The sequence below is a fragment of the Telopea speciosissima genome, chromosome 4 (genome assembly GCF_018873765.1).
Source record: "Telopea speciosissima isolate NSW1024214 ecotype Mountain lineage chromosome 4, Tspe_v1, whole genome shotgun sequence".
Lineage (NCBI taxonomy): Eukaryota > Viridiplantae > Streptophyta > Magnoliopsida > Proteales > Proteaceae > Telopea > Telopea speciosissima.
This window is the reverse complement of record NC_057919.1, coordinates 34259829-34404007: the sequence shown is the minus strand read 5'-3', so window position 1 is coordinate 34404007 and position 144179 is coordinate 34259829. Positions and strand designations below refer to the sequence as shown.

At 42.2% G+C, this 144179-nt stretch overlaps 4 protein-coding genes and 1 pseudogene across 5 annotated transcripts; 3 read left to right on the top strand and 2 right to left on the bottom strand.

The window, feature by feature from the left end:
• Nucleotides 1-2814: 2814 nt before the first annotated feature.
• Nucleotides 2815-7535, bottom strand: LOC122659238 (annotated as a pseudogene).
• Nucleotides 7536-33604: 26069 nt separating this feature from the next.
• LOC122657615 (ribosomal RNA-processing protein 17) lies at nt 33605-48821 on the top strand. The gene is made up of 4 exons (XM_043852371.1): nt 33605-33781; nt 33867-33972; nt 47972-48095; nt 48503-48821. Exons 1-4 carry the CDS (start codon nt 33651-33653, stop codon nt 48748-48750), a joined length of 609 nt encoding a protein of 202 aa, XP_043708306.1. The 5' UTR covers nt 33605-33650; the 3' UTR covers nt 48751-48821.
• Nucleotides 48822-60612: 11791 nt separating this feature from the next.
• On the top strand, nt 60613-62150 carry LOC122659237. Its single transcript, XM_043854370.1, has 2 exons — nt 60613-60661; nt 60883-62150. Exons 1-2 carry the CDS (start codon nt 60613-60615, stop codon nt 62148-62150), a joined length of 1317 nt encoding a protein of 438 aa, XP_043710305.1.
• Nucleotides 62151-65014: 2864 nt separating this feature from the next.
• Nucleotides 65015-65608, top strand: LOC122659236. The gene is made up of 2 exons (XM_043854369.1): nt 65015-65393; nt 65496-65608. Exons 1-2 carry the CDS (start codon nt 65015-65017, stop codon nt 65606-65608), a joined length of 492 nt encoding a protein of 163 aa, XP_043710304.1.
• A 7351-nt stretch (nt 65609-72959) lies between these two features.
• Nucleotides 72960-111320, bottom strand: LOC122658819 (FGGY carbohydrate kinase domain-containing protein). 2 transcript variants are annotated; one of them, XM_043853942.1, is made up of 15 exons: nt 111181-111320; nt 110411-110490; nt 109940-110057; nt 109634-109812; nt 108975-109057; nt 108567-108751; nt 101959-102020; nt 101646-101754; nt 101433-101552; nt 94115-94234; nt 93871-93991; nt 93625-93781; nt 92707-92779; nt 82935-83062; nt 72960-73195 (listed from the first exon to the last, which is right to left on the bottom strand). In XM_043853942.1, exons 1-15 carry the CDS (start codon nt 111251-111253, stop codon nt 73073-73075), a joined length of 1731 nt encoding a protein of 576 aa, XP_043709877.1. In that variant the 5' UTR covers nt 111254-111320; the 3' UTR covers nt 72960-73072. The 2 variants fall into 2 exon arrangements, with proteins under 2 accessions (XP_043709877.1, XP_043709878.1); XM_043853943.1 differs by lacking the exon at nt 82935-83062.
• Nucleotides 111321-144179: the final 32859 nt, after the last annotated feature.

Here is a 144179-nt window from a genome sequence, read left to right as displayed (position 1 = left end):
GATCATGGAACAGTTTGCACCCTGCAAGTCCATCTCTTCCCAATAGGTCCGAAAGGAGCATTGGGGGATAGAAGCAAAGAAAAATCGGTCCCTCCAGCGTTGACCGAATTGGACATCCCCTCGAAGAAGTCAAAACTAGCAAAGGAACCCAAGGGAACGATGATGAAAATGGTACCACCCACCTCCTCCCCTCAATGTATAAAATGTAGGAACAGGGGAATAGTAGCAGCATGACCGAGCCAAGTAAAGAACACGAAAAAACCTAGAATAACCCTCTAGGAATTAGGTAATAATTGCCCAGGGGTAAGATGCTAGTGGTATAGTACCAACTCAGCAAAGTGGAGAATGGGGAAGCGAAGATCGTTAGCGAAGGAGATCACATACAAGCATATCTCATTGGCTCGGTGGGAAAAGGCCAGATCATTATCCCCAGGGATGCAGAGAACTATGCCGGGGGGGATGTGATACAACTAGCAAAAGGACGACAGATCAGAAGAGGTCAAGGAACTATGATAATGTCCAATCCCAGTAGCCTCTGTAGCAATGACAGATACGCCGGAATCTTCCCCATCGGAGTGACCATCCGAATCTGGGCTCATGAAAAAATGGACAAGGCTAGTGGCTCCCTCCCCCTCATCACTGAGTATAGGTCTAGGGGAAGGCAAAGGGGAAGGGTGTCCACATCTGACTCGGACGAGGATGATGCAGCCCCGCCGACATCAGGTCTTCCATAAATATCGTCAAAGTTAGAGCTACTCGACATAGCAATGGGAAGAGAAGACTTACTCAAATAGAGCTCCTGGACACCAAGACACCCCAACGATAAATCGAACTACACCTGTGGGAAAGAGCAAGTTCAAGTTAGTATTCAAAAAAAAGAAAAAAGGGAAGAGAGAGAGGGAGGAAGAAGGTAATCGTTGAACCTTAACAGAAGGAGAGATAAGCCCAAAACACGAAGCCAACAACCGAGGTCACGGGTGACGAGGTTACGGGAGACGAGCGCGAGCGAGATCAGGGGCAAACAAGGCACGGGCGACGAAGCGTGGAGATCACGGGCGAAGAATGTTGGTCGATGAGGCTCGGGCAATGAGCCCACAGGTGACGAAGGCTGGGCAATGAGGATGGGGGGCCGGATGACGAGGCTAGGGTGACGCACCCGCGGCCCATAAGGATCGCAGGCGATGAAGGCTGGGTGACGAGGCTCGGGCGACGAGGATCGCTGGCATGGGCATTGAGCGAGTAACAAGGCATGGGCGACGAGGCTCGGGTAATGAGCAGGCGACAAGGCACGAGGGACGAGGCTCATGCAACGAGCGGGCAATGAGTGGATGACGAGGCTCGGGCGACGAGGATCGTAGGCTAGGCGTGCATCGGCGAGCATGAACGATTGTGCATGGTCTACGAGGATCGCGGGCTGGACGACAAGGTTTGGGCGATGCAAGCGCGGGATGAGCACGAATAACGAAAGTAACTAGGCAAAGCCCCAGGCACAAAAAAAAAAAGAAAAATAATTTCTCTCAAAGAGGAGAAAAGATAAACACTTGGGGGCAAGAAAAATGGACTTAGCAAAAGGAGTGAAGATGGGTAGAGCTTCAAGGAAGAGAGAGAGTGAGGAAAAAGTGAAAAGCAAGAAAGTAAAGAGAGAGAATGAGGAAAAAGTGAAAAGCAAGAGAGTGAAGAGAAGAAACAAAAAATGTGGGCAAAAAAAAAAGAAAGAAAAAAGGTTAAAAAGTGTAATAGGGGGGTTTTGAACCCCTCACCTCTCCCACTTACTAAGAAGGGAAGAAGCCATCTACTCCCAAAAAACAAAGTTCATCCAACGGTTACAGATGCTCATCACAAAGCTCCCTCCAAGAAGCTTTATTTGTAATAAGCCCCTCACCAGATTAAAAATTACAATACAGATGCTACTCTCTTGAGCACTTTGTTCCAAGAGAGTGGGGGGCAAGTGATAAGCCAAAAATATACGGGCCAGTCCTGAGATGCCATGTGTCCTGACTCGAAGAGGAGGCCAGCTTAAGCCTGGTCGCGACAAAACCAGTTCGATAGCCCAAGAGGAATAGGACCCAAGAGGCCACCCAAAGACCAAGTCTACCATGCAAGCCATGGGGTCCAACCATGACATCATCGGCAAGATCTACATTATCCTATCAGTAAAAGATCGTAACTAGAGGTATACCAAAGGGAGAACTATCCCAAAGAGGTATAAGCCTAACCAAACTCAACACGAGTAGAGGACGCTTAGGGAACCTCTTCCCTACTAGGACTCTACATCTCACGAGGAACTATTCTAAGTACAACTCTACTACTTGATAGATTCTTCCACAAAGAATACTTCTCACCAACTGGGACTCTCCACACCGCCATACTCAACTATAAATACTCAGGTATTCCAACCCATTATTCATCTTGAATTCCAGTAATTCATCTGTTGCTGAGAGAGATCTAACTTAGGCTTCGGAGAGTCCTAGGCTGGAATCACACCTGTTCTCCCTTATTCCTGATGTCCTTTTGCAGGTTACGGCACCTGAAGGACCTACCAGAGATTTCCTGACGCAACAACTGTCTTTAGCCAAACAAGATAAAAAGTGAGAACTTTACTCCCCAACTTAAATATTACTAGTCCTCAAGCAAACAAAATGAAAGAAAAATAAAGGAAAAAGAAAACCCTAACTTACTTTCGTAGGAATCATGATTGCACTTAGCATGTGCAACAAGCCTTTAAACCCCTAGGTTACCCCTAGTGGATGAGTGGTGTCTCATGAGTGTTTGCAGGGAATGAACACACAAAATTCCAATGCTTAAAAGATATGATCATGAATAAATTGGCTTATAGAGATCCATGACCTCTTCCATATCAGCATATGGCAACTCCATAAAAGGCTTCAAATGTTGACCATTAACTTTGAAAATTGCACTGGTGCTGGGATTCAAACTTCAACAACACCATGTGAGAACACAATGTGCATAATGTATGGACCATCCCATCAGGATCTCAACTTTCTTGGAAAAATATGTAACCTAGAATTGTAAAGCAAAACCTTATCACCAGGTGTGAAAGACTTCCTAAGAATTTATGTGTCATGAAAAGCCCTAGTTTTGCCTTATAAATTCTAGAGTTGTCATAGGCATCATTGCGAAGCTCTTCCAATTCAGCTAATTGGAGTCCTCGATGAGTACTAGCAGTAGGTAGATCAAAGTTAAGCTTCTTGATAGCCCAAAAGGCTCTATGTTCGAGCTCAATCGAAAGATGACACGCCTTCCCACCATACGCAAGGTGGTATAGAGATTATCCAAGATCAGTCTTGAACGCCATTTTGTGAGACTACGGGGCATCCACAAGTCTAAGGGACCAATCCTTGCAAGTAAGGTTGACAGTCTTTTCTAATATCTGCTTAATCTGCCTGTTGGATACCTCAACCTGGGCACTGGTTTGAGGATGATATGGTGTAGCCAGTTTATGGGTGATCCCATACTTCTTCATAAGAGTCTCAAATGGTCAATTGCAAAAATGCTTGCCCCTGTCACTAATGATAGCGTGGAGTGTACCAAAATGGGAGAAGATGTTCTCCTTAAGAAAGCTAACAACCACTTTGTGGTCATTGGTCTTGCAAGCAATGGCTTCAATCCACTTGGAGACATAGTCAACAACTAGAAGTATGAAAAGATTACCAGAGGAATTCAGAAAGGGGCCCATGAAATCGATGCCCCACATATAAAAAATCTCAACCACCAGAATTGGGTTGAGTGGCATCATATTGCGCTTTGAAATTCGACCTAAAGATTGGCAAGCACTGTAGGCCTTGCAATATTCAAATGCGTTTTTGAAGAGACTGGGCCAATAAAATCCGTATTGTAAAACTTTGGCTACAGTCTTCTTCGGACCAAAATGGCCTCCACATGCCTGATCATGGCAAAAAGATAAGCTAGAAAGGTTCTCATGATTAGGAACACAACGCCGGATAATCTGATCTGGACATGTCTTGAATAAATAAGGGTCATCCCAGAAAAAGTGCTTGACTTAGGACTGGAACCGATACTTATCTTGGGTGGACCAATGGTCAGGTGTCACACCCGTAGCTCAATAATTGATAATATCAATGAACCATGGTTCACTAGAGACCGCCAAAAGCTATTCATCAGGGATGCTCTCGCTGCCTGGAGAATCAACAGTCAAAGAATTGGGCAACTGGGATAAATGGTCTATAACTAGATTTTCAGTATCTTTCTTATCCTGTATCTCAAGATCAAACTCCTGAAGCAACAAGACCCACTGAATGAGATGGGCCTTAGCATCTTTCTTCTGCACGAGATATCTAATAGCTACATGGTCCGTGTAAATGATGACACGAGAACCAATCAAGTCGGACCAGAATTTCTCTACAGCGATTACAATAGCTAAAAAATCCTTTTCGCTAGTGGTGTAGTTAAGTTGTGCATCGTTAAGAGTCATACTTGCATAATAAATGACAGAGGGCAGCTTGTTAATCCTTTGCCCTAAAATGGCCCCAATAGCAAAGTCAGATGCATCACACATCAACTCAAAGGGCTCAGTCCAGACAAGTGGTGGCTGGATAATGGGTGCAGTGGTCAACTCCTTTTTCAAATGCTCAAAACTCTCGAGACAGTCTTTAGAAAACTCAAAGGATTGATCCTTAGCTAGTAAAAGCCAGCATGCCCTAGGAAGGAACGAATGTCCTTGACAGATCTGGAAGGCGGAAGATCTACAATCAGATTTACCTTGGCTTTATCAACTCTAATCCCATCCTTGGAAATCAGATGTCCAAGAACAATGCCCTCTTTCACCATAAAATGGCTTTTCTCCCAATTGAGGACCAAGTTCTTCTGTCTACATCTCTCTAAAACGAATCGGAGATGATGAAAGCACTCAGAATAGGTGGATCCATTAATAGAAAAATCGTCCATGAACACTTCAAGGAATTTTTCCACCATATCTGAAAAGATGCTCATTATGCATCGTTGAAAAGTTGCAGGGGCATTGCATAGGCCAAAGGGCATGCGCCAGTAAGCAAATGTTTAGAATGGGCATGTGAATGTAGTTTTATGTTGATCCGCAGAGGCAATGGGGATTTGGTTGTAACTAGAGTATCCATCTAAAAAGTAATAATACTCATGGTCAGCTAGACGCTCTAACATCTGATCAATAAAAGGCAAGAGGAAGTGGTCCTTCTAAGTGGCCGCATTCAGCTTACGATAGTTAATGCAAACTCTCCATCCCATTTGAATACGAGTTGGAATCAATTCGTTGTTAGCAGATTGAACTATTGTTATACCAAATTTCTTTGGCCCAACCTAGACTAGACTTACCCATTAGCTGTCAGAGATGGGATAAATGATCCCTTTATCCAGCCATTTCAAAATCTCTTTTTGAATGGCTTCTTTCATTACAAGATTAGCCCTTCTTTGAGGATCCCTAAAAGTTTTGGAACCCTCAATAAGATGAATATGATGTTGATTTATAAAAAGGCTAATTCCTTTGATGTTAGCCATTGTCCATCCTATATCTTCCATATTTTTCATTAAGAGCTTGATCAATTTCTCTTCCTGACTTGCAGTCAAATCAGAAGCAATGATGACTGAAAGAGTTTGATCCTTACCTAGGAAAGCATATCTCAAATTGACAGGCAACTCCTTTAACTCAAGCTTAGGGGGCTCAGTAATAGAAGGTTTGGGCATAGAGGTAGATAGAGGTCCAATGGGCTCCACAGGTGGCTAGAGACTCCAAACCTCAGACATAATTCCCTCATCAAAACCGCCCAGCTGGTCCAAACACTCTTAAAATCCAGAATCAAAATCAATCTCAAAGTCTGTCTGAATGCATTCGAGGATTTCTTGAAGCATATGTACTTCCTCCTCATATAGGTTTGGTTGCTTACCCAACCTAAAGACATTAAAGTCAACAGAGGTGCTCCCAAAGGAAAGTTTCATGATACCATTCCTGCAATTGATAATGGCATTGCTAGTGACAAGGAAAGGTCTACCAAGAATGACTGGGATCTGGTCCCGAATGTTGGCTACTGGTTGGGTATCTAAAACGATAAAATCTATAGGAAATAGAAATTCCCCGACTTTAAGTAAGACATCCTCAACCATGCCTTTTGGAGTCTTGACTGATCTGTCCGCTAACTGAAGCATGACAGTAGTCGGTTTCAGCTCTCCTAAGCCTAATTACTGGTAGACAGAGAAAGGCAAGAGATTAACACTTGCTCCAAGATCAAGAAGAGCATGGTCGATCTTCGTGTTACCAATGACACAAGATATGGTTGGGCAGCCCGGGTCCTTATATTTAGCTACCACTGGTGAGACAGAATGGAGCTAACATTTGTAGCCAAGAAGACTTTCTTAGGCACATTGGTTGTTCCCTTTTGAGTGCATAAGTCTTTGAGGACTTTAGCATAAGCGGGGACCTGAGAGAATGCATCCAACAAAGGAATGTTGATCTGCACATTCTTGAAGATATTTAGGATTTTGTCTATGGAAGCAGTTTTCTTGTTATTCACCAATCTCTTTGGGAATGGAGCAGTAGGCACATAGACTCGCTCAGGCTGCTCTTCAGTAATGGTTTCAGGTTCCTCGGATGAACCTGGCAAAGGAGATGGAGTACTGACCTCAATAGTAGGTTCCTTGGGATTTTCAAGTGATACAGGAACAACATCCCATGTGTACTCACGACCACTCCTTAATGCATAGATAACATTATAGTGATTGGAGGGCTCTCGTTGTTGTGAATTACCTTGAATTGAATTCAGCGAATTAGGTTATCCTTGTTGAGTTAAATTCAAGTTCCTGCGATTCGGATCAAGTTGACTTGGCATCTTTCCTTTTTCCCATTCATGTAAAGCCATAGCTAGTTGGGAGATTTTCTTCTCCATATTATGTTGGCTTGTCATGAAGGTATTCATGAGAAGTTCCATACTTTTCTCTAAAGAACTGATCCTAGCCGACTCACCCACTTTTGGAAACCCAGGGGGTTACAAATTTGGAATTGGGGGTGGTGGCCTAACAAAGTTAGAAGGGGTATTGAACCATTGGGGAACAAACTGACCTTGACTTTGAGGTGGGAAAGTAGATGGTCCTACTTGATTATTGCCTTGGGTCCATGAGATATTGGGATGGTTCCTCCAACTTGGGTTGTAGGTATTGTTGTAAGGATTGTTTTGAAGCATGGCATTCACATTCTCATGGGTTCCTTGCATATCAAAGATATGAGGGCATTCCTCCATCACATGGGCTGGAGATTGGCCCCAACTACACATAGGTACATTATGACTCACCTGATTTACTGGGGAAGGTCCCTTAACAACTATGGCCTCTAGTCTCTTGATGAGACTATCTAACTGAGCCTCCTTGGCTACAGTTCCCTCAACAAAGAATCCCTTTCCCGCCAAGGCTCTTTCACTTTCCTGAGTTGATTCCCACTCACGGGTCTTTTCGGCCAGGTTGACCAAAAAGGTCCAAGCTTCATTTTCGTCCGTAAAAGATGTGAACCCTATTGGGCATATAGACTCCTGCATTGCTTGGTGTGGTAATCAATGCCCTCGGCACAAGTGCCATTGCTCAAGGCCATGGTGAGGGTACTCTTGGAGAAGATTTGTGAATCTTTCCATGAGCTTGGAAAAGGATTCACTAGGTTTTTGCCTAAACTGTATGATGTCATTCCTAATTTTGTTGGTCTTATGCATTGGGAAGAATTTCTTCAAAAATTCAATGGTGAATTCCTCCCATATGGTGATAGAATTAGTGGGCAACCCATACAGCCATTTCTTCGCTCCATCTTTGAGCGAGTAGGTGATAAATCTTAGTTTCACAGCACCATCCGTAAGTTGCTACATCTTGATGAGAACGCACACTTCCTCAAATTCCCGAAGGAAGAGGTAGGCATCCTCAGAAAGCAGTCCATGGAAATGGGGTAACATGAACTGAGATTTGAGTTCAAAGTTATTTCCAGTGGCCTCTGGTTAACGTATGCATGAAGGTTGTGCCGCCCGAGCGGGATAAAACCTATCCCTAAGAGTCTTAGCCATGATTGGTAATTCTATTCGCTCTAAACGGCCTTTAGAATTCCGATGCCAAATACTCATGCACTGCTCAGGATCACTAGCAGCGAATGCAACACTAGGGCGAGGTTGACCCTAAACTAAAATAACTAATTTTTTTTTTTTATCTAAACTAAAACAGAAAATAAAAGGCACTCTAAATTAGTTAAAAAAAATGAACATAGAAATGTCGTCTCCCCGGTAACGGTGCCAAAAACTTGTTTGAATTAAAAAGTAATACCGTAAGCGCACAGGTTGTGTGTAGATGCGGTTCGATCACAAGGAGGTGAGCTTTATAGAACAACAGTTCTAACCTAGGTAAAGTGCACTAATCAATTGGGGTTGTAATACCCTCGTTTTGGACTAAGGGTAATTTGGTCTTTTTACCTAATACAGGATTAGGGCAAGCTGATATGTATGAGTTTGGACTAGCTGGAGGTGTACACATGCATGCATGGTAAGTAGTGTGTCTTAGTGTAACACCCTCATTTTGAGTTTATTCCTTGCCTAAGTGTAGAAATAGGGTTTTATTTATAACATATATTATTTGATTTGGAAAATAATTCACAGTTAGTAACCTAGCCTAGTGCTTAGACATTTAATTCAATTTGTTAGAGGTCTAAAAAATCTAGAGGTGCAATTAAGTTTTTTTTTATTTTTTATAATTTTATAGGGCTTAGAAGGGGCTTCCACGATTCCAACTTGGGAGGTCTTAGATTTTAGCTAGGGAAATGTTATGGATTAATAAGGAAAGGTGAGGTGGCAATCTCCAATTGGCTGGAAACTCAAACTTGGAGAAAGAAAGTCTTCATAAAATAAAATCCCAACAAAAAAAGAATTTTAGCTAAAATTAAATTACCTAATCTAAAATTTTAATTTAAAAAATCTTAAGTCAAGATTCCTTTTAAAATATTTTCATTGGAGGACAAGTAAATAGATATAGTTAGAGACAAAATTGGATTCTCCCTACCTTCTTTCTTATTAGGATTAAATCTCCATAATTAAATCCCAATAGTCATTCTTTTTATCATAAATTTGAGAGAGAGGGAGTGAGAGAGGGAGAGAGGAAAATTCGTGGACTATAAAGAGGAGAAGAAGAAGAAGAGAGAAAACGAAGAAGGAAGGAGAAGAAGGAGATTCGGACTGTGCAAAACCAGCAACCTGATGTCCAATTTTGACCATTTTTGGATTCGAATTGGGAAAATCTTATTTCATAGTAAAACGTATCATCATATCTTATCTTCGCAACCCAGCCTGAATTAACCCAAACGGAGATTTGAGCAGAGAGATATCGCTGATTTACTGAAGGTAGGTCATTCTATAAAAAATCTATGTTTCCCAAATCCGAGTTTATGCAATACCTTGATGTTGATTTCATCATTACCTCAATCATAGGACTCCATTAAAGTGATTCTGAATTAGAAAGAGATATATCAATATCATTGAAGCATTGATTCGAGGTCATTTATAGAAACCCTAGTCGCTTCACACAAGGTGAGTAGATCTTCAACCATTATACTTGATATTTTCCTTACATACAAAATTTGTTTTGAAATATTATTTTAAATCTATAATTTAATTTTAGATTGAGATTTATCATGCCAAAAATATATTTCATTCATGTTTTTTACTAAATTAAATTGTTCACACATGATTGCTTGCAAGGAATGGTGATTTCCTTATGATTTAATTCACATATGTGTGAGCAGAATTTTAATAATGTCATGTTTATAGACTAATGAATCCAATGCCTATTTGTTGATAGTATGACGAAGGTCTATGAATGATTCTTCATGATTATAACCTAATGCATGATATTTTTGGGTGACGCACTTAAATCTAATTTTTTATTTGATTTACCGATTTATATTCTATTGGAATTGAAGATGCTTGATGACAACTTTGTGCAAAGATTTTGCCAAATCTTCTCGATTTTGCCAAATCTTCTTGATTTATGTATTGCATTCTATGCCATGATATGTTGATGAAACTCGATTTATTTCTAAGTTTTTTTTTTTTCTTTTACAACTCTTGATTAAATGCTTTAGTGTTTGGAATATAGGGAGTTGCAAACCCTAAGTTCTGGACTTGTTGTATAGCTTTATGTATAAGCATGGATGTTCTTTTCTGTTACCTTACCGACATGGGTTGAAGTGTTGGGGTAAAGATAAGTCGACGGGTTTTTGAGCTACGGGCTTACCCTTATTGGAGCTATATGGACTACTAGAAAGAGGGAGATGATCAAAAACTCTCCAGGAGGGCTGGGGCAAGTTTGGTCACTAGTTTCTTCATTAGTTTCTTGATGTTGAGAGGGGATAGTGGTGTTGTAGTTGATCATAGCTGGAGTTCATATGCCTCTATCATGAGGGCCTTGACCAGTGTATGGTAACTAGCTCACACTAGTCCATTAGGAAGTGATGTGTTTGTTATTTTACATTCTTTCGATATATCTTTTGTCGATTGTTGTTATATATACTTTTCATTACGGTAGTGGTGATAAGCAAATATGGTTATAATCATTTTATTTTGTTTTTTTTCGGATCTATATACACATATTATTGTATGTCTTTACATTTTGTAGTACTTGTGCATGTTTTCACACCTATATAGTTGTTGTGGATTTACTTGCTAAGCTTTTTCCGAAGCTTACCCTCACTACTTTTCAGATGAACAACTTTATGAATGCAAACCTGGATGTGAGGATGTACTAGAGGAGGAGGTCCAAGAGGACGAAACGTTTGGATTAGAAGATGACAACTATTATTAGAAACTTTACACTTTCTTTCAATTTTAGAAGAACTCATAATTTGTTTGAGTTTAATTTAAGTTTTGGGGGTTGTAACCTTTATTTCAGAATTTTAAGTTTAATTTGAAAATTGTAATAGCTTAGTTTAACTACCCTACTTTAGTTGAAGTTTTAATCTATATATTTTAGACATGTGTTTGTGTTTTGGTTCTACTCCGGTTCATATCTCCTTGACATAAACGATCTTGTGGACCGTCAATGTCCCTAAATCGCTAGGGTGATTTTGGGGGCGTTACAGGGATTGTCACAAATTAAATTAAACTAGGCTAACAATAATGCAAAAACAATGGAAGTAAAACTAAGCAAATTAAACTAGCAAAAATAGAATGCAATTAGAACTAAATTAAACAAAGTGATATGATATGAGAAAAAAACAACCTAGGAATTGGAATCCACCATGAAATCTAAGAAACCAGTAATCAAATTGATCCCTAAATTGCATGCATGAAATAGGTCAATAGAAGATACGTGTCTCTAAACCAAATATATCCTATGAGTAATTCATAACACACATTGCATAAAAGATTGCAAGCAAGACTAGATTGGAAGTTAACAATTACGCATACGATTGGAATCAATGGCATGAATGATTTAAAACTTTGCAATTTAATTTTGGTTGCATGGAAGTTAATTAATGGGAACCAATTAATCACAAGTCACTCTTCTCTCATGATTTCATCCAATCCCCAAGTTGGGTGATTTAGTTAACCATGATGAAGAGGGAACAACAATAAAATAAAAAGAAACAAGACATGGAACTCAATGAAAATAAAGAGAGAGAGAGAACAACGTTACTGAATGAACTCACATGAAATAATCCAAACTTTCGAATCCAAACTCCAATCCAAAGCTCTAAGTAAGCTTCAATTACAGCCCATATTGATGCTCCAATTACAAGGTAAATTCAAAGCTCCAATTACAATTCAAAATAAAAATAAATCCTAAACAATCGGTCTAATGGAGAAAAATAAACTAAGCTAAAGAATTAAAAAAAAAAAATAAAGAGAAAAGGAGAATGAGGAGGCATTGGGTTTCAGTGCTGGTTTTTGTGGAGAGTTCCAATCCCTTTAGTAGGGGGCTGTGGGGTAGTATATATACGAAAAAAGGAGAGAAGGAGAGGAGGGCAGTAGGTTTTGGGTTTCCTTATTTTAGATAGGAGAGAGTGGGTCCCACTAGGAGGGAAAAACTGTGTGGGAGAGATAGGATTTTTTTTCCTTCATTTCTTCTCCTTTCTTATTTCTCCTCTCAAACTTGCGCAAATCTTCCCTTGGCCGATTCTTCTTTGTTGCCCAATTTCTTGGTCAAACTTCTAATTTAAGGTGAAATCTCTTCAATGCCCTTGGGTCTTCAGTGAAACTTCTTTCCATCTCGCCCTTGATCACATGTGAGTCGGTCCATAGGTAGACTGGCGTCTAGATTACATCAAATCCTTCCATTCAGCATCTTTTATGCGCATGACCATGTAACCTGCAAATGTGAGAAAATCACATTATGTAGCTACTATTAATCATAGATATGGAATTAAAATGCACAAATAAATGAAAATAAATGTATAAATAATGGCCTAATCAATAATGGTATAACATGCTTTGGGGCAAAGAATGTGAAATGCAAGAATGACTGCAAGAAAGTAAAATATAGGGGAGGTGTAGAAACACATACTCGGAGGTTCGGCTACAGAGCAAGGGTTTGTATACGGGAACTAAAATAAAGGACTCAAAACCCTGATGACCTAAGCATGACTGACACTATTCTAAATAGGATGAGACGAATGAATGAGAACAACGATGATAGTTTAATGCATGTGCATGGAGATACCTGAAAATTGAAAATAAAGCATGGAAGCATGTGTGCATGGTGTGTATGCATGAGGGAGTCTTAGACTACAGGGGATGAGGATCATGGAAAGATGCATTCATGGAGGTGAGTAAAACATAAAAGAAAATAAGAAAACGAGTGTAAGTGATCACTATCTAGAGAGATGGGATAACTTTCCTCCGAAGATGAAAAACAAAATAAAAATGAAAACAACGTAAATTAAAGAAAACTAAAAAGTGAGATAAAACCTACCTAGTTTGAAGATGACCAATTCAGAGGTGTGGAGGTTACCTTTTTGTAACTCGGGAGATTTGTACGTTGAGCAAGTATCGTCGCTTGTGGTGGCTTCTCTTGTCTCTTTGTATGCGAACACTTCGTTGTCAAGCGGAGATCACCGGATGGATGTCTTTAGACTTGGATCTTGAAGTTTTAAGTGGGAGATTACAACACTCAAGATGTGGGAGAGGCAATAGGCTAAGGCTAAATGAAGGGCCAAAGGCTAGAGACTCAAAGCTCTTGAGGGGGAGTTAAGCTTGGGGTAAGTAAGCTCCAAACAATGGGCAATTGGACTAGAGACCCTCTTCAACGTGAGAGGGGTGTATTTATAGATGTAAAGGGGTGTGTGCACTCCCAAATTCGTGTAGGGATGCCAAGGTTGATCTGGATCGTCCAAAGGATGGGTCTTTGTATCGACGGTGGGTGTAAGGTCAAGGTAAGAGCCAATGGAATGGGGGCAAGTGTTTTCTTGCCTTAGGAGGGGTTTCTTGGGGCCTAATGACGTGTTTGGTTGGAGGTTTCTGAGGAGTCAGATTCTGATTTTGGATCAACTTCATACGAATCTAGTTCAGGTGGATTCGTAGTTGAGAAAAAAACTGTTTGGTTACCCTGAATCTGTTAGTTGGATTCATCCTAAATCCATATAAAAAACTGTTTGGTTACCCTGAGTCTGTCACTTGGATTCTACTTGAATTTTGTCTAAAAAAATATTTTAACCTTGTTTTGTTATACAACATATGCATACATTTAATATGACTTTATAAAAAATAAGATAACCAAAATATTGAATTAAAATTCTCAAAAGAAAGTCTTTCCTAATTTTTCATGTATCCATAAAAATTTCAAAATTAGCACTAAGTGGTGTTATGTTTCTTCAACAAAGCAAAACTCATAGTACCGGCATTTTCAAACAACAGAGATCTCTATATATGGTAAAAAAATCCATATCCATTTAATTTAAGTACATACGTATAAAATTTTTGTCAAATTTCAAAGATGCCATTAAATTTGGGTTCTTGTGTGGATTAGTGTCATAACTGACTATGCTATGAACAGCTAAATAAAAAGGGCCTTAGTGGATTTGAACCACCATCCCTGGAACATGCTCATGTTCCAAGTGCTCTACCAATTTGAGCTAAAGACCCATCAAGTGGAGCTTGGAATTTAATCAACAACAAATAGAGCCACTAACTAAGATGACATGACATTCCAAGACTGATTGTATAATGCTTTCTAGTCTAATGAGCTCTCAAGACTGATAGGAATGGACCAAGAGGACATGACATTCCAAATTTCTCCAAGAAATGAGACCAATGTAAGAGCAGTAGAAATAAATGAACAAGTGATTCACAATATTCCATCTTTGTTCAGTTGAATCACTAAAATTGCTTAATGTAGTGTCTCCTCAAGATAAGATCAACTACTATGAAAATTTTGACCTATGGAATACCAATCCAAACAGTGTTCAATCCTAGTCAGAGAATAGCCGGAGATGGATGAGATAGTGTAAATAGGAATGCAAATCTGAGAATCACTGTTAGACTCTTTGCGGCCCTCTTCCAAGGCTTGTAGATCAACTTGGGTCACACAGATGAGATCTTCATCAGTTAATAGCATATGTAGGCTAGATCCACTGATTCTTGAGGAACCTAGTTTCAGCAAGTCACTATTGCCATTCTAAAACTTTATTTACACCTAGGTGATCATTTCATCTTCATTAGAATTCAAATATTATTTTTTTAACCCCAAAAAACGCATTTTCCTAGCTGTGTAGTGTTGGCATTTTTTGCTACCTTAAGAAATCCAAACTGCAACTAAAAGAGATGTACAAATAAAAAATTTCTCCAAATATCATAAAACCTACACTACTAAAGACACTTTTTTACAAGACTCCCAAATAGTAATCTAACAACAATTAAAACTCAAACAGAACACCTGATAACTCTCTACAGAAAACAAGGCACTTTTCAGATGGGTTTCCATCTTTCCCCATTGAGGTCAGTCCTCTCCTTGATTAGCCACTATAAAGCTAGAACTTTTGCCCAACTCACTGCTTGGACCTTTAGCCATGTGGTAATCACGGCAGGGGCTTCACATCAATTGCATTATACCACCAAACATTGAAAATGGATCCTTAAAGACCTCTTAGAAAATCCAAAATATGCAGTAGGAAATAGTATCTAACTACAATTACACTAAAAATAAGCTATACTGGTATATATTCAGCCCTAAGAGACCATCTCTCAATTTTAATATCAGTTCCATACCTCAGTTTTAATTATGTCCATATATTCTATTACTTTGGTCATTGTGATTCTGGATTTCTGTAGGTGTATTATTGTTCTCTAACATTAACCCAGAACTTCATCGTGGCAACAACTACAATCTAAAAAAAAAAAGAAGACAAAGTCTAGGGCTAACCATATCTAGATTTTATGACTCTGAGTCCAGGTATATCATTTGGCAAAACTATGAGGGATGGTGCCTTTAAATGATTCAGCCATGTGGGAGCTAAGTTGGTAGAACAAATAGCATTCCTCCTTTTAAATCCTCAAAGGCTGAAACAAAGGAGGACTCTGCCGGAGATGAAGGGGCTACTAAAAATATTGATAAAAAATGTCATAATTGAAGTCTGAGTTGAAACGGTGGTAGGACAGAGACCATGAGTAGAAAGAGATGATTCGACACAAAACCCAGCAAAGCAAATATTGCATTTCTATAGCCGAGCCATTTCAATTAAACTCTTATAAGCAAGCACCAGATCAACAAAAACACAACCAGCTAAGCTTAGGAAGGAGAACAACCACATCCATACAAGTATGAACATCACCACTGAGTACTAATTTACGATTGAAGCTGAGAATTCAGTTTTAGGCCTCCGATAGAGGAGTTGAGCAACAAATTGCACTCCCTTTTGATTTTTTAAAACCCTATATTAGATTTTTTTTGTTCCAATGAATCGAAGCTAGGGTTTACAATATGATGGAAAAATTAAAAAAGACGCCTTCTAATGGAGTCCTGTTCAGAAGAAGAAGAAGAAAGGAGATTACCTGCTTACGTTGAACAAGATGCAGATGGTAGCAAATCTCTTTCACTACAGCCGAGGCTTGCGTTGCTTCTCTTTTCCCTTCATTTGACTAACCGTAAGGTGGTAGCTCGAGGTCACAGAAGCTGATGGAGAGTTACTGGTAAAATTCCTCTTCTCTTCGTTCGACCCTTACGATAACGCAACCTAAATGAAAGATTCTCCGAAAGTTGAGCTTGAGCTCAAGAAGGAAGAGTTGTTTCACCGCTAGAGAAGGACCTTCTTTCAAGATCGATTTGCCTTACAACGGAATCGCAGAGCAGTTGCAGATGTGCGCCAAGAGCTTAGAGAAGGGTTTGTGTGAGAGAGGAACTTGAGAGAGATTAGAGTTAGTCTCAATAGTTAGAATCCGCTAGAATCCACTCTTTAAATACCAAGGTCATGAAACCTGGATTCATTTTAGAATAAAAAATGGACTCCGGTGGATTCTTGGATTCCAACATGGAACCGTGTTCCGAGAAACCAAACACGATAAAAAATATCAAATCTGGATTCTGTCAAATCTGATTCCGTCGACACCTCCAACCAAACACGCTATAAGGGAGCCAAGATTGAGATCAAAGGTGCCAAAAATAGGCTTGGTCACGAAAGAAACAAAATCGGAGAGAAAAATGACAAGTTTTGGCTTCTCGGATTTGCAGACATTCAATAGTGAAATTGTCCGAGTTGACATCGAAGTGGGTGTAGACACTTCATTTTGTCTTCCCCCCCCGGAGGTTTCCCATAATGATGATGAGCACCCTCCAAGACCTAGAGTCGGTGTATTTGTGGATGTAACGTCAGTATTTACTGCCCGAATCCATATACCAATCGTCTATCCCCTTGCCGGAGCCCAAACCAAAGCCTCCAAGCCCTCCAAGAACCCCTGGAAAGGATAGCCTTTGACCCAGACCTCTTGGAACCAGCCTGGCCCAAGCAACCCATACCATCCTTGTCAACACTGGAACCTGGATCGACACTCAAAGGCCCTGAATCGACATTGAACCCGCTTGCCATCGACATCGAGCCATACCCTTTCACTGTCGAACAAAATATCTCTAATATCTATCCTACTTCGACATTCAGACAATGACATTCGACATCCAAACACCAACCCTCGATGTCGAGTCCTGATCATCAACAGCAACTCGATGTGGACCATACCCCACTTCAATCTTGACTCGAGAAATTTCAATGTCAAATCTCTGCAAATCCGAGAAGTCCAAACTTGCCATGTTTAGCCCCGTTCTCGATTCCTTTCGCGACTAAGCCTATTTTTGGCTCCTTGGATCTAAATCTTGGCTCCCTTAAGCCCCAAGAAACCACTCCTAAGGCAATAAAACACCTGCCCCCATTCTACTGGTCCTTACTTTGACTTTACACCCATCGTCGATGCAAAGACAACAATCTTGGACGATCTGGATCGACCCAGCCATCCCTACACGAATTTGGGAGTGCACAACATGGAATCAAAACTCGGTCGAAACCTATCGAAATCGTCGAGACAACTCGGTTTCGACAGGTTCCGAGATGAGTTAACATGGAACTTTTAAAAATCCCTTGTTTCGTCCCAGTTTTGACCATTTCGGTCCAGTTTTGACCAAAACCAGAGGGAAACGGTCGAAATGGTCAAGGCTAGGTCCCAGCAAATTAAAAATCTTTACTTTTTCTAGATTTAAAAAGTCCCCTTTCAGAGTTAAAGCAATGTAGATGAGTTTTGATTGATTCTTTTCCCCATATATGCATTGTTTTATGTATGTAAATGGGTGAAGAGGTTATCATGATTCACGGGAATGGTGGTTAGTGTTGCGTGTGAAAACCTCCGATGCTCGATTCGCCCACGAATGAACCTGCAAAAACCAAGCGATGAGCACAAGAGAACCGGTATGGCCCCGACCTAGGACTCTCCGATGCTCAAGTCAGGTCTCCAATACAACAGCGTAACTGCGTCGTAAAAAGCCAGATCCTCGATGGTGTTCCATACCTGGGTATTTATAGAGTGAGGAGGAGATGAGGCGATTGGGAGAATCCTAGTATGGTAGGAGTCCTTCTTTCGGAAGGTTCTCCCGCGTATAGCGGAGTGGAGAGCTATTTTTGGGGTCGGACTTTTATTAAGGTAAGAGTCCATGTAGAGTGCGATTCCGTGTTGTGCTGGGATCGTGGTTCGATCCCTATCCCGTGATTCTCGGGATGTGCTGACGTGGCCCGGAGGTCCCCGGTGGGGTGCTATGGTAGCTTCAGTGGAGGAGGGCTTCATCCTCGGAGGTCGGCCCTGGGGGTCGGCAGAGGAGGTCGGCAAGGGAGGTCGGCCCGAGAGGTTGGTCTCGGTCGTAAGCTCGGCCAGGAGTCTATGGCTGACCTGTATGAGCTCGGCCTCAGCCACCGGCTGGCTAGCTTGAGTCTGGCTCTGTCGGATGACTTATCGGAGATGGGGTCGGCCAGATCTCCTGCTTGGCCCAACTAGGTTCTCGGACTGAGGTCGGGTCGGCCATGTGACAGCCTTTGATAGGAGGGGTGTTTTATGCCTCATCACAGGCCCCCCCACTCATCAGGAGTCGGCTCGGCACTAATGAGTGAAATTTCCTGGACTGCTTGTCTGGAAAATTTTTGTGGTCGAGCCGAGCTTATTTTTTGCCGCGAATTTGACGTTACACGTTCTGACGGTTGGGTGTCAGTGCCATGTCAGCAGAGTCATTATGGCAGGCTCGGGAATTCGAAACATCCTTTGATCTGGGCCGTTGAACCATGCTGAGCTCTGATCGGCCATTGGATCATTAAAACCCAAGGATTATAAATAGGCAACTCCTAACTATTCATTCCTCACTGCTCTAAGTTATTGACTTCTCGGCAAGCTTGGATTCTTCAGCTCGGTAGCGCTCAGTGTTTACTTATTCGTGATCAGCTCGGCCTTTGCTTCGTTCGCGCTCAGCTCACCCTTAGCTCATCTTCAACCAGTAAGTCATCTCCGCCCAGTATGTCAGTTGGTAGTAGTCCTATGGGCGAGCTGTTCGCCGGGGCGGCAGAGGGCGCGAGTCCGAGCCAAGAGCTCCCCGCTCGCTCTCCCACCATAGACCTATTGGGCTCGACCTTGGATGAGCCCGATATAATGGAGCTTCGTCAGGCCGAGGTGGCCGAGCCTCCGTTACTCTTGGAGTTTGACCACGCGGCCCACCCAATCGCCACAGACTGAGCCGAGAACCCTGGGTCATCCTCATCCGATGAGGAATCAAGTGAGGGAGATTCGTCCGAGGTGGGGGTTGGCTCGGTCAGCTCGTCCGCTGACGCCCCTGAGCCCGAGGAAGGTAGTGTCGGCACCATTCCAAGCACGATCACGGAGGCCAACCTCGACTATCTGAGGACGACCTATGCCATCCCCGAGGACATTCAGCTCTGAGTTCCCAACCCCGGGGAGATGGCCTGCTTCATCAGGCCCAGCGAGGTGGCTTTGTACGAGACGCCCTTCAAGTATCCGTTCAGGCTCCCTGTTCTCGGCCTGGTGGACCAGATCTTGGACCACTTCCACCTGTCTCCTGGTCTGCTGGTGCCAAACTCTTGGCTGGCCGTTTATGGCTTCTACGCCTTATTCTGCGAGATGGGCCAAGGTGCGAGCGTGGCACTTTTCTCTCTGCTCTTCTTCTTGAAGAAGTCTCTCGAGAAGGGGTGGTACTATTTCTGTCGTCGATCGGGGAAGAGTACGGCTCTGGTCGGCCATAAATTTCTGGTCGACACGCCGACCTTTAATAAGTATTGGAAGCCTCGTTTTTTCTTCGCTTCCATTCCCAACAGCCCTCTCCGAACCGAGTGGAAGGAGATGAACCTGAATTACGTCAATAGGGTACTACCCCTGACCGAGAACGAGATGACCTTGCTTGACCTGATCCTCCAGCGTCCGCCCTTCGATGTCCTCCAGCTTCAGGATGAGGGGTTTCTTCAGAGGTGGCATATGACCCCTGGTAGGAGCCCGACCCGAGCCCGTCTCTGTGGTCCGAGCTGACCCCTTGACTTAGTCTTCTTTTTTGTTTCTACTACTATTTTTTATGTTCTCGATTTCTCTTGCAGTGGTTGGCCACATTCCCCCAATGGATACAGCTCGGCTAAGGGCCGAGACCCTGGCAGATCGAAGGAAGAAGAATATTGAGAAGAAGTCCCGGGGCGAGTCTTCCAAAGCCCCCAAGGGCAAGGCCGTGATGCCGGGGCCGTCAGACGCTGTGGTCGGCCTTGAGGTAGAGAAGAATACGGGCCCAGCGGGGTCCCCGAGGAAGATGAAAGGCATAAAAGGCGAGAGGAGCCCGCCGAGAGACATCAAGCGTCAGAAGCTCTCGGTCAATCTGACGACTGGTGGTCTTCCGTCCGTGGCTTCGCCCACCAACATCTCCCGATACGTCTTGGGGAGGGCCTCGGCCAGCAACATTCCTGTGAGGCCGACCTGGTGCCTCTTTCCAGGGGACTCGGCATTGACGTCGGTCGCACATGCCAAAGAATGGCTGGATGCAGGTCGGCTTCCAACCGACAAGGAGAAACTCGAGGCGCTGTCTGACCCCGAGCTCCTCTCCACTCTGTTCCAAGATTTTAACATGGTAAGTTTCCTGGTCGGCTCTTGCGATTAGATATGATCTGTGTAGCCTATCTTGATTTTTGTTCTCATGCTTTTTTGCAGGGCTTCGCCAAGGCGGTGGAAACCATGCTTCGCTTTGAGCGGCTCCTGACCGAGAACCATTCCTTGGGCGTTCAATGCAAGAAGGCCTATCAGGATGCCCAGGATGCCGTTCAGAGGCGTCGAGAGACCCAAGAGAAGCTCACTGCTGCTGAGGCCGAGGTGGAGAGTTCTCAGGCCGAGGTGGTCAGGCAGAGAGAGAAGGTCTGAGCTCTACAGGCTCAGCTTGCCGAGGTTAGGGAGAAGGCCAAGGAAGATCTCGCCACGGCCCAGGTCGAGGCGGTCAGCGACTATCTCCAATCAGAGGAGTATAATGACGTGTGCCATGAGATCAGGAAGCCTCCCTACGCCGAAGGTTTCGAGGCAGGCCGAGCTGAGCTTTTGGCCGAGATCAAGGCGATGTACCCTAATCTCAATCTCTCCCGGTTTGATGATGACGCGACTACCTTCGCCGGGGAGTTGGGAGATGAGGAGGGAGCTGAGGTCACCCAGGCTCTGCCCTTTGAGGAGCCTATTCAGGCCGACATCTTCCCTCTAGATGCTGGATCAAAAGACCCTTCTGCCGAGCCTACTGCCGTGGACACCGCCGAGGTCGCCTCCAAGTCCAACGCCGAGGAGATTGAGGTGTAAAATTTATTTTTTTTGGGCCGGACTGCCCATCTTGTAACCATGCCGATCAGTCAGATTACAATGAATGAAAAAATTTATTTTTGCTAGAATTTGTCTAAGTGTTTTAGCTCGGCGCTCTTGACCTTCTTTTCCTTGTGTACTCTGTTCTATTTGTGGTCGAACTACCGAGTCATTTTGCTAGCCGAGCTTAGGAACTTGTCTCTTTTTTACCCATGCCTCATGTGGTTAGCGGCTGCCATGCCATGCCCGAGGTCAATGTGATCCTCGCCTTAGTTGGTTAATTCGTCGTTCCCTTTGGTCCGATTGGACAGGCTATCATACAAACGGATGCGTGACCGAGCATCCTTCCTGGCCGAGCTTTATGCCTTAGCTTAGTTTTGAACTTTGTTAGGCTTGGCCAAAAAGGGGGATGTTTGCTCTTGAGAGGTCGGCCGGGTCTATGAGGGCCGGTCTTACGACTTGGCTGCCAACCTATGAGGGTCGGTCTTTGAGGTCGGCCACGTTTATGAGAACCGGTCTTACGACTTGGCTGCTGACCTAGGAGGGTCGGTCTTTACGGTCGGCCAGGTTTATGAGAATCGGTCTTACGACTTGGCTGTCGACCTATGAGGGTCGGTCTTTGAGGTCGGCCAGGTTTATGAGAACCGGTCTTACGACTTGGCTGCCGACCTATGAGGGTCAGTCTTTGAGGTCGGCTAGGTTTATGAGAACCGGTCTTATGACTTGGCTGCCGACCTATGAGGGTCGGTCTTTGAGGTCGGCCAGGTTTATGAGAACCGATCTTACGACTTTAATTTAGGAGCTTGCAAGTACGTTAAGTGGTGGAGAAAGACTTTATTGAATCAAAAGTCAGAGCTGAAGCCAAATACAAGCATTATCAGTTATTGGAAAAACTTCTTCAAATTTTCCGAGTTCCAAGGTCTCGGTACCTTCTTGCCCCTCGGAGTCTGCAAGCGATACGTGCCAGGGCGAATTTGCTTGGAGACTATGTACAGGCCTTCCCAATTTGGTGCTAACTTTCCTTGTTGCCTCGGCTGGGATGCGCTAAGCTTTCTAAGAACAAGGTCCCCTTGACGGAAGTGCCGCTCTTTTACTCTTGAGTCATAGTACTTTACCGTCCTCTGTTGGTATGCCGCGTTCCGAAGTAGGGCATTTTCTCGAACTTCATCGAGGAAGTCAAGGTTGGCTCTCAGTCCATCTTCATAGGTCTTCTCATCGAAGTTGAGCACTCGGTACGATGAGGCCATAATTTCATCCGGGGCGAGGGCTTCGGTCCCATAAGCGAGGCGAAAAGGACTCTCCCCGGTTGGAGTTCTTACTATCGTCCGATATGCCCATAGGACACTTGGGAGTTCTTCCACCCATCTCCCTTTGGCCTCATCTAACCTTCTCTTAATGCCGACGAGTAATGTTCGATTGGACACTTCTACTTGTCCATTTGCTTGCGGATGAGCTACTGAGACGGGTCGGAAGTCAATGTAGAAGTGTTCGCAGAACTCTCGAAAGGCCGGGTTGTTGAATTGGGTGCCATTATCAGTGATGAGCACTTTCGGTAATCCAAACCGGTAGATGACCTTGTCTCGAAAGAATTTCTCCATGTTCTTCTCGGTGATGGTGGCAAGGGGCTCAGCCTCGACCCACTTGGTGAAGTAATCGATCGCCACTACCACATACTTTCTGTTCCCCGATGCCGGGGTGAAATATCTGAGAATGTCCATTCCCCACATAGCGAATGGGATTGGGCTCAGCATTGAAGTCAACTTTGTTGCTGGTCGGCTTGGGATTGGTGCAAACAGTTGACACTTCTCGCACATCTTCACATACCTCATGGCCTCTTCTTGCATTCTTGGCCAATAGAATCCCTGCCGAAGTATCTTGTATGCAAGAGCTCGGCCACCCATGTGACTCCCGCATATTCCCTCATGCACCTCGGCCAATGCGTACTCGGCCCCCTTTGGTACAAGGCATCGGAGAAGAGGGGCCAAGATTGCTCTTTTGAAGAGCACTCCGTCAATCATGGCGTACTTGGCAGCTCGGATCTTGACCTTTCTCGCTTCGTCTCGGTTCTCCGGGAGCAAGTTATTCTCCAAGTAGTTGACAATGGGGTCCAACCAGGTCGGCCCGTCCTCTTCAATGTGCTTTACGCTTTCTTCTTGTAAGGAGGGCTTCTCCGAGATTTCTATGTACACTGACCGGTTCAGATATTAGAGGTCGGCCTCGGCCAACCTGGACAGGGAGTCAGCCGCGGCAATTTCTTTTCTCGGTATTCGAGTCATCTCAAAGTGCTCGAGTTCGGAAATCAGATCTCGGGCTCAGCTCAGGTAAGCTATCATCCTTTCGTCTTTCGCTTCATAGTCTCCATTGACCTGGTTGACCACGAGTTGGGAGTCTCCTCGACCTTCAACTGCTTTATGCCCATTGCTTTGCTGACTCGAAGCCTAGCTAGAAGGGCTTCATACTCAGCCTCGTTGTTCTAGGCGGGAAACTTGAACCTCAGGGCATATTGGATCAGAAACCCTTCGGGGCTTACCAGTATCAGGCCGGCCCCGCTTCCTCCGGAGTTCCTTGAGCTGTCGACATTCACGGTCCAAGTCAGGTCGGTCGTGGCCCCAACCTCTTCTACTATCTTTTCCTCCCCGACCTCAAGGTCGGGCCCTGTGCATTCGGCGATGAAGTCGGCAAGGGCTTGTCCTTTTATCACCGTCCTCGGACGATAGCTTATATCGTATTCACTTAGCTCGACCACCCAGGTAATCAGCCGTCTCGAAACATCGGGTTTGCACAATACCTTCTTGAGTGGCTGGTCGGTCAGTACCGCGATCGGATGAGCTTGGAAGTACGGCCTTAGTTTTCTTGCGGCCGTAACAAGAGCAAACGCTACTTTCTCGAACCCGGAGTACCTTGTCTCGGCATCAACAAGAATGTGGCTGATGTAGTATATGGGTCTTTGAGTTCGACTCTCTTCCCTGATCAACACCGCGCTGACCGCTGCAGGGGTAGCGGCTAAGTAGACTTGGAGCTCCTCTTTTGGTTCGGGTCGACTGAGAAGAGGCGGGTTCTCCAAATATTCCTTCAGCTCTTCAAAAGCTTTCTGGCATTCGTCCGACCAAATGAAGTCCTTTGGGTTCTGAATATTCTTAAGGGCCTTAAAGAATGGTAGGCACTTGTCTCCAGATCTCGACATGAATCGTGCCAACGCCGCCACTCGTCCGTTTAGCCTCTGTACTTCTCGGATCGTCCTTGGTGGGCTCATCTCTTGGATGGCCCTGATTTTTGTTGGATTGGCTTCGATGCCTCTGATAGAGACCATGAAGCCGAGAAACTTTCCCGAAGTCACGCCGAATGCATATTTGGCGGGGTTCAGCTTCATTTTGTTCTTCCTTAATACGCCAAAGGCTTCTTCCAAGTCGGCCAAGTGGTGTTCGGCCTTCAAACTTTTTACCAACATGTCATCCACGTAGACTTCCATGTTCCTTCTGATCTGCCCGCAGAATATATAGTTCACGAGGCGCTGGTATGTCGCTCCGGCGTTCTTCAATCCAAACGGCATGACCTTGTAGCAGAAATTTTCTTGGTCAGTTCGGAATGCCGTGTATGACTCGTCCTCCTCATGCATCATGATTTGGTTGTACCCGGAGTACGCGTCCATGAAACTCAGCATCTCGTGACCTGCCGTGGCGTCGATCAAGAGGTCAATCCGAGGTAGTGGGTACTCATCTTTTGGACAAGCCTTGTTGAGATCGGTGTAGTTGACACACATTCTCCATTTCCCGTTCGGTTTGGGGACCATGACGACGTTAGCCAACCAGGTCGAGAATTTTTCTTCTCGGATGAACCCTGATCGGCGAAGCTTCTCCACCTCTTCTTTGATCGCGGTTTGTCGATCAAGTGCGTAGTTCCTTCTCTTCTGCCGGATTGGTTTTCGACCTGGATCTATGTGGAGTCGGTGCTCAGCTATATGTCTGGGTATGCCCGTCATGTCGGCAGTCGACCAGGCAAAGACATCGGTGTTCGCCTTCAAGAAAACTCTGAGCTGATTCCTTTGATTTTCATTTAGTAAAGATTCGACCTGGACCACCTTTGCCGGGTCATCTTCGCTGAGATGAAATGGGGTCAGGTCTTCCACGGGTCGTCCTCTCCTCTCGACAAGCTCATCCCGCTGATCCTCGGGGAGATGCTCGACGCACATTGCCATTCCTCGGATATTACCCTTGTTTTGCTTGACGAAAGTAGCATAGCACTCCCGGGCCTTCTTCTGGTCGCCTCAGACCTCGTCGACACCGTTCTCGGTGGGGAACTTCATCTTGAAGTGTGTCGGGGAGATGATGGCTTGGAGAGTGGTCAATGAAGGACGGCCGAGTATGGCGTTGAAAGCCACTGCCGACCGTACCACCATGAATTTGACTTAAATCGTCGCCTGGCATGGAGCTTGCCCCATCGTGACCAGCAGGTCGATTGAGCCTTTGATGGTTGCGGCAGCTCCCGAGAACCCGTGAAGTAAGGTGCCTTCTGGCTTGAGCGCTTCGTCGCTGAAGCCAAATTATCGGTATGCTTCTAGTGACATAAGGTCCACGAATGAGCCAGTATCAACCAACACACGGTGGACGGGTCTGTTCGCAATTTCTACTTGCACCACTAAAGCATCATCATGAGGTAAACTTATACCTTCGAGGTTGGCTTTGGTGAAGGAGATCGTCGCCGCTGATTTGAGTCTCTTGGTGGGCATCTCGGCCACTCCAATGAACCGCGCGTTTGCCTTAGCCTTTCGAGTAGTCTCTTGTCCGGGCCCCCCGAAGATAGTGTATATGGGAGCCCCCTTGTCACTGCTTGGCCCGGATCCATCCTCTTTCTTCTCGGCTCGGACTTTATCATCATCTCGTTCGACTCGCCTGTTTTCAGCCCTAGGCTCGGCTCTTCTTTGATCTCGTTCTTCAGGCCGCCGACCTCCACGCTCTTCTCGGTCTCCTTTGACATATCGCTTCAAATGGCCCGCTTTTATCAGCTCTTCAATTTCTCTTTTCAGCTGATAATAATCCTCGGTGTCGTGACCGGTGTCCTTGTGGAACTGACAATATTTGTTGGGATTCCGAGATGACCCCGCTTGCATCGGTCGGGGTCGACAGATGTACCCCCCGTCCTGTATTTGCATCAAGATCTCCTTGCGCGAGGTGTTCAGTGGGGTGTAGTCGGGGCTCCGAGCTCGATCCGACCTGTCAGCTCGGCGATCCGTCCTGGGCCGTTTATCTTCCCTACGGTCTTCTGTTGTCGGCCTTTTCTTATCGGGCCGGCCTTCATTTCCCTTCCGAGCCTGGAGGACCTCAGCCATATTTGCAAATTCATTGCATCTTTCTAAGAGCTCGGCCAGGTTTCTGGTCGGCTTCCGGGCCAAGTCCTTGATGAGGTCCATGTCGGCCAATCCATTGCTCATAGCCGTATGGGCCGTGGCCTCATCCAAATCCTTGATATCTAAGGATTCTTTGTTGAAGCAGGAGACGAATGCTCGGATCGATTCGTCGGGCCTTTGCTTCACGCTGAGGAGGTTGACCGTGGTCTTCTTGTGTTTCATACTACTCTGGAAGCGCATGACGAATGCTCAACAGAGTTGAGCGAAGTTTTTATTGAGTTCGGCGGCAACCAGGAGAACCATGAGGTCGCCGCACCCTTGAGGGATGCGGGGAAGGCTCGACAAGAAACGATCTCGGTTCCCCCGTACATGATCATCATCGCATTAAAGTAGTTGATGTGATCGGTCTGGTCGGTCGTCCCATCATATCGGTCGAATGGGGGAGGTTTGAACCCGTTTGGTAGTGGCGCGGTCATGATCTCGGGAGGATATGGGTGTCGCCCGACCAACGAATAGGCGTCCGGGGTCGCTTGTTTCTTCAACCCCTCCACTTGCTCCGCCAAGTCTCGTAGCCCCCTCTCCAGCTCGGTTTCAGGTGCTCGGCCAACTGGCTCCTCGACCCATGGTCGGTACAGTCAGCCATCCCGTTGTGGTCGGCCATTCTGGTCAGCTCGGTCCTCGCCATCCTTTCTTGTTCTTCTTTCCTCCTGGAAGTTGGACCCACGGGGGCTCCCTTGCTGTTCTTCTCGGGCGGGCGAGCCTTGACGCCGGGGGTTATGACGAGGTCCTTCTCCTTGTCTCGCAGCGCGTCGTTCATTCGGTTCTTTCCCTTGTTCTCGGACTCTTCTCGGCTGTTCGTCCTCTCTGAGCCGCCCAAAAAATATCGACCTCCTTGCTATCGAGCCGGCTGGTTTGATTTCCTGCCCTGCTCGCGGGCTTGGGCGATGCTCTTGCTCATCCCACCGAGCGCCTCTGCTAGGGCGTGGAGGTGGAGTCTTCTGACGAGATGGGTGTGAGGATGCGGCTCGGTTAGGCTCGGCCCTATGTCGGCCACCATTTTGCTGTAAGTTCCTCTCTGCGTGGACCGGAGCTGGAGGGGGCGCGGCCAGCGGTTGACCCATCAGCCCAACTCGGGCCATCTGGTTCATGAAGGTGCGCAGCATCTCGTTGGTGTGGAGCATCTGCAACTGCAAGTCCATAACCTGTCGATTATTTGCCGGGGCTTCGGGGTCCAAACTCTCCGACAAGGGTGGCGGTGCTGGTAGGCCCATCCCATCCAAGCTTGGCTCGACCTGTATCCGGCCAGCCGCGGTCGTGGTTAGCACCGCTCCCCCATTCCCGCCATCCGGTGGGGGAATGGTGCCCTTGATGGGCTGCGCACCCCCTGCTCGAGGGGGTCTTCTGTTTATCCCCTGCCGAGAGGCTTCGGGGGGAGGGGATCGCCTCGTCTGCCCAACGGGTTACGGCTCGTCCGTCCGGGAAGTCGAGCCATGCTGCCCTGACCTCGTGTGCACCATTATTATTGCTCTTGGAATTGGTAGGAACGACGATGCTTGTCGATGTCGTTCCCACAGACGGTGCCAAATCTGTTGCGTGTGAAAACCTCCGATGCTCGGTTCGCCCACGGATGAACCTGCAAAAACCAAGCAATGAGCACAAGAGAACCGGTATGGCCCCGACCTAGGACTCTCCGATGCTCAAGTCAGGTCTCTAATACAACAGCGTAACTGCGTAGTAAAAAGCCAGATCCTCGATGGTGTTCCATACCTGGGTATTTATAGAGTGAGGAGGAGATGAGGCGATTGGGAGAATCCTAGTATGGTAGGAGTCCTTCTTTCAGAAGGTTCTCCCGCGTATAGCAGAGTGGAGAGCTATTTTCGGGGTCGGACTCTTATTAAGGTAAGAGTCCATGTAGAGTGCGATTCCGTGTTGTGCTGGGATCGTGGCTCGATCCCTATCCCGTGATTCTCGGGATGTGCTGACGTGGCCCGGGGGTCCCCGGTGGGGTGCTATGGCAGCTTTAGTGGTGGAGGGCTTCATCCTCGGAGGTCGGCCCTGGGGGTCGGCAGAGGAGGTTGGCAAGGGAGGTCGGCCCGAGAGGTTGGTCTCGGCCGCAAGCTCGGCCAGGAGTCTATGGCTGACCTGTATGAGCTCGGCCTCAGCCACCGGCTGGCTCGCTAGAGTCTGGCTCTGTCGGATGACTTATTGGAGATGGGGTCGGCCCGATCTCCTGCTCGGCCCAACTAGGTTCTCGAACTGAGGTCGGGTCGGCCATGTGGCAGCCTCTGATAGGAGGGGTGTTTTATGCCTCATCAGTGAGCTAGCAAGAGGTGGTTCTGATCATCGACCTATTTGATCAGAATCGAAACCAGAAGATTCAGGTGAGTTGGTAATTCAGTTTTTGATTTTTTTTCCTGTCAATCTTTAATTTTGTTTAGTTTGAGGAGTAGTTTTTTTTTGTTGGGTCTTCAGTTTGACCTGCGGAGATTTCAGAGAGCTTTCTAGTGCTTCGGTTTGGTAGCTTCTTGGATTTCTAGGGTTCTAAAAAGATTTTAGGAACTGGGTAAGAGTTATTTTAAGTTCATTTATAGGTATTGCTTGAGTTCGGAAGTGAGGGAAGCAAGGGAGAAAAAGCATTTGATGGTTTGGTACGGGATTTGCTATGAATAGCCATTCTTTGTATATGTGGTTGTTCTTATTTTCCTCCACAAATGTTTTCTTGATAAATAGGAGATTTCCCCCCCCCCTTCTTTAAGCTTCTATTTTTTAGGTTGGGTCGACATACCATTAGTTGATTGTTACTTTTTCAAAATTCGGACTTTCTAGTCGAACCAAGCTCTCTTCATTTTGGTTAATTCCATGTGTCAGTTTGCTAGGATACGTATGTTGTGCATTCGAAGGAACGGTTTCGTAATCTTTAGTGGTACGCTGCTCGTGGATTAGACCCACCAAGAAACTCCGCATGGAATTGAAGAGGGGCATCTTAATGTTTTATTTGGATTCAATGTATTATTTAGGGTTCAAGTACTTTATAATTATGTGAACTAATTATAAATTTTATAATACCACTTTAGTGTCTATATCGTATCAGCGTGTACGTTAGTAAACTTGGGTCAATAATCACAAGTACCATTTTTAGTGATTTTTTTGTGAATGTAATTAATGGATTGTGTTTAAAATGTGAAAAATAGACAACCTGCAAAAAAGCAGACCTAAAAAACCTTGTTTTGGGGTCAAAACCTTGGTTTCCCCATCAATGGAAAAAAAATCCCAGGTTTCGACCGAGATATGGTTGAAATCGAGATTAACTCCATTTTTGGCTGGTCGAAACCCGAGTTTTAGAACCTTGGTGCACACACCCCTCTACACCTATAAATACACCCCCTGTCACGTTGAGGAGGGTTACATGAACCTTACATGCACTTCCTATGAGCTTGGCCTAGTCATTAGTTTAGAGACAGTGCTCCCTTATTCAAGAGCTTTGAAGTCTTGGCCTTAGCCTACCACTTCCTTCACCTCTTGAGTGTTATAATCCTACTTGAGACTTCAAGATCACGGCTTGGAGACACCAATCCAGTAATCTCGGTGCTTGACTACAAAGTGTTCGCATACAAGAGACAAGAGAAGCCCCCTATAAGCGGTGATACTTGCTCAACGTACTAACCTCCTGAGTTACAAAAGGGAAACGTCCATATGATAGTATTATACATTACTAAGATTGGTCTTGAGCTTACATCCAAAAATTTTCATCAAGAAGTCCATTATCTAGACCCTAGTTGGTTCAGAACTTATATCAACTACCATTGATCAGAAACCAAAAATCTTTCACTTTTTATTCATTATTGTGTCTTATTACAATTTAATGCAATATTTCAGAATTTTATGGATTGCGAATCAAATAATTTTTAAATGTAAGCATGATTTTGATTGACGACATATGTGTTAATATTCATATGGAATTGAGCATATATTGTTAGGTACTTGACTAATGCATCAAAAGCTCAAGCCCTTTAACCTATCCCATACTAAGCCGGCTCAATCTAGCATCCATACACTAGATCGAGCCAAATTAGGCGCTTAACAAACCACCACGCTTCTACAGTCGTCATCCTTGGTAGCTCTCACTCTGGCGGTAGGTAGCCCTTTCCAAGCGGCTCCACTCTGTCGTAGGGTTTCTGCCTGGCAACAGGTATCCCTTTCTTGATGGCTTTCACTCTACTTCAAGTAGCCCTCTCCTAGGTAGCCATTTCCATGACTTGAACCCGTGATGTGGTGTCCGGCTCTGATACAAAATATTAGGTATTTGACCAATATGCCAAAAGCTCCAGAGCTAATGAAATGCATTAAATCAAGCCCTTTAACCTATCCCATACTAGGCTGGCCGAATCTAGTGCCCATACACTAGATCGAACCCCATTAGGCACACACATAACACATATTGTCATCTGTTGGCTGGAACGTAGGTTTATAAGATATTGATGAACTTTAATTATGTGTCTTTTACTTCTGAAATTCATTGGTGACGACAAATTGTGCAGGTGATTGTCAATCAATGTTGGTTCTATGAATAACATCACCATTAATGTCACTGCCGGATCAACATTTTTAAGGCATGTAGAGTTGCCTTCCAATATATTATTTTAGTGGATCGAGTCTTCCTCAAATTTTTTCTGGCATTTACTATCGGGAAAAAAATGACCAACATTTTTTAAGGCATGTAGTGTTGTGGGTAAGGCAGTGCATCATCATCTAGTGCTGCATCACTATTGTTGCCGCTGAATACTGCATCACCATCCATTGTTGTTGCCTGCTTGTTGTGATACCCGCAAGTTCATTTACCTTCACCTAAGAATTGTAGGTCCTTAGGTCATTGAAAATTGCAGCTTCTCTCAAGTCGTTGGAGAGTTGAAGTCTTGATAAGTCACAGAGATGAAGAAGGAAACGTTCGGTTCAAACTTCAAAGGCTTTCTCGATTGTAATGTTTCAAAAATAGGTAAGCGGGGTTGGGTTGGTGGTGTTTTAGTGCAAGGGGTAAAATAGTCATTTTATTTTATTTTTATTTTTTTGGAGATTGGGACCTTTTATATATAATTTACTTTTTAGGGTATGAGGAATAGGGGAATTTTTATTGTATGCGGTTCCTGACCAGTGCGGTTCCCTAGTGCCTCTCACAAGAGGGTGGACCCCACCGAGGCAGAGTGTTCGATCAGGTGCCCCAGGTGGGTCCCATCCTTAGTTAGTAAGTTTGCGTATTATACGTGTATCCAAACATTTACTTCAAAAAAACGTATTATGTCGTATATATCCGTATATTTGCTAAAAAACACGTTTTTTGAGTGTTGCAGTTTTATACCCGTATAAATGCGTATTAAACGCGTATAATATATTAAAAAACAAAAAAAACTAAAGGTAAAGTGAGAAAACACGCGAAACCCCTTCAGTTCCCAAAAAGGGTAAAAAGCTCTGGTCGTCTCTTCACTCTTCGAACCCTGGCAGTCTGCTGCAGTGCTGCTCGATCACCTGCTTCGTCTCCGTCTCCATTCAACGGCGGCCGGCGAGACTTCATATAAGGTTCAATACCCCCTAGCCCCTGCTCCCTTCCTATTCTCCGTCTCCGTTCAGGGCTAATTGCAGCGGTGGAGTGGCGGACAAGCTCTGTTCCTCTTCCATTCTTTGCCCCTTTCTCCTCCTCTCGCTCCTGTAAGTTATACTATCTGCTGTGAATGTAAATAGCATTATTGAATGTTAAGCCCTTTGTGATTTTTTTTTTGGTCTCATGTGAACATGTCTTTCTGCCGCTTCTTATTTCTTTACTCCTCAACCCCCCTCTTTTTTCTCTTGGTTCCAGTGTTGTGTTAGTCAATATAACATCTTTTTTATTTTTCAATTCGAAACCCAGATGTGAATTAATGAAAGAACCCAAGTTCTGATCATCATTTCAAACCCAATAACTTCAATCTTAAAACAGCTTTCCGTTTTGGAAGTATTTGAAGCTTAAGTAATGGGAATAGGTGGTGGTGGCCTGAGTGTTTTGACTAATTTTTAATCAATTATACTCAAATCAAGCACCATTGCTTTAGAGATTTGGAAATGGCAATTGCAGATTTGAAGATTTATATAGAACAAATAACCCTGCTAAGCTATGCTACAGGACAAAGATTCTAAAAGAACCACCCACTTTAATCCAGAATAAAGGTGTACTTGCATTGGTTCGATTTGCTTTTTTTTTTTTTTTTTTTTTAAAATTTTAAAGTACATTGAATGTTAATCTGAAGATTTAAGCTTAGCTCTCTGATTAAGGCTGTAATTAGTGGAAGTAACTCAAGTTGAGAACAGAGAATGATAGAAAATTCTGGTTACCCAATGCTTCAATTATCTTGGAGATATGACGATCGTTTCTGATTTTGGTTAAAGATTCTAAAAGAACCACACACTAAAATCACTGTGTATATGCTATTATTTTGTTTATTAGGTGGTGAATGTCTGTTACATAGTGAATATATGCCCGTATTTTTACTTATAGAGTGGTCGTATTAAACACGTATTAAACGCGTATCGTATTATTTCCGTATGCGTTTTATTACGTCGGATTTTTTAAAAGTATTATTGCCGTCTAGTCCATTTAATTGTCGTATGTATCCGTTCCCGTTCAATTGCCATTCCCAAACCTACTAACTAAGGTCCCACCCCCTTCTTGTGAGAGGCACTAGGGAACCACACCGGTCAGGGAACCGATAATGATTCGGAATAGGGAGGGGGAAAGGTACTGGAGACTGGAACTCGAGACCTCCTGGTGAGCATGGGCATGGTTTTAATATTGCGGCTTAGTTTAAGGGAATCCGGGGGTTTGTAAGAAAAATCCCCATAATCACAGCAAAATTCTTTAGGGCACTTTTGCTCGTAGACTACACTTTCAGTCATCTCTAAAATCAGGATTCTCCTGGGTTTATTAACTGAGAATACTACGGATAGAGGGGGTTTGCTGTTTCAGAGCTTAGATAATGGAGGGAGAGGTTGAAGGGGCATCATTGGCAATAAGCGACAAGATCCCACGCTCAAAGGCGCAGCACATAAAGAAGAGAGCACTCAGAAATAAAACTCTTTCTATTACCTTCGATGACAAGGATCTTAGGTATTTTGCTTACTTTTTTCTGAGTTAAAAAGTCTAGGTTTTTCTTCCATTAACGCGATTCTTGAACTTGGTTGTGGTTGAATAGGGACTATGTCGGTGGGTTTCATAAGAGGAAGAAGAAGAGGAGAAAGGAAGCGCAGAGAAACCTACAGGAGAAGGAAAGACTCAAGCGTATTGGGGCCCGTAAACAGGTTCTAATTCCAATTCTACCTCACATTTTGTACTTTTAAATTGGACCTTTTTAATTGAGAAGATGGTCTTTTTGTTTCTGAGAAGTAGATGTTAATAGGTTTATGAGAGGGTTTGAAAGTATGTTAATGGTAGTGTCTTAAGAAGTGTTTAGGAATTTTATTTTTGAATTCTTTGGCATTAAAATGGTTTCTATTCGAAGAAGAAAAATGCATTCATGGAAGCAGAGCTGAAACAGGAGTAAGAAATTTTGGGTTAGGATTAACAGTTTGGAGTCCCCCTTCTGTGAGTATTAAGTTTGCTTCTTCCAATTTTTAGCTAATTGTTGTTGAATGGGAAATGGAAGTCAACCATTAATGGATCTTTGCAAGTTTTGAAGAGGTGGGTCTTGTCGTTTCCCATCCAATTACATTACCAATTACACCTCTGTCATTTTCCCGTCCAGAACTGTTACGCATCTTATAAAAGTGCCCTTCTTCAGCAAGTCAGCTAGTACTCTCTGTTAATGTATTTTCAAGTTTCAGTTATTTATTGAGCCCAGACACCATAGGATATCATCAACTGAAGTTCTGATGATATTCATAAACACTGTAATGTGGTTACATCTTTCACGGCCTCATCATCCTCTGTTCCAGCACCGAAGCAAGCAAAATGCCAACTTTTGACATCAGTCCACTATGCAGGGAGCAATTGTAAATAAAATAGCTAATCTAGGCATGCTTCTAAACTTCTGAACCTGACAAATGAGTAAAATGGTGTTTGAACCGGTTTTTTGCTGCCATGCATATTAACATTTTTTATGTTGAGGATTATTAACTGAAATTTTTATCTGCAATGGTCGCTCGCAAGTCATCACTTGCAAATGGCAAGATGGAGAAAATACCATTACAATCTCTGTAGAGGTAGTGAGGTACCGCTTGTTGGCTTCATAAACAATTTAACTGTCCTGAATAATTGGAATTTCCATTCACCTCATATTCCCGCTTTGCTTATGGGCGAATGGTGAGCTCATGTTATTCTTTTCCTGCTGTCAGACAGACTCTGTTGCTTTCACCCATCACCAAAGAGCAAGCTACTAACAATATTATTTAGTTTTTCCAACTGAATTAAGATCCAGAATCTGTATCATGCTCCTCAACTTTCTTCAGCAACGTGTGTTACAATTTCTCCTGATAATGAATGTGCAACTGCTTTAACATCATCCTACCTTGGCTTATACAGAAACACCTGTAGTTATCACTTCCAGACAGCAGCTTCGGTATGGGTGGATGCGAGAGCAAGAGCAATAACCAAAAATTGAAAATTAGCATGGTTTGATGGAGATCTAGCCACCTAAGGATTAGGGATTAGAAAACCAGATTCAATAGAAAATCGGCTTCAGTCAATCAGATGTTCAGATGAGGCCAGTATTGTGGTCAAAGGTTTACCCTTTGACTGAGGAACATTCCTGCAAGGTTTGACTTAAATCAAACAGATGGATAAAATATGAGAGAATCCTTGTTGAGGTAGGAAAAGCTATTTCTGCAGAATTGATGATCACAATTGTGGGTTTAATGCAGTGATAAATTAAGGTTCAAATAGCAGATTAATTAGAAGCAGAAAATATGACCAGATTAGCCCACCAAATAACATGAATCAGAACCAGAAAAACAGGCTTCAAGATAACCATAATTTTAGGGGAAAAATCAGTGACTTGCAGAAAACAGATCCGATGGTCAATAATTTTTGGTCTAGTGTTCTGCTTAATTAGTGACTTCAAAAATATAAGGCAGATCCAATGAACAGATTTGAAGATCCGGAGTTTTCCTATTCAGGCAAGAAATGGATAACAGAAAAAAAAAAGGATGGCAAGGTAGAAATTTGAAAACAGATTCTGAAACAAGATTTAGAAAAGATCAACTCAGTTGAAAATTCTGAGATTAAGATCAATATGGTGAGTCATAATATGGTATGTGGCGACTCAGTTCCGGCCCCTGCAGTGGTGACTCAGTAGGTCCAATTGGTGGTGATTCCAATCAAGGCTTTTGTGGTGATTGCAAGTTCATATCCCTTATAACTTCTTATTCTTCTTTCTCTTTCTTTCGCCGTCTTATCAAGTCAGTTCTTTAATTCCTTTCCTGCACATGTTACTTTCCTAAATTTTGTCTATAGTTAAATATCATAGTAAGCCTCTTCTAGTGACGAAGGAGACGAGGTGAATTAGAACGTTTTCATGGTCCGATCGTTATCGGTGCGCTCATTCCGAATTTGTTTGTACCGCCCAGAAGGGCACGAAAGAGAAAGTAATGTAGTCCTAGATAGGTAGGAGACCTACTAGGAGCCAAACAACAGGATCAAATAACAAAAGGGGCTGCTGGTTCAAATGGACAACACTAGGATTTAGGCCAATTCCTAGGGTTTGGGTTGGATATTGGGAAAGGGGTTTATAGGGTATTAATGGGCAGGTCTAGGGGTTCAATATGGTATAAAAAGGTTAGGGTTTAGATGAGTTTTGAAAATTTGCAATTTTGGGCAGAATTGAATTTTAGGGTTTTGGGTTTGGGTTTTAATGGAGCAAGGAGATGAAGGGGTTAGAGTTGGAGTTTGGGGCTGAAACTTGGATCGAGTGTCAACAATGATGTAAGGGATGTATGCTGAAAGTTTGGTTTTAAACCGATGGACAGATTTGAAGTTATGGAGGTTTCCTAATAGAAGTAGGAGAGAGGGGTAAAACTATAATTTCAGACAATCGGCTGGGTGGATGGTGCTAAAATTTGAATCGAGTCTCTCTTAGGGTTTGAGGAAGGCTCGATCAAATTTTTAGCAGGTTCTAATGGTTAGATTTGGTCAGGTAGAATTCTCATGAAAATCACCTTGTATGTGACCTTCTTGAAGGAAGAAGAATAGTTGCAGAATTTCTTACTTGTTGCAGGTCTTCAATGGCAGTAGCTTTGAAGATGAACAATGGGGTCTCCCAATCGTCACGATGCAAGGAGTCGATTGAAGATCCACCAATCCCTTCCACCTTGAGATCCACAAGGATATACACTCACAAAGAGCAGCAGCAATGGCAGCAAGCATAAAGCTAATATTTATTAATCAAATTCGTATTCAATGCTGGCCTCCCTTACAAAATTATATAGAAGACTCAAAAATAGACTTAGACACTAAAAAGGAATGGCCTAACCCAATCCTTAACCTATTAGGTAACTTAAACTGACTAGGAAACTGAAATAGACTCAAAATAGTGTCCTAATCCAGCCCAACTAAACAACTAAAAGAAAAACTAATAAAATCACTTATATTGAACCATTGGTTGAATCGGTTCAATTTAAAACACCAAATAAAAAGCTAAGTATGGAAATAAAACTAAGTATGGGAGCTAATCCCGTATGCAACCTATTTACCCATATTTGAGGCTCATAAAAGTGGCATATTACATTAGAAACTCTTGGGATCAAAGGCCCAACATGTATGTAACCCAACCCTAGACTTATTCCTAATAAAAGAAGCCCAGTTTGGTGATAAATCTACATCAACTCTCCCCAGCTTGAAAAAATTCGTCCTTGAATTTTGTAGTGATGAGGGGGAATCAACATGTGATCAGCACCTTTGACCATCCCCAAACAGAATTCCGGTGAAGCAGGAACATAAGGAATATAGTCTTCAAGGTGTGGAGCTTTCTCTTCGAAGAACCATGGTGGCATATCAAAATCTATGTGCTCTACCTCTGAATCAGCACCAACTGTGAATGCCCTATCCATAGAGTCTTTAGTGTTAGCAACCTTCTCATCTAATACTTGAGATACAAGCTCCACCTCTTCAAGAACAACATCTTGAATATCATTGATCTCCTGTGGAATATTCTCAACCACCTCTTCATCTTCTGCTGTTTCAGCTTTGTCTACTTTGACTTCTTCAACATAGACCTCTTCAGTAGAATCTTCCACATGTTGACTTTCCATCTTTGAAGCTCAAGGCATTGGTTCTTTCTTTTCATCACAATTCACTGTGATCACTTCAGCTTTGTCTTCAACTTGTGCTCTCTCAATTTCTGTTGGCAATGTACATTTGTATTCAGCCGCTGATTTAACACTGGTGATGTCAAATTTCCAACACTCTTCAACTTGCAAACGGAATCTCATTGATGGAGGCTTCAAGTTGTGATGTAGTCCTAGGTAGGAGTAATCCCACTAGGAACCAGGGTAATAGGATCAATAGCAAAAGGGGTTGCTGGTTTGAATGGACAACACTAGGATTTAGGTTAATTCTAGGATTAGGGTTGGATATTGGGAAAGGGGTTTATAGGGTATTAATGGGCAGGTCTAGAGGGCTATTATGGTATAAAAAGGTTAGGGTTTGGATGAGTTTTAAAATTCTGTAATTTTGGGCAGAATTGAATTTTAGGTCAAAATTAGGGTTAAGTTAGGTTTAGGTTAGGGTTGTCTTATATGGTAATGATAGGCAGGTGTAGGGAAGTCTAATGGTATAGGTTTTATGATGTTTGAGTGAATGGAAGTAGGTTAGATGAGTTGGACAGCAAGATAAGGTTATTGGAGACAATTCCTAATGGAGGTAGGAGTAAGGGGTTCTAGGGTTTAGGGTGATGGGGGTTTGATGAAACTTGGATCGAGTGTCAATAATGATGTAAGGGATATATGCTGAAAGTTTGGTTTGAAACTAATGGACAGATTTGAAGTTATGAAGGAATCCTAGTTAGGGTAGGAGTGAGAAGAAGAAGGTTTAAACAATGTTCAGATTTCAAACTTACTGGATCTGAAGAGATCTTCAATGGCAACAGCTTTGAAGAAGAACAATGGGGTCTCCCGATCTACAAGATGCAAGGAGATAAGTAGCAACCCTCCTGATCTTCACGATGCAAGGAGTCGATTGGAGATCCACCAATCCCTTCACCTTGATATTACTCACAAGGCAACCTTGATATTACTCACAAGGTACACTCACGATGGAGAGAAGGCAGCAACAAAGGCAGTAAGCATAAAGCTGAGTTTTTATTAATCAAATTCGTATGTAATGCTGGCCTCCCTTACAAGCTTATATAGAAGACTCAAAAATAGACTTAGACACTAAAAAAGAAAGGCCTAACCCAATCCTTAACTTATTAGGTAACTTAAACTAACTAGGAAACTAAAATACTAAAAGAAATAGACTCAAAACATGGTCGGACTTTAGAGTCCTAATCCAGCCCAACCTACATCACATGACCACTTAAGTTGTCACATGACCGCTTAACCAAGTCACATGATCACTTAAATTGAACCAATTGGATGCAACCAATTTGAACCAGTTCAATTAAAAAACATAAAAATAAACTAAGTATTGGGCTAATCCCGTATGCAACCTATATACCCATATGTTAGGCCCATAAAAGTAGCCTATTATATTAGAAACCCATGGGATCAAAGGCCCAACATGTATATAACCCAACCTTAGACTTATTTCCAATGAAACAAGCCCTATTTGGTGATGAATCTGCATAAACTCTCCCCAATTTGAAAAAATTCGTTCTCGAATTTTGTAGTGATGAGGGGGAATCAACATGTGATCAGCAGCTTTGACCGTCCCTAAACAGAATTCCGATGAAGCAGGAACATAGGGTATAAAATCTTGAAGGCGTGGAGCTTTCTCTTCAAAAAACCATAGTGGCATAACAAACTCTATGTGTTCGTTTTCTGAATCAGCAGCAACTGTGAATGTCCAATCCATAGATTCTTCAGTGTTAGCAACCTTCGCATCTAATACTTGAGACACATGCTCCACCTCTCCAAGAACAACATCTTGAAGGTCATTGTTTTCTTTTGGAATGCTCTCAATCAACTTTTCATCCTCTACTGTTTCAGCTTTGTCTACTTTGTTCTCTTCAATGTATACCTCTTCGGTAGAATCTTCTACACGTTGAACTTCCATCTTTGAAGCTTCAAACATGGTCTCTTCTTTTTCGTCACAATTCATTGTTACTTCATCTTTATCTTCAACTTCCTTTGGCAATGAAAATTTGTATTCTCTATACCTGTATTCCTTGTGAGCTCTGTACCTTTCTGCCCTGTGCCTTCTATGAGGTCGGTGAACTTGAGAGTGTAATTGATATATGTCCTTTTCCATTGGTATGTTGTTGTTCCTTACTGGAGTAGTTTGGTGTTGCTCAATTCGTTGCAACGTTTCGCTTATAGTCCTTTGACCAGCATGAAACTGCTGAAGCATCTCCAGAATTTTGTTCAAAGAGTCGATGGAGACAGAGGTAATGGGCTGGTTATGTTCATCCATGGCTCTGATACCAATTTGATGGAGTCCTAGGTAGGAGTAATCCCACTAGGAACCAGGGTAATAGGATCAATAGCAAAAGGGGTTGCTGGTTTGAATGGACAACACTAGGATTTAGGTTAATTCTAGGATTAGGGTTGGATATTGGGAAAGGGGTTTATAGGGTATTAATGGGCAGGTCTAGAGGGCTATTATGGTATAAAAAGGTTAGGGTTTGGATGAGTTTTGAAATTCTGCAATTTTGGGCAGAATTGAATTTTAGGTCAAAATTAGGGTTAGGTTTAGGTTAGGGTTGTCTTATATGGTAATGATAGGTAGGTGTAGGGAAGTCTAATGGTATAGGTTTTATGATGTTTGAGTGAATGGAAGTAGGTTAGATGAGTTGGACAGCAAGATAAGGTTATTGGAGACAATTCCTAATGGAGGTAGGAGTAAGGGGTTCTAGGGTTTAGGGTGATGGGGGTTTGATGAAACTTGGATCGAGTGTCAATAATGATGTAAGGGATATATGCTGAAAGTTTGGTTTGAAACTAATGGACAGATTTGAAGTTATGAAGGAATCCTAGTTAGGGTAGGAGTGAGAAGAAGAAGGTTTAAACAATGTTCAGATTTCAAACTTACTGGATCTGAAGAGATCTTCAATGGCAGCAGCTTTGAAGATGAACAATGGGGTCTCCCGATCTACAAGATGCAAGGAGATAAGTAGTAGCCCTCCCGATCTTCACGATGCGAGGAGTCGATTGGAGATCCACCAATCCCTTCACCTTGATATTGCTCACAAGGCAACCTTGATATTACTCACAAGGTACACTCACGATGGAGCAAAGGCAGCAACAAAGGCAGCAAGCATAAAGCTGAGTTTTATTAATCAAATTCGTATGTAATGTTGGCCTCCTTTACAAGCTTATATAGAAGACTCAAAAATAGACTTAGACACTAAAAATGAAAGGCTTAACCCAATCCTTAACCTATTAGGTAACTTAAACTAACTAAGAAACTAAAATACTAAAATAAATAGACTCAAAACATGGCTGGACTTATAAAGTCCTAATCCAGCCCAACCTACATCACATGACCACTTAAGTTGTCACATGACCGCTTAACCAAGTCACATGATCACTTAAATTGAACCAATTGGATGCAACCAATTTGAACCGGTTCAATTAAAAAACATAAAAATAAACTAAGTATTGGGCTAATCCCGTTTGCAACCTATATACCTATATTTTAGGCCCATAAAAGTGGCCTATTACATTAGAAACCCATGGGATCAAAGGCCCAACATGTATGTAACCCAACCCTAGACTTATTCCCAATGAAACAAGCCCTATTTGGTGATGAATTTGCATCAAGTTGTCTTCAGATTTGAAGGCTTTTTGGTGGTGATGTTGTCGATGGGAATTTAAGTTACCTTGTTGTAGAGCTCTGAACGTTCGTGGGAAATATTTCTTACTCAGATCTTCTTTCATCTCTACCCATGTAACTGGTTCTCTACCACGATAGTCAGGATAATCCATGTGGGTTCTCCACCAATTATGTGCTGGTCCCACTAGCTTGGTATGTGCCACTCTCATTTTCCTATGCTCAGGCAAATTATACCAATTAAAATAATCATCTAAAGCAGCTAACCAATCACAAAATACCTGTGGATCTGGTCTGCCATCATAGTCTCTCAACTCATACGCCTCTGGAGGTCTACGGCGTCTCCTGTAATCTCTGTAGCCTCTGTTCCTATCTTTACTGTGATCTTTGTACCTTTCTCTGTCTTCTCTGTATTGATCTCTCCTTGGGGCTCTTTGTACTACCGAATTGACTTGATATCTGTCCTTTTCTAGGAGAATGTTGTTGTCCCTATGAGGGGTAGTCCTCTTCTCTTCCAATCGTGTCACCTTTTCATTCAACTTCTGTAGCATCTCCATTATAGTAGCCATAGGATCAGGTGGAGGGGGCGGAACTGGATTGCCTTGTACATCCATGGCTTTGATACCACTTAATGTAGTCCTAGATAGGTAGGAGACCCACTAGGAGCCAAACAACAGGATCAAATAACAAAAGGGGCTGCTGGTTCAAATGGACAGCACTAGGATTTAGGTCAATTTCTAGGGTTTGGGTTGGATATTGGGAAAGGGGTTTATAGGGTATTAATGGGCAGGTCTAGGGGTTCAATATGGTATAAAAAGGTTAGGGTTTACATGGGTTTTGAAAATTTGCAATTTTGGGCAGAATTGAATTTTAGGGTTTTGGGTTTGGGTTTTAATGGAGCAAGGAGATGAAGGGGTTAGAGTTGGAGTTTGGGGCTGAAACTTGGATCGAGTGTCAACAATGATGTAAGGGATGTATGCTGAAAGTTTGGTTTGAAACTGATGGACAGATTCGAAGTTATGGGGGTTTCCTAGTAGAAGTAGGAGAGAGGGGTAAAACTGTAATTTCAGACAATCGGCTGGGTGGATGGTGCTGAAATTTGAATAGAGTCTCTCTTAGGGTTTGAGGAAGACTCGATCAAATTTTTAGCAGGTTCTAATGGTTAGATTTGGCCGAGCAGAATTCTCACGAAAATCACCTTGTATGTGACCTTCTTGAAGGAAGAAGAATAGTTGCAGAATTTCTTACTTGTTGCAGGTCTTCAATGGCAGGAGCTTTGAAGATGAACAATGGGGTCTCCCGATCTTCACGATGCAAGGAGTATATTGGAGATCCACCAATCCCTTCCACCTTGAGATCCACAAGGATATACACTCACAAAGAGCAGCAGCAATGGCAGTAAGCATAAAACTAATATTTATTAATCAAATTCGTATGCTGGCCTCCCTTACAAACTTATATAGAAGACTCAAAATAGACTTAGACACTAAAAAAGAATGGCCTAACCCAATCCTTAACCTATTAGGTAACTTAAACTGACTAGGAAACTAAAATGGACTCAAAATAGAGTCCTAATCCAGCCCAACTAAACAACTAAAAGAAAAAATAATAAAATCACTTAAATTGAACCATTGGTTGAACCGGTTCAATTTAAAACACCAAATAAAAAGCTAAGTATGGGAGGTAATCCCGTATGCAACCTATTTACCCATATTTTAGGCCCATAAAAGTGGCATATTACATTAGAAACCCATGGGATCAAAGGCCCAACATGTAGGTAGCCCAACCCTAGACTTATTCCTAATAAAAGAAGCCCAGTTTGGTGATAAATCTGCATCAGAAAGGGATCCAATACCAAGATGCCTGCCTTTAACAGAGAACTATTGCTTTATATATGCACGCTATTTATTGCCGTAGGGACATGAGCACATTCTATATTCTCCCGGATGAGTCGAACCGATTCAAAACTGACCTTCCCTGATGTTAGCTAGCTCCCTCTCCCATGAAAGACTTTCTCTCGTCGTTCTTCCTTCAATCCAAGAAGGCCGTCCGTTCCTTATTCCATTCGACGTAAGATCCATTGACGTGCGCAAGGCTTCGATAGGAGTGTCGCTTCGCTTTGTTCGGGGGAAGAACCATTACATAATATATGCAAATTCACCGTGACGCGTGCTTGCTTTGGGCACCACCCCGAGCACAGCAGAATGAGAAGGCTCAGTGCACTAGCCTAGCGCACTCAAGCAGCTCAGTTTGCTTTCCTTTATTCCCGTTAAAGCGCTCTAGTTGGGTTAGGTGACGCGCACACCGCATGTTGATTGCATTCGATTTCATTATGGATAGTGAAACTACTAAAGAACGGCAAAGGCATGATTTGCTTTTCCACGGTCGGAGGGAAATTCTCATTCTTTTTCAAGGTCAGTTGGTAGGTGGGATGAAGCCATAATCTTTACCCAACGTCTGGAGGGTTCCCCCTTGACATGCTAATGAGTTTCTATAGGCCTAAGGGATCAGGTTCAGAAACTCAGTTGAAAACCAGAAAGAATCATGTGGAGGGGAAAAAACCAGTTTCAAGAAAATGTTAATAACTTGAAATAAGAAACTCAGATGATCAAACAGCATTGGAATCAAGTATTAACAGTAAAATATCAAGCAGAAACAAAACCATTAACTATAACTGAAAATTGGAATCAGATTTGACACAGTTGTCAAGGTGTCGCCTAGGTGTCCAAGCAGTTTTTTTGGGGTCTAGGCGACTGTCGCCTTAGTGCAAGATGCTGGTTTTATTGGTATCGAACCAGGTTTGGGACTTATTTATGCCAGATATCATTTAATTAAGCATTTTTTACTTGAGATATCATTCAGAAATAATATCTTAAGATGAATTCTCAATTACAATTGGATTACATCAAGGATCAGCTTTAAGCCATTATTTGTTTGCGCTTATTATGGATGACTTAACCAGAGACATTCAAGATGAGAGTTCCTGGTGTATGCTTTTTTGCTGATGATATTGTTTTAGTGGATGAGACAAAAGTAGGGATTAATGCCAAGTTGGAGTTATGGAGATCAACCTTGGAATCAAAAGGTTTTAAGATAAGTAGAACGAAGACAGAGTATATGGTGTGTAAATTTGTTTACACTAGGATGGATAATGAGGTGGTGAAAATTGATGAGAGGGAGATTCCGTGGAATTATTATTTTAGGTATCTGGGCTCAATCATAAATAAAGAAGGTGATATAGAGGATGATGTTTCACAAAATATGATGGATGAAGTGGAGACTGGAGAGATGCGCCCAGAGTGTTTTGTTATCAACATATTCCTTTAAACCTCAAAGGAAACTTTTATAGGACAGTTAGACGACTGGCTATGATGTATGGTGCAGAATGTTGGGTAGTTAAGAAGCATCATATAGATAAACTCAGTGTAGCGGAGATGTGGATGATGAGATGGATGAGTGGCAAAACTAGGAAGGATAAAGTAAGGAATGATCATATTAGAGCTGGTTTGGGAGTAGCTCTGATACATGATAAGCAACGAGAAAGTCGTTTGAGATGGCATGGCCATGTTCAATGGAGGCCTTTGGATGCTCTAGTATGGAGTAGTGATTTGATTTAGATTGAAAGGCATGATAGCTTAAGCCTTGTATTAAGTATGACCTCGAATAGAGTTGATTGGAGGGCAAGGATTCATGTAGCCGACCCCATTTAGTTGGGATAAGGCTAAGTTGTTGTTGTATTATTCATAAATGAGAAAATACCCCCTATTTGAATCAAATAAAAATAGTGAAAATCAAATTCCAAAAGGATAAAAAGTCAACCCCCCAAGTTCAAGAACAAAAACTGGATTGTCGGCAGTAGGTGAAATTTTCAACTTTCAAATGCTAGGATTCTTTGCAAATATAAATCTTCTATAAATCCTATTATACCAAAATATCACTAAAAACCAAAAGAACGATAAAATTTTCTTTTTGTTTTGACGCCTAAAAATCTATTTTCATTCAGGGCAAATTTAAACAGCATTCGTGCACACCAAATAAGGTTTGACCAGAACACAACTTCTTCAATATAAATGAGATTTAAGCAATCTTGCATTTGTTGGAAAGTTGGTTTGCGCTCTACCTAATACAAAAAGTCTATAGCCTTACATTCTTTTAAATAAGAACTGAATACTGCTTACAATAGGAAAAAAAAAAAAAAGAATTGAGGTAAGCATAGGAACTCCCATCCAAATAGGTATAGGTATCCCATAAGACAAACTCTTAGCTATAATAGGAGCTCACTAGATTAGAACTCTATCCAAAGTAGGAATAGGAGTTTTAAATAAACAAGGCTCTACCCAAATAAGGAATTAAACTATAACTTACTGAAATAAAACAACTCAAATATACACATGGTTTGAAGAAGATCAGAACTGAACCTGGTTCAATCTTGAACCAGAAGATGGCCCAAAACAGAACTGCATGACTGAGTTGACTCAAAACTCTCTGACTAAGTTACCGAGTTAGGGTCTTCCTCCTTTGGTATTTTGTAGAGTACCTTACATGGTACTGATGTACATCAACTCTCCCTCGCTTGAAAGCATTCATCTCCAACAAATGGTGAAAGGACATGTAGTGATCTTACAATTCCGGATTGAGTTGCTTGGAATCATTGGCACATATCCATATGCAGTCAGTTCTTGGACGACCTTTTCGTTTGATGAGGAAGGAATGGTAATCTCCTCCCTTTCGAGTGACAGTATATTCGTAATCCACAATATCCTCTTATCTCATCTTCAATGGGTGGAACAAACTGGGGCAGCCATAAGGTATGTTTTGTATATCCCTCGTCAGAGTGGTGACTCAAGTAGATCGTAAGATCGGCTGCATTGAAGATATTGCTTATGGCCATACCAGCAAACAAGTCAAGCACATAAGCCTTTAGTTCCAACCTTTTTAAGGACCTTGTAGGGTCTCATTTTCCATAGGTGGAGCTTCGTGTTGGTGCCAAGAAGAAACTTCTCAGGAGCAATGTGAACCATCACCATTTCTCCAAGTTGATGCAGACACCTCATCTTGTCACTCTGGAGGCTTGCACATTGGTGATGAAATGGTGTTAAAGGCGTGCAAGGCCTTGTTTTAGTAGCTTCAGAGGTCTTGTATACCCTTGAGCAGCATTTGGGATCATTTTAAGAATTTGACCAAAAATAACCAAAATTTTGGCTTGGTTTTGGTTTTGGAAATTGAAATTTCATTTGGTTCGGCTTTGGTTTTAGGCTAAAACTGTTGATTTGAACCAAAACGAATGAAGTATAACCCGTATAAGTTGAACCCGAACGGAACCTAAGCCATCCTAAACCCTAAAAAGCTAAAACACGAGTTCTGAGATTTCAGTTTTGACTTCGTCTTTTCTGCCCTCCATCTTCAACTATCGACTCTCCTCACTTCTCTTTTGCAGTTCTGCACTCATGCTCGTTTCTTCTATCATGCCTTTCTTCTTATAGGACAGTACGAGACATCTCCAAGTCTCATATGAACCGAAGAAGTGAATCCTACAAAACTGAAAAAGTTAAACCGAATTACCAATGAAACCAAATACAGTAAACTCAATAAGAACTGGGTAAACTGAACCATTTTGGTTTGAGGTTATGAAAATTATTTGATTTCGTTTTGTACATATTGTATCGTTAACTGAACCAAAATCGAACCAAAAAACCAGAACCGAACCGATTGACACCCTTATCTTTTTATTCTTCCAATTGGCCACTGAAATCTGCATCATGTTTCTTATATAATTCCCTACTATCTGACATTTTTGGTGAGAGGAACCCTGAAGTAGAAACTTCCTGCAACTGTAATTTTACTGCTCCACAAATTATTGTCGGAGACCCTACAAATGTATCTTTTGAGTGTATAATCTAATGGAAATGGGAACTGTATTAATTTATTTCCTTTGTTTTGTACTTGATTTAGCTGGTCTGTGAGTTGGCTGAGATTAAAAAAAAAAGGTGCCTGGAGACATTAGTATTGAACAAATGAGTAATATAAAATAAGAGGATCACTATCTAATTAGAAATTAACAATCATCTTAGGTGATCTGAATGGTTGTAAAAGTTATAACATCTGATTCTGAACCAATTGTAATGGATTCACCATTTTTTGTTAGTAGGTTTGCTGGGGATTAGCAAAGGTAGGTTAAAACTCAACCAGACCTTGAGTTTAACCAGAACTGGCCGTACAACTGTTGTTCAAATTGTTCAACCTTCAGCTAGTAAGACTCCAAACCTGAAAGTGGTTAAACCCATTTGGTCGAGTGACATTACCAGGTTTGTGAGTCCCACTAGACATTATTTCATTCAGGTTTGCATTCCTTACCTGGCTTTTGTGTATTCATTGCAGAGGAAACTTGAGAAAGAGCGTGTTCTAAATGGTGGAGTTCAACCATCCAGTGATATAGGACCTGATGAAAGTGGTGATGGCAATGAACAGGAAGAAGAAACTGAGCTGACTGCATCAGTTTCTGGTATGATACATTACCATAACTACAAATTAGAATCTCTGAACTGGGGGGGGGGGGGGTTGGGATGATTTTGTCTTACATATTCTTTAACTGTTTGCAAGAAGAATGGAGCAAAGAGTCTGTGAGATAAAAAAAAAAAACACCCTTATAACTGATGGCTGCAATCATCTGGACTATAGGATGGCTTTAGTGCATTTTATTTGTAAGTTTGATACCAAGTGGTGACTTTCCCATTCCCTGTGTGTGCCTCTAGTTGTTAATCAATGGTGCACAAACCTCCCGGGTCACGGATACAGTCTTACCACCTATGATTTCTTGTTGTTACTCCTTAGCTAGATTCTACAGTTAATTTTTCTACTTTTTCTAACTAGATGATTGTGTTTTATTCTCCTCGCCCTCTTTTTTGGCAGGGACAAAATCGTATAGCAGTGGAGACATGAAAATAACAGTAACAACCAGTGAGATATCTCATGAATTCAATGAGAGTTTGAGGGAAAAGACACAAGTAATCCCTAGAACAAGTACAGAAGGTGAAAAGAAGCACAACATTCCCGTGCAAAAGAAGACATTCAAGAAATTCTCAAAACATAAAACACCGAGAAAGCCACAAAAGAAGAGAAGAAATGACAAGGAGGGAAAGAAGAAGAAGAAGCACTAGAAATTATTTTTCCTTTCAAGTTATCCAGCATGGATGCTGCTCAATTTATTGGAAGATTTGATGATTGGAGCAGCAAATGAGTTGTACTAACTGCGGAATAATCCAAGATCTTTTAGCTCTTTTTTTCTCAATGTAAAATAAGACACAAGTTTCAACTAAGATAGACACAAATGTTTTCATATCACTTTATTTTCAACTAAACACCTCAATTAAAAGTTCTTTGTTTTTAATAATTATTTTTTGGGCAAGAGATCGCTACCTGGTCTTGTAGCCCCTGCACCAGTGTTGGGGGGCCATTTTTTTTTTTTTTTGATGTAGAAGAAAATTTTTATTAATAGAAGATAGAAATGTCATTAGTTACATTCCCTTGCAGATATTGAGTCCTTGCAGTATGTGCTAGGCTATGTGCACTAGTGATCACATGCCTAGGGTTTTTCAGAATATAAACCTTATCAAATTTCAAAAGCATAGTTTTAATATTAAATAGAATTGTAAAGAGCTGCCATGGCCAAGGGTATTTCTCCATGTCTGATAACCACTGTACCATGTTTAGTGAATCTGTTCAGACTTCTATTCTTCTGCCTCCCAGTGAAATTCCACTTTGGATTCCTTGTTCAATTCCTCTTGATTCTGCTTCCTGTGCTGTTCCTGTGCATCCAAAATCCATGGTTGTAGAAATGAGTTCATGATTATAAAAAATTGCGGCTGCCCAACCCCCGATCCCCGTGATATCATCATGGCTACCATCCTTGATGATAACATAGTCTAATTCAGAAGTAATGCAGCAGTAAAACTCCAAAGTTGGTGGGCTTGGGTTTGTATTAATGTTAGTACTACCATCTTCTTGGTCTTGGAGCCACCCAAAAATCTGCAGATCCCTTTCCCATTTCTTGATGTTGTTGATAATGATTAGAGGGTGTACTTTCATTCCTTGGAAGAGAATTTGGTTCCTTGCCTGCCATAGGAAATATATTGTGATGCATACCACTTTAAGAATACACTGTTTTTGATCCTTGGAGTATGCATTATTGATAAGAAAGGAATGTAGGAGAGCTTTTAGGTCTGTAGCTTGGAGAGAATCAGTCCTTAGACCTAGGGATCCCGCTGCCCAAATTCTTTTGGAAAATTCACAAGAAAAGAGCCAGTGCCAATCCGTTTCATCGCATTGTTTACACAGTGGACAGCAGAGGTCAGTGTTACATAACTTCTGGATTCTCTGTTTTGTGGGTATTCCTTTCTTCAAAATCCTCCATCCAAAGAGTTTGAATTTTGGGTGTAATCTAAGATTCCAAATACCTTTCCAGATTATGGTATCCTCAGTGGGTTGGTGTGTGAGGAATTGAGCTACTGATTTGGTTGTGAACTGTCCTGATTTATTGTGTGTGGTGGTAAGAAAATCTGAATGTGGTTGAAGTGGAAGTGGAATTTTAATGATGGCATGGGCTATTGGAGGAGGGAAGATGGAGTGAATTAGAGGTTGGTTGGTTCCATGTTTGATTGATGATAAGGTCTTCCACTTTTTTGGAGGATGGGTGAGGGGTAATAGAATCAGGAATGAAATGGCAAGGTAGGGTAGAGATCCACAGTGAATCCCAAATGAGGGCTTGTTTACCGTCTCCAATTTTCCAGCAGCAATACCAGCGGAGTTCCTTCATTATAGAGCATATGCCCTTCCAAACCCATGATGCATTTTTCTTTTTAAAGGAAGTGCATGTAAGGAGAGAGGTATTAGGAAAGTATTTAGCTTTCAAGGTTTGTACCCACAGTGGGTCAGCTTCAGTCAAAAGCCGCCAACCCAATTTCATTAGTAAAGCTTTATTATGGGTTTGTGAAGATCGAAGGCCCAACCTACCATATTGTTTGGGAGAACAAATGGATTTCCAGGAGATTAAGGACAGTCCCTTTTGCCCGTTATTTTTACCCTTCCAAAAGTTTGCATTGATGGAGTCAAGTTGGTTGCAGATGGACTGTGGAAATGGGAGACAGGACATCAGGTACGATGGGACAGAGTTGAGGACAGATTTGATGAATACTGTTCTGCCAGCTTGTGACAGTAGGTGACTACGCCAGCAGCTTAGCTTGGAGCGAACCCTGGATATTATACCTTTGAGACCCAAGGTTTTGGATCTGGGCTGGATGAGGGGTGTTCCTAAGTATTTAGCATTCAGGTCCATGTCCTTCATTCCCAGTTGGTTTTTAATAGCAAGCTTTTGGGTTGAAGGTACATTGCTACTAAAGAACACACTGCTCTTACCCAAATTGATTTGTTGACCAGAAAGGTCCTCGAAGAGAGCAATAATGGATTGGAGGGTAGATATGTCCTCACTAGTGGCTCGACAAAACAGAAGGGTATCATCTGCAAAGAAGAGATGTGTGACTTCTGGGGCACCTTTGGCAATTTTGATTCCTTTGATCATGTTTAAGTCTCTATAGGTCTGGATTAGTCTAGAGAAGCATTCCATTGAAGTGATGAACAGTTATGGGCTAAGAGGGCATCCTTGTCTGAGTCCTCTAGAAGGGTCAAAGTTATTAAAACAACTCCCTTGGATTTTCATGGAGACGGTGCAAACCATGAATTTGCAGGTCAGATCATACCAAAGATCAGGGAAACCAAGATATTCAAAGATGGCTCTGATTAGTCCCCATTCTATTCTGTCATATGCCTTTGACATGTCGAGTTTTAGGGCTATGTAACCAGTTGCTCCCCTCTTTTTCTTTTTTAGGAAATGAAAGATTTCTTGGGCAATAATGATATTATCACTGATTTGCTTTCCTTTTACGAAGGCAGATTGTAGCGGTGAGATGAAAGATCCAAGGAGGGGTCTTAGGCGGAGGGCCTTGATTTTTGCAATGATCTTATAGGAGACGTTACAAAGGCTAATGGGTCTAAAGCCTTCAACAGAGAAAGCATTATCTTTTTGGGTAATTTACACATACCACCCCTGAGGTTTGACGAAAGGATGATTTTACCCCCCAGTTTTGGAAAATTCTGCGTACCCCCCTGAGGTTTACAAACGGTAACAAATAAACCCATTCCGTCAGTTTATAACTAACACTGTTAAAATCAAAAGGTAAAGTGATAAAAATGCCCCTTAAAAAAAAAAAAAAAAAAAAAAAACTGCAACTCATCTTCCCCAAATCGATTGGGGAAGATGAGTTACAGGTATCCCCATCGATTGCTCCATCCATGGCTTCTAATGGAACATCTCGATTCCTTTCGTCTTTTTCTTTTACTTCTTAATCAGAAAGAACAAAATTTCATCTGGGTCTTCATCTCCTACAAATATATCAAGAAAAGTTCCAACTGCTTACCCATTGATCGGTCACATCTTTGCTGCTCCCAAGAATCGAGACCTAATGATGCCATGGATAGCTGAGGTTCTCCAAAACTCCCCAAATGCAACCTTCACTTTCAAGCATTTTAGCCGTCGAAACATCATAACTGCCAATCCCGCCATCGTCCAACACATCCTTAAGACGCAATTCTACAAATACCCCAAAGGCCCCTTCTTTCACAACAATCTCTACGACTTACTTGGTTCTGGCATCTTCAACGCTGACGGTGATCGCTGGAAGTTTGAGAGACAGATCTCCAGCCCCCAATTCAACACTAAGTCCCTCCGCCAATTCGTCGGCACCGTCGTCGAGGCAGAGCTCTCCGAATGCCTCCTCCCTCTCCTCTCCACCGCCAACACCGAGAATTCTGTGCTCGATCTATAAGACATCCTCCAAAGGTTTGCATTCGACAACATCTGCAAAATCGCTTTCGGTGACAATCCCAAATCTCTCTCGCCGTCTTTCCCATAGCTACAAGCCGAATTTGCCATCGCGTTCAACGAAGCTGTAAAATTAATCACCGGATGATTTCCTACCATGTTTCCAGTAGTGTGGAAGATGATGTGAGCACTCAATATTGGATCAGAGAAACAATTAGGGTTAGCAGTCTCTCACATCCGTCAATTCTCTAGAAGCCATAGATGGAGCAACTATCTTTTTTTGAAATAAGAGTGATCCGGGTATGGTTGATTCCAGGTGGGAGATATTGAGTCTCAAAAAAAAGTCCTTGACCAGTTTAAAAATATCATTTTTTATCATATCCCAATGAAATTGGTAAAAGAAAGCAGGGAAGCCATCAATACCAGGTGCTTTGTAGGCCTCTATGCTAAAAACAACATTTCTGATTTTATCCTCAGAAGGTGTGGATGTAAGGAATTCGGCTTGTGTGTGGGGGATGCAAGGATTGAAGAGAGATGATATGAAGTCAGGGTCAAGAGGGTCCATGGAGGAAAATATACGGGTGAAATGATCAGAAAGTTTTTGTGCCAGCACCGAGGGGTCAGTTATTTTTTCACTTGTGTCCGTCACAATAAACATCGAGTTGTTGGATCTTAAGTTTGCCTTGGCTATGGAGTGATAAAACTTGGTATTCCGATCTCCATCGGCTACTTACAGAAGACGGGATTTCTGCATCCAAAAAATTTCTTCAGCCTCAAGAAAGTTCATGAGTTCAGTTTCTTTCTCAGCTAGAAGAGCAGCCGACTCGTTGAAAGGTGGAAGGGATTCAAGGGATTGAATGGACTAGATTAGATGGGTTTTTAGGTTTTCAATTTTGTTGAAAGTGTGGGTGTTCCATTGCTTAAGACGGGTTGAGATTCTAGTAAGTTTGGTTGGCAGATTATCATACAGGGATGGGTCCCAATTTGAGTTAAAGAAGTGGACGAATTCGGGATGTTTGGTCCAGGCTTCTTGGTAATGGAATAATTTCCTATAAGTTTTCTTGTGTGGGGAGGTATTAAGGAGTAGAGGTCTGTGGTCGGACCCAGTCGAGGGTAGGGTTAGCAGGTTTGCAGAAGGGAAGGTGATGAGCCATTCTGGAGAAGCCATATAACGGTCCAGGTGTTCGAGGATGGTTTGTGGTGGCTTTTGCTTGTTGGACCAGGTGTACCATGATCCAGAAGGGCATAATTCTTCCAGCTCAAAGTCATGGATTATGCTGGTAAGAACGTTAGCAGATGTGTGAATCATAGGTACATCTCTTCCCCTGAATTTATCCTTAGGTACGAGAAGTTCACTAAAATCCCCTATCAGAACAAAGGGTATGGTTAGAGAATTAAGCCAGGTTTGAAGGGTAACCCAGAAAAGTTATCTTTCGACGGATTTGGGTGGGGCGTATAAGCAAATTAGGCATCAAGGTGATGTACCCAAAGGATCAGATACCGTAATGCAAATGAGTCTTTCAAACACTTCAATGTTATGGGTGATAAGATTAGGTTTCCCCAAAACCCAAAGACCCCCACTGTATCCCCTAGAGCCCGACCCTTCAACAAAGACAATGGTAGAGTAAAATTTACAAGCCCCTGGTAGCGATTTGAAGCAAGGGGAAGTACTTTTAGTTTCACACAGAAAAATAAAGTCAGGATTGTGCTTGAAAACATGGTAACTACGAGAGCGCCTGGTGATTTTATTTTTCAGTCCTCTAACATTCTAGCTAAACACAATCATGGTTAAAAGAAGAAACACAACAAGAAGATCTACTGTAGAACTTGAAAGTTTAAAAACAGAAAGCTAACAATAAAATAAAAAAGACAGTAATGAAATCGGACCAAGGCCCATGGTGAAGGCAAAAAGTTACCGGATCTTCATTGTTTTCAGGCTCCCTGCGAACACTGCTAGGTCCAGCATCTTCTCCAATGCCAATGGTCCTTCGTTTATGAGAAGATCTGTGTTGCTCCACTTCAGATCTCAGTTCGTACACCAGATTCCTCATTTGGGTTGGCAGAATACTAGGAATTTTAGAGAGGTGAATGAGATTATTGGACAGTTGTTGGAAGATGTCAAGCTCAGTTGATTTTTTCTCATCAATAAGGAGTTCATCCCTCTTTCTCTTTCCTTTCCTGGCTATAGTAGCATCGGTCTGCCCCCTCACCTCATCATTGTGAGCAAATCACGTTCAGACTTCCTATTATTGTTCGAGCTTCCTGCCATGTGGTGTAATTCCTACAGTGTTACATCTGCGCCCGGATTTACTATTAATTATAATTTCTCTCTCCTGTGAAGTGTAGATTCTGCTGTCGTGTACGTTGGCAAGCTATTTTCCCTTGTGGTTAAACCAAGCCACAAGATCATTGACCAGTTCACGGGCCTGCCTGTGGAGGAGAGGTTCCTTAACCGGTAGTGGAGAAGATTTATCGATGATGACTTCGTCGATCATCCTCCTAGCACTAGTCCTCGGAGTGAAGAGTACCGGAAGGCATTCCCTGTATCCCCACAGCTAGACACCTCCTTTGACGATGAGCTTAGCATCACGATTGGGAAACTATTCGGGATCATGAAGGACACATCGTGACGGTCGGGGGTAAGATACTGCCCTTGTGAGTATTGGTATGTTTTCCCCTTGTTGGCCTTGAAGTGTGGGCCAAAGCCCGACCAATTTTCTTAAGTTTCTGCCCTTATAGTAGCAACGGACGCACGAGCGGACTCACTAAGACTGAATCCACCCGTTAGTCCGCCCATGCTGTTTAAGGACCCTGTGTGTTTCTTGGGTGGGACCCACACCCCATGCCCCGGACATCCTAACTAGACACCTAAACAAGGTTTGGGCCTCACCCTAGTTCTCCTTAACTTGTGGGTTGCCATAAGGGTGGACCCATTAGCTAAATAGACCTCTTGAATGAGTTTTGACTCATAATGCCCTAGCCAAACAGGCCCTAAGTGGGATATGATTTAAGACTAAGGCTTAGTCTTCAAGCCTCATTACTCTCTATACCAACCTAAAACGTGGGAGCTGTGGAGCATTGAAGGCTTGTGGAGGAGAGCTTGGAAGGGGACTGTAGGAGTGGAAATCATCCATTAAACCATCCTTGAGGTAAATGCCCTCACCCTTCTCCCTCTCTTTTCCATTTCTAAGTTTGGAGAATCCCTTGGGATCAATTCTAAGCTTGGGGGTTCTCTTGGAAACCCATTAAACCTCATTGAATGCTCCCTTTGAGACCTTAATCCTCTTCCCTGAATGTTTCCATGGATTATTTAACCTAAATGATGTTCAAGCATTGAAAACCTAGCTCAGGTTAGGAAGAACCCTGGGGATGGATCCAATCTTTTGATTTTCCCCTAAATCATTTAAAGGGCTATGTATATTGGACCTCCAACAAAGGTTTGGACTCATCTCCTTAACCCTAAGACCTTTATGGATCCATGAATGAAGGGCTGGAGGTGATGATCTTCACAGCTTTCAAAGGTATGGCGACGGATGAACGATCGGACTCACTGTCGTGCATCCACCTGTTAGTCCGTTCAGCCTAACCTGGCTGTTTATTCTGGGCGGAGCCACGAGCAGACCAACTTGAGTGAATTCGCCCGTAGCTCCGGTCGCTCTCGGGAAAATCTCAGGGTTTGGACGGATGCACGAGCGGATCCATGTTTTGCATCCTCCTATGAGTCCGTTCCATGTATTTTCAGGGTATGGCCTGGACGGATCCAGGATCAGACTCACCTGGCTGACTCCGTTCTTGCATCCGCCCCTACTGTCTTGACCTAAACTTCAATTAAACTGTTGGGACCCTTTGTGGGATCCACCTATATACTTTTAGCACTACTTTCATGCAGCCTCAAACTTTGGGATCTGTACGGGAGTACGTGCATTAGAGCAAACCTCACCGAATGACAAACAGACGAACTATGACTGGGCTTTGGGTGATGTTTGGGCTTGATATATACATGTAGAAGTATAATTACATAGATTATACGATGGTGTATATGCTGCATTCATTCTTGCTATGTTGCATTCTTGCATATAAAACCATGATTTGTATGAATTGATTATGTGCAGACATATTGCTTTAATTTATTATATTGGGTTACGGTGCCGGGTGTGCCAGTGCCGGAATCCCAAATTTCTTATCATTATATTCACTGCTTGCCATCCTGGTCTGTATGCACCGTGCCGTGCTGGTACCCGGATACTAGATGGAATGGGATGTTGATGCACTCAGAATACCTCAAGAAAATAATAGAAAATACATGTAGTATATCTGTGGCTAGGATTTATGCTCCCTTTTACTACGACCCTTGCCAACAGGAATTTATGTGTTGGATAGTCCGAGCACCTGATGTCTGTGGAGGCGGGAGAGGCCAGGTTAGGGGTAGTGTCAGCTATCGCGGTCTACCACTGGGTGGTCTATGGCTTCTACTGGCGTAGGCTCCCTTGTGATAATTGAGGTTTCACTGGGGTGATAGTATAAGTGACCCTCAGTGTCTCCTGAGTTATCACAGTAGCATATACCATGACTTAGATTGTTTGTTAGGTGAAAAATATACTTAACATTAGATGCATCATGGACTATGTGTGATTGTATGTATGTGCACTCCCCTTTCCCCTTACTGGCTCAGTGGAGCTAACTCCCTGTGTACACAACTTTTAGATTTTGATGCAGGTGATAGTTACTTGGCCAGCCTAGATGTAAAGTTGGCGGAGTACGATAGTATTGGCGCAGAGGAGCCTAAGTACGTGTCAAAAGAACACGGTGATGGTTGCCCCTGTGATGATTGTGCTTATGGGCACTGATGTTGTTGGGGGTGTTGTCTCCTCCTTTTGATTCTTTTGGGCCTTTGTGCCTGTTATAAACACTTTCTGTAATAACTTATTATTGTTTTGAGTAGTTATGTCATGGTCAGCTGGTGTCAACACTAACTATTATATTATCACTTAGACAGCTGAATATACTGTAATTACTTCTATAAATATTGCTTCTGCTTACGATAACTCTGACAATGAATGGAATATTTATTTCCTTTGCTTAAATGTAATTATTTGGGTGGGTCCTTGGGTGGTGATTATGCTTTGGGACACTGTGTCGTTGATCCTGGTAGGAGTTGGGGTGACGCGTGTCATTCTAATCACCCTCTTGACTGTGTTTACGGCATAAGGTAGGGATAGAGGCGTGACAACGTGGTATCAGAGCGTAATATTCTGTACAAAACACGGTCCACCAAGGGCTCTTAATTTACTCTATACAATAGGATCTAAATTAAAAGCTTTTAACAGGCATAATTAAAATGTGTGCAAAACGTAGGAAGAAGACTAGCTAGGGAGAAATTCGAGAACCATAACGAATAATAGGGACAACTTGAGAGTTTAAAATAGTAAATATAAATATAAATATATAAATATATATACATATATAGTGTAAACTCCAACTACATCCAGTTGTCTATCACCCAAACCTCCTGTGGAGGCGAGCCAACTACACACAAATCATAAGTAAAGTTCCCCAAAATTACAACCAACAGAACCATAATTACATATTAAAAAAAAAGAGAAGATAAAGACAAGTTATATATTGTTCACAAACTGCCAACGAAACCAAGAGAAGAAACTGAAACTAGGAAAAGTCAATATAAACTCCAGCAGACTTGGGGCCTAATCCCCCATCTCATTGTCACTGTCCTCGTCCTCCTCATCATTGCCTTTATTTGTACAGGTAGGCATTGATGTCGTGAATATCCTTTTCCACCTTTTCGAAGCGATGGCTGTGAGAGGCAAGTTGTCCATGGATACCTGCGAAGCCCTGTATCATGTCTGAATTGAGCTTGGCCATGTTGGTGTTCAACTGGCCCAGAACATCAAGAACAACATCCATATCTGAAGTCCTAAAACTGGAGGCACCAGCAGCAGCCTGCACTGGAACCTCTCCTTTGTCCTCATCACTGGCCTCTTCACCCACATCTCCACCACCTACTGGAACCACTGGCTCCCCATCACTATATGTGTCAACAATGATCTGCATGCGGGCCAGGGAGTTCCTCCCAAAAGGTTCCTTATAGCTCTCACAAGGTGGTTCATCTTTCAAATTGACTTGGAAATGCTGAAGGATGCGAGTAAGGAGTCTTCCATAGGAAGGGTCTTCTCAATTCTGGACTTGAATTGAACTTGCTTCATATGGTTGACAATGACATAAGGCAGACTTATTTGGGTACCTTGATGCAAGCAGTACCCCAGAGTAGCAGACATAAGGGAAGGCTCAGTGTTGTGCCCCTTGATTGGCACCAAATTGGATTTGGCAATCATAGTCAAAATCCGTTGAGAATTCCCAAAGGTAGTCATTTTAACCCGGTGATCAAACCTGTCATTAGTCATGGTGTTATACAGGTGCTGGTACTCTGCTAGAGACATGCAAGTTTAGGGATCCCTCCCAAGTGGATGGTACACCCGGTTCCCCATAGAACTGATTCCTAAGATGACTCCCAACTCGATCTCATTAAAGGAGATTCTGACTCCCTTCACAAAAAAATTGATTCGCAGCCTCCTTGCATCCTCTAGAACCACTGTCAGGTTGGAGTAGAAATGCCCGATCAGCTTGGGGTAGTAGTACCTGGGCAAGATCAACATGTTGTACCACCCTAAATGCTCAAACCTTGGCCCCACTTTAAAGGCCACTAGCTCCTCCACGATAGCATCTCTGCCCACCTCAATCTTTCTTCGGCTAAGCTTTCTAGTGTATATAGATCCTCTGCCTCTGCCGATACAAAGAAATTTGCATAACAGGGGACTGGGGCTGGAGCCAGTGCTGCTGCTTCCGTAGGAGCCCTATTTCCCCTGGTTCGAGGAGCCATTCTTCTGCCCAAATGATCTACACACACCAAATAAAATCAAAGAACACAATGTGAGTGAGTTATCACTCAAATGCTAATGAAATAGAGGAATTCAAAACAAGATGAAACAAACCATTGATTTACAATCACTAGGATAGTAGAAGGGAATTTAAAAGAAAAGTAATATATATATACCCAAGACTAAGAATACAAAAAGAAAAATTCCTTCTCAAATAACAAGATATGGGAATTCCTTTAAATTTTCATGGAGACATTAACATGGGTGTCAAACAAGTAATAATACACCAACAAATTACAATTAACCCATGTAAGGTGGGGAGCATAAACAACACATTGTATATCCAAAGACAAGACACCAAAACAATGGGATATTTTCAGTTTTGGCAGGGATTGAACTAACCCTAGCCCTAATCGATGGGTATCACATGTTTAAACATGATCACAAATAGTTTTGAAACTTAAAGGAATAAGAAAAACAAGATTCCCATATCTTTCCAAGCAACAAAACCCAATATTGAGAAAAAGGGAAGAAAACCTAGTTAAAAACCCTAGGAGAAGATCAAAAATCAACTCAAAAGATCCAAAATGGGGAGGTAAACACATACCTTGAAGTTAGGAGAGGAGGTTTGGGGTTGGAGAAGTCCCCAGCCACGATTGTAGGGCTGAAAATTTCGAGCAGATGAAGTCTAGACTCCTCTTGCTCTGTTCCTCCGCCCTTAACCAACAAGCCAAAATAAAACTGAAACTGCGCGGTTAGTATTCTTATGAAAATTTTTGAGCGGACGCACGACCGGACTCACTATCGTGAATCCGCTGAGCATAAAAATCTTGACCTTTCATCTTTTGTACTGAGTGAACGAACGAACGAACGAACGGAACCACGATCCAAGGATCCGTCCGCTAATCCGTTCGACCCAGGTCCTCTCAGCCAATGGACACCCTGAAAATGGATGAACGAACGGACTCACATTCCGCATCCGCCCGTTGGTCCGCCCAAGCTAACTTTGCGAACGGAGTCACAACCAGACTCAGAGGATTTGATCCATCCGTGGATCCGTCCATGTTCTAAAGGGCTATTGGCCTATATTTTTTGCCCAGCCTTACTTTTAGGGTCCCTAGTTCCTCTTGTGTGATGTTACACACACTTTATATAGAATTGTGCTTGCTTCCCTTAAGGTTCTTTACCATACACTTGATTCCTTATCTTTGTGCTAACATGTGACGCATCTTAAATATATCAGGTGCTAAATCATGGTCAATACTCGCAACCGGAATCGTTCCCCTCCTAGGGAAGACGCCGGTAATGTTTCGAGGAAGGTTTGCCTACACCGCCTCTGGTGAACATTAATACGGATGTTGCCGCACTCCTAGGGAACATTCTGCGCGATATGTAAAGGGAACATCGGGATTCCCAGATAAAACAATGCACATTTATGCAGAATATGACTGCCCAGCTTCAAAATGTTGGTCAGGAAGGACCAAGAGTGCCACCTCTGGTGCACTAAGTCCCAAATCCCACAGCTAACACCCCTCCTATCATCCCTCCTCTTAGGCCGGCTGCAAATGAAGTTCCTGGAACACAAGTGAACCGAAATCCACCTCCTCCCCCTCCGGCTGCCTTACCGATCAGAAATGTGATACCGGAATGGGCTGATGCCTCCAAACTTTCTGAGAAGTTTCAAAAGCATCCTCCTCCTACTTTTTACAAGTTGATCCATGACTCCATGTTCCCGGCTACTTGGATACGGGACCCCGAAAGGATCTTTGAGGTGCTACCGTGTAGTGATCTCGAGAAGATTCAATATGCTACCTTCCAACTCCGAGGTGACGCTGATGCTTGGTGGCGTTCCTCGAAGGAGCATTTCTGGGTCAAATACCCCAATGTAACTTGGGATCAATTTAAGGAAGCTTTTCTTGAGAACTACTTCCTAAGAAATTTTCTAGAGAAGAAAGAGATTGAATTCATGTGCCTCAGTCAGGGATCCAAGTCGATCTTTGAATATCAACAAATCTTTGAGGAGTATTTCTACTTTACTCCGACACACTTGAAAACTGACGACGTGAAGGTAAGAAGGTTTGAAAGAGGGCTTAGAGCCAGCCTGAGTACATCTGTGGTACAACACAAGTACCCCACCTATGCAGAAGTGGTTGAAGCTGCCAAGTTGATAAAAGATCAGCAGAGGGAAAATAATAGGGCCATACAAGCAGGCAAGAGGCCAATGTCATCTCATAACTCTAGGGGACCCAACAAGTTCCAGAGGAGAGGGGCTTACACCCATGTAGCTCCAATTCAGTCCCGTAGACCCGATGCGGCTCAAGTGCCTAAAGCTACATCTGCTCCTTATTACGGGACCCAGACTCTTGTTTGTTACAACTACAAGGAGTCTGGCCATATGGCCAAGGATTGTCCACAACCGCGACAACCAGGTCCATGGCCAGTTATGACTTCCAGGGCATCCCAGGCCAAGACTGCTATTCGTCCACTTGTTCCTCCTCCAACAAGCAAGACTCAGGGGCGAGTTTATTCTGTTACTCATGAAGAAGCCCAGTCTGACCTTGGCGTCATCATAGGTATTGTACTCAACCACCTTAGTAAAATTTCTTATGTTGAGTTTATCATGCTTGGCTATTCGTTGTTATCAGGCATGATTTCTGTGTGCTCCTTACCTGCATATGTGTTATTTGACTTGGGGGCGTTACACTCCTTTGTATCTCCCTCCTTTGCCGAGAAATTACCAATTGAACTGGCCAGTATGGAGCAAAAGTTAATAGTCAGTACACTGACTTGAAGCAAGGTCGAGCTTGACCAAGCCTTTAACTCTTGCCCTGTTCGAGTGAGCAACCATGGGCTTGAGGCCAGTTTGATCAGTCTAGATATGAGAAACTTTGATGTAATTCTGGGAATGGATTGGTTGTCCACTCACGGAGCTAGCCTGATTTATGTTGAGAGAAAGATACTCTTCAGGACAGGAGAAGATAATGAATTTGTGTTCAAGGGTAGCCAAAGTAAAAAATCCTAGGAAGACAATCATTTTGGCTCTCCAAGTTCAGAAGCTCTTAGCATAGGGTTGTCAGTGTTACTTAGCCTCTGTGTTGGATACTGAAGCCAAGGTCACACCTATGGAAGAGATAAGTGTAGTAAGAGATTTTCCTGACATCTTTTCGGATGACCTCACACGGTTACCACCGGATCGAGAGACAGAATTTATGATTGATCTGATGCCCGGTGCCGCTCTAGTGTCTAAGGCACCATATAGAATGGCCCCATTAGAACTGAAAGAACTTCAAGAATAGCTTAACGATTTGCTGAAGAAGGGTTTTATCAGGCCAAGTGTTTCTCCATGGGGTACACCGGTCTTGTTTGTCAAGAAGAAGGACGGTAGTATGAGTATGTGCATTGACTACCGTGAACTCAACAAGCTTACGATCAAGAATCGATACCCGCTGCCTAGGATCGATGATCTGTTCGACCAATTGCAAGGCGCAAGGGTATTTTTCAAGATTGATCTCCGCTCGGGGTATCATCAGCTAAAGATTAGAGGTAGTGACATTAGTAAAACCACGTTTAGATCGCGATATAGACACTACGAGTTTCTGGTTATGTCCTTCGGACTGACCAATGGCCCGTCAGCTTTTATGGAGCTAATGAACAAGGTATTTCACGATGTGCTGGATAAGTACGTCATCATATTTATTGATGACATCCTAGTCTACTCCAAGAGCGAAGAAGAACATGCTGATCACTTCGTTTTGTGCTGCAGCGCTTGAGAGAAAAGCAATTATATGCTAAGTTTAGCAAGTGCGACTTTTGGTTACAGCAAGTGGCTTTCCTAGGCCATTTGGTATCTATGAAGGGTATTGAAGTTGACCCCAGCAAGGCACAGTCAGTAGTTGACTGGGAGACACCCAAGAACGTGGCAGATATTCACAGTTTCCTCGATCTAGCCAGCTACAATATCGAGAACTTTTCAAAAATCTCTGCTTCTATGACTCGACTGACCTGAAAGGGAGTGAAGTTCGAGTGGTTAGGCGACTGCAAGAGAAACTTCCAGGATCTGAAGCAACGACTGGTTTCAGCTCCGGTACTTACCATTCTAAATGGTACCGGAGGGATGGTAGTCTATTGTGATGCATCTAAAATGGGCCTCGGCCGTGTTTTGATGCAAGATGATAAAGTGGTAGCCTACGCTTCTCGTCAGCTGAAGGATTATGAGAGAAATTACCCGACTCATGACCTAGAGTTGGCGGCTATGGTCTTTGCTCTAAAGATCTAGAGACACTATCTATATGGAGAGAAGAGTGAGATCTACAGCGACCATAAAAGCCTCAAATATTTCTTTACTCAAAAGGAACTTAATATGAGACAGAGGCGCTGGTTGGAACTCATGAAGGACTACGATTGCACCATCCATTACCACCAGGATAAGGCAAATGTTGTGGCAGATGCTCTTAGACGAAAATCCCAGACCTTATCCATCGCATCCTTGGCTGTCAGTAACGAGCTTATAGAAGAAGCTAGAAGGATGGATTTGGAGTTATTGGTAGAGGGTGTTACACTATCCCTAGCAGCATTATCGGTGCAATCAACTCTAATTGAGAAAATTCAGACAGCTCAAGCTTCGAATGAACGCTTTCAGGAAATTATCGAAGCTATCCAGGGTGACACACAATGAGATCTAGATTTCACATTGACAGATAGCGGCATTCTCAAGTTTAGGGACCGCCTATGTGTTCCTAAAGACGATCAGCTGAGGAAGGAAGTATTGTCGAAAGCACATGATGAATCTCCCTACTCAATTCACCCAGGAAGTACAAAAATGTACAAGGATTTGAAAGGACATTACTGGTGGAGTGGAATGAAGAGGGACGCAGCTGAATTTGTGGCTAGGTGTCTCACTTGTCAGCAAATGAAGGCAGATAGACAACGGCCCCATGGCCTGTTATAATCATTGCCCATGCCAAAATGGAAGTGGGAACATGTCACCATGGACTTCGTCATAGGACTACCCCGTACACCCAGAGGTGTCGATGCTCTATGGGTTATTGTGGATAGACTGACGAAGATAGCTCATTTCATCCGAATCAAGGTCACCTATTCTATGGATAAGCTAGCCCGCTTGTACATTGATAACGTGGTCCGCCTGCACAGAGTTCCAGTTAGCATTATCTCAGATCGGGATCCCAGGTTCACATCCAAGTTTTGGGGTGGATTCCAGAAAGCTATGGGTACCCTATTGAGTTTTAGCACTGCCTTCCTTCCACAGACCGACCGGCAGTCGAAAAGGATAATACAAACATTGGAAGACATGCTTTGAGCCTGTGCCATTGATATGCAAGGTAATTGGGATGAGCATATCTCTCGCTTATCGAATTTGCCTGCAATAACAATTATCAAGCTACTATCAGAATGGCTCCATTTAAGGCTCAATATGGGAAGAAGTGTCGTACTCCATTGTACTGGGATGAAGTAGGTGAGCGGCATATCCTTAGGCCAGAATTGATCCAGACAACCTGTGAGAAGGTGGACTTGATCCGCGAGCGAATCAAAGCGACACAATCTAGGCAGAAGGGCTATATAGATTAAAGACGGAAGGATCTAGAATTCCTAATTGGTGACAAAGTGTTTCTTAAGGTGTCGCCTACTAAGGGCGTGATGCGGTTCAACAAGAAGGGAAAGTTAAGCCAGAGATATATTGGGCCCTATGAGATTCTTGCGAAGATTGGATCGGTGGCTTATTGGTTGGCGCTTCCATCATCTTTGGATGGCGTGCATGATGTCTTCCACGTGTCTATGCTACGAAAGTATGTACATGACCCCAGTCATGTTCTATCTCAGGAACCACCAGAGCTGGCAGCAGATATGTCATATAAAGAACAGCCTGAGAAGATTTTGGACAGCAAGGTGGTGAATCTCCGCAATAGACCTATTAATTATGTGAAGGTGAAGTGGTGCAACCACACAGAAGAAGAAGCCTCTTGGGAAGCCGAGGTGGAAATGCGAGCAAAGTACCCTTCCCTTGGATTCCTGCAAAGTACGATAATTTCAGGGATGGAATTTTTATAAGGTGGGGAGGATGTTACATCTGCGCCCGAATTTACTATTAATTATAATTTTTCTCCCCTATGATGTGTAGATTCTACTGCTGTGTACGCTGGCGAGCTATTTTCCCTTGTGGTCAAACCAAGCCACAAGATCATTGACCAGTTCACGAGCCTGCCTATGGAGGAGAGGTTCCTTAACCGGTAGTGGGGAAGATTTATTGATGACGACTTCTTCAATCATCCTCCTAGCACGAGTCCTTGGAGTGAAGGGTATCGGAAGGCGTTCCCTGTATCCCCACAGCTAGACACCTCCTTTGGCGATGAGCTTAGCATCGCAATTGAGAAACTATTCGGGATCACGAAGGACCCGTCGTGACGGTCGGGGGTAAGATACTGCCCTTGTGAGTGTTGGTATGTTTTTCCCTTGTTGGCCTTGAAGTGTGGGCCAAAGCCCGACCAATTTTCTTAAGTTTCTGCCCTTACTCACCAAGACTGAATCCACCCGTTAGTCCGCTCGTGCTGTTTAAGGACCTTGTGTGTTTCTTAGGTGGGAGTGTGGGACCCACACCCCGTGCCCCAAACATCCTAACTAGACACCTAAACAAGGTTTAGGCCTCATCCTAGTTCTCCTTGGCTTGTGGGTTGCTATAAGGGTGGACCCATTGGCTAAATAGACCTCTTGAATGAGTTTTGACTCATAATGCCCAAGCCCAATAGGCCCTAAGTGGGATATGATTTAAGACTAAGGCTTAGTCTTCAAGCCTCATTACTCTCTATACCAACCTAAAACATGGGAGCTGTGGAGGAGAGCTTGGAAGGGGACTGTAGGAGTGGAAATCATCCATTAAACCATCCTTGAGGTAAATGCCCTCATCCTTCTCCCTCTCTTTTTCATTTCTGAGTTTGGAGAATCCCTTAGGATCGATTCCAAGCTTGGGGGTTCTCTTGGAAACCCATTAAACCTCATTAAATGCTCCCTTTGAGACCTTAATCCTCTTCCCTGAATGTTTCCATGGATTATTTAACCTAAATGTTGTTCAAGCATTGGAAACCTAGCTCAGGTTGGGAAGAACCCTGGGTATGGATCCAATGTTTTGATTTTCCCCTAAATCATTTAAAGGGCTATGAATATTGGACCTCCAACGAAGGTTTGGACTCACCTCCTTAACCCTAGGACCTTTATGGATCCATGAATGAAGGGCTGGAGGTGATGGACGAATGACCGAACTCACTATCGTGCATCCGCTCGTTAGTCCGTTCAGCCTAACCTGGCTGTTTATTCTGGGCGGAGCCACGAGCAGACCCACTTGAGTGAAGCGCCCATAGCTCAGGTCGCTCTCTGGAAAATCTCAGGGTTTGGACGGATGCACGAGCGGATCCATGTTCCGCATCCACCCGTGAGTCCGTTCCATGCATTCTCAAGGTATGGCCTGGACGGATCCACGATCGGACTCACCTGGCTGACTCCGTTCCTACATCCGCCCCTGCTGTCTTAACCCAAACTTCAATTAAACTATTGGGACCCTTTGTGGGACCCACCTATATACTTCTAACACTACTTTCACGTATCCTCAAACTTTGGGATCTGTACAGGAGTGCGTGCATTAGAACAAACCTCATCGAACGACAAGCAGACTAACTGTGAGTGGACTTTGGGTGATGTTTGGGCTTGATATATACATGCAGAAGTATAATTACATAGATTATATGATGGTGTATGTGCTGCATTCATTCTTGCTATGTTGCATTCTTGCATATAAAATTATGATTTGTATGAATTGATGATGTGAGGACATATTGCTTTAATTTATTATATTGGGTTACGGTGCCGGGTGTGTCGGTGTCGAAACCCTGAATTTCTTATCATTATATTCACTGCTTACCATCCTGGTCTGTATGCGTCGTGCTGTGCTGGCACCCGGGTACTAGATGGAATGGGACGTTGATGCACCCGGATTACCTCTCGGGACGATAGAAAATACATGTAGTATATCTGTGGCTAGGATTTATGCTCTCTTTTGCTACAACCCTTGCCAACAGGGGTTTATGTGCTGGATAGTCTGAGCACCTGATGTCTATGGAGGCGGGAGAGGCCAGGTCAGGGGTAGTGTCGGCTATCGTGGTCTGCCACTGAGTAGTCTATGGCTTCTACCGGCGTAGGCTCCCTTGTGATAATTGAGATTTCACTGGGGCGATAGGATAAGTGACCCTCAGTGTCTCCCGAGTTATCACAGTAGCATATACCATGACTTAGACTATTTGTTAGGTGGAAAATATACTTTACATTACATGCATCATGGACTATGTGTGATTGTATGTATGTGCACTCCCCTTTCCCCCTCACTGGCTCAATGGAGCTAACCTCCTATGTACACAACTTTTAGATTTTGATCCAGGTGATGGTTACATGGCCGGCCTAGATGTACAGTCGGCGGAGTACTATAGTATTGGCGCAGAGGAGCCTGAGTACGTGTCAGAGGAACACGGCGATGGTTGCCCCTGTGATGATTGTGCTTATGGGAACTGATGTTGTTGGGGGTGTTGTCTCCTCCTTTTGATTCTTTTGAGGCTTTATGCCCATTATAAATACTTTCTGTAATAACTTATTATTGTTTTGAGTAGTTATGTCATGGTCAGCTGGTGTCAGCACTAACTATTATATTATCACTTTGACAACTGAACATACTGTAACTACTTATATAAATATTATTTTCGCTTACGATAACTCTGACAATGAATGGAATATTTATTTCTTTTGCTCAAATGTAATTATTTAGGTGGGTCCTTGGGTGGTAACTATGCTTTGGGACATTATGTCGTTGATCCTGGTAAGAGTTGGGGTGACGCATGTCATCCTAATCACCCTCTTAACTGTGCTTACAGCATAAGGTAGGGATAGGGGCGTGACATGCAGTGTTAGAAAATTCCACCACTTTTCCAACCGTTTGAGTTGCTTAATCTTTTTGGTAATTGAAGGGATCCTTAGCTTGGGTTGTTTCTTAAATCTTCGGACTCTGACAGTGTGGATAGGGTTATAGGGAGGGTTATTGAGAGGGTTAAGTTGAGATTCAGGGTTGGGGTTTGATGATGTGGTTGGGATGGTGTTGGCTAGGTTATGGGGTAGTGGTGTGAGAGGGTTTGGAAATGCGGAATGTTGGATGTATGGATTTAAGTATAGGTATGGTGAGGTTTAGAATGGATAGAAGGGGTATAAATAGTTTAGTTGTGGGTGGGGTGTGTTGGGGCTGTAAAAATTAAATGGTTGGTGTGATGTGATAGGTGGTGAGTGATTTAAGTGAGTATCTTGGGGTTGTGCAGCATGGGGGGTGGGAATGAAATTGAAGTCAAAGTCAGGGTTCAAATATATGGTGGGGTCAAAGGGGTCAAAATTTGGGCTCGTAAAAGTTTGGTCCGTGAGAGAATTGTTTTGTTCCAAATCTGTAATGGGTAAGATGGGACATTGGTGGTTATCATGGTAGAGATTCAGGTTGGGACGTGTGGAATTGAGGTTAGGTAATGGGTCGAGACATTGCGAGATTTCATTGCAAAATCCTCAGACCAGAGTTCCTCCAGGTTGATGAGGTCAGGTGAGTTCGGGATTTCACCTTCTTCAAGAATGGGGAGGGTCAGCTGTGGTTGTGGCAGGCTGCAAGTGTTCCCATTGATATCCTCAACCTCTCAGAAGTTTGGGATGAAACCGTTGTGGAAGAGGGAGTAGGAGTCTCAAAAGATGATATCCCAGGTGTTACTGTAGAACATGGCACATCCTTGGGGGGATGGGGGAAGCACTGCTACCAGTACACCCATCATGGTTGTCAGTGAGAGAGAGGGGGTGGGGATGGTAATATTCTCAGCTTTGGCATTCGGGCAGTTCGGGTATTGTTTCAACATTCTTAAGTCATCAGTAGTTTTGGGGTAGTGAAAGGCTGCAACATTTCCGGGATAGCCAGGGAGACTGTGAGTGAGAAGACCACAACGGAAACAAAACAGGTGGATTTCATATTTTATGCAAACGTGGTATGTCTTGCCATTAGGATCAATGGTAGTAATGGTTTGAGAAATGGGTCGCATCACCGGAAAGAGAACTTTGATGCAAGAAGAGAAGGGAGGGAGACCAAGTTTTTCCCAGTATAAATCGATCATGATTGGGATACCAATGGCTGAAGCGGCTTTGTGAATAATTTCCCAAGAAAAACACACTGCAGGCACTGAAAGTAGTTGTATCCAAAGAGGAAATACAAATTTGGAAGGTTGGGTATTGATGTTTGAAGGCTTCTTCGAATAAACATGAAGCAAATATTTGTTAAACCACCAAGGCAATTTTTCAAGGACAGTGGAGCAGTCCTCAGCAGTGATAAAAGAAATTTCAAAGGTCCCATTAGATAGGACGAGGGTTCTCCAAAAATGGTATTTGTCCCACAAAGACAGAAGATGATTACCTAGATTACTAGGAGAATTGGAGCAACCAACCACTTATCCAAGTAAAGTGTGGTTAAGAGGCTGTAGGTGAGGTTTTGTGGAGGTAGTAGTAAGGGGTATTGAGAGAAAGATCACTGGAGACGATTTACCTGCCTTTCTCGGATTATTATCACATGTGATATGGATCAACCTATCTATAGTAACACAATCGGTTGGTCATCACATGTGGATTATATATGCTTTACTTTAGTCATCCAATATTCTTTGTATCACCCAATATTGGGTTACCTTGTTTAAACCTAATTGTATGTCATGTATATATATCCCTTTTGGGACTATGAATAAATTGAAGATCATTATTCACTCTAATAAGGGGGAGTAAAGGTTTGCCTTCGTGACAGTTACTGGAATTGTAGTTGCCTGCATGCTTACATTTTTTGTACTTGTGGTGATGATGAGGAGCATTCGTGGTTCTCGTGGAGCTTTTTTGAGAAGAAAACATATGGTCATGTGGCATGGTCCCCTAACAAGGAACCAAAGTAGATGGAATGTACTCAATGAAAAGTGAAGGGGAGAGAAAGGTGGAGGGAGAGAAATGAAGTGTAGATGGCGAAAGCGACCCAAAATGAATCAAGGGGTAAATTTAAGAAGAGTTAAAGAGTGGAGGGATTGTTTTGATGCAGGGTAATAAAGAATGGTCCCACCAGAGTATTGTCATGGTCAAAACAATAGCTTCCAAGTTAAGAAAAGAGATAGAACGTGGTAGAGAGTTGTACGTAGTAGTGAACTGTGAGGGGAATTAAGAAGCAGTAGGGTTGTATATAGGGTGGGAAACTTATGAGAAAGACTTAAGGAGTGGTGATAGTGAGAAGAACATGGATGATTTTTAGTGGTAGTTGGTAGAGGGTTCTGGAAATGTGTCAATGGTGTAACATAGGGAGAAAATTGAGTGGAAAAATGCCAAAGGTAGTACAACATGTCAGAAGAGGGGAAGTAAAAGAGACAACATTCAAAAGTGGAAAAGATGCAATAGATGTCAGTGGTGTAAAGTAGAGATGAAATTATGTGGAAGAGGCTAAAAGAGGCCATAGGATGTACAACATGTCAAAAGAGGGGAAGAAAAAATGGAACTAGATTCAAGAGTGGAAAAGGTGCAGGAGACCAAACCGTTGTGAGAGACCTGGTGTGAGACTGAGATCATCCTTGTGTGAGCATCGTCCTGTAGGGAGCCATAGCCGGATTACAGTGAAGACCACCCGAAAGAGCACATAGAGGGGGGGTGTGAACAAATTACAAAACATCATTCAAACAAGAAAAAAACTCAAAACAAAACCTGTTAGACAAAGTGGAAAGTAACGAATTCAAAAGATTAGTAATGAGAATGAACAACATGAAGTCACATAAACGAAAAATAACACAGAATCCCCTAAAAAGGCAAATCATGTATCAGAGAGAAAATGGAAATGATAATTGTGGTGGTGGTGGTGGCTAAGAAGAAGAAATTTTTTCTGGCTAATTTGGTATCCATCAACTTTTAAGACTCACGTCTTATTACTCTCAACAAGTGGGATACAAATTTTGAGGATGCAGGGAATGCTCAAGAGGCAGAAGCTCTGTTGGGGGGCCAATGAAAGCGTATGTAAGGATATCAACATAGATGGAATTTTTTATTTTATGGAGTAGAACAGTAATTTTATGCTCCTGTGTTAGGGCACAGAGGCCACGCAACCAGGTAGTGTTCTGTTTTTCCATATTTTTTCATGGAAGAAAATACTTCGTCGTGTACTGCCCATGCCCAATCACAAAGGAGGGTGAAATGACCACCCCGGCCCCATGAAAGGAGGAAATTCCACCCCCATGATGCCAATGTGGGCACTCTCATTGGCTCCTGTGCGTATGTAGGGACCACGCTCCCCCCACAGAGAACAACGACCCTTTTTTATTCCATTTTATTTAATTGAACCGTATAAAATTTCATTTTACTTCATTGCTAACCAAACAATTCATGGCAAAATGAAGCATTAAAAAAAAGGGCCTATTTGGACCATCTCCTTCCACATGTTGGACTTTTCAGTTTTCCCTTCATTGCTTCAGTCATCTAATTGGTTTCTAACATTGATTTTTGTACATTTTTAAATGCTTCATTTTGCCATGATTTTTTTTCCTGCTGAAACTTCAAACATCAGTAAGGGAGGGTGAGCTTCATCAGATTTAATGCCAAAGTCTAAGCACAATAGCGTGCATTCCCACTGAACCAACGTTACAATTGTTCTAATCTCTGAAATGAAATGGTTTTGTTCACTGGTACATCTTTTCTTTGCCAAACAGAAGGTGGATATGGATGGTCCGTTTTGATTGTTGGCTACCATATAATCTGTATTCTCGGCAGTCCATTTTTTTTTTTTTAAAGCTTACAATCCATTTATCAACCTCTGTTTGAACAAGTAGAAAAGCGTGATTATATACAGGCTCAAACTTGACACATGATTGAAGGATGAAATGCTAACAACATGGCACACTAATAATAATTTTTTTAAGAAAAAGTTGTTAACATATTCATAAAATTTCAGCTCAGCCATTATAGATATAGAGCCAATGGTAAAATCTATTTACATTAACAATGGAGAAACTCCAATTCCTGAAACTGGACAGATTTATCATCTAAGTACACAACACAAAGTTGACATCACTATGAAAAGACAGCAAAACAGTTTTTTTTTTTTTTTTTGTGGGGGGGTGGGGTTGGGATAGGTAAAAACAGATGTTTTTCATTTTAAACTAATTGATTCGAAAATCATTCAACTTCATTAACTTCCAAACAAAAATCATGTTAATACGTAAAAATGCAACTGGGATGGATAAATCATTTTATCCAAAGAAAACGATGGAAAAAGCGATTTAAGAAGGAAATCCACATCTAGTTCAAAACAAACTTATTTTCCCCTGTGGCCTTGTCATTCAAATGGTAGAACATCTCTAGGTATGTTGGACCATTTGAAAAGGTGCATTATTATATAATGTCATGATCTGAATATTTTTCTATCCACTATGAATTACTATCCCGATCGAAAAATTAAAATAAATGAGGCAAACTGAAGCTGAATCTTGCAATTGACCAAGTTACACTCCAAAAAGTTACCAGTGAACAGGTTTTGTGCAGCAAAAATTCATTCCTGAGCTGCTATTCTACATTTAAACCACTGCTGGATATCTGAATAGTGAATGGTTTAACCTTCAGCAACAGAAGCATCTACGCAAATGCTTCAGCCATGGTTTTACGATGAGACAGCTGCTGCTCATAAAGCTCCCGAAAAACCCGATATTTGACATCATGGTACTTCTTTACCCTTGGATCCTTAGAAGGATAGATGACCTGTAGAAAGTTACAGAATTTAAATTATAATTCTTCTGCATCCAAAAGAGAAACATAATTTTCAAAACCCTTTTCAAAAATGCCTCAGTTAAAACCTTTGAAACCATTTCTACCATACTGCTGGATACAGATACTCTTTGAAGTGCCAAAACGGAACACGAAAACTGTTGTGAAAGAGAAAGTGCAAGAGTGAAAATTAAATATAGTCCACAGGGGAGAGCAGCTTCAGAATGTATCTAAGTGTTTATATTAATGTATATTCAAAGTCATAGTTGTTACAAGGCCTAAGCTATGCATGGCTTTCCTCACCACTTCTCCTAGAGTTATGTTAGGCCTACCACTGGCTCTTTTAGCTCCTTCATTCTGAAACAAATTACTCCTCCGTACTAGAGCATCTAAAGGCCTTGCTCATGTCCATGCCACCTCAAACGACTTTCTCGCAGCTTATCATGTATCGGAGCTACTTCTAATTTAACCCTAATTTTTTCATTCCTTATTTTATGAGTTCTAATTTTACCACTCATCGATCTCAACATCCTGATCTCAACTACACTAAGTTTTATCTATATGTTGTTTATTTTTTTATTTTTTTTTGGCGAAGAAAGAAAAGGTACTCATTAAAACATAATAGCAATATTTACATCAATGTCTTCTGAAGCTACCTTGTTAAGTCTTGCATACCTGGAAAGTTTATCTACTGGAGTAAGATAAGATCTAGGTTGTTTAATTATTTTTACAAACCCAAGGGATGAAATAAGTTGGGAAATATCAAAAAGCCAAGTGTAGAGGTGATAAGGCCAGAGATGATCTGTAGGATGGTCAAGCCAATCTGCCACCTCCTGGGAATCTGTCCACACAGTTACTTCTTTGCAGTCCAATGGAAGTGCTCTTTGGAGCCCTTCTTGGATTCCTCGCAGCTCCGCCTCCTGGGCTGACCCTACAGGACCACAGTTCATAGAAGAAGCCAAAAAATTGTTGTTATGAATAAGTAAGCAGCCCCACCCCCCATACGAGGTGGAGTGACAGAAGCTACCATCAGACAAGATGACACATGTATCCGGCGTGCCCAGCTGTAAATATCCCGATTTGGGGTAAGGTGGTGTTAGAGATAGAGGTGTGGGTCGTGTAGAAGGGGTGGGGACAGGGAGTTGCGATGGATGTAGCCCCAAATCATGGACCCATCGCATAATGTTGTTCATCAACCGGTGTGGGTTAAGGTTGTCAGTGCCAAAAACAATTTGGTTCCTATGGATCCAAATAAAATACAAGGTGATACAAAAGATACTTAGAACAGAACAATCAGTAGGACTGATTGTTATACAGGTCTGAATCAAATTAGAAAGGGCTTGCAAGTGAGAGGAACCAGTGAGTCTTTCCGTACGTAGCCCAAGCGGCCCTGCAGCCCATATCCTTTTAGTTATTTCGCAAGAGAAAAAAAGGTGCCAAGGGGTTTCTAGTGTAGTCGAGCAAAAAGGACAAGTGTTGGCTAAGTGGTCCTGCCAGACTAACTTGGATCGAGTTGGGATACCATCATGTAACAGTTTCCAGGCAAAGAGGGTGAATTTAGGAGGAATAGGTAGTCGCCAAAGCTTTGTCCAAAAGGACGGCAGCAATGACCCAGTAAGGGAGAACACTGATTTGCCAACAAAGCCGCAATTTTCTTGGTGGTGAGCTTCCTTGATTTTACCAACGGGGAATAAATGAAATCCGCAAAGGGTGTGACTGATAGTGGTATAGATAGAATGATTTGGCTAATTGGCTGTGGAAAAAGAGAAACCACGAGAGGTCTGTTCCACTCACGATTAATAAGGAGTTCCTGCACGTTGTTATAGAGTGGAATTGGGGCCATAACTTGAGACAGAGATGTGAAATTGTCAGAGGGAATCCAGGGATCATTCCAAAGATGGACAGAAGAGCCATCACCAATCTTCCAACGAACCATACTTCGCAATGTTAGGGCTATGGTTCGAATACTATTCCATGTCCATGACCCTCTTTTCAAGGTGGTCGAAGGGTCCAGAAAGGACTGCTTAGCAAAATATTTTCCTTTGAGAACTCGAGCCCAGAGTGAATCAGGTTTCGGTAGCAAACGCCACCCAAGCTTAATAATTAGGGCCTGGTTATGGTTCCAATGGGTACGAAGCCCTAACCCACCTGAACGCTTTGGTTGGAAAATTGAAGACCAAGCAATAAGTGATAGATGCTTCTTTGCAGGAGAGTTAGTGTACCAGAAGTTTGAGCTAATGGAGTCAAGTTTAGAGCACACTGATTTAGGGAAGAGGTAACAGGACATGTGATATGTGGGGATGGAATGGAGAACTGCCTTAATAAGGGTGAGGCGGCCTGCTTGAGAGAGGAAGCTCACCTTCCAATTGGATAATCTATTTTGGATCCTGGAAATAATGGGTGAAAGTGTTAGAGTTTTGGACCGGGATGGGAACAAAGTGGTGCCCAGGTACTTAGAGTCAGTACCCATTTCATTCATATCCAAGGCTCTATAGATTTTCTTTTTGAGAGTTGGGGGTGTGTTTTTACTGAACATGATGCTGCTCTTGGTTATATTAAGTTGTTGACCCGAAAGAGCTTCAAAAAGGTTTAAAATAGCTTTAATAGTGTGGACATCAGCCATGGTAGCGCGGCAAAAGAGATAGGTATCATCCGCAAAGCATAGATGTGTAATTTCTGATCCAGATCTCGAGATTTTTATTCCTTTGAACAAATTTAACTGCCTATAAGACTGTAGCAGCCGAGAGAAACATTCCATTGTGAGTAGGAAAAGATAGGGGCTCAGTGGACAGCCCTGGAGGAGCCCCCGCGTAGGTTCAAAGAAATCAAAGGAGCTGCCATAAAGTTTGACAGAGAAAGTGCAGTGCAAGAGGGCCGAGACAAGACGGATCCAGTGGGGATCAAACCCAAGGAATTTGAATAAATCCAGAAGGAAGGTCCATTCTACTCTATCATAGGCCTTGGACATGTCAAGTTTCAAGGCCAGATAACCAGTTGACTCTTTCCGTTTATGTCTGAGAAAGTGAAAAATTTCCTCATCAATGATGGTATTGTCAGTGATGGTATTCCGTAATTGTCAGAGAAAGTGAAAAATTTCCTACTCTATATGTTGTTTATTTACTGTCCAACATTCAGCTCCATACATCATTGCCGGTCGTATGCCCTATAAAAGTTTCGTTTTAGTTTTAAAGGAATTCTTCAATCACACAACATTCCGGACACACCTATCCACTTTATTCATCCTATTTTAATTCTTTGTGCAACATCATCCTCAATTTCTCTTTCTTTATTTATAATTGAGCCCAGGTACCTAAAATATTCACTTTGCAATATCTCCCTATCATAAGTTTGACCACCTCATTATCAGTCATATTGTTACTAAAGTTACACACCATATATTTTGTTTTTGTTCTACTTATTTTGAAACCTTTTGCTTCCAAGGTTGATCTCCATAATTCCAACTTGACATTTATCCCTGCTTTTGTTTCATCCATCAAAGCAATATAATCAAAACAAAAAGCATACACCAAGAGATCTGATCTTGAATGTAACATCCCAGTTTCTAACTATAGAATTCGAATGCTTTTATAGGAGTTAGGAACGTCTGGATGTCATTCCTTCACAATGGTCGTTGGAAAGTGAAAAGTTCAAGGTCATGGTAACCATTATTATCTTGAGCGTATCTACATACGAAAGATAATTGTCATTTTAATAGGAGACTGGCAGTTCTGTAATTCCGGGTGAGGCAATAGACTCTTTAGCATGTCTAGATTTTAGATATTTTTATTATTATTATTGTTATTGATTTAAACCTTGTCATTATGATATTATGTGAATGTTGTATAACATAGTTATATGATAAAGTTATTTTATCCTATGGGCATGTGTATTTATATTAGGCACATACTATATGAGGGGCCAAGCCCAAGAGGGATAAAGGTGAACCATTGGGTTGGACCAAGGAAACCCTAGGGGCTTAGTAGGGCTAGAAATGACCTAGGTATAGAAGGGATGTGTTAGTAAATTGACTGTGAATAATATCTCAGCACTTCACCTAATTAGGAAAGGAGAGAAGAAGAGGAGGAATGGAGGAACAGCTTTTCCATCCATGAATCCATTGAAGAACTTGGAGTTTTAAGGAAGATTTGACAAAGAAGAAAAGCCTAATTGCTTAGGGAGTGCAGGAGACTTCGGCACCATCAATCACCTTGAGATTTCAAAGGAGTTTTGAAGTATTATCTATTAGAATTTGTTTGGTTTTCAGCCTAGAGCTTAGATGATGCTACTGATGATGATTCAATGTTGTTTAGATTGTATTGAACCTATATGTAACAGTACTTTTGAGAGATTCGACAATGAGTTGGAGTTTCCCAAAGAAATGGTGAAACATAAGTTCTATTGAATGGTTTTTTTTAATTTAAAATTAGAATGAGTGTTCTCTTGGTAGATTTGATGTTTTAATCTTATATTAAGTGAGTTTTGACGTATTGAAGGTTAGGCTTTCGAGCTCTTAAGGTTTGGGGGTGAAAAACCCTGAAAATCCCAATTTTCTGTGAAGATCCTCACATTATGAGAGAACACAATCACGAGCTTGCGAGACAGCTAATTTATCCGGCAAACTGGAATTCTAGATAAACATCTTGAGGCCTCCGATAGCCTCTGGAATGCAGACCAGTTTTTATTTTCGATTACCGAGACAACCGGATAGGGATCAGGATCCGAGGAGTCTAGTTGGTCATTTGGTGATCCAGATAGGAAAATCCAGCGAGTCCGGTTAGGCATCCGACGAGTTTGGTTAGCCCTGTTTCGCTTGTTTTGTATGTTCTAGCTAGGAGAAGCCGATAGGATTGGAATCGGAGGTTCCCAATGATGTTTTGACACATGTTTAGTGATATTTTGTCTACAGGTGACGAGCGGTTGGACAACCCCGAGTGTCCAAGTGTGAACAACTTTTATTCTACTACGTGATTGTGAGTGGGAATTACTTTAAAGCTTTCTTTCCTTGTTGTGTGATATGTACTATTATCTGATGTGTGACTGTGTTGTGATGTGAATGTGAACGTGAACATATTTATAGAATATGGAGTAAATCATGTTACATGATAAATCATTGCATATCATATCTTTGTGGATGTAATTACTATCTAGAATATCGATTATGGAAACCTCACTTAACGGGGGGAGAGGGAATGAAACATAGGGCATGTGACGGTTTATGGTGTATCTCACTTAGCGGCGGTAGGAGGATTGAGGATAGGATGGGATGATCTCACTTAGTGGGGGAGTGGAGATTCAACACGGAGGTCATTCCGCCTATGAGTGGATAAATGATGAGAAGTGTGAAGATTGGAGACCATTCCACCACCATGTGGTTATGGCAAAGTAAAGAGAAGATACATATGCGGTAGATGGAAGTCCACTCCACTTGGGTGTGTGGGTGTGGTATCATAATGTAGTATGGATTCAATATGTGAAACTGTGTGATGCATTTGCATATAATGCATGTATAATTGAGCATGGGCATGTATGTATGGACGACTTGCATAAGAATATATAATGATTGTATATTAATGAGTGTAATGGTGAGATTGTTTTGGAGTAATTCTTACTCATTAAGCTGTTATAGCTCACCCCTCATGGAATTTCCTTTTCCTTTTTACAGAGCCTTCGGAGGAGGAAGGTAACAAGTTCGCTCACTGAGGAGCGGAGAAGGGAGACCTTTCGTTTGTTTATATGTGAATATTTGAGTTTTAACTCTTTTGTGCTTATGTTTTGATGAGGGATTTGTAAAGAACAATGTTTCAATTCGTAAATATGAGGAAGAGACAAAAGGGGTGTACTTATTACACTGAATGCCATCAAGAGGGGAAAGTCTTACTATTTACGATGATCCTTTTTGTTTGATTCCGCTGCTAAGGACGTTGTGAATTTTGGGGTTAATATGGACTATATATGAATAGATGTTGGTATGACGTGTTTACTTAATACTAGGATTTGTTCAATGCAGTAATGATTTATTTAAGATCTTACGATCTCCGCCCGTGAGGGCAGCTCTCTCCCTTATCCCGGGATTGTGGTGTGACATTGAATGTATCTAGTCAATTCATCTATCAAAAACAACAACAACTCAGCCTTATCCCAACTAAATGGGGTCGGCCACTAGTCAATTCATCTATGATTACGCAAACAAATATGGGAGTAAAGCTTGAAAGAAAAAAACCATTTGTACTGTAAAAAGAAGCTTGTATGGCTAGAGACGAAATCCTTGGTCTATGTAACCTGGGTAAGAAATCCTTTAAGCATGTGTGGCTTGGGTACTCAGCCCGTGGTTGAGTGTATAAGGGCTTGATTCTTGCTTGGGAAAGAATTAATTAGTGGAGAAATCCTTGGTCCGTGATCAAGGAAGTGGACGTGAACGTAGGACATAATTGATCAATAGTGCGCTTTAGAGACTACAGTTATCAGGCTTGAAAGAAGCTATTTGTACTATAAAAAGAAGCTTGTGTGGCTTGAGACGAAATCCTTGGTCTGTGTGACCAGGGTAAGAAATCCTGTAAGCATGTATGGCTTGGGTACTCAGCCCGTGGTTGAGTGTATAAGGGCTTGATTTTCCCTGGGAAAAGAATCAATTAGTGGAGAAAATCCTTGGTCCATGATCAAGGCAGTAGGCGTAGGACAGGCTGGTCCAAACCACTTTAAATCCTTGTGTGCAATGGTGTGGATTGTCTCTCTCCCTCTCTCTTGCATCTGCAAGTTTATCAGCTTTAAGCAAACTAGTAATATCCTCCTTGCCTCCGTGGCACTACCTTTACTTGTTGCGTCTTTATTTTTTATTTTATGCTATTGTGTGATGTTCTTAGGATTAAATTTGGATTTGTGTTTGATTTGTTATATTTTGTTTTATTTGGTCACAATCCAATTCACCCCCCTCTTGGGTTGCATTCGAGCCTACAATTTTCTTTAGAGAATGCTCTTAAGCATTTGAATTCAAGCACTTCGTACACATTCTCACTCTTTTGTGTGACTTCAAGGATTGAAAACAGAACTGCCACCCCTATCAGAAGGATTTGGTCACAAGCGTACACCATAGTTTTCAGGGCGTCGCCTAGGCACCATAGTACTAAATCTCGCGAAAACTCAGTCGAGATTTCAAATATTTCGAAAATCTTGACCAAGGCGAAACGAAATGGTACCTCGAATCAAAAAAATACCAAATCTCGGTCGAGATTTCGATTATCTCGTGATATCTCGAGATATTGGTACATCTCGTGAGATATCAAGATTCTCTTTTCAAAACACATAGTACAAAAGGCAGAAACTCGTTAGTCTCGGTCGAAATTTCGACTGAGACTAACAAGGCTGTTCTTTTGTGGTTTGTTTCTTCTGTTTTCTTCATTCTTCAAACTCTCTTTACTGATTTGTGTACCGACCTTCGAATCTACGCCGGAACCACTTGGAGAACACAAGATTCAAACTTCTTAAGTTGTTAACTTGTTATTGACTTAATGTACTTAATATTATGACTTATGAGTCATTCACTTTATGTTTCCAACTTCCAAGTCAATTTACTTGTTTAAATTGCTTATTAATCATTAATTTATTATGTCCTCTAGAACTTAAAGTCTTAAACAATGTGTATATGTAATAAACTAAGTTATACATTAGGGTTCGACCGTACATTGCCAATTAATGGTCCAAAACACCACTTTGAGTGACTATTTTTGCAATTTGAACATTTAAATGTATTTATATAGCCTAAAATAGGGTTTCCATGAAGTTTAAGGCCTTAACTTGGCCTAAAACCCACCGAAATGACCTATCGAAACATACCAGAAAAAATGCAAAATTTCGACCGAAATATCCGATATTTCGGTCAGCCCGAAACACCGAAACAAAACGAGTTTTCGAACTATGCTAGGCACTGCCTTGGCTTCCAGGCGGTTTTGCCAGGGTCAAGGCGACCATTACCTTATTGCAAGGCGCCTTGATTGGTTTTATTGGTTTTGAACATGGTTCTGGCACTTATTTATGCCAAATACCATTTAAGTTCTACTTAAGCTACTATTCATAAATAAGCAAATACCCCTATTCGAATCCAATAAAAATAGTTAAAAAATCAAAATCCAAAAGGATAAAAAGTCAACCCCCAATTCAAAAACAAAAATTAGATTTTCGGCGAAAGGTGAAATTTTCAACTGTGAAAATGCTCAGTTATTGTCAAATATAAAAATTCTATAAATCTTAATATGGTAAAATATTGCTAAAAAACAAAAGTGCGGTAAAATATTCATTTGTTTTGATATCTAAAAAATATTTTCATTCAGAGCGATTTCGATAACATTCGCGAATACCAAATAAGGTTTGACCAAAACACAACTCCTTCAATATAAAACAGATTTAAGCAATCTTGGATTTGTTGGAAAGCTGGTTTTGTGCTCTACCTAATACAAAAGATTCATGTAAAAAATAAATCATTGACCAGTTAAACTTCATATAAGGTATCTATTGTAGCATACTAAATATGTTAGAAAAGAGTGAAAATAAAAAATAACACTTAGGCACCTTGGCACCTAAGCACTTAGGCACCCCTCCACCGCCTTGGGTCGCCTTGACAACTATGGGGTACACTAGCTCTAAAAAGTGGCGAAAAGAACAACTTATACCACAAGGAGACCTTAAAAATTGACACCAAACCCCTCCCCCTCCCCCCCCCCCAAAAAAAAAAATTCCTTTTCTTGCTACAATAAGAGTTTCCTATTGTTCAAGTTCTCTAGACTTGCCTATCTAACGAACCTTTTTTTCATTAAAATAATGAGAAACTTAATCTATACACTGTATATCATTAATAAATTCTCTTAAAACTGCTAGTAGTAAACTAATTTATTCAAGTCTAGAGAACTTTTTTCATTAAAATAATGAGAAATTTAATCTATACAATGTATATTATTAATAAATTCTCTAGTAAAATTGCTAGTAGTAAGCTAATATATTGGGGTTTTATAGGTGTTGGATATGCTTATGGTAAAAGAGTTGGATAAGCTTAACCCCAAAAATCTCATGGTGTAAAGATGAAATGTATTGTACTTGTTAAGACATATGATATTTTCTTTTTCCAAATTTTTATTTGGATATTATTCCAAGTTGAACTGCATAAAACAATAGCTTTGGAAGTTACACCCCTACATTGACTTGTTCCTCCCATACCGACAGCTATACATTCCTGTCAATTCAATGTATCTAATTTGTGGATGTCAACTACATAAAATGTTTCAATAATTCCAGTGCTACACTTCACATACCTCTCCCAAGAATTCTCCCCCCTCCCTCCCCCAAAAAAAAACTTTCTTTTTAATAATCCAGAACAAGTTAGAGGTGCACATTTCAGCTAAATGTTAACATCTCTGGGTCCTCTATCAAGATGTTTTGCTACAGGAATCAGTTCAACTTAGGAGTCCCAGCACACAACTAACAAAAAGAAATTATTTATCAGATAAGTTAACTGATCAAGCAGATTCTGAGGTGACCTACATATGTCAACTAGTTAACTGGTTAGGATTACTCCATGTAGGCCAGTTACTAGCCATGACTTAGACAGTACCATTACTATTTTATAGTTCTACTTGATATCCAGGTATGGTCCCAAGTGTGCCCCCCCCCCCCCAAAAGAAATTGTAAATAATGATGCAAGAGATGAAAGGTTGGTTTGGTGTCTGTTGTACATAGATACATATACCTGGCCAGGTGCATTCAGTGCCTTCATTGCATCATGGAGACTTGAATACTTCTTTGCAGCAACCGCTCCAAGAATGGATGCTCCCAAGAGAACAGACTCACTTTCTCTAGGAAGAATTAATGGACAACCTGTCGCATGTTTTTAATTCAAAGGCGTAAGTTAAGTCAATCATACTCATCAATGAATTCACACATTGATGGTGTCATGTTAGCATTCACACCTGGAGACAGAGACAACAGTCACTGAACCATTTTTTTTCTTTTTGCCCTAATACTGATAGATGAAAATCTAAAATGGGTAATATTGTCATTCAGCTGCAATTGGGAGGAAATAAATAAATAAAGAACTGTCCACATACTCTCCAGCCATTGTAATTTGCATAGAGTTTTAAAGCATAATCAAAATCTCATTTCGGTAGGCCATTTTGGTCAGACTGAAAAGAGCAAAATACTGAAATTTCATTGAAAACAGTGTATTTTTTTCCGTGAGTTTTGCTTGGCTATTGTGGGAGCAAACGGCCTAAATGAGCAACCAAAATGGCCGAAATTTCAACAAAACATTGCATTTTAGGATTGAAATGAGCAAGATTGCATCCAAAATTTCAGCTAAAATGAGCGAAATTTCAGTGAAACACTCCTGATTCTGGGTTTCGCCTCCTGTTCCATCTCGGACATTCGAAATTAGAGAAATTTCGAGAGCTTTTGAACAATGGTTTAAAGAAGAAAAGAGACCAGACTATCAAACTTTCAAGATTGTCACCAAAACTTTCAGAGGGTAACAAAAACCATCAACCCAGTGTAGAGACCAAAGGGGAAGAAAATTTTCAGGGTCACTTGGTTATGGAACACTTTACTCCCTTTTTCTTTTTTCCTTTGTTTTTTTTATCCCACTACTGACCAAAAGAAGAAGAAGAACCAAAGCCCATTGAACCAGCTCCAGATGGACCAGAACTGGACCAGATCGAGCCAGCCCAGCAGGTCTCCTAGAAGGGCCAAGAAAAAGAGGCCAAAACACTGTTCACGTGAACAGTGTCACAGCCCATATTTACTTTGTGTGGGGATGCTTTTAGAAGATCTTGCGGGCCCATCAAGTGGAGAAAGCTTCTATCCTAATGCTGCTATAGTTTAGTTTCTATTTTAATATTTAGAAAGTAGGCTTAAGTTTCTAATTTGGTTGTCTTTATATGTTTAGAAGGCTGAGTTATAAAGCCTTTACTAGTCTCTATTCCCATTAGTTACTATTTTCATTAGTACCTAGTTTTCAAACAGTTGCTAAGTTTTACTTTCTATTTTTATAGCCTAGCCTCAGTCTATAAAAAGACAGCTATTGTAATTGATTGACACAGAATTAATGAATTAAATTTTGAGGCATTCTTGCACTCGATTATGGGAGTAAAACCCCTGTTCAACAGCTGGGATAGCTGTGGGTGAGAGACCCAGGGCTGAGAAAGCCCATCCCCAACCCCCTTTCTCCTCCTCCCTTCCCTGCTCGATTTCCCTCACTGCTGCTGCCATTCTAAGCTTGCTGCAAGTGCTATGAAGACCTCTGGAAGATCAAACTCAAGTCCAAATCTATTGCTTTTACATCAATTGGAATGGAGACTTGAATACCCTGCGGCTCTGCTGTTCTGTCCAGGTATTGCTGCAGACTTCAGGCTGGGATATGTCCCCAACCAACCACTGAAATCAATTGAGATTTGGAAGACTGAATCATCTACTATCCTGTCCAGGTATTGCTGCAGACTTCAGGCTGGGATATCTCCCCAACCAACCACTGAAATCAATTGAGATTTGGAAGACTGAATCAGACCATCAAAGGCTACATTCGACCCCTGACTTGAGGCCCCGAAACTCACTTTGACCTGCAGACCCTAACCTTCTAATTTGGGAACTCCTTCACAACTCACAAGTTAGCCATTGGAACTGGCTGAAATTTTCAGCAGAGATTCCCCTCTGTCCCTGCTCCACTCAATCCAAATTTGGGTCTCTTCCCATTGCTGGTTTGGTTTCTGCACACTCATAGTACTTTCTAATTTTGAAAACCTACTTCTGTTGTGTTTCTGGCCATTGAATGTATTCTAAGATTTGTCTATTTACTTCCTAAAAGCCTGAGTGTTCTCAATGAGTTTATTAGAGTTTGAAGGTTATTATTGGGACTGTAAACCCTAGTTTGCAGTCTTACATTGGGGTGGGGTGGGGTGGGGTGGGGGGGGGGGGGGGTTGGTTTGCTAGTTTGCATGGAAGTTTCTGTCCTGAAACTCTTAAACCTTCACCTAAAACAGGGGCTTTCTTCAATTCATGTTCAGTGAGCATGCTTCTATTGGTTAAAGAAAATATGGCTACCTTTCAAAATGTGAATAGGGAAAAAGGACTCTGTTCGGGAGCATGGCTCCTACACCCAAACACAGGATGAGGCAAAATGACCACCCTACCCCCCCATGAAAGGCAAAAATCCTGCCCTGTTGATTCTTCCATGTCCACTCCCATTGGCCCCCGGGCGCAGGGGCCACGGACAGAAAACCTCTGGCCATATATATATAGGAGTGTCTGAATGACACCTTCTTTTAATTGTCCCTTGTCTTATTCCCAAAAGTTCTTTTAAGTTCTAGTTAGAAAAGGTTTTTCAAAAATAATTTGAAAATGACATATCATTATGTCATTATCAAAATGTGTCATTGTCATACACATTTTTCGAGTATACATATGAAATGAAAATATTTACCCGTATTGGAAAAAATTGTATGTTATACTGAAATGGCAAAAAAGAAAGGTGACAAACTATTTGACACCTTGAGGGGTGTCAAAGAAAATCCCTATATATATATATATATATCTTTAACCATCTAAACACTTCCCAAGTTAGACTTACCAAATGATAGATAAATATGTAGAGATTCCTTTCTACATGTGCTATATAAAACAAAAAATTTTAAAAAATGATAAAATGTTTTCCTTGTTTTTATCTCTAAATTAAAAAAATTGATCATTTAATATTTAATGAACAATTTACAACCTAATAGTGAAACTCTTCACCCAAAAATCTTAATAATAACAACAACAAAATTTAATGGCTGTTTAATATTTAACTCATAAATTTTGAATTTAAAACATAAAATGAATTTGAGAAAACTGCGTTAAATTATTGGCAAAAACCTTAAAGGGTACTAAAATAATATATTTTACATTAAAATAGTGTAACATGACAAAGAAAACATCAGGCTCCTATGTTATATATGATGACCAATTATGATATAAAACATACTACTAGTGTGATAGAGAAAATTACATCAATGGCTAGTAGAATAATATATTTCTCTTCAGGATAGTTCTACATCACCAACAAAGAAATAGGTAATGATGTCATTTCACATAGGATAATCCAAAGTATTTAAAACATAATATATACATAGATAAATTTACATACAAATATCATGAAGTAAAAAACTTGATCTTCTATTAACAGTAAAATATAGGAATAACCTGTTGAAGAGGAGTTCAGGACTATTAATATACGAACATAGAAACCCCCTCCCCCCAGTGATCTTAAAATCAGAGCTTCCCTCACTCAAGAGGAGGCCGAATCTTTAATAGTGTAAACCTGCGCCAATCAGAGAAGAGTGGAAGAGAAAAAGAGAGGAAGAGAAGAACTGAAACTCACGTTAACAATCCATAAACCACAATAGAGAAGGATACAAAATATATGGACTAGGGTAAAGGGAAAAAGACAAAAAAGGGCCTCACTTCTGCCCAGCAGAGTGTCTCGGGATTAGCGTCAGACGCTAATCCCGAGACCCTGTTTTGGGTCCACCATACGACTTTTAACATTCCCCCTCAAGCTGGAGCATATATATTAATCATGCCCAACTTGTAACAAATATATTCTATCCTCCCATTACCCAAAGGTTTAGTGAACACATCCGCAAGTTGCTTTCCAGTTCGAACATGACTTGGAATAATCAATCCACCTTGCATCTTCTCATGAACAAAATGGCAATCAATTTCAATATGCTTTGTCCTCTCATGGAACACAGGATTAGAAGCAATGTGAACAGCTGCTTGGTTATCACACCACAACTGCATGGGAAATGGAGTTTTGAAACCCAACTCAGCTATTAGCTATTGGATCCACATTAATTCACAAGTTAATTGTGCCATAGCTCGATATTCTGACTCAGAACTGGATCGAGCCACAACACTCTGTTTCTTGCTCTTCCACAAGACAAGATTCCCTCCAACAAAAGCACAGTATCCTGTAGTCGATCTCCTATCAGTTGGAGATCCTACCCAATCAGCATCTGAAAATCCTTCAACTCTGCTATGTCCATGGTCTTGGTACATAATTCCTCTACCTGGAGCCTTTTTAAGATATCGCAGAATACGAATAACTACCTCCCAATGAGACGTCCAAGGAGAGGAAAGAAACTGACTCACCACACTAACTGGAAAAGCAATGTCGGGTCAGGTAACTGTTAGATAGTTCAGCTTACCCACCAATCTTCTATATCTTTCAGGATCATCAAGAATGTCTCCTCCATCAGCAACAAGTTTCACACCTTGATCCATTGGTGAGTTAATGGGTTTCGACCCAAGCATGACTGTCTCAGTAAGCAAGTCTAATACACACTTCCTTTGTGATAGAAAAATTCCCTTCCGAGACTGAGCCACTTCAATTCCTAGAAAATATTTCAGCTTGCCCAAGTCTTTAGTCCAAAACTTCTGTTGAAGATATAACTTCAGCTCAGCTATACCAACTACATCATCACCAGTGATGATAATATCATCAACATACACAATCAGAAAAATCCTTCCTGCACCTGACTGTTTATAAAAGAATGAATGGTTATTCCACATCTGAACAGACCAAAGGAAAGAACCACCTCTGTGAACCTACCAAACCAAGCACGAGGGGACTGTTTCAGTCAATACAAAGACTTTTTCAACCTACACACCATACCAGCCTCCCCCTGAGCAACAAACCCTGGCGGTTGCTCCATATAGACCTCCTCCTGCAGAGTACCATGCAGGAATGCATTTTTGACATCAAGCTGAAACAAAGGCCAGTGGTACGTTGTAGCCAAAGAAATGAAAATAAGAACAGAAGTCATCTTTACAACAAGTGAAAAAGTATCTACATAGTCTACACCATACACCTGGGCATACCCTTTTGCAACAAGTCTGGCCTTCAACCTAGAAAGAGAGCCATCGGGATTTACCTTCACTGCATACACCCATCGACAACCAATGGCAGTTTTTCCTTGGGGCAGCGGTACGAGATCCCAAGTATTATTCACCTATAATTCCTCTTCCATAGCTGTCCTCCAGCCAAAACTAGATAACGCCTCTGTCACAGACTTAGGAAGGGGATAGGCCTCAACAGTAGATAAAAAGGAACGAAAAGAAGAAGACACAGATGAGTAAGAAACAACATTTGAGAGAGAATGCTTAGTGCAACTACGGATACCTTTTCGTCAAGCAATAGGAATGTCAAGATCAGACACAATAGGATCAACTGGAGGAATAGCCGTAGAAGGATCTACATCCGAAGTCATCGTGACAAGGTCGGTGAGAGTAGAAGGGGCAGAAGCTACCTTTTAGCGTCGGATATATGTCTGAGTCACCGGTAGTCGCTGTGTAGGAGCTGGCGCTAATGGAACAGGAGTCTAAATAATATATACTAGAAAATCATCATCTAACTCAGAAGCATTTAAAGGATCAGCATGGTATGGCGTGGATTCAAAGAAAGACACATCAGCGGTAATAAAATATTTGCACAATGACGGGGAATAACAACGGTAACCTTTTTGGGTACGAGAATACCCAAGAAACATACACTTAATGGCTCTAGGATCCAATTTGGACAGCCCTGGCCTCTGATCCCGAATAAAACACACACATCCAAAGATACGAGGTGGTAAAGCAAACACAGATTCAGATGGAAACAATATAGAATGGGGAATTCCACCTCGCAAAATTGATGAAGGCATGCGATTAATGAGATAGCATGCGGTCATCATAGCATCAGCCCAGAAAATTTTGGGAACCTTCATCTCAAACAACATGGACCGAGTAACCTCCATTAAGTGTCGATTTTTCCTCTCTGCAACACCATTTTGTTGTGGTGTGTCAGAGCAGGAAGATTGGTGAACCATACCCTGCTGAACCATAAATGCAGAAAAAGGAGCAAAGAAGTACTCTTTAGCATTATCACTACATAAGACTTTCACATTCACACCAAACTGGGTTCGAATTTCAGAGACAAATGCACAAAATATAGAAAATAATTCAGATTTGTTTTTCATTAAATATAACCAAGTAACTCTTGAATGGTCATCAACAAATGTATCAAAATATTAAAAACCTAAGTTTGACATAACAGGACATGGACCCCAAACATCAGAATGGACTAAAAAAATGGGAGAAGCAGAACGCTAATTGACTCTAGGGGGATAACTCACACGATGGAGCTTCCCAAATTGACGCAACTCACATTCAAGACTTGATATAGAATTAAAACTGGAATCTAATTTCCGAAGACTCTCCAAAGAAGGATGACCAAGCCGACAATGAATCTGATGGTGAGAAGCAATACTGGAGCAAGTAATAGACTGAGCGCCATCAAGTAGATACAGCCCCCTTGACTCACGTCCTCTACCAATAGTCTTCTTCGTAGCAAGATCCTGAAAAACACAAGAATCAGGGTAAAAGGTTACTAACCAGTTGTAAATATTTGTGAGTTTACTCACGGACATAAGATTAAAAGGAAAATTTGGAAGGTAGAGCACGGAAGACAGAGACAAAGAAGAACTAGGATGAACGGTACCAATGCCTTGAACTTGTGCTGAAGACCCATCAACTAAGGTAACACTGGAAGAATACGGAGACAAAGAAGAAAAGATACCTGACATTCTTGACATGTGATCCGATGCCCCTGATCAATGATCCAGGAACGAGAAGCAGCAGAAAGGCATACAGTGGCATTACCTGGCTTAACCAAAGTAGCAGTGGAAGAAGTTGGCTGTGAAATCTGGAATTGATTGTACCGTGCAAATTCTTCCTCTGACATAACAACCACCTTACCCTCAAAGGATGGAGGTGACGGGGCAGCATCATTATTAGGAGTGGAACTTGCAAACTGTTGCTGTCCAAGCTTCCCATGAAGCTTCCAACAAAATCTCTGAATGTGGCCAAGTTGACCACAATGATGGCAAGTCCGGATAGCACTAGAACCATCAGAAGAGGCATTGGACTGCTCATAACTCTGGCCAGTACCTTGCTGATTCTGACCCCTTCCTGTACCACGACCACTACCAAGTCCAGTTCCACGACCACGACCTCCCCAACGATTACCACCATCTCCACAGCCACCACTACCATCCCCAGTCTGCGATACTAGGGCTGAACTGTCACTCGTTGGGGTAGAGGCAATAGAACTCTCACGAGATACATGAAGGACACGAGCAAATGTATCTGTGAGAGATGCAACAGTCTCACCACCAAGAATTTGGGCCCGAACAGACTCATACTCCTGCCCAAGTCCTTCAAAAAACCCATCACTGCAAGTTGTTCTCGTTGAAGTTGCATCTGCTTCACATCTGAAGTAATAAGGAGGAGAGCATTCAATTATTCATGCATCCGCTTAAAATCAGCAAAGTACTGTGTCATGGATCGTCCCTTTCGTTCAGTACAATAAAATTCCTGTGAGAGTTTATATATCCTGGATAAATTGTTTTGTCCAGAATAAAGAACACCTAAATAATCCCACAACTGCTTCACCGTATCGATGTGAGTAACCAAATCCACAATATGGTTCTCCATTGAATTCAATCTGTCCAAGAATTCGTGCACCAACAATTTCCCACGTTGCATCATCTGTTGGAGTAGGGCCTGTTAAATGCACCAGCTGATTTCGGCCAGTCAAAACAACTTTCACAATTTTCCGCCATTGCTGAAAATTGCTTACACCATCAAGTTTCTTCTCTGTGATGCGATTGGAAGATGAGGACACTACCTCAGTCACCACACTATTTTTATCTTCATCACCCATGCTGTCCCTTTCAGAAAAAGAGGTCAAACCTTGACCAACAATACCAATCGAATCACCAAAAAGGCCAAAAAATACACCCCAAACTCTGCTGCCACCACGAGACTCCAACACACCAACCAAAACCTCACGAAAAGAATAATAGAGCTGCTGCTGCCATCAAAAGAAGCACTCGACCAGCAAGAGAACCTTCGATTGCCAATCAAACTTCAGCAAACACCACCACAAACATCGAAATCTGCTTGTTTAAATTGAGAAAAACAGATTTAGTCCATCAATCCACAAGCAATATCCACCACAAACACCAACACAGTCGAAGGGGTGAAAAATCACCCCCTTTCCTTGATTCGAGAGCCTCTGGTAAGGTTAATTAGAGTTACAGATTTGAAAAAAAAAAGAAGAATGCAGAAGGAGAAGAGAAAAGAGAGATAAAGGACTTCCGCAGGCCTAGGAATTACTGCTCTGATACCATGTAAACCTGCGCAAATCAGAGAAGAAGAGTGGAAGAGAAAAAGAGAGGAAGAGAATAACTGAATCTCACGTTAACAATCCATAAACCACAATAGAGAAGGATACAAAATATATGGACTAGGGTAAAGGGAAAAAGACTAAAAAGGGCCTCACTTCTGCCCAGCAGAGTGTCTCGGGATTAGCGTGCTGACGCTAATCCCAAGACCCTGTTTTGGGTCCACCATACGACTCCTAACAAATAGAATTACTAAAATTAAAGGAGTATATAGGGATGATTCGATTCAAATTGAAGGAGTTAAAAAGAGCCATGGGTAGGCCTAAAATGACTCTAGGAGAAGTGGTGAGGAAAGACATGCATAGTTTAGGACTAGTAACAAATATGGCTTTGAATATAGAAGATTGGAGAAAAAGGATCCATGTAGCCGACCATTACAAGGGCTGAGTTGAGTTGAGTTGAGTTGAATAATTTTGACCTTTGGCATAAAATTCACATAATAGTTTTCCAATAACTTTTTCCATATTGTCTACCTTTTCTTCTATTCTATAAGTTATTTCTTTGGTTTCTTATACTTTCTAAATTTCAAACTAATTTATGGCAAAGGGCTCTTCGGACAGCCACAAACATATGAAGACTTTTCAATGTATTCCACCTATTTGTGCAATGTGTAAGAGTGATTTGGTAGCTCTAACCATTGGATAGATAGGGCAAGATCTGGAGTTCCCATGCATCAAATTTTGGAGTCAAATTCAATCATATACCCCTCCATGTATTGGCACTTTCCCCTATATTTTCAGTTGTCCACTTGTTTTCAACCATTTTTCAAAATATTCCAGTTTTTAGTGGATTTTGAAAGCTTCATTTTGCCACATGGACTCCATTTGGTTGATATTTGACATCTGAGTAGGGATCCTAGGCCTGTACACAAAATGGGCCCCACCTAATCTGCCATGTGGCAGATAAGAGGGCCACACAGGAAGGCCTTCCTATGTGGGCCATGCAGGAACCTGATTATTTGTTACCCATCTTGACATCAATGGGTCAGGCAGGTTCACCCACACTGCAAGACCAAGATGAATCATCCAGGGGGCCCTTTAAACAAGCAGTAGAGTTTAGGAAACACAAGTGAATTAACTAAATTATCCCTGTATAATAAGATACTTTCCTCAATTAAGAACGGGATGGGAGTAAGTAGAACATTAACTAAATCTATCAATGTGGGTGAATGTTAACATAGATAAATGGATGGAGAGAGAGAGAGACCAATGATATCTGCATGTTCTTGAATGTACAAGGGGTTCTTGGCAAGTCCACCGCATGCAAGAAGTGTGTCAATCTGTTACATACAAAATCAATTAATAAGGTAAAAGCAAGTTACAATGTAAAAATTGGGACAAAAAAATTAATTTACCAAAAGTGATGGACAAGCAACCCTAACCAATATGCTTCTTATCATTAAAAACACAAAATCAGAATACAAATTCAGTATTAAACAAAACGTATCTATCAACATATCAGACATATTAGAGAAATGCTCTACTAACATAAATACAGTTGAAATACTAAAATAAATAGACATGTTTCATTGCTTATAAAAAATCAAAATGCGCTGAATATCATCATTAGAAAACATGGGTTCTATATAGTGTCCAGATAAGAAAGACATACTGTCGTCATCATACATTACAAATACACACTAATGTAGGATACAGTTACAGGATAAAATCAATGTAAATTATTTTCAAAGTGAAAAATGCTCATAGAAAGACCAAGTCATCCAACTCAGGTTTGGGATGCCAGAGCTTTGATCATTCTTCACAAAGTAACAATACAAGGCCTAAACCATACATTACAAATACACACTAATGTAGGATACAGTTACAGGATAAAATCAATGTAAATTATTTTCAAAGTGAAAAATGCTCATGGAAAGACCAAGTCATCCAACTCAGGTTTGGGATGCCAGAGCTTTGATCATTCTTCACAAAGTAACAATACAAGGCCTAAACCATACTGGAGGATATGAAACTACACCAAATTGAATAGAGGAATAGGATTTGCACTAAAAACAAAAAATTTATTAAAAATATAGATAACAAATTTTTAGAAAAGGCCATGGCTTTAGAAACTCTATATAAGTACCCAAATCAAGTCCACAAAGTTACACTTGCAGATTCTTACTTTGTGCCCATGTGAATTGCAATGCTCCACAATGTGGCGTGTTCCATATGCAATACCCTGGACTGTAGCAAGGTATAGAAGACTTAGCTGTCTTTCACTTTTATCGAGTGTTAAGCCATAGACCATCCCCTTTGATTTTGGATCTGCAATGGGCGACCTGATCAATTGAAAGGATAGATACAAATATATTAGAAATTTTAAGACATTAAAACCTGAAAATTTCTAGAATATCAATGAACTAAATACCTGTTCCCATGGAAGTCAGGAAGGACATGTATATCTCTAGTCAAGGCAGCAAGGAAAGGAGCCTTCAAGTCATTCATCATTGATTCCAATATCCTGTTTAACAGCTCAAATATGGAAATCCCTGCAAGAGATGAAGATGATGCTCTAAAGTGTACAAGGAAACAATGTGTCAAGAATGCTGGAAGTTTTCTATTTGAAAAAAAAAAGATGCCTATTAAAAGAGATGACAAATAAAAAAGCTTACTTTGAGAAGCAGCACGGTTCGCAAGAGGAGGAGAAGCGACATGGTTCTCAACTACATAATCCAATAAAGCACCAGTCGCACTTTGACCACCTTCGGTAAGCCAGTATTCGGGTACCATCGCTGAACACAGAATGAACTAGCATGATATCAATAGTTCCAAATTGCCAACTGTTGATACGAGGAAGAACAACATAAGTCTTGAGAAAAGTGATTGTCATTGATGTTGCACTACATCAGTAGGATAACACCTGAGCCACACAGGGTCAAGTAAGGTCAACCCAGCCCAAGCCCGATCCAAGTAAATGCATTTAGACCAGCAGGAGCCATTGGCATATTCAGGGGTCTTGATCTAATTACGACAGATGGTATAGACTATAAATATATATAATATCAACGTATAAGCTAAATAATACATCTTTTATGACAGCAATTTTAATAATACGTATCATATATGTTACTGGTGAACTTGGCTTGACACTGAGAGGGGGATGAATCAATGTATTTTAAAATTTCCTTTCTAATTGCTCGAAAATACTACAAATCGCCTCCACAAATTGCTTGAATGATAACTGCAATTTTCCACACCTTGGCAATTTACCACACAGTCGTGCAGTACGCCCACCTCTCACCCACAAGTAAACAAACGTATATAATCCTATGGTAAGGCCTACCAAATGCACACACCCATCCTGAAACAGATAGCACTCCAATAGATGCACAAATAATAGTACCCACAACACCAAAATTTTACGCGGTTCAGCTACAAGCCTACGTCCACGGAGCAATGCCCAGCTCGGGGCTTCGAATCTGCTCAATACTCAGCTCAATGATTCAGGAGCACCCACTCCTAGTTTTTACAGCACCTGTTGTAAGGGAGCACTCACCCTGCTATCAAGCACCCACTGATGTATCTCGGCTATCCAGCAAGAAACACAGCAGCAGGTGTAGGGGAACCGTAAGGTAGATGTAGGGATCCCCCTAAACCAGCATAAATCCTATGTTGATTAGGTCTTTATTTAGTCTTTTATTTGAGTTGTAATCCTAATTGGGAATCCTAGTTAGGCTCTAGTTTTTATTTTGTTGGGAATCCTAATTAGAGTCTAGTCTCCATTTTGTTATTTGTCTAAGCCATTACGCTATTTTAAACAATGTAATCAGCTCTTGTGAGCCCACGATTGGATGAATAAAAATTTGTTGCTTTTGCAATTGTCATTCCAGAGATTGGAAAGGTGAGACTCCCATTATCTATCCCATCATCATACTAGACCCCCTCCATCTCCTATTCTTCTATTTCCGCTGCTGGTTCTTCAAGGTTATTCTCTGCAACTTAAAGAGGTTTCTTATATCACATTTGGTGATTGTTTTCAACCCTTCAAGAGGACTACTCAATCCATGTTGGTGAAGCATCAACCACAGATCTGATTGGAATCTGATTTCTTCCATTGGAGACTCGAATTATTTGATCTCCAAGCTTCTACTACTGCAACTGCAGGGTCAACATCTTCAAGCTATCGGAATTCACTGATCTTTGGAGCATAATTTCCTGCCACCGTCTTCTCAACTCGATTCAAGTTTGGTGATCGATTGGTGACTGGTTTGTCTGAAACCTAATATTTTCTAATTTCATCTTCTACCTTTTAATTTTGTGACCTGTGCATATCTTCACATCAGGCCATCAGAATTAGTCCCAATTAAGAGAGCTGATCATTCTGTTTAGACCTACACTCGATCTAGGTTTAAGGATCATCAACTCGCTGAAATCAGATTTTTGTTATACCATCTTTCTGGTTTTTAACCCTAACTGATCTGCCAATAAGGGGTTTGTTTGCTGCCTGGGTATTTATACTGCTACAGTTAGTTACTTTTAATTGGCTCTACATTACCCACTTGGTAACCAAATACAATGATAGAAAATAGAAATTGGCCTATAGAGAATTCCTCAAATACAAGCATGAGTTGGTTCAAACTATTTTTCAAGCACCTAGTCTACTAATGCAGTCCTAGCTTTGAGTTGTCCCACTAGGAACCAAACCAGGATCTGTTATCCAAAGGTGAATCAGTTTAGGATTCAAATAAATGAAAATTGGCTAAATTAGGTTTAAGGTTTTATAGGAATTTAGGGTATAAAAAGGTTAGGGTTAAGGTTAGTGTTGGCAGAATCGTGGGTTAGAAAGAGAGAAGGAGAGAAAATAATATATTATTTCATTGATAGGTAAGCCCCTCTATTTATAATAAAGGGAAAATTACAAAGAGACTAAACTAGGCGATGTGGGACAAAAACCCACATAGCCGACATAAACTTAATAATATAAGAAGAATAAAACTACCCCAACAAGACCAGAATACCCCCACGATATTCTGGAGTACATATTCCAACACTCCCCCTCAAGCTAGATTATACAAACAAGTAAAGAAAGAAGATCCAGCTTGAACTAAAGAAAAAAGAACTCATAATAATGCTAACACTCCCCCCTCAAGTTGGCGCAAACAAGGTACTAATGCCCAACTCGAACAAAATGGGAAAAAACTAACTTGCAGCAGAATCCAGCTTGACATATGAATGCAGCTCCCAAATAAACCTTCTAGAACTTGAAAAAATAGATCTTCAAAACTTGGACAGACATGATCAGCAAACCGGGACTAGAATGTCTTCCAAAAAAGGCAGCTTTCAACGATCTTCAATAGCTATCCAGTGATGAATCTCAGATTGTCATAGTGACATAAAATCTTGAAGTAAAATAACTAGAGTAGCAAGCAGCGAAAACAAACTGAATCAAGCAGCGGAAAAAAAAAACTGTATCAACCCAACTGAAAGTCCTCAACCCAACTGAAAGTCCTCAAATAGGCAACTACCAAATATCTTCAATACTTTAATACTTCAATCTCCCCCTTACGGCAAACTCAACCCAATAACAAAGTAGATACCCATTGGCAATGGTGAAAACTCTGATCTTCTATGTTTTGCACCAAGTGTTCCTGCAAGTTCTACTTCTACAATGTCTGCAAGTGTACTGTACATAATCCCCCCTCACGTGTAGTACACGTGGACATAACAGAGATAATGTAAGAGATAGGGCAAAACACAATATTCCAAAATTTTCTAAAAGTGCCATGGGTAGTTAAAAAGGAAGGAATGGAAAAATTGTAATTTATCAGAAGTTTCCAAAGGTGTTATGGGTAAATACCAAAGGTATGGGATATGAAGGGAATTAGAATTATTGAAAGGGAACGGTGTTGGAAAAAAAGGATGGCATGGCTGTAATTTGGTGGAAATCCACTTTTAAATACAATCCAAGCCAAAGGGCAAACTGGTAATAAACCAGAATTTTCAAGGGTCAATTGGTTAGTCAAATAGGGGAATGTATTAAAAAGTAATGGCAGTTCCGTAAATAACCAGAATTTTGCAAGGGGTTTTTGGTAAACAGAAATAATGGGATGCAATTGGTAAAATAATGGCAATTTGGTAAATAACCAGAATTTTCAAGGGGTTATTGGAAAATAATGGCTCAGAGAAAATAATGTATTATGCAAGGACAGATTTGGAAAATAATTTAAGTCCCTAGTAGAAAGGGTAAATTAGGAAAGGACTGTAAAAAATGGATAAAAGATAATAAGAGATAGAGAGAAGGGTATTATGAGAAATCACAAAATAAGGTTTTAAGAAACCAACTTACGAAGGTTGTCTTCAACCATACGACAGAGAAACCAGGGAGATTGAAACCTTCACGCAACCATGTTTTCAAGCTCTGGACGAAACCAGCAAAGGCGGAAAAAAGGATCTGTTCAATTCGATCCAACAGAGAAATCCTTCAGTCAGGCTCCCCATCAAATCAATAACCTCGAGACCCCATCGTCACCTTCACGAAACTAGGGGCGGTAGTCGTGGATGCAGCGGCAAATGATGAATCGATCCAAATAAAATTTCCCACAGCAATAATCAACCCTGGAAACCAGAAATCGAAGAACACCTTCTTCTCTGTTCACCTGCTTCTCAGGAGGAGAGGACCTAGTCGAACCGAGAAACCTTCGTCTTCGAACCGACGGTACGGTAAAGTAGGGAAGAGTTGGAAACCTGGAAGACAAAATCGAGTTTGGAAATCCCTGCAAGATGGAGAAGAAAAATAAACCTGCAACTAAATCTGGCGGTAGCAGCTTGATCACGGGGACTCCACTCAACCATATTCTGCAATCAACTCCTTTAGAATCAATTCCAGCGGCAAAAATAAAGGGCATAATAGCACCTGATAATCATGGCAGCGGCAATAAATCCTCCTTGTTCAATATCTCTATTCAATTTGACACTGTTCGTGTAGCCTCCGATCGAAACAAGAACCTAGTTCAAATATGATCTTCAGCAGTAGCAGCAAACCGATACCCAAAAATTGAAGCAGTAACAGATAGAAAACCATATAAATCTTCGATCATTAAATCAAAAAGAACAATGTTTACATAATCACAAGTATGAAAACAGGTAGGTTGGAGGGAGGGCAGCAACTAAATCATTGGTTTAGGTTTTCCTCATTAAAGCTGCCCTCTTACAAGAAAAAAGAAAAAAGAAAAAAACCAGAAGAAGGAGAAACCGAGTGAGAGAGAAAAAAAAGTGATTGAAGAGAATAAGGGTTTTTTCTTTGAGAAAACTACCTGGACACCCCCTGTACTATAGCCATTTTGCTTAGACTCCCCAACGTTTGAAACAATTACTTGAACACCCCCTATAGTTTACCATTTCTTTCAAGTAGGTCAAGTCCGTTAGTTTAGTGATGATGTCATCGGTTAAATTTTTTGTAATGCCTAAACTACCCTAAAGGTGTAGTGAAGTGATAGACTTACCCTCTTCTTCCCTGCAACAACAAAAAAAAAAAAAAAAAAAAAACCCAGCAACCATGGTTGCTATTTCAAAAACCATTAGGGCATCCTCGAAGATGGACAGGATTGCCGTTGACGGTGAACAGGGCCATGATCGTGACGACATCACAGCTTGTGAGTTGTGACATATGATCAGGTGAAGGAGATGATACCTGGGAATGGTGTGATGAAAGATGGGCTTGGAACCCATGTGACTGCGAGCTTTGCTGCTGGGTTCGTGGCTGCGGTAGCGTCGAATCCGGTGGATGTGATTAAGACAAGGGTGATGAATATGAAGGTGGAGGCAAGGGCTGAGCCACCATATTCCGGGGCCATGGATTGTGCTTTGAAGACAGTGAGGGCTGAGGGTCCAATGGCTCTGTATAAGGGTTTTATTCCAACAATATCAAGGCAAGGCTCCTTTACTGTGGTTCTGTTCGTGACGCCTGAGCAGGTTCGGAAGCTGCTCAAAGATTTCTGAGTTCTCTCAGATAGATGATGACAAAGAGCATTTCTCATTATTGAGATGAAAATGGAAAATTAGTAATAATGATTCAATTTTCTTTGGGGGTTTTAACTTTTAAGATCCCTGAAGTCTGAGAATCAGGAACTAGGAAGTTGAAACGACTGTAATCATCTCATCAGTTAGCATTTCTTTAATCTCTAATTTTTTTTTTGAATTGATATATGGTATTCAAAAATCTGAATGAATCTAGTAGTTTGTGTTTAGAGATTACCCATGCTTGCTATGATGATGGAGATTGGAGGCTAGGTTAAGAAAATCAAAGTTGATGTTTGCTCAAATCAACCCTAACTCCAATCAAGCAAAAAGAAAAAAACGGGGTTTTGGGGCTGTAGCGTGTGCTGGGCACTTGGATTTGTGGGATTTGTTGTTCTCAAGGAAATTGCGGGTGGGGTCCATCATTTCAAGGACGTTTTATAATTCTGGACTTTTTGGAGTGGGGTCCGTTATTTTGGGTTCCCCATTCTGATGGTGGTGGACATGAAATGCGGCGAGGTCTATGGGAGAGGAAACAAATTAAACAGGTGGTGGGCGCCGGCGGTGGTGAGGTTGCGAATGGGGACACCTGGTTTGGGTGTTACAGTATGAGGTCTGTTCAAGTAATTGTTTGAACAGTCGTGTTGCAAATGCAATGCAATAGGGGGTAGGGGCGATGGAGTTGCAGGAGGAAGAAGAAGAAGAAGAAGAAGAAGGAGGAGGAGGAGGAGATGGGGGGTATATCTGTCAATTTCACTGTTTTCTTTTGAATAGGTGATAAGGGTAAAATGGACATTTCCAATTAAACACTAACAGCAGACTAACACCGTCAAGTTTCGGGGGTGTCCAGTAATTGTTTCAAACGTTGATAATCGTAAGCAAAATGGCCATAGTACGGGGGGTGTCCAAGTAATTTACCCTTTTTTCTTTCTAACCTAGATCACCTGCTCTGATACCATGTTGGCAGAATCGTGGGTTAGAAAGAGAGAAGGAGAGAAAATAATATATTATTTCATTGATAGATAAGCCCCTCAGGCCTTATACTACTTTGTGCAATAATAAGAAAATGGTCATATCTCAGTCATCCGATGTCAGAATTATCTGATTCCGGTGGCATTGGAAAGAAGACTCAAAATGCCCATGAAGTTGTATGTGTCAAAACAGCAATCTGGAAATTCTATAGAACAGATAATGTCTGAGTTATATCTCCCTCATACGAATTCCGATTAAACTGATTCCAGAACCAATGGAAAGAGGACTTCAAGGGCTACAATCTTCGAATTTTGATCTTCAACATATTCGGCCTATAAGATGACTCAAAAGATTCCATGAAGATGTGCCAGTTTAAAAACCAAAGTTTTGAAAATTTTTTGCCGACTCTATCTAAACCACTTCACCTTGATCCTTTCCACTCTCTATTCACCTGAACATGCATGCTATCCAAACATGTTGCCACATCAGCCATATACATAAGGAAGGACGGAATGCCATTGCAAACAATGAACATTCACAAGATGTTGCCACAATGACACACTTCAATCATGCTTGTTATCACCGTTTTGACGCCACATGCCCAACAGTTACAACCACATAGACACATTCAGAGAGACAGTTATCTGCCTTGTCTATTTTTCATGGCCTAAAACCATGCTATTTTGGCTAACTAACCAACTACGAGAGAACAAAATCTTCAAGAGCTTTAAATGATTCATGATCTTGCTTCTCTGTGTGTGTGTGTGTGTGTGTGTGTGAGAGAGAGAGAGAGAGCATGGGTGAGGGAACAACAATATACAAGAAGTATAAAATTTCAGGACTGTTCCATTTTTGCATGATCCTAAGGCTATCACCCATGCAAGAGATGGCCCACCTGATGGTAACAGCCGCTTAGTGTAATAGTGGTAAGATACAAAAGATGCAAATAACTTTATTCCTTCTATCAGCTGCGACAATGACTATAAAATACAAATAATATACCTGACCAGAAAGGTCCCCAAACCCCTGGAATGAAAATTTTGCTCCGGGATACAGCCATATGGCATGTGGATGTTCCACAGACTAACACCATACGATGGCATATGGCGTCATTGTCATCTCCTGAAGTGGAGTATATATTATCAAAATAAAAACACAATAATTACTAGGAAAAGCTGAAAAGCAACAAAAACCTTAGAGAAAATATTGCTGAACCTTTAGCCTCAGATTCGGCTGCAGGGACACTTTCAATTACCCCCACACCACCAGCATGAGCATCAATCAATGAAGTTCCAACAGGAGTTCCAACTGCCAGCCCCAGCTCCTGAAAATTCAAATGCTCCTCTAAGAAAACACAAAGTTAATGAACATCTTGCAAATTGTGATAATCTCAAGCATAATCACCCACAGAAGCCCACAGATTGAGGTGATCATTTCTTAAGTAAAACAAATGTATTTGCTGTGTTAATGGACCTCAAGGGAGCGTCACTTGAAATCAATGTGAATTCTTCACTACTAAGTTTCTTGCCTTCGCAGCAGCCGGAGTAAGACCAGAACCCAGAGAATGGCCAGGAAATGCAACACTCCGCCCTGTTAACATCAAGTATAGAAGAGTCATTAGCTGAATCCAACAAGCAGAAATACTGGAAAATAGTCCTCCAGTAAGTAGATATAGAACCATGACACAAGTGACTGTTCATGAACTCAGAATTTGCCAGGCTGTTTATATGAAGAAACAGTTCTCCAATTATTCAGAGAAAGACCAGATTCAAGTGGTCAACGTTAATAAATATTATCATAAATTCATAATTAATGTCACTTACAAGTTACAAGTATCTGAGGGAAAAGCTCCAAGATGAGTCACGGTACTGTGATAGTATTGAACTATTTAATTCCATGACTTCAAATGCTTGTCTAGGTATATTTGCCTGAATATAAATTTAGGCCTAAGGGTACATGATTTTCAGAAAAATGGCAAAACCCTTTTCCATATATTCCTATAAATGGTGGTTTCAATATCTCCGTGGAGAGCATCGTCACCTGTAAATGCATTACTCTACACAAACTATCCAAGATTAGGACTACAACAAAACAATTGTAGGTGCAGCACAGATTCTAATATAATTATTTACCAAATAAGCTGGCCCAGCATAACCATCAATCACCATTGTTTCACCGACATGCTTTGTGTACTTTATAATACGGAACTAAATCTCAGTTGAAACTGACCGAAATCTCTGAGTTGTCTCGGTTTCAGGCCTGGACGAAACGCCTTGTATTGAGCTACTGAGTTAACCTGCCCGTAAGTTCCTTGCTGAAAGCAGACACTGGGAAATGGCAGCCTTTCTATTGAGCTATTGAGTTGCCCTGCCCACCATTCCTGACATCAAGGAAGGAATGGAATAAGGGCTGCCCTTCTCAAGAGCTACTGAGCTAACCTGCCCGCCATGACCGATAGGGCATTGGAGTAAGGGGCTAAGGGCAGCCTTTCTATTGAGTTGAGTTAAGGAGTTCCTCCTTCCCGCTATTCCTGGCATCAAACATGAATAGGATAAGGGAAGACCTCTTTTAGATGGAAGTCTTTATAGAAAAATACCGATATCGTGCAGCGGAGGCTTGACGGCCTGAATGGCCTAGTTGATCGCTTACACTTGTTTGATCGCTTCGCTTTTGCTTGTTTGATTCTAGCTACTTGCGTCAGAAAGACCCTACTCTCCTCATTTTAGCTTCGCCGAACTCGAGGATGAATCTATTATCAGCTCGTTTAGAGGAGATATAGATTGGACTGCTTTCGGAGTGGCCCGCAGCTGTCCTTGTTCGCAATATCGGGTACCCGCCCCTCCCTCTACTACTTGCTCGAGCTTGCTTGACTGATTGACCGACCGATCGATGTCCTCAACAATATCGTAAGTGATGATCGAAAATGTTGATGCCTTCATCACTAAGTAAGATAGGTCCTCAAGCAAGCCCGAGCAAGATAGGTCCACCGTTCTGACTGCCTGGCGCATCCCTGTCTTCTCCCCCTCCCTCCCCCTCATTGCCCTAGCTAGGAAACTCCGCCACACCAAGTCTGCCCTCAAAAGTTGGAACATCTCCACCTTCGGCAACATCCCCTCCCAGCTCTCCTCCTGCCGTTCCAATCTATCCCTTGTCCAATCTAGGCTACAGTCGGACCCCCTCAACCCCTCGCTCGCTCTCGATGAGAAGAACCTCGCTCAAGAGCTCGCTTCCCTCTCTTCTCTTGAGGAAAGCTTCTTACGCCAAAAATCCCGCATCAAGTGGTTGGACCTTGGGGACTCCAACTCAGACTACTTCCGTCGATCTCTAAAAGCCAGGTTGAATTCCAATTCCATCACTCTTCTGCTATCTCCCGATGGCACTCCTCTTTCCTCTATCTCGGACATCAAATCGGCTGCCAGCTCGTACTTCTCCAATCTGTTCAATCCCCCCCCCCTTTAACCCCTCCCCCCTCTCCCCCGGCCTCATTGATAAGTTTGTCCCTCCCCATCTTTCTGACTCGCTCCTTGCCATCCCCTCTGATGATGAAATCTCCAGAGCAATCCTCTCCCATAAATCCAATAAAGCCCCTAGCCCTGATGGATTCAGCATGGGCTTTTACCTCAGCTGCTGGGACGCGATCAAAGGCGATCTCTTCAAAGCTATCCGCAGCTTCTTCTTCAAGCCTAGCCAGCTTGCTCAAGTCAATCAGACTTTCATCTGCCTCATCCCTAAAAAAGATGGAGCCACCTCCCTATCTGATTTTCGCCCTATCTCCCTCTGTAATCTCGCCTACAAGTTCGTTGCTAAGATCCTTGCCAACAGAATTAAGGCTGTCATCCCCTCCCATGTCAGCCCTAATCAATCTGCCTTCATTTCAGACAAAAACATCGTTGACAACATCATTCTTTGCTCTGAGATTGTGAGAGGTTTTGACCACAAAGCTCACAACCCGGCGGCCCTCATGAAAATCGACCTCCATAAGGCGTTTGACTCCCTTCGTTGGAATTTCATTTGCGATGTGCTCGCCCAAATGGGCTTCCCTCCTGCTTTCGTTCGCTGTATCTACGCTTGCATCTCCTCCCCCTCCTTCTCTGTCCTTGTCAACGGCTCCCCTGCTGGCTTCTTCCACTCCAAAGTGGGCATTCGACAAGGATGCCCCTTATCCCCTTTCCTTTTCTCCCTGGCTTTGGAAGTCCTCTCTAGAAGCCTCCAATCCAAAACCGATCTCCATCTCATCTCCCCTATCCCCAAATGCAAGCATATCAACCTCACTCATCTGGCCTTTGCAGATGATCTGATGATCTTCTCTAAGGCCTCCACCTCCTCTATCTCTGCCATCATGGACTCTCTCCACCTCTTTGAATCCCTTTCTGGCCTCCGCATTAACCTCCTCAAATCCAAAATCTTCCTCACTGGCATCCCTGATTCTGCTAAAGCCTCTCTCTTAGATCTGACGGGATTCTCCATTGGTTCACTCCCCGTCAATTATCTCGGGCTTCTTCTCGTTCCTGCAAGGCCATCCAGCCATCATTGTGCTCCTATGCTTGACAATATTCGCAAGAGACTCCAACTTTGGAAAGGCAAACTCCTCTCCTATGCTGGCAGGTTGGAATGCGTCAAGTCTGTCCTCCAAGCCTCCTACATCTATTGGACTGGCATCTTTGGTATCCCCAAAGCCACAATCAAGGCTATAGAGCGCCTCTTTTGCGCTTTTCTCTGGAAAGGGTCTGATTCCTCCAAATTCCTCCATCCCTCCAGCTGGAAATCCATTTGCCTTCCCAAATCAGAAGGCGGCTTGGGTATCCGTCGCATCTGCGACTCCAACACTGCGGGTATTCTCAAGCTGATTTGGAAGATCTCTTTCCGTCAGGACTCCATTTGGGTCTCTTGGGTCTACTCTCATCTTCTCAAATCTGACTCCATTTGGACTGTTAGGATTCCCTCCGACTGCTCTTGGATTTGGCGTAAAATCCTCCTCCTCAGGCCTCTTGCTCTCCGTGGCACCTCTGCCTCTGTTGCTGATGGTTCCACCATCTCTCTCTGGCTTGATCCTTGGAACCCGCTTGGTATTCTCTATAATCTTTTGGGCCCCAAGTCGATCTACTCTTCAGGTCTCCCAAAAGCCTCCCCCCTCTCTAACCTTATTGTCTCTGGGTCTTGGACTCCCCCTCCCTCCCTTAACCCCTCTACCTTGTCCTCCTCCTTTTGGCAGTCCCTCCCCCCCTCCCCCCCCCCCCCTTCGTCCACCCTTGCTGATAGAATAATTTGGCTTCCTTCATCCACTGGCTCCTTTTCCTCTAGGTCTGCCTGGAACTTTGTGCGTGATCCCAGTCCCACCGTCCCCTTGCACACCCTAACCTAGTTCAAGGGCCACATCCCTCGCCATAGCTTTATTGCCTGGAGATCCCTTAGACTTTGCCTTCCTACACAAGCCTTCCTTCTGCACCGTAACATCCCTGTCTCCCCTTCTTGCATCTTTTGTTGGAGTGGTCATGAGGATATAGCCCACCTTTTCTTTGCCTGCCCCTTCTCCTCCGCCATCTGGAAAAAACCTCATTTGGCCCAGAAATAGAAGATTGTTGGATTTTGATCAGGAATGGCAATGGTTGGTGAAAGCTTTCTCAGGGAAGTCTGTCTGTGACACTATTGGTAAGCTGGTTTTCTGTGCTGCTATCTATCATATCTGGATGGAGCGAAACCTTAGGAGATGGACTTCCAACTCCCAATTTTTCGATCTGATTTGGAAGGCCATCTCCTTTGACGTCTCTTCTAAAGTCAACTGTGGTCGCATTCGTCGTATTTTGGACTCCCCTAGGAACAGGCATATTGTTGTTTCCTGGGGTCTTGATCTGTCTCTTTTGAGGTCCCCCTCCTCTGCGTAGGCTGGGCTGGTCGTCTTTCCCTCCCCCCCCCCCTCTCTCTCCTTCCCTTGTATATCCCCCCCCTTTTTTTCCCCTCCCTGCCCCCTCCTGGGGTATGGTAATATATTCATTCATCCAAAAAAAGATAGGTCCTCAAAACCTTTGGTAATTCCATGTTTTGTGGTTTGCCAACCAGCTCTTGTCCAAGTTTCGACCCCAAGTTTCAACCCAAGGAGGCCCAGGATCGAAACCCAGTGTTGAAACCTCGAAACGAGATCCGGCATGTCTCGGTTTTAGACCTGACCGAAATCTGCCTCGAAACTGAGATTTAGAACCTTTATATATTCGCAGTCTAGTAAGATGTTCTGTGAAGCTTTAAAGGACGTTGAGTCATTTCATGTGTTATTTCCTCACTATCTTTGGACTACTTTTAGAAGCTCAAACTTTGTACATAGGTGTGATTTAAGTACCATTTTAAAATTTATTTAAGTTAGCTTTCCAATGAAACCAAGATCATGTAAATTGGACTTGCTTTCAAAAAGTTTGACCAATTTACTGAGAGTGAGTCATTAAGTCAAAGGTAATTTTAGTTCTCTGGTATAGTTTTCATACAAGCAATGCCAGAGCCCAGGAGGACCTCCAAGCCTCAAGCACCCCTTGTTGTGATTGGACCACCTCATCATTCGGATACAAACTAAATCCTTTTTCCAGATGCTTTAGAAGAAAAGCAGCAATCAAACTATGTGTTGTTATCCAATTCGGCCGTGTGTCCCTCCCCCCCCCCCCCTGGGGTGCTTCTGGAGCACTAGTATTTGGAGCCAAATCAACAAGTTGGGTCATTATCACAAAATGGTGTATAACATAGGCTATGCAATTAGAGAGAATTCTAGAGTCTGATTTAGTGAGGGGGTCTAAACAGTTTGTTATTTTGTTCAAAGAGGGAGTCAAAATGTGTTTAATAATAAGTTAGTTTGAAGAGTTTCTATTTTTAAAAGAATTGTAGCCCATATAAAGGCAAGGGGCCTGGACAAGCTATATAGTTTGAACTATGATAAACTACAATTTGCTTTATCAAATCAAAGTTGAGTTTTGCTCTATTTTGCTGCTCATTTTGCTTGGTGCCCTTAAATTCTAGTGCTATCTGTGTCGTGCAGTAAACCCTAGGTAAGTTGTAGCTTGTCCAGTTCTCTCTCTTCTCTTCCCCTCTCCCCCTGCTTCTAGTTTCTATTTAGCAGTGTTTTGCACAAACAATTGGACTGGATGGTTTGACCAAGGTCAGATCTCCCAACTGTCAATCTTTTTCGTAAGACGTCCGTTCTTATGTGCGGATTGCAAATGACTTCAGAGCCATTGGATCTCCCAGTCCCAATTGGACCATCTGGATATTTCGGATCAGATGGTCCAACTGAAACAGGTGAGACTGTATCAGTACAAAATCAAGAACCTAGGGTGTGTAAATGGGGAGATCTATCAAGAGGTTGCACACAACTACAATCAAACTGAGGCAAAGCTTATCTTTTGTCATGGCTGTGTCAAATATTATTCATTACACATCTTTGATTTCTAGAACAGTTTTTGCTTTGGACTATCAGACGGCCGCACTTTCTGCCGGAAAGGTCTGATCCCTGTCCGTTAAAAACATTGATATTTAATATACAAACTGCAAATTGTGGCATACATCCTTCCTCTCCTACAACATCAAGAACCATAAATTTTACTGCCCCACCTAAGAAGTCTCAATACACTGTCATTTTTTTTTTTTGGGCCTTCGTTTTCCATCAAAGAGGATATGAATCAAGAGCCATAAGTTTCACTGCCCCACCTAAAAAGTCTCAATACACTGCCATGTTGCTTTTTGCCTTTGGTTTCCTACAAAGAGGATATGAATCATCTTCACTCTTCAATCAGAGACTACATGCCATAAGTCTTTAAAATTAATCTAAGAAAAATTAAAACATGATAAAGATAAAAAGCTATTAACATAGAAGGGACTAGAAGGATTCTTCAAATCGATAAAGACATAAGCTACGAGAGAACTACACTTTAACTAACTCATAAGTTTGAACTACAGTATCCTGATGATTTGCAGCTCTGATGTATGTTATTTCACTTTTTAGTCACAGGCAGTTGACTAATGCATGGGCATCCTAGCTCCCTTTCTATGTTAAGTTCCCCCCCTAGATGCTCCATGTTTTAGCATATTTGGTAAAATGTGCTTTTATGTTCTAGAAATGAAGCAGAAGACAAGCACACAAAGGGCTACAATGTACCATACCAATCTTAGCATGATGCCCTTCTACAAGGTCACCCAAGCCAATCTCCTCCCAGAAGTCATCATCCCACCCACAAGCTTCCATATTTCTAGAGTCTTTCTCGTTGATTTGTTGCATGTGAGCATGACCAAGATATGTCCATTTGCACACTGTGGTGCACAAGCTCCGAGTATCATCTCCAGTTGCTCTACAAAAAATAAAGTGCATAAAAAAAGGGACTGCCCAGTGCTTGAGGCTCCCGCCACTGCGGGGTCTGGGGAGGGTCATAACTCATAATGTATGCAGCCTTACAAAAGTAAAGTGCATATACACAATAAATTAATTACGGAAAGAACCAATCCGGTTGATAGCGATTCATAAAAATCAATACAACCATCCACCAAATCATGAGCCTAGTTGACATAAAATACCTGTATGATAACCAATCGCTCAAATCCATCCACCTAAATGCCATTGACCAAGACTCTTTCAAATTTTCTTTGACCCATAAAAGCTGCAGTAAGTACTTTATTATCAACCCATTGAAATACAATAATCTCCATCAAATTTCAAAATGAAAGATATACAAGTGCTGCTTACAGATGCATGCCATGATGAGATGAAGCTAACAACCAGGGGAGATGACAAATAAAGTGTAAATTATTCAATTCTGATCACAACCCCCCGTCCTTTTGTGGTGAGTAAAAGAAACAATAGAACTTAAAGATAAAAACAAAAAATAAAAGTCGACTTGTATTCATAATTGTTCAGTTGAACCCTCCTTTTTGATATTTTGGAGCTCTAAATAAATAAACAGAAAAAAAGATTTAACTTCATTGTAAGAATGAAAATTGAAGCTAAGTAGTCAGATGCTTTCATTTTCTTATTGGTCAAAATGATAAACCTTATGACATCGTGAAGAGAATGACCGACCTAAGTTCATCTTGACAAAATAGTCAGCTAGAAAACCAAGACGATGCCATGGTCTGGGTAAAGGCCCATTTATGCAAAGTATTTAGAAAGAAATAAATGATATAGGTTATAGCAGCATAGTGCTATCACAATGCTATGATCGTCTACTGAAGCACACCTTCGGAGGCTGCATCTCAGGGGAAAGGGCCCCACCACAATACTGCAGTACTGGTGAGTTAGAAGAATTGATTCGTTCAGCTTGTGTTACAGCTCTATGGTCCATCCATACTATTATATTTCGCCTTGCATCACCACTCCAAGAAACTGTAACAGGAGAACCATCGGCATCCACAGCAACTGCAAACAGAAATAAAACAACCCAGTTTACGCTACATATTTCAAACCACAAAAAATACACTAGCAACTTACTCAAAGAAAAACGATACTCATCAACAAGGATAATATATCAATTTAGGTCACAAACCTAGAGAACAAGTAGCCGCAAATCCCAAACTAGTTACTTCTTCACAAGCAACATTTGCAAGGGCACATGCTGATTTCACAGCAGCACAAATTGCATGCCAGATATCTGTCGAGGATTGCTGATTTACAAAAGAAATTGTTAGTGGTATCTAAATTCAAAATATTTAAATTATGGCACTTTATTGACAATATATATATATATATATATATATATATATATATATATATACAAACTTCTGATATATTTTTGTCTATATGTATGTATCCAGTCATATATTGTAACGCTATAAATATGATAAATTTTAGAAAACCCGAAGGCTTCAATTATACAGTGCTGATGTTCATTTCTTTCAGAATGTACTAAAGTCTTTATACATCACTTCAACTAATTAACTTGGTCCAATGGACCAATAAAATTTCCCTTCACTTCCGTGAACAAATATTAGGACAAGATAGTTCAACTATTTGTCACCTCAATACAGTCACCATCCTTCCAAATTTGTATAGGGCTACTAGCTGAACCTAGAAGCTTTCCGTTTTCATCAAAAAGACCTGCATCGAGTGAAGACATGTATGAACAAACAGTTAATTTTTGCCCAATTAGTAAATTAACAAACAGGTGATTAATCAAGTAAGGAAAAAATAACCAATTCAGAAATCCACTGCATACAACAGGACTCCTTGTAACTCTCAATGTTCATAGGAAACTGTACCTAGGAACACTACAATAAATGAATGACAAATATGACAATGTTACGATATGAATGAATAAACCCATTGAGGTGGTCAATTGGGTCAACGAAACTATTCTTTGCTCCACCCATTAATGGCAAAACGCATCAATTCAACACGAAATTCCTCAGTCCATTTGATGGTGAATGATACAAACACCAAGTGAGCATTTCCGAGTTCCAGATTTAAAAAGGCAAAGAGAAGCAACCGCCCTCATGCGGACAAAATTCAATGATTTGAACGAATGCCCATCATAGGCTTGAACAGATTCAGAAGACGCAGTATCGTTAAAATCCAAAATACCAAATAAAACACCGGAAAGAGAATGAAAAATTACCCATGCCTACAGCAACGTAACAGTAATAAATTAACAACAAATAATTTAAAGAACATCACCAGCCAAACCAGAATCATCTTCAATCCAAAATTGATTATAACCATCTGAATCGAATCTGAAACATAAGATTGAAAGAAAGAGAGAGAGAGAGAGAGAGAGAGAGAGAGAGAGACCTGCGCGAGCGCTGCCAGTGCCTACGTCAACGCCGAGAAAGACAGAGCGAGAAGGTGGAGCTGTGTACGCCATCTCGATGGAGATGGAAGCAGCGGAGCTGCGAGTAGAATAGAGAGAGGAGAGGTGCGAATTACAATTAGGGGTGTCAATAAAGCCCGGCTGGCCCGAACCCGCCCGAACCCGCCCTGAGCCCGGCCCGGGCCCGACCCTGATTTTTTGACCCTGAGGGCGGGTTTGGGTTTAGTTATAGTCTGACCCTGGCAGGGTCGGGTCGGGTCAGGGTTTAGATCCTGGGCCTAGCCCGGCCCGGCCCGACCCGACCCTGTATTAATTATAGGTATATAATATTACATATATATATATATTATATACTTAATATAAGTATTTTCTTGACAAAAAAAAAAAACAGAAGAGAATTGTACATAGATAACTACTAGCTTTGTCATCATCATGAAGTGGGAACCCATAAAAAGAGTAGATCATCTACTATTTTGATCAGGACCATAAAAAGAGTCACTGACATGATTGTTATTTAGTTGTAGCCCCTATAAGCTTCCAGGCCTATTAAGGGGACATCGTTACAATTGTAGAGAGAGTTTATACACACGCCATTTTTTTCAACATATTTATTAGCATGTCCCATAGGTTGAGATCCTATGTTACAAAAACATGTTCTAATGAGACACGTGGACGGTGCCATAAATCAGACCAACCGAGCCGGCCGACCCGACCCTGGCGGGTCGGGTCGGGTTGAGAGTTTCTTGACCACTGGCGGGGGTCGGGTCGGTCGTGGTCAGGGTTAAGGCCTCTAGGGTCGGGTCAGGGTTTAGGCAGGCCCGGCCCAACCCGACCCATTGACACCCCTAATTACAATGGTCAAGGAGGGGAACTGTATCAGAGGAGAGGACTACCTTCCTGGTTGACATTTTTTTTTTTTTTTTTTCGGTTTTTTCAAAAACTTCAGAGACAATATTTTTAAGAATCGGATCAAAATCGGCTGATTCGAGATTCTCTCCAATTTCAGCAGAATCAGATCGGCCCGGTTCCGATTCCGCTTCCTCGAAAATTGTCAAGCAATTCATAACTTCATATTGATAAGGAGGATGGGCCTTGGTGCAACGGTAAAGGTTATTCTATTGTGATGAAGTGGCCATAAGTTCGAATCTGGGACCAGTTTCTTTGTAAAAGCAAGGGTAAAGCTGCGTACATTATGACCCTCCCCAAACCCAATAGTGGCGGGAGCCTCATGCAATAATCAAAATGTATGTCCATGCACCCTCTCATAGTATTAGATTTTCAAATGTTTTCTTCGTTATGGCAAACTTTGTTTTGGACTGAAACTTGGCATGTAGATGGGGACACCTATTCATGAAATATGGCCCTCATTTGGTTTGCCACATGGCATATATTCAGATCATCCTTACAAGCTTATTTGAACGGCTCGTTCTAGATAACTTAAAATGTTTTTTCAATCTAATTAGAGCTAATGATGATAATGATTCATTCCCAAATACTACAGGAGACCGGTTGGTTGTTTCTTGATAATTTTAGAAGTTTGTTATCATTAGTGCAAGGGTGGGCCTTGGTACAACGATAAGGTTGTTCCATTGCCACTTAGCGGTTATGGGTTCCAATCAGGAAATAACCTCTTCTATGAAGCGAGAGTAAGGCTATGTATATATCTACCCCTACACCTCCCTACACCGGATTAAAATCCTCTGCAATATCGGCGGGGCGGCAATGCACATCCGACGGCACAACAGAGACCATGTGTGCAATGTGTGCCACCTGGTCTCTGCTGTACCGTCGGATGTGTACTGCCGCCCCACCGATACTGCAGAGGATCATGGTCCCCCTACACCCCGTAATGGCGTGAGCTTTGTGTAATATAAATAAAATTAACAAAATAAGGGGAGAATTGTTTACCTGAAGATGATGACCAGAGTGTTACAGGTTGCAGATTCAAAGCCGATGTTGGGTTGCAGTGAGGGACGAACAAAACAAGAAATTAAAACAGGGGTGAGAACTTATTACAAACCATAGAACAAATTAAAATAAGAATGAAATAAGGAAAACATCATCAGAATCGCAGCAGCAACCATAGTTGTCATGTCGTCTCGGTGATCCAAGTCGATGGAGGGGTGTCTAATCGATATATCAATATGTCGCCCGCCATGGTGTTGCCATGGCGATCATGTCGACCATGTTTTATTTTTTATTTTCTTTATTTTTAATGTCATTTAGTATGCTATAATATATACCCTATAAACAAACATGAAAGTATATTACTAATCTACTATGGTTTAATTCATGAAAGTGTAATATCCATTAGTGTATATGAATTATAAAACCATGGATTAGCCTATCAAATAATTAATTGCAATAGTCTTGCTGATCATAAAGTTGAAAACAAAAAAAAACTAAACAAAACAAAAAACATTTTAAAAGAACATAATTTATATTGACTTATTGAGTGAAATCAGTGAATATTAGTAATAAACAGCCCATCTAAAGATTGTATTTCTAAGTAAATAGTTCACCGATTTCAGAAATTAGAACTTAGAAGGGGAAAGAAGAGACAGTAAAATAGGTATTGTATTCTGGTTAAAAGGAAACCAGAAAACAAAGCAGATATTGTCTCTCTCTGTGTGTATGTGTGTGAGTGGTGAGTGGTGACTGGTGAACACCGTGAGGCGTGAACTACTGAGTCACTGACTTTAATAAATCCCTCCCCCCATCTCTGTCTCTCGACTCTCTCCTCTGTCTCTGTGAGTCTGTGCGTGTGTGTCTATGTGCAAGGGAAGAAGAAAAAAAGAACAAAAAAAAAACCCTTCTCTATGACTGTGTGCAAGGCAGCAAACCTGCAAGGTAAGAAGAACAAAAAAGAAAGAAAAAAAAAACTGTGTGACTATGTGACACTAGCTATAATAACTAAATAACTAATAAGTAATAAATCCCTCCCCTCTCTCTGTCTCTCGACTCTCTCCCTCTGTCTCTGTGTGTGACTGTGTTGTTGGACAAGTGTGTGTCCATCAAACCTGGTTCGGTCTGGTTCAACCCAGTTCACCTTTGTATTGAACATTTACACATTTTAGTTTGATATTGTCATATGCTATATAAACTTTTTGAGCATTATGTGTCCCTAAGTTTTACTTAAAATAGTAGTCACGACTACGGTTTGGGTTGGGCACCCTTATCATATGGTTGTCGCATTGGGTATGCCTAGACATGTGATGTCAGGGTACGAATGCGAGTGCTCACATGTTTGATGTGTGCATTGGCGAAGAATCTACTTTGTCTATTCCCTCATATATTACTGCCAGATGTAGGAAGGGATAGACATGTGTCACCGACACCCTGTGCCTGAGGGAACCCTGTCACTGCTAAGTGTGATCGCATTCTTTAGTTCATCAATGACTGAGACTCAAGCGAGTCAAAGCCGGTGTTCTGGGAATGTGTGATCACTTTGTGAGTGAAGGAGTTATCCAACATGGTCACCACTGTCCAAATGGGGAACACCAAGATAGAGACTGTTTGTGCATGGTCGGATCAAAATCTAGATCCAATGTCGTTTTGGAAATGGTTTTGCAAAAATCTATTTTACATAATATGATAGATTATTTATAATTATTTGAACAAAATGTTTTTTCGAGTTTTGCGGGATCTGATCAGATGTACATGCCCTAGATTCCATGATGGTGTTGATTAGTGGGGGGGTTGTATATGATAAATAGTTATCATATAGGGAGTTATTTGGAATTTGCTAATTTAATTAGTACTTTATTTAATTAATGGATATGGTGCTAATTGTAATTATCCATTAAATATTAAATAAAGTAATTAATTAATACTTTCCCTATTAGATTCTTCTTCTTCACCTGTGTAGCACTTTGAGTTTAAACAAAACTGCCAGACTGAGAGAGAGAGAGAGAGAGTATGACTCTCACTGAGATTAATTAATCCATCAGGGTTTTTTAATTAAACCCTAGGCTTATATATAGGTGACCAAAACGCAGAAGGGAGAGCAAGCTCTCCACATTTTTGGCAGACACTCTCTCTCCTACATTTTTGGTTTCTCTCTCTCCCTCTTGTGATCTCTCTTCTTCTTCTTGCTTCTCTCATATGTGTTTAAGAGTTAGGGTTTGAGAAACCCTAGATCTATGCTGAAGAGTTCGAGAGCATCTGGAATTGGCTTGAAGAACCTTGGTAGCACCATTGGAGGTTCGGATCTGTTTGCTTGGAGCGCTCACTGGAGGAAGAACCATTGTCTATTGGAAGAGCAATACTTGAGGCTCACCAGGTTAGCAATTCTTGTTTAATTCCTTCAGTTATTAATTATTAATATTTATGGGATGCGAAAGAAACTCGAATCGATTTATTTCCGCTGCGCATTCGAGTATGGGATGGATCCCTCTTGCCATGTGATGGATTAGAGATGTTGTTTGTCTGTCCCTAATGTGCTCTATAATTGCATGGGGCACATGAGGGAAGGAGAAACCCTAACAGGGTTGCACCAGGGTTCCCATGGGCAACCATGGAAAACCCTAAAAGTTAAAATGGGACGTCCATGGGCTAACCCAGGGTGTGCATTACCCTAATTGGTTTATAATTGGTTTCCCTAGGGAACCATGGTTTTATCCCTAGACTGTAGTTTGGCCTACAGTTTGGTATCAGAGCCACCTTTCCCACCCATGAATATTGAATAATTAATGGTTAATATGATTATCATGAGTGAGATGCAAGTTGGCACATGGGTCGTTAAAATTATGGTTGTTGTAACAACCTTCCCATGTGCACATGGGTAGTTACAAGGTTGTTAGTGTAACAACCTATCAATGTGATGATGGATTTATTATTTATTTGTTAATTTCAATTATTGAAGCATGTATCTAATTAGGCTGTGATTACTAATTTTTAATTTAAAATTCTTTTTAATCATGTTTTTATGTTTGGGGGGGGGGGGGGGGCGCACGCTGTCAAGCCTCTATGCACGCCCTCCCCCCTTACCTTGCCCTTGTGCGTATGCCTTCATGGGCTACTGCCTGCGGGCAGTAGGCTTGTGGGCTGCAGGCCTGCATGCTCCTGTCCGTGGGCTTTAGCCTATGGGCTGCATGCACCCCCTTGTTTTCCCTCCAGTTTAATATTAAAAAAAAAAAAACCAGATTTTTTAAAACATAATTTTTTATTCATTTATTTTATTTTTGGAGGAAGAAGATGGGTGAAGGGATTCTTCCCTCCACCAACTTGTAATTAAAATTGTGATTTTAATTTCATGGGCTTAGATATATGCTATCACATGTGATGTGGTGGTTCAATAATTGAAGGAATCCATGTTTTATTTTTGTTTACTTGCTTTAATGCCCATACATGAAATTATATTATGATGTGATTATGAGAATGACATTCTAATAAATGGATGGATTGTTTATGTATGTGATACATGGGATTATGGGTGGATGTGATACTTCTCTCTCTTTCTCTCTTTCCCCCTATCTTTTTTATAAACAAATGTACTCCACCCCATGGGCAGCCCAAATGGTGGGTTGGTTTCTCCATGCGGGGTTTCTTTATTATTATGGAAAGGAAAGTGTATAGAATTTTTCTTAGGTTTCCATTATAATTTTAGAGGAATTAGCACTCCCAGGACATGTTGATGGTGATCCACATGTGGCGCTCAAAGCTTATGGAGATGCAAGTCACCTACTATGAAGAAGTGATCGGGCAGAGGAGATGATCGAGGCGTGGCATCCATGGCATGATAAATGTACCCAAAGTTATTAGTTTTATTTTTATTAGGAGGATTCTTTAATTGCTTCTGATAAAAATGCCGCCATCCCATTATCACTTTTAATTAATGTTGATTAATTTTGTTGTTTAAATCTATCCATGTATGTGAGAGTTGCTTAATCCCTCTTTAATCATAATACATGTATGATATGAACTAGTCTTAATCGGTAGACATGACCATGGCCTCCTATTGAAGATAAATGTAGAGATTGTGTGATATGCCCCGCATACGCAGACAGGACATTGCCAGGATCACTTTCACATACTTACCTATATTTACCTCTATCTAGATAAGTTAGGGTATGGATAGTGAGAGGGCACTGCGACAGTGGGCCATTTTTTATGATTCCATGATTCTAACTAATGCAATAGGTAAGTACATGACTTTGGTGTATGTCAGCCGACAGGATCTAGGCATGGTACCCAGGTGGTCGAAAATATTGGAAGCCCATGAGGCGAACAACCTAGTTTACACTACCACGGTGTGTATAATGACTCCCGACAGGGTAAGTTATGCATGCAAGGATTGTAGGTATCTAATTCATCTTTTGGGTTATGAGGGAAACCCAAATAATGAAAAACCTTTGATGTGTGTGTGCTCAATTTATTATATTCAATGGTTATTAATTAGCATGTGGTTATTCACTTGTGCATGTATAGATAATTATACAATGACTGCCGTTAATTCCAACCTGTTAGCACTCATTAGTGAATACAAACTTAACAGTACAAACTATGTCGATTGGTACCGGAGCATTAAATTGCTCCTGACTGCTGAAGGACTATACACAGTTCTTGATGAACAAGTTCCTCCTCAACTCGACCCGAACGATTTTGAGACAAATAAAGAGATGCAGGAGTTCCTCATGAGGGATTCCAAGGCGTCACTTTATATCCTAAGATCATTGGGAAAGTCAGTTCTGGACTCGGTTAAGGATATACGCACTATTGGGGGTAAGATGGATAAGCTTGCTGAATTGTTCAACAGGCAGTTGACACAAGGCCATTGTGATGAGGTGAGTCAAATCCACAACACCAAGATGTCCCAGGGGACTTCAGTGATGGATCATGTAATGAAAATGATCAATCTGTTTGAAAAATTAGAATCCATGGGGACTGATTTCAGCCTGCAATACAAGACCGATGTGATCTTAGCGTCACTCACTTCTGTCTATGCTCCCTTTAAGATGTCCTACAAGATGTTCGATAAGGAGATGGAGCTCACCGAGCTTGCTAATGCACTGGTAAAGGCTAAAGCGTCCTTAAAAAAGGACAAGGCTGAGGTCAATGCAACTGAGGCAAAGCCCTCTTCAAGTGGGAAGAAGAAGAAAAAGGGAAGTAAGGGTAAGACCCTGAAATCCAAGGGTGGAAAGTCTGGCAATAAAGGCAAAGGCGAGTGCTTCTATTACAAGAACGAGGGTCACTGAAAAAGAAACTGTCGTGCTTACCTGACTACTGTGAAAGACAAGAAGCCGGATGAAACAGAGGTTGCTAAAGAAGGTACATGTGATGTTCACGTTCTTTATGAGTCTAATTTATCTTTTGAACCGACCAATTATTGGTTGGTGGATAGTGGTTCCACTGTTTATATTTACAATGATTTGCAAGGGTTCAAGGAGATAAGGAACTTGGAAAGAAATGAGGTGCGTCTACGGATGGGCACTGGAGCTGAGACCATGGCGATGGCTGTGGGAACTTTTATTTTAAATTTTAGTTCTGCTTGTTTAGTTTTAAAGGATTGCTATTATGTACCCTCTTTCAAGAGGAAGATAATTTCAGTTTCAAAACTTGTTTTGGACGGATATAGTTTTTCCTTTAATTCTAAGTTTATTATTCATTTTAATAATTCCTTTGTGGCATCCAGATATATGCAAAGTGATTTGTATTTTCTAGATTGCCCTATTAGAACGAATGTTGTTTCAAATGTTGATTTGAAACGGAAAGCAGCTCCAGTGAACTCAACATATAATGGCATCTAAGATTAGGTCACATTAATGTGGACCGAATCAGTAGACTGGTGGGGGATGGACCCTTAGAGAGTCTGAGGGTGGAACCATGCCCAACCTGTGAGTCATTCTTTCAGGGCAAAATAACCAAGAAACCCTTTAGCAATAAAGGTACTAGAGCCACAGATCTGTTAGAGTTAATACACACTGATGTGTGTGGACCCATAAACATACAAGCGAGATATGGGTATGAGTACTTTATCACATTCACCGATGATTACTCTAGATATGGTTACATATACTTGATGCGTAGGAAATCGGAAGCCTTTGATAAATTCAAAGAATTCTAAGCCGAGGTCGAAAGACAGCTCGATAAACGCGTCAAGTCCTTACGATCAGATCGTGGAAGGGAGTATCTATCGGATGAGTTTAAAGATCATCTCATAACCCAAGGGATAGTTAGTCAGCTAACTAATCCAGACACACCATTACAAAATGGTGTATCCGAACGACGCAATAGGACCCTATTGGATATGGTCCGGACGATGCTCACTTATAGTGAGCTGCCTCTCTCTTTCTGGAGGTATGCTTTAGAAACGACAATTTACATCTTGAATAGGGTTCCATCCAAGTCTGTAGCCAAGACACGCTTTGAGTTGTGGAAAGGGCGTAAGCCCAGTATTCAACACCTTAGGGTATTGGGTTGCATAGCACATGTGCGAAAGCAACAGACAGACAAATTGGAATCCAGGACTTCAAGATGCCATTTTATAGGCTACCCCAAAGGCACGCTAGACTATTATTTTTATGACCCAGTTGACCAGAAGGTCATTGTAAGTAAACACATCACATTTTTGGAGGAAGAAATGATGACCCAGAGATCTGAACCAGTAGTCATTAAAGAGCTATCAGATAGCTCAGAAACGTCACTTCCTGAAGTGAGACCAATTGGCTTACCCGCTGAAGTACCAACACCTGAAGAACATCGACGCAGTGGGAGGACTATTAGACTACCCACCAGGCTTACTCTTCTAACCGAAGAAGAAACTGTTGAAGAGTTCCACATGGTATCGGTTGAATCGGATGATGATCCGATGACATACTCTGAGGTTCTAAAGGATGTTGATGCCACTAGGTGGCTGGAGGCAATGCGCTCTGAAATTGATTTGATGCATTCCAACAAGGTCTGGACTCTAGTCGATCTACCACTTGGCGTCAAACCAATTGGATGTAAATGGATCTTCAAGAGGAAGAAGGGCGCAGATGGAAAGGTCGAAAGATTCAAAGCGAGACTGGTGGCAAAGGGCTATACCCAGAAAGAGGGTATAGACTATGAGGAAACCTTTTCACCAGTGGCGATGATGAAATCCATCAGAATTTTATTGGCTATCGCTGCACACTTTGATTATGAAATCTGACAGATGGATGTGCAGACTGCATTTCTGAATGGATTCCTTCAAGAGGAAATCCACATGGAACGGCCAGAGGGCTTCTCTTCCTTGGAGGAAGAAAGAAAGGTGTGCAAATTGCAGAGTTCCATTTATGGGCTGAAGCAGGCTTCCAGGAGCTAGAACATCAGGTTTGATCAATCAATCAAATCGTTTGGTTTTGATCAAAACATAGATGAACCATGTGTTTACAAGAAGATCAGTGGGAGGGCAGTATGTTTTCTTGTTTTGTACGTAGATGACATATTGCTGATTGGTAACGGTGTAGGTTTTCTTTCATCAGTAAAATAGTAGTTATCCATAACGTTTTCGATGAAAGACCTTGGTGAAGCTAGCTATATCCTTGGGATCAAACTCGTAAAAGATCGCTAGAAAAGGATGCTAGGCTTATCACAGGCTACCTACATAGACAAAGTCCTGGCCAGATTTAGTATAGAGAACTCCAAGAGGGGAAGTGTTCCCTTCAAACATGGAGTCAATCTTTCCAGATCTCAATGTCCTCAGTCTCAAACAGACATTGAAGAGATGAAGAGGATTCCCTATGCCTCAGGAGTAGGGAGTCTTATGTACGCTATGTTGTGTATGAGGCCGGACATTTGCTATGCAGTAGGTATGGTAAGCCATTATCAATCTAACCCTAGACGCGAGCATTGGAGTACTGTCAAGAATATCCTTAAGTACCTGAGAAGGACTAAGGAATATTTCTTGGTTTTTGGATTTGATCAGTTGTCAGTATTGGGATACACAGATTCAGATTTCCAAAATGACAAGGATGACTAAAAATCCACGTCCGGGATGGTATATCTAATGGGTGGAGGAGCCATTGTGTGGAGGAGTGCAAAACAAAAGTCTACTGCCGATTCTACTACCGAAGCAGAATACCTTGTAGCTTGTGATGCAGCAAAATAAGGTGTTTGGCTGAGGAAATTCCTATCAGATTTAGAGGTAGTCCCTGACCTTGTCAAGGGCCTCATTCCCCTATTATGTGACAACAGAAGGGCCATTGCACAAGCTAAGGAGCCTAGGGCTCATCAGAGGAACAAGCACGTGCAGCGGAAGTATCACCTCATAAGAAAGATTATCCAGCAGGGCGAGGTGAGTATCTCCAAAGTGGACACAACTGAAAATGTGTCTGATGCCATGACAAAGGGTTTGTCACCAGGAGTGTTTGAGAAACACATGGAGGGCATGGGTTTAAAATGTATAGGGAATTGGCTTTGATGTACAAGTGGGAGATTGTTGGACAAGTGTGTGTCCATCAAACCCGGTTCGGTCCGGTTCAACTCGGTTCACCTTTGTATTGAACATTTAAACATTTTAGTTTGATATTGTCACATACGATATGAACTTTTTGAGCATTATGTGTCCCTAAGTTTTACTTAAAATGGTAGTCACGACTAGGGTTTGGGCTGGGCACCCTTATCATATGGTCGTCGCATTGGGTAAGCCTAGACATGTGATGTTAGGGTACGAATGCGAGTGCTCACATGTTTGATGTGTGCATTGGCGAAGAATCTACTTTGTTGATTCCCTCATGTATTACTTCCAGATGTAAGAAGGGATAGACATGTGTCATCGACACCTTATGCCTGAGGGAACCCTATCATTGCTAAGTGTGATCGCATTCTTTGGTTCCTCAATGACTGAGACTCAAGCGAGTCAAAGCCGGTGTTCTGGGAATGCGTGATCACTTTGTGAGTGAAGGAGTTATCCAACATGGTCACCACCGCCCGAATGGGGAACACCAAGATAGAGACTGTTTGTACATGGTCGGATTAGAATCTAGATCCAGTGCCGTTTTGGAAATGGTTTTGCAAAAATCCATTTTACATAAAATGATAGATTATTTATAATTATTTGAACAAAGTGTTTTATCGAGTTTTGTGGGATTCGATCAGGTGCCCAGACGCTCGTATATGGACATGCACTATGGATTGGGGTTTGGCAGTACATGTGTACATGCCCTAGATTCCATAAAGATGGTGTTGAATAGTGGGGGGGTTGTATATGATAAATAGTTATCATATAGGGAGTTATTTAGAATTTGCTAATTTAATTAGTACTTTATTTAATTAATGGATATGGTGCTAATTGTAATTATCCATTAAATATTAAATAAAATAATTAATTAATACTTTCCCTATTAGATTCTGCTTCTTCACCTGTGTAGCACTTTGAGTTTAAACAGAACTGCCAGACTGAGAGAGAGAGAGAGAGAGTATGACTTTCACTGGGATTAATTAATCCATCAGGGTTTTTTAATTAAACCCTAGGCTTATATATAGGGGACCAAAACACAGAAGGGAGAGCAAGCTCTCCACGTTTTTGGCAGACACTCTCTCTCCTACGTTTTTGGTCTCCCTCTCTCCCTCTTGTGATCTCTCTTCTTCTTCTTGCTTCTCTCATCTGTGTTTGAGAGTTACGGTTTGAGAAACCCTAGATCTGTGCTGAAGAGTTTGAGAGCATCTGGAATTGGCTTGAAGAACCTTGGTAGCACCATTGGAGGTTCAGATCTGTTTGCTTGGAGCGCTCACCGGAGGAAGAACCATTGTCTATTAGAGGAGCAACACTTGAGGCTCACCAGGTTAGCAATTCTTGTTTAATTCCTTCAGTTATTAATTATTAATATTTATGGGATGTGAAAGAAACTCGAATCGATTTATTTCCGCCGCGCATTTGAGTATGGGATGGATCCCTCTTGCCATTTGAAGGATTAGAGATGTTGTTTCTCTGCTTCTAACGTGCTCTATAATTGCGTGGGACACATGAGGGAAGGAGAAACCCTAACAGGGTTGCACCAAGGTTCCCATGGGTAACCATGGGAAACCCTAAAAATTAAAATGGGGCGCCCATGGGACACCATGGGCTAACCCAGGGTGTGCAATACCCTAATTGGTTTATAATTGGTTTCCCTAGGGAACCATGGTTTTACCCCTAGACCGTAATTTGGCCTACATGTGTGTGTGGCTGTGCGAGGGAAGAAAAAAGAAAGAAAAAAATTGAAGATTAAAAGTGAATACCAGAATATTACACTCAATTACTTATAAAAAGAAAAAGAAGAAGAGGAGTCGCTGGAAGTGAAGAAGACGAAGAAGTGAGAAGAAGAACTGAACTATATTTTTTTCTCTGTGTCTCTCGCTGGAGTCACTGGCTCATTGTATGTGTGTGTATTTGTGAGTGAGTGAGAAGAAGAAGAAGAATTGAAGGCGAGCGTTGCCGGAAGACTGGGTGGAGAAGAAGAAGATGAAGTGATGAACCAAATTAAAAATAAATAAACAAATACTTACCTGTAAGTTGTAACCTGCTTGAAGAAGTTTCCGCCTGCTGAAGCTGGGACTGGGAGTGTCGCCAGAGCTGTAGAAGGAGGTCTAGGAGTGTCTCCAAAGCCGTAGAAGGAGGCCGAGAGCCCTAGAGTCATTGGTCGCTTGAGGGGTTCAAAGAAATCTCACGACTCTCTCCATCTCTCCTCTGTCGATTTCTATTTTTCCCAAGGTAGGAGTTAGGGTAAGTCAAATAGTCAAAAGTCATTAGTAATGTTTTTTTATATTTTTTATGTTACTATGTATTGCAGGTGTAATTTGAACTCCAATACACATTAAGGAAAAGGCATTTAAGTTGTTACATGGTTTTAAAAAAAAAAATTCAGAAACTTAAGTTTTATGCACTGAAATAGGAATATCAGGTGATATGGACACATATCATGGTATGGCATCCATGGCTGCACCATGGACTCCATATCGGTCGATATATGTACATCTACCATATTGTTGGTCGATATGTACCTCTTTCCATTGCCAGGACGCCATGGCAGCGCCATGACAACCATGGCAGCAACAACTCCATGATTGCACTTGATCAAATGCCAATAGAATCGAGTCTTGGTCAAACTCAAATGAAAACTATAGGTCCTTTCCTCAGGCAGGTCTTCACTGGTTCAGGTAACTATGTCGTTCTAAGCTTGAAAAATGGAGATGGTAATAAGGAAATAGGGTAAGAAATAGGAGAAGAAAAGGATGGATAGGATGGGCATTCAACTGGGTTTTGGATGAAAGAAAATCAGAAGAAAGGGGAGGAGCTTTCGGTTGAGGTTTTTGATATTTGCAAGAAAAATGGGTCGGTTGTTGGTGAAATCAGAAACAAAAATGGAAAAGGGAAATCGATTTTAGATTGGTGGAAGAAAGAGAAATGGATTCTTGGAGTTTGGTTATAGGAGAAAGAGGTGAAGAAAAGAGTCTCAGGTGAGTGGGTTATGCAAGTAAGATGGGGGGGGAGAAGTGGGTTTACTGGAGGGTTTTAGGTCGGTGGAGATAAGAAGTATATATAAAAAATGGAAAGAAGATGTAAAAGAAGATGAAGAATATGCAACGACGGCAACAACATCCATGATTTGGTTCTTCCCCAGCTCAGGGGAGCTTCTCGACTTTCTCTGTCTCAACTCTCATCTCACTCTCTCTCATTTTTTTTTTCTCTTCTTTCTTTTGTTTTCTCTCTCCCTTCCTCTTTTTTTTTTTTTTTGTAAGAATCCCATGAGAATGACGGCCTCCACTTCTTTATGATATCATTTTTTTTAGGTTAATTCCAAATGCCCCCCTAAAAATGGCCAAACGTACGGTTGCCCCCCTGAACTTTTACTAATGCAATGTGCCCCCTGCTTTCCAAACTAAGTTCCAATATAGTCCCTCCCGTTAGTGAGAGACGTTATGTTATAATGGATCCTAGTTTTTGAAAATTTGTGGACCATTCTGCCCCTTGATAGGGTAAAATGACCAAAATAACTTTACCTTAAAAAAAAAAACCTGCAACTCATCTTCCCCAATTCGTTTAGGGTTTGGGGAAGATGAGTTTTTGAACCTGCAACCATGTAACATCCCCACCTTCACATACACAGAGACGACTCCCCTCACATCAACCGTCTGGTTCGGGTAACATTCCTTCATCTCTTCGACTTCTATATGTTGAATGAGTTCTTTTTTTCTGGTTTAATGATCTTGCTACTGTCCTTATGAATCGACCATTGTTCTAGATGAGAAATGATTCTGCAATACTTTGGTTCTTCGCTTCCTTGATAAAATCTATGATCTATATTCTTTTCTCAGTGATCAATATTAGATACAAGAATGTATTGTAATTGGTCCCTGTGAATGACTTAGATACAACATTACCTGTTGCGTCAAGAAATCGTCGAGCGGTCCTGCGAGTGCCGTCACCTGCAAGTGGACCAAGGGGTCAACAAAGAGAACCGGTGTGGTTCCAGCCTAGGGCTCTCCGATGCCAAAGTTAGATCTCCTGGCGCAAATAGATGAATAGTGATTATTCAGTATGAGTTTTTATGTCCTCTGATGGGGTTGTGTACCTTGCCTTTTATAGTAGCGTATGGCGGTCTGGAGAGTCCCAGTTTGATGGCGATTGTGCCGTTGAGTGGATAGAGGCCCTGGGTAATGGGGCTCTATCCTGATTGATCATCTCCTTGCGGGAGGGAGTGTCCTAGTGGTATCAAGATCCTTGGTGGATAGATACCCACGTGTTGTGATAACGTCCTTGGTGCTTGAATTCGTCTGGGTGACCTGACTTCTAAGCAGTGGCCTAGAGTCCTGGTGGTGACATGAGTTTGTAGCGATACGATCGGGTCATAGGTGAGTAGCCCCCACCTCACGTTTGTGCCCACGATGCCGCGCCTGGGTGCAGGCCGCGCCTAGGTGAGGCCGCGCCTGGGTGAGGCCGTGCCTAGGTGAGGCCACACCTGGATGTGTGGCCGTGCCTGGGTGAGGCCGCGCCTGGATGTGTGGCCGAGCCTAGGTAAGGCCGCGCCCGAGTGGTAGCCGCGCCGGGATGTGTGGCTGCGCCTAGGTGAGGCCGCGCTTGAGTGGTGGCCGCACCTGGGTGAGGTCGCTCCTGGGTGCTGGCCGCGCCCGGGTGCTGGGACCCCGGTTCGTTCCCCTTGGTTATGGAGCGGGTCGCCTGTGACACATGGCGGCCGTTGATTGGCCCGGTGAATATTGGATGTATCATTTGCCCCCCACTCTCTTGGGATAGGATGTCCAAGAGAGTAGATGCCTTTACATAATGAGGGGTCCGCTGCGAATAGACTTTTCTTGCGGGGCTTGCCTGTAAATCCACTAATGAGGTAGGAGAGGTTGGGGGTTCAAACCTTTCCTCCTACACTTTTTCTTCTTTTGTTTTTTGTAGGTATATGTTCCTTTCCTTCACTTTCTCTTCTTTCACTTCTCATTTCTCTTTCTTACTTTTTGTCTCCCATTTTGCTCTTCTTTAATTCCCCCCTTGCATTCCACTTTTTGTCTTTTGTCCTCTTTTTGGTGCCTACCATGTGCTTATTTTTGGGTCACCTACACTAGTATCCATTTTGCTTGATTTTGGGTCCTTGTGTTTGCTTTGTGCTCACTTGGTGCCTTGGTTTGCTTGTAAGGCTTGAGTGGTGCTTGGCTTGAGTGCCTTGCCTCTTGTAATCTCTGTCACTTGATCGTGCCCGTGGTGTGGCCTCGTCGTCATGTGCCTGCCTCCCCTTGCGGTCGCCTTCTCCCTGAGGTTAGTTCAATCCCTTTTCTTTCTTTTCTTTTCTTTTCTTTTTTTTTTGTAGGGCGGCGCCTAGGTGAGGCCGCGCCTGTGGGTGTGGCAGCGCCTGGGTGGCCGTGCCTGGGGTGGCCGTGCCTAGGGTGGCCGCACTTGGGTGGCCGTGCCTGAGGTGGCCGCGCTTTGCGGGTGTGAGGCCACACCTATGGTGGCCGCGGCGTGGGTGTGATGGACCCTCACGCTTCTTCACTTTTCTTCTTCTTGTATGTGATGGATCTGTTGTTTATATTTTGCAGGTGGCCTTCATTTCATTTTTTCTTGCTAGCTTCTGGGAGATCGCTTTCTCGAGTAAGTAGTTCATTCCTCTCTTGTCCTTCATGTCGTTCTCGGGTGATCTTGGCCCTGCTTCAGTCGAGGTTGGATCTTCAGAGGAGCGTTCCCCCGGATCGCCTTCTTCTGTGGGTACTCCCTCCTCTATACCCTCCCCTAGTGCTACTGATGGAGGTGTGGGACCTTCTAGTGTCTCCGGTCCCAGTAGGGATCGCCGGCCCTCGAGGGCGGCATCCTCAGCCGCCAGTCCTGCTGATAGGTTGGGCCCTGTTGCTAGCATCTTGTCACCTTCTGACTTGGTCTCCCTCCGTGAGGAGTTTCATATTCCCGTTGAGGTCATGTTGCGTGCTCCTGGGCCTGGCGAGTATGCCTTCTCTCACCGTGCGGGTGAGATCTGTCTCTACCGTTCATTTTTTTCTCCAGGGCCTTCGCCTTCCTATCCCTCGCTTTGTCGAGTTGGTGTTAGAGCATTGGCACCTCACCCCTGGGCAGGTGTTGCCCAACTCTTGGAGGGTGATCTTGGGTTTCTATGTCTTCTTCGCCCGCCTGGGGCGTGCCGCCACTGTTTCCCTGTTCTCCCACTTTTATCTGTTGAAGAAGGGGAACCATGAATGTTATCACTTTGCTCGCCGCGTGCTCAAGGGGCCCTATGCCCCTGTGGAGCTTCTCACGGGGATCACTAGCCACGTGAAGTATTGGAGGGATCGCTTCTTTTTTGCCACGGTCCCCCGATGCCCCCTACGGACTGTTGGGGAAGTTATTGACCTCAAGAGGGTCAATCAGGGGCTTGAGCTGAGTGATTTTGAGGGTGACTCCCTCAAGCTGTGCCTGGGTCGCGATCCGTTCCACGTCCAGGAGTTGGACTCGGAGGCCTTCCTGTCTCTCTGGAAGCTGAGTCCTGCTAAGAGCACTGTCTTTTGTACTTGATTGGCATGTTGGTATTTGAATGTATATGTCATCTGATTGGTTAGGCAGTCTATGCAGTGGATATGCGTCCGGGCTTCAGTTTGCTCCGTGGCAATCTGCGGAGGAAGGCCGCTTCTCAGGGTGGTCCATCTGCTGGAGTTACCGATGTTGGTGGTGCTTGTGTGCCTGTGGTTGTTGGAGCGAAGCGGAAGGGGGGACTAGGACATGCCCATATGATGAGCTCTGGTGTGCGTGTCCTCCTTCCCCGTACTTCTCCTGATGATGATGGCGTTTCAGGCTCTGTGCCTCTGCCTCCCTCTGTCGCTCCTTCCGGATCTTCTGTATTACCCCTCTCCAAGGGAAAAGGTGTGAGTTCCTCTGGCGGTACTGCCACTGATCTTCCCACACTGGGTGAGTCCCTGGTGATCACCTTGGGCGTGCCGGAGGGCTCGACCTTGGCCGGAGCCGGCGTGTCACGGGAGTGGGTGGATAGGGGTAGACTCCCTACCGCGAGGATGGCCTTGCAGAGGCTTAGCGATGCTTGTCTGGCTCAGACCCTCTACCATGATATGGCTTCGGTGAGTTATCCCTTTTTTGTCTCATCATGTTCATTGCTCCATTTATTTTTAGATTGTTTTATCGCTTGCCATGTTGATTGTAGGTCCATCACCGTATTGCTGAGGCGGTGCTTCGATTGGAGGGTCACGCTTCTCGTGAGGTGCGGATACAGCGCACCCTACATGACGTGGAGAGGGAGCTCCAGGGACAGATCAATGCCTGTGAGAGGGCCGAGGCCGACGCGCAGAGGGTGTCGGGGGAGCTCGCGGTGGTGTCCGAGAAGCTCCTGGAGGTGTCTGAGGAGCTGTGTGTGACCTCTGCTGGTGCGGCCGAGAGCTCGGCTAGGGTTCTTGCCTTGGAGGAGGAGCTTCATTCATTGAGGGGAAGGCATGAGGCGGAGCTGGCATCTGCAGGTGAGTGAGCTGTGGCTGAGTTCCAGGCGCCCTCTGCGTTCTAGACGCTGTATCAAGCACAGCTTCAGCCCGCCTATGAGGGAGGGGTCTGGGACTTAGCCGCTTGTGTCCTGAAGGTGACCCCCGATTATGACTTCTCTGTCTTGGGGTTCTCTGAGTTTGCTACGGCGCTTTCTAGTGTAGTTGTGGTGGAGAGCGTTTCGGTGTCAGAGGTGGAGGCTGCCCTGCCTGAGGGGGGTGCTGCTGCTCGTCTTCTTGAGGTGGACATGATGTCTCCTGATGAGCACATTTATGTGTGAAATTTTAGGGCATAAATTATATATTTTACCACATTGGACAGAGTTACTCGGTGCTTTCTTGTGCTTTTCAGGGTTTAGGTGAATTCTTGTGAAAATGAAGGAGATGATGCTAAGGAGATGTTTTTAAGCTTTTTAGAAGTGTAAATGGATGCATAGCCCATCGAGTCAGCTTCGCAATGGTTCAAACGGCACTTAATTCCGAGTTGAAACGAAGAAGTTATGGCCGTTTCCGTAACGACGCGTGAAAATGGTCTGTAGGGGTTTATTTATAATTATTGACAGTCGGATGGAGACAAAGTGAAACGGAAGTTCGGATTTTAGGGGTCTTAATGAAATTATCAGAAGTTACTTTACTGTACCCGAAAGATTCCATTTGGAAGGCTCTGGACAGTCCAACTTCAACTTGAGATATCTTAGGCTCCCCAACTCCGAATTGGATGAAATTTGGGTCTATTTTGTGTGATTTTTCGCAAGGAACACAATGGTGAGACCTATATAAGCACCCCATGCTCCACGTTTTCTGAAGGACAGAATGGGTATTTTATTTATTCTTGAAGGAATCCTAGTCATCACCCTTACTCTCTCTCTCCTCCAACTTCTCAAGGGCACTTCAAATTCTACTTGGGATAGATTTATATTTTCTCATCTATGGAAGGTTGAAAAATCAAAGATGCTTTGATTTTATTGCTTGGAGAAGATATCTTGAAAGAAAAGGAAGCACTTGTTAAAATTGGAAGTTTATTTTTCTAGAAATAGAAGGTCTATATAAACAATCTTCTCTTCTTCTTCTTTCTATTTTTTTTCTTTTTTCTTAGGATTCAAGGCATTGTAAAAGAGGAAAGAGAAGAGAATATTCTCTTTTCTTAGGGAATATTTCTCCTACACTTCCACCTTCTCTCTTCTCCTCTCTTCCACCTATAAATACCCCCTACCTCTCTTGTAAAAATTTGCTCATTCACTTAGTGAAATTTTTTCTCTTCTTCTCCTTCTAATTTGTGATTTTTGGCTTTTCTAAGTTCTAGTTTGCTTTTATAATTTTTAGTTAATGCTTATAATAGGTTTAGTTTATGCTTTACTTTCAATTTAAGTCTTCAATTGGGTTGTAATTTCTTAATTCTAGTTTAGGTTTTAAGCCTTATAGTCTAAGTTCTTAAGTTGATGATAAGACTTGAAGATTTAGAAGAGGAGGCCATGGTAAGTTTATGCAAGTATTCAAGCTTTTCATTTATATTCATGCAAGCACATCCAGGTTTTACTATCTAAACTCTCAATCTCATTCTCCATCTCCACTATCTCTCTCTATCTTCTTCTTCTTCCCCCTCTATTTCTTTTATTTTAATTTTATATGGTTGTGGTTTATGGATGCATTTTTATTCCCTTATTTCTTTTTATGTGGTTAGTATGTGTGGCTGCATTTTTATTCCTTTCAATTCGCTTTAGTTTGATAGGTTAGATGCTCATGTGTTAGGACGCCGATTTAATCCCTTAATTTTGTTAGATGCTTATGAGTTAGGATGCATTGATTTTCGTTAGTTTAATTAGTTTAATTTAACACTTTAATTTGGTTCATTTTGCATTACTTTTAAGTTAGTTAAATAGAGTGGCGTATATCTCCTCGTGTTCGACCCGTAGCTACGATTGACCTGTACGCTTGCGGTTTTATTTTAACTCAAACAAGTTTTTGGCGTCATTGCCGGGGAGATTATTGTCTATTTTATTTATCTGATTTTTAAGTAGTTCGAAGTGTTTTAGTTTATTATTTTCTCTTCTTTTTTTTTGAAAAAAAAAAAAATTCAGTTTTTGAAAACCTCTTCTTGTTTCTCTTCTGTTTCAAATAGTGTGCGCCCAATCTAAAGTCCTTCATATGCTTCAACCCTCCATCTTTTGGTGTCCCTCATAGGATTAAGTTACCTATGACGCTACATCTTGACTTGGTTGGGTGGATTGACATGTGACTTATCTTTGGAGGTGACCACTCTTGATAACAGGAAAGCGACATAGTGAGAGTGTTGGAAACATAAACGTATAGTAGACCTCCATTCTACATCAGAATCCATATTGGAGTCGCACGTAGGTGGCTATAGAAGACTATACGGGTTCCCTTCTTGTCAACCTATATGGCATCCTTACGACTTTTGAACCATTGTTTCGATTTTTGAGGGATAGAGATGCACTATCTACCTTGGGGTCCCTCTTGTTTCTAGTTTTTTTTTTTTTTTTTTTTTAAGTGTTTTATTTTTCTTTAATTTTTCTAAAGGAGACCTCATATCTATTTAGGTGGCTAAGGTGTGGACTCGTGATTCAAGTAATCGTCTTATTAGAAGACCACCTTCTCTACCATCTTTGACCATGGGTGACCAACAACCCAAGACTCTTAAGGATAGGTTTTACCCCACCAGGGCTGCACAACCCTCATGCATTAGTCTGCCTGTTGTTACAGGGAATAACTATGAACTCAAGACCAACTTCATCAACATGCTACCCCATTTCCATGGGATGGCTAATGAGGATGCATATCTCTTCCTTAGGGAATTTGAGGAGGTCTGTGTTCTAATTAAGGTCCAGAATTTGACTGATGATGCAGTTAGGCTTAGGTTTATACCCTTTGCCCTGAAAGACCAGGCCAAGAAGTGGCTCTATGGACTGCCAACAAACTCCATTAATACATGGGATGAGTTCACCATTGTCTTTTTGAGAAAATTCTTCCCTCTTTACAAGACCAATAAGCTTAAAAGTGACATCCTCCAGTTCAGGCAGAAACCACATGAGTCCTTTTCTAAATTCATGGAAAGATTCAAGGACCTCCTCTTAGAATGCCCTCACCATGGTTTTGACTTGTGGCAGCTATGCCAAATTATTTATGAGGGTATTGATTATCAGACCAAGCAACTTGAAGAGTCTATGTGTCCAGCAGACTTTACTTCTTTTTCTGAGGAGAATGATGCATGGACATTCTTAACCAACTTGGCTGATAAGACTAGGGAATGGGAATCTTCCCAAGAGGCTGAAAGGACCACTAAGGGGTATCTCATTGAGGGTATGCCAGCCAAGGAGGCCAAACTTGATAGCCTCATAAAACGGTTGGAGTCCATAGTTCTTAAAGAGTCTATACCAGTTAATCCGATCAACCAGGTCAACCATGTGTCGGTATGCAGTTGGTGCCAAACCCCTGGACACCTTTCTGAGGAATACCCCAACACCTTGGTGGGCAATTCCAGCACTGAGAATGTAAGTGCTCTCTACCAAAATAACCCATATAGCAATACTTACAATCCAGGATGGAGAAATCACCCCAATTTCTCATGGAATCAAGGGAACCAAGCAGGCCCATCCAACTTTAACCATCAAGGCCAGGTTGGTGCCCAAAGGACCAACTATGCACCACAAAGCCAAGGAATGTCTCCTAATCCCTTTCCCCCTCGTCCTCATCCAGGACCTTCTATTAATTCTGCTAGGCCTCCTCTCCTTGCACCTTATCAGCAACCCCCAGGGTTTACCAATATAGGAGAGGCAACAAGACTAAATGAGATGGACAACAAGATAGCTCTTCTCATGACAAACCACAATAACATGGAAAAACAACTCACCCAGCTTGTCACAATCCTGCATGAGAGGGAAACAGGGAAGTTACCTAGCCAGCCTGAGCCAAATCCTAGGCATCAGGTTCATATTCAGCAAGGTACCCAAGCTCCTCCAACCAATGTTGCACAAGGCCAACAGCACCAAGGGCCCTCTAGACAGGTAAATGTTGTTTATGCTTTAAGGAGTGGCCGTGAGTATCAACAGGCTAGTGCACCTCAGTCTTTATCATCTCATACTCCTGTTGACTCTCCCCCTTCTGAAGAGACCATTGAAGTGCCTACAGTTTCAGGTTCGTCTGATGAACCTAAAGATATACCAGATGATTTGGTTGAGGAAACCAAAGAGGATTCTATTGAGGAAGTTAAAAAGACCAACCCTGAAAGAATTTATACCCCACCTGCCCCTTTCCCAAATAGGTTGGTTAGCAGGAAGTCTCCTTCTATGGAGAAGATATTGGATGTGTTCAAACAGGTTCAGGTGAATATCCCCTTGTTGGATGCTATTGCCCAGATCCCCGCTTATGCTAAAGTCCTCAAAGACTTATGCACCCAAAAGCGGACCACCAATGTGCCCAAAAAGGCATTCTTGGCTGCTAACATTAGTTCTCTAATCTCACAGCCAGTCGCAGCCAAGCATAAGGATCCGGGAAGCCCCACCATCTCTTGCACTATAGGCCATACTACTATTGATCATGCCTTATTGGACCTTGGTGCAAGTGTGAACCTCTTACCCTTTCATGTCTACCAACAACTGGGATTGGGAGAACTGAAACCGACCAAAATTACTCTTCAACTTGCAGATCGGTCGATTAAAGTTCCTAAGGGAATGATTGAGGATGTCCTGTTGAAGGTTGGGGAATTTATTTTTCCTGTAGATTTTATTGTTTTAGATACCCAACCCACTGCCAACTTCAAGGACCAAATCCCAATCATATTGGGTAGACCATTCCTAGCTACCAGTAATGCTTTAATCAATTGCAGGAATGGTCTCATGAAATTATCTTTTGGCAATACTTCTGTTGACTTCAATGTGTTTAGGTTGGGCAAGCAGCCTGACATGAATGAAGAGGTGCATATGCTTCAAGGATTTCCCGATGATATTGATACGTTCTTTGAGATTGATTTTGATTCGGGATTTCAAGAATGTATGCAAGAATTGGAGGGTGTTGATGATACTCCCTTATCTGAGGTCTGGAGCATCCAACCACCTTTGGAGTCCCTTGGACCCCTATCCACTTCCATTCCCAAATCCTCTATTATTGAGCCCCCCACATTAGAGTTGAAGGCATTGCCCTCCAACCTCAAATATGTCTTCTTAGGACATGATCATACTCTTCCTGTTATTATTGCTTCTGATTTGACTTCTATTTAGGAAGAAGAGTTGATTAAGCTTCTAAAGGACAATAAGGAAGCCATAGGTTGGACCATGTCTGACATCAAAGGTATTAGCCCCTCCATTGTTCAACATCATATACATCTGATGGAGAGTTCCACACCTTCTAGGGAACCCCAAAGGAGGGCTAATCCTGTGATGAAAGAGGCAATCAAGAAAGAGATCCTAAAATGCTTGGATCATGGCATCATTTATCCTATTTTTGATAGCCAATGGGTGAGTCCTGTGCAGGTTGTGCCTAAGAAAGGAGGAGTCACTGTAGTTGAGAATGCTAATAATGAGTTGATTCCAACCCGTATCCAAATAGGATGGAGAGTGTGCATTGACTATAGGAAATTGAATGCGGCAACTTGGAAGGACCACTTCCCCTTACCTTTTATTGATCAGATGTTAGAGAGACTAGCTGGTCATGAATATTATTGTTTTCTTGATGGTTATGCAGGCTATAACCAAATTTCTATTGCTCTAGAGGACCAACACAAGACCACTTTCACATGCCCTTATGGAACCTTTGCTTACCGGCGTATGCCTTTTGGGCTTTGCAATGCCCCTGCTACATTCCAAAGGTGTATGATGAGTATCTTTTCTGATATGGTAGAGTACTTCCTAGAGGTGTTTATGGATGATTTTTCTATTCACGGCTCTACTTTTTCTAATTGCTTGCATCATCTCTCTTTGGTTCTTAAAAGATGCATAGAAAAGAACTTGGTCCTGAATTGGGAGAAGTGCCACTTCATGGTAAAGCAAGGTATAGTTCTTGGTCACATTGTGTCCAAAGAAGGGATCAAGGTTGATAGATCTAAGGTGGACCTTATAGCCAATTTACCACCACCCAAGAGTGTGAGGACATTCGATCTTTTCTTGGCCATACAGGTTTTTATAGAAGATTCATCAAGGACTTTAGCCAGATAGCTAGACCTCTCACCTCTCTTTTGGCAAAGGACTACCCATTTGATTTCTCTTCTGAGTGTCATGATAGTTTTGAGCAATTGAAAAGAGCGTTGACTTCAGCCCCCATTATTCAAGCTCCAATTTGGACAGTTTCATTTGAACTTATGTGTGATGCCTCTGATTTTGCTATAGGGGCTGTTCTTGGGCAAAGAATCAATAAATTGCCCCATGTGATTTATTATGCAAGTAGGACTCTTAATGATGCACAACTTAATTATACCACCACTGAGAAAGAATTTTTAGCTGTTGTGTTTGCTTTAGAGAAGTTTAGGCCCTACTTGGTTGGATCACATGTGATTGTTTATACTGACCATGCAGCTATCAAATATCTTATGCAGAAGAAAGATGCCAAGGCTCGCCTCATTAGGTGGGTCCTTTTGTTACAAGAATTTGATCTTGAAATTAGGGATAAGAAAGGGTGTGAAAATTTGGTTGCAGACCATCTATCCCGGTTGCCTAATTCCTTGACTGTTGATTCTCCAGTCAACGAGAATTTTTCTGATGAGTATCTGATGGCAGTGTCTAGTAAACCTTGGTTTGCTAACATTGTTAATTATCTGGTTACGAGTATGACACCTGCACATTGGTCCACCCAAGATAAGAATCGTTTCTTTTCACAAGTTAAGTATTTCTTTTGGGATGATCCTTATCTTTTTAAGACCTGCCCGGATCAAGTAATCCGGAGATGTGTCCCTGATCATGAGCAACAATCTGTCTTATCTTTTTACCATGATCAGGCTTGTGGAGGCCATTTTGGGCCTAATAAGACTGCGGCCAAAGTTTTACAATGTGGATTTTATTGGCCTAGTCTGTTTAAAGATGCTTTTACTTATTGCAGGGCATGTTCTTCATGCCAATCCTTAGGGCATCTTACTAAGAAAAATATGATGCCCCTCAACCCAATTCTGGTGGTTGAGGTGTTTGATGTATGGGGTATTGATTTCATGGGGCCTTTCCCTAACTCTTTTGGTAACCTGTACATATTACTTGCTGTGGACTATGTATCCAAATGGATTGAGGCAGTTGCTTGTAAGACCAATGACCACAAGGTGGTTGTGAAATTTCTGAAGGAGAACATCTTCTCCCGTTTTGGTACTCCCCGGGCTCTCATTAGTGATCGGGGCAAGCATTTTTGTAATCGGCCTTTTGAGGCCCTCATGAAAAAATATGGTGTCGTCCATAAGTTGGCCACACCCTACCATCCCCAGACCAGTGGCCAGGTTGAGGTTTCAAATAGGCAGATCAAGCAAATTCTTGAGAAAACCATCAACCCGAACCGCAAGGATTGGTCTAACCGATTGGTAGATGCGTTGTGGGCCCATAGGACAGCCTTCAAGACCGATCTTGGTCAATCTCCGTACCGTCTGGTGTATGGAAAGGCATGTCACTTACCTGTAGAGATTGAGCACAAGGCCTTTTGGGCTATCAAGAAGCTTAACTTTGACGTACGCACTGCAGGTGCCCATAGGAAACTCCAACTATCTGAGTTGGAAGAGCTTAGGAATGAGGCATATGAGAATGCCCGAATTTACAAGGAAAAAACCAAGGCTTTCCATGATAGGCACATTTTGAGAAAATCTTTTGAGGTAGGCCAGAATGTTTTGTTGTACAATTCTCGTTCACATATCTTTCCAGGTAAGCTGCGTTCTAGATGGGATGGGCCCTATATTGTTCAAAAAGTTTTTCCTCATGGGGCTGTTGAAGTCCTCAATCCAAGTACAGGAGCTACTTTCAAGGTCAATGGCCAAAGATTGAAGCCGTACATAGAGATGCCTACTCCAGTTGACGAAGAGGTCATGAATCTCCATGAGCCTCTTTACCTTGACCCCTGATATCCTGGTATGTATCCCCTCCCTTGTCCTTATTTTTTCTTTTATGCATGCATTGAGGACACTGCATAAATTAAGTGTGGGGGGTGTGTTGGACTTTAATCGTGAATTTTGTGAATTTTGAATTTTGTGAATTTTGATTGTGGCGATAGTTTTTGGGTATGTGCATAAGTCTCTTCGATTTGCAAAGCGAGAGTGAGAGGGAATTAGGTGTCCTCCTAGCATGCGAAATAATAAAAAAATCCCTTTTCAAGGATGGTAGTTGGTTTGTATCTGGTGATGGGGATTGAGTTTGAACATATGAGTGCTACTTCATGTGATGGTTAGATTCCTCTATGTGTTTATGGACCCCTTTAATCTTTTGGCTAGTAGTTGAGACCAATTTGTTTGTGGCAAGGCAAGGCATGAAAGTGGAAGTGACTGAAAAAAAAAAGAAAAAGAAAAAAAACAAGGAACAGAAAAGAAAGTGGAATTCCTTAGGACTAGACAGGGCACTGTGCCTCATGAAGCAGGGTGACTTGATCGAAATTCCTTGGAAGGAAACTTTAAAAAAAAAAAAAAAAAACTCTTGCATCAATGTCTCAATGTCTTATGGATATATGCAAAAAGCGAAGCTACCAAGTATTTGGGTGTCTGGTGTATGCTCCACCATGTCATTCAGAGAACAGTAGTGGAGTAGAAATAGAGTTTGTGGTTGAGAAAGAAAAAAAACTTTTGCCTTAATGCCTGAAAAAAAAAAAAAAAGTATGGTCAACAATACTCAATGCCTAAGTCTTTGGTTCCATCGATGCTATGGGGGGTTTACTTGAAGATGAGTAGTGTTCAGAAAATATGAGGAGATCCCTTGAACTTGATGCATGCTTGTTACATGAATTGATGTGGGGTGATAAAATTCAAGTGTGGGGGAACCTTTGGCTCCTTGATCATTAGTTGAACACTTTTTGGGATTATGTGCACTGTCCTACTTATGCCATGATTAAAATTTACAGCATTTATTTACAATTGAATTTTGGGTGTATATTCACTGCAAACACCCACGAGACACAACTCGTCCACTAGGGGTAACCTAGGGGTTTAAAGGCTTGTTGCACATGCTAAGTGCAATCGTGATTCCTACGAAAGTGAGTTAGGATTTTCTGCATTCTAGGTTAGTTTTTGTTTTTGCTTTACTTGAGGACAAGTAACGTTCAAGTGTGGGGGAATCTGATGAGCACATTTATGTGTGAAATTTTAGGGCATAAATTATATATTTTACCACATTGGACAGAGTTACTCGGTGCTTTCTTGTGCTTTTCAGGGTTTAGGTGAATTCTTGTGAAAATGAAGGAGATGATGCTAAGGAGATGTTTTTAAGCTTTTTAGAAGTGTAAATGAATGCATAGCCCATCGAGTCAGCTTCGCAATGGTTCAAACGGCACTTAATTCCGAGTTGAAACGAAGAAGTTATGGCCGTTTCCGTAACGACGCGTGAAAATGGTCTGCAGGGGTTTATTTATAATTATTGACAGTCGGATGGGGACAAAGTGAAACGGAAGTTCGGATTTTAGGGGTCTTAATGAAATTATCAGAAGTTACTTTACTGTACCCGAAAGATTCCATTTGGAAGGCTCTGGACAGTCCAACTTCAACTTGAGATATCTTAGGCTCCCCAACTCCAAATTGGATGAAATTTGGGTCTATTTTGTGTGATTTTTCGCAAGGAACACAATGGTGAGACCTATATAAGCACCCCATGCTCCACGTTTTCTGAAAGACAGAATGGGTATTTTATTTATTCTTGAAGGAATCCTAGTCATCACCCTTACTCTCTCTCTCCTCCAACTTCTCAAGGGCACTTCTGAAATTCTACTTGGGATAGATTTATATTTTCTCATCTATGGAAGGTTGAAAAATCAAAGATGCTTTGATTTTATTGCTTGGAGAAGATATCTTCAAAGAAAAGGAAGCACTTGTTAAAATTGGAAGTTTATTTTTCTAGAAATAGAAGGTCTATATAAACAATCTTCTCTTCTTTCTATTTTTTTTCTTTTTTCTTAGGATTCAAGGCATTGTAAAAGAGGAAAGAGAAGAGAATATTCTCTTTTCTTAGGGAATATTTCTCCTACACTTCCATCTTCTCTCTTCTCCTCTCTTCCACCTATAAATACCCCCTCCCTCTCTTGTAAAAATTTGCTCATTCACTTAGTGAAATTTTTTCTCTTCTTCTCCTTCTAATTTGTGATTTTTGGCTTTTCTAAGTTCTAGTTTGCTTTTATAATTTTTAGTTAATGCTTATAATAGGTTTAGTATATGCTTTAATTTCAATTTAAGTCTTCAATTGGGTTGTAATTTCTTAATTCTAATTTAGGTTTTAAGCCTTCTAGTCTAAGTTCTTAAGTTGATGACAAGACTTGAAGATTTAGAAGAGGAGGCCATGGTAAGTTTATGCAAGTATTCAAGCTTTTCATTTACATTCATGCAAGCAAATCCAGGTTTTACTATCTAAACTCTCAATCTCATTCTCCATCTCCTCTATCTCTCTCTATCTTCTTCTTCTTCCCCCTCTATTTCTTTTATTTTAATTTTATATGGTTGTGGTTTATGGATGCATTTTTATTCCCTTATTTCTTTTTATGTGGTTAGTATGTGTGGCTGCATTTTTATTCCTTTCAATTCGCTTTAGTTTGATAGGTTAGATGCTCATGTGTTAGGACGCCGATTTAATCCCTTAATTTTGTTAGATGCTTATGAGTTAGGATGCATTGATTTTCGTTAGTTTAATTAGTTTAATTTAACACTTTAATTTGGTTCATTTTGCATTACTTTTAAGTTAGTTAAATAGAGTGGCGTATATCTCCTCGTGTTTGACCCGTAGCTACGATTGACCCGTACGCTTGCGGTTTTATTTTAACTCAAACATCTCCTGCTGGGTCGGAGGTGACCCACCACTCTGTGATCCCTTGACCCTACGGCCGTACCGATCCTGTAGACGTCTCAACCTTTTTCCTTTTTTGAACTTGAGTTGCAACTACTATGACTTTTCTATGTGATCGCTTTTGCTTCTCTTTGATTGCATTGTCTTCTGGTGATTGTTTGCGCGTTGATGCTCTCTGACCCTTGATAGTCATGGGATTTTGGTAGTGGCGTCATGCCTTGGTGATCCTCGGACCCTGGTGGGTTAACGCCTTAGGCGTAGAGCCTCAGTGTTGGCATGACGCCTTAGGCATACAGCCTCAGTGGTGGCATGACGCCTTAGGCATGAAGCCTCAGTGTTGGCATGTCGCCTTAGGCATGAAACCTCAGTGTTGGCATGTCGCCTTAGGCATAAAGCCTCAGTGTTGGCATGTCGCCTTAGGCATGAAGCCTCAGTGTTGGCATGTTGCCTTAGGCATAAAGCCTCAGTGTTGGCATGTCTCCTTAGGCATGAAGCCTCAATGTTAGCATGTTGCCTTAGGCATAAAGCCTCAGTGTTGGCATGTCGCCTTAGGCATGAAGCCTCAGTGTCGGCATATCACCTTAGGCATGAAGCCTCAGTGTTGGCATGTCGCCTTAGGCATGAAGCCTCAATGTTGGCATGTTGCCTTAGGCATAAAGCCTCAAGCATGAAGCCTCAGTGGTGGCATGTCGCCTTAGGCATGAAGCCTCAGTGTTGGCATGTCGCCTTAGGCATGAAGCCTCAGTGGTGGCACGTTGCCTTAGGCATAAAGCCTCAGTGTTGGCATGTCGCCTTAGGCATGAAGCCTCTGGGGTGGCGTAACGCCTTGATGTAGTGGTAGTGATTCGATTGAGTGGTAGAAGAAGACAAGTATTCCTGCAGCATCTCTTTATTTTGAATGAAATTCAAATTGACCTTGAAACAATGATGTCGTCTACTGCTACTGCTACTGCTACTGCTACTGCTACTGCTGCTGTTATCACTACCACTACTGCTGCTGTTATCACTACCACTACTGCTGCTCTTGATGGCTACTCTTGATGGAGCTGTTTACTTCTACTCGTAGTAGTTCTTTAGATGTTTTGAGTTTCAGGTACGGTCTACCTTCTTGCCCCCTGGAGTCTTTAAGCGGTAGGTCCCTGGGCGTATCTGCTTGGAGACTATGTAGGGTCCTTCCGATTGGGTGACTTCCGCATACATGGGCGTGATGCACTTACCCTCCGTAGTACTAAATCTCCCTGGTGGAATAGCCTTTCCTTGACCCTGGCATTATAGTACTGTCGATGCGTTCTTGGTAGGCGGCGTTCCTTAGTAGTGCTCTCTCGCGGACCTCATCTATAAAGTCTAGGTTCGCCCGCAGTCCGTCGACATAGGTACATTCGTTGAAGTGCAGAACCCTATGGGACATGGCGCAGACCTCAACTGGCGCCAATGCTTCAGTGCCATATGCTAGGCGAAATGGGCTCTCTCCTGTGGGCGTCCGTACTGTAGTTTGGTATGCCCACAGGACGCTTGGTAGCTCTCTACCCACTTGCCTTTGGCTCCTTCTAGCCTTTTCTTGACTCCTTCCAGTAGTGTTCTGTTGGTGACGTCCACCTGACCATTGGCCTGTGGGTATGCTATCGACACAAGCCGATAGTCGATGTTGTAGCTGTGACAGAATGCTTGGAATTTGGGGTTGTTGAATTGTTTGCCGTTGTCTGAGACGAGGATCCGTGGTACCCCGAACCTATAGATGACATCGTCACGGACGAACTTCTCCATCTCTGTCTCTGTTATTTTGGCCAAGGGTTTAGCTTCGACCCACTTGGTGAAGTAGTCGATCGCGACGACCAGGTACTTTCTGTTTCCCTGTGCTACGGTGAAGTTGCCTAAGATGTCTAGTCCCCACATGGCAAAAGGTATGGGGTTGAGGATTGATGCCAGCTTGGTGGCGAGTAGATGGGGTACTGGGGCGAACAACTGACATTGCTCGCACTTCTTGGCATATTGGATGGCCTCCTCTTGCATTCGTGGCCAGTATAGTCCCTGGCGGAGCATTTTGTAGGCTAGGGCTCGTCCCCCCATGTGGCTTCCACATATCCCCTCATGGACTTCGGCTAGGGCGTACTCTGCCCCCCTTGGGTCCTAGGCAGAGTAGTGGTGCTGTTGCCCCCCGCTTGTATAGTACCCCATCTAGGACGGTGTACTTTGCAGCTCTCATCCTGATCTTCCTTGCCTTGGCCTTGTCTTCTGGTAAGACATTGTTCTGGAGGTAGTTGAGTAGAGGGTCCATCCAGCTAGGTCCCTCCTCGATCTCGTTAACCTGCTTTTCCTTATATGTTGGCTCATGCAGGATCTCAACATAGACTGCGCTAGCCAAATTTCGGAGTTCCTCATTGGCTAGCCTGGATAGGGCGTCAACGGCGGCGTTCTCATCCCTGGGAACTCGAACCATCTCAAACTTCACGAAACCCTCGATCAATGCTTGAGCACGTGCTAGGTATGATGCCATCCTATCATCTTTCGCCTCATACTCTCCATTCACCTGATTCACCACGAGCTGGGAGTCGCTCTGGGTGGATAGGTGTGTGACTTGGATGGCTTTGGCCACCCGGAGTCCAGCTAGTAATGCCTTGTATTCTGCTTCATTATTGGATGCTTGGAAGGTAATTCGGAGAGCATATTGGATACGAAATCCCTCGGGGCTGGTTAATATGAGACCCGCGCCGCTTCCTATCGCATTACTCGACCCATCCACGAACATGTCCCACAATCCGTGATCCTTCTCTTCTGGCTCCCTTGTTTTTTATTCGATCTCAGACAGGGTACACTCTGCAATGAAATCTACCAGAGCCTGGCCTTTGATGGCTGTCCTTGGTTGGAACCTGATGTCATGCTCACTTAACTCCACCGCCCATGCTATCAATCGCCCGGAGATGTCCGGCTTGTGCAGTATCTTCTTCAGGGGTAGGTCTGTGAGGACTATGATGGTATGGGCTTGGAAGTATGGTCGTAGCTTCTTGGCTGCAATTACCAATGCATAGGCTACCTTCTCGATCCTAGTATACTTGGTCTCTGCATCGATCAGAACATGGCTGACATAGTAGATGGGCCTCTGGACTTTGTCTTCTTCCTTCAGCAGTACTGCACTGACCGCGACAGGGGTGGCGGCTAGGTAGAGCTGCAACTCTTCTTTAGGTTCTGGTCGCCCAAGCAGTGGTGGGCTCTCTAGGTACTCCTTTAATTCTTCGAACGCCTTCTGGCACTCTTCCGTCCATGTGAAATCTTTAGGGCTTCGGAGGTTCTTCAATGTTTTAAAGAATGGTAAGCACTTATCACCTAATCGTGACACGAACTTGGAAAGGGCGGCGACCCTTCCATTCAACCTCTGCACTTCCCTGACCGTTCGAGCAGGTGCCATCTCTTGGATGGCCTTGATCTTGGATGGGTTGGCTTCTATTCCATGGACTGAGACCATGAACCCCAGGAATTTTCCGGACGTTACGCTGAAGGCACACTTTGCAGGGTTTAGCTTCATCTGGTTCCTCCTCAGTACTGTGAATGCTTCCTCTAGGTTGGTCAGGTGTTGGTTGGCGTGGATGCTTTTCACGAGCATGTCATCCACATATACCTCCATGTTGCGCCCGATCTGCTCCTCGAACATCTTGTTGACCATCCTCTGATAGGTGGCCCCTGCATTCTTTAACCCGAACGGCATGACGTTGTAGCAGTAGTTCTCTTTGTCCGTCTGAAATGCGGTGTAAGACTCATCATCCTCATACATGAGGATCTGGTTGTATCCGGAGTAGGCGTCCATGAAACTCAGCATCTCATGGCCGACGGTGGCGTCGATCAGTAGGTCGATCCTGGGCAGTGGGTACTCATCTGTTGGGCATGCCTTGTTCAGGTCGGTATAGTCGACACACATCCTCCACTTCCCACTTGGCTTTGGTACCATGAACACGTTGGCGAGCTAGGTTGGGAACTTCTCCTTTCTGATGAACCCTGATCGGCTTAACTTCTTGACCTCCTCTTTGATTGCTGCTTGTCGATCGAGGGCGAAGTTACGCCGCTTCTATTGAACGGGCTTCCTGGTTGGGTCGACATGTAGTCGGTGTTCCGCTATGGAACGT

Excerpts from the sequence above, each read along its gene's own strand:
- LOC122659237 (XM_043854370.1), top strand. The coding sequence starts at position 60,613 with ATGGTCAATACTCGCAACCGGAATCGTTCCCCTCCTAGGGAAGACGCC. Across the intron at positions 60,662-60,882 it reads CCCTCCTAGGGAAGACGCCG|CTAACACCCCTCCTATCATC; the intron begins GTAATGTTTCGA and ends CAAATCCCACAG.
- LOC122658819 (XM_043853942.1), bottom strand. The coding sequence starts at position 111,253 with ATGGCGTACACAGCTCCACCTTCTCGCTCTGTCTTTCTCGGCGTTGAC. Across the intron at positions 101,553-101,645 it reads AGCCGAATCTGAGGCTAAAG|GAGATGACAATGACGCCATA; the intron begins GTTCAGCAATAT and ends ACTCCACTTCAG. Across the intron at positions 94,235-101,432 it reads TTGGGGACCTTTCTGGTCAG|CGATGGTACCCGAATACTGG; the intron begins GTATATTATTTG and ends TTCTGTGTTCAG.
- LOC122659236 (XM_043854369.1), top strand. The coding sequence starts at position 65,015 with ATGCGGTTCAACAAGAAGGGAAAGTTAAGCCAGAGATATATTGGGCCC. Across the intron at positions 65,394-65,495 it reads TTCCCTTGGATTCCTGCAAA|ATTCTACTGCTGTGTACGCT; the intron begins GTACGATAATTT and ends TATGATGTGTAG.
- LOC122657615 (XM_043852371.1), top strand. The coding sequence starts at position 33,651 with ATGGAGGGAGAGGTTGAAGGGGCATCATTGGCAATAAGCGACAAGATC. Across the intron at positions 33,782-33,866 it reads TTCGATGACAAGGATCTTAG|GGACTATGTCGGTGGGTTTC; the intron begins GTATTTTGCTTA and ends GTGGTTGAATAG. Across the intron at positions 33,973-47,971 it reads GTATTGGGGCCCGTAAACAG|AGGAAACTTGAGAAAGAGCG; the intron begins GTTCTAATTCCA and ends TATTCATTGCAG.